At 39.0% G+C, this 144179-nt stretch overlaps 8 protein-coding genes and 4 pseudogenes across 9 annotated transcripts; 5 read left to right on the forward strand and 7 right to left on the reverse strand.

The window, feature by feature from the left end:
- The first annotated feature begins 13675 nt into the window (after positions 1-13675).
- On the forward strand, positions 13676-19810 carry LOC143555283 (glycine dehydrogenase (decarboxylating) A, mitochondrial-like). The gene is made up of 15 exons (XM_077044864.1): positions 13676-14890; positions 15436-15681; positions 15768-15845; positions 15925-16025; positions 16107-16302; positions 16722-16847; positions 16933-17118; positions 17198-17311; positions 17393-17545; positions 18367-18555; positions 18647-18724; positions 18811-18936; positions 19030-19128; positions 19217-19334; positions 19519-19810. Exons 1-15 carry the CDS (start codon positions 13685-13687, stop codon positions 19608-19610), a joined length of 3108 nt encoding a protein of 1035 aa, XP_076900979.1. The 5' UTR covers positions 13676-13684; the 3' UTR covers positions 19611-19810.
- A 1812-nt stretch (positions 19811-21622) lies between these two features.
- On the forward strand, positions 21623-29869 carry LOC143555284 (putative serine/threonine-protein kinase SIS8; annotated as a pseudogene). Its single transcript, XR_013139172.1, has 14 exons — positions 21623-21928; positions 23588-24024; positions 24099-24202; positions 24363-24943; positions 25035-25175; positions 27036-27076; positions 27245-27319; positions 27432-27526; positions 27610-27688; positions 27767-27841; positions 28386-28454; positions 29112-29161; positions 29259-29435; positions 29529-29869. The product of XR_013139172.1 is annotated as a putative serine/threonine-protein kinase SIS8 (transcript).
- Positions 29870-30674: 805 nt separating this feature from the next.
- LOC143555269 (homeobox protein ATH1-like) lies at positions 30675-32957 on the reverse strand. The gene is made up of 4 exons (XM_077044854.1): positions 32127-32957; positions 31240-31586; positions 31087-31147; positions 30675-30942 (listed from the first exon to the last, which is right to left on the reverse strand). The coding sequence occupies exons 1-4, from the start codon at positions 32955-32957 to the stop codon at positions 30805-30807; spliced, it is 1377 nt and encodes a 458-aa protein (XP_076900969.1). The 3' UTR covers positions 30675-30804.
- A 16389-nt stretch (positions 32958-49346) lies between these two features.
- LOC143555277 (carboxylesterase 1 pseudogene) lies at positions 49347-50333 on the reverse strand (annotated as a pseudogene).
- Positions 50334-51969: 1636 nt separating this feature from the next.
- LOC143555270 (tropinone reductase homolog At5g06060-like) lies at positions 51970-55299 on the reverse strand (annotated as a pseudogene).
- A 1761-nt stretch (positions 55300-57060) lies between these two features.
- Positions 57061-59514, reverse strand: LOC143555278 (uncharacterized). Its single transcript, XM_077044862.1, has 5 exons — positions 58764-59514; positions 58130-58182; positions 57893-58026; positions 57639-57784; positions 57061-57545 (listed from the first exon to the last, which is right to left on the reverse strand). Exons 1-5 carry the CDS (start codon positions 59512-59514, stop codon positions 57256-57258), a joined length of 1374 nt encoding a protein of 457 aa, XP_076900977.1. The 3' UTR covers positions 57061-57255.
- A 12179-nt stretch (positions 59515-71693) lies between these two features.
- On the forward strand, positions 71694-76318 carry LOC143555271 (serine/threonine protein phosphatase 2A 55 kDa regulatory subunit B beta isoform-like). Its single transcript, XM_077044855.1, has 14 exons — positions 71694-71793; positions 72744-72847; positions 72963-73061; positions 73152-73271; positions 74076-74246; positions 74337-74428; positions 74505-74623; positions 74706-74829; positions 74999-75122; positions 75226-75294; positions 75373-75464; positions 75563-75640; positions 75741-75799; positions 75888-76318. The coding sequence occupies exons 1-14, from the start codon at positions 71703-71705 to the stop codon at positions 76010-76012; spliced, it is 1467 nt and encodes a 488-aa protein (XP_076900970.1). The 5' UTR covers positions 71694-71702; the 3' UTR covers positions 76013-76318.
- Positions 76319-77348: 1030 nt separating this feature from the next.
- LOC143555272 (zinc finger CCCH domain-containing protein 34-like) lies at positions 77349-89060 on the reverse strand. Its single transcript, XM_077044856.1, has 7 exons — positions 89003-89060; positions 88791-88903; positions 88544-88609; positions 88030-88149; positions 87268-87534; positions 86880-87182; positions 77349-77746 (listed from the first exon to the last, which is right to left on the reverse strand). The coding sequence occupies exons 1-7, from the start codon at positions 89058-89060 to the stop codon at positions 77405-77407; spliced, it is 1269 nt and encodes a 422-aa protein (XP_076900971.1). The 3' UTR covers positions 77349-77404.
- A 10636-nt stretch (positions 89061-99696) lies between these two features.
- On the forward strand, positions 99697-101706 carry LOC143555286 (oxaloacetate tautomerase FAHD1, mitochondrial-like). The gene is made up of 7 exons (XM_077044867.1): positions 99697-99817; positions 99898-100063; positions 100798-100850; positions 100935-100997; positions 101098-101148; positions 101280-101397; positions 101474-101706. The coding sequence occupies exons 1-7, from the start codon at positions 99725-99727 to the stop codon at positions 101581-101583; spliced, it is 654 nt and encodes a 217-aa protein (XP_076900982.1). The 5' UTR covers positions 99697-99724; the 3' UTR covers positions 101584-101706.
- Positions 101707-114113: 12407 nt separating this feature from the next.
- LOC143555289 (epoxide hydrolase 1-like) lies at positions 114114-115958 on the reverse strand. Its single transcript, XM_077044868.1, has 3 exons — positions 115482-115958; positions 115145-115389; positions 114114-114371 (listed from the first exon to the last, which is right to left on the reverse strand). Exons 1-3 carry the CDS (start codon positions 115956-115958, stop codon positions 114125-114127), a joined length of 969 nt encoding a protein of 322 aa, XP_076900983.1. The 3' UTR covers positions 114114-114124.
- A 420-nt stretch (positions 115959-116378) lies between these two features.
- Positions 116379-119254, forward strand: LOC143555279 (oxaloacetate tautomerase FAHD1, mitochondrial-like; annotated as a pseudogene).
- Positions 119255-127392: 8138 nt separating this feature from the next.
- LOC143555285 (epoxide hydrolase 1-like) lies at positions 127393-129222 on the reverse strand. Its single transcript, XM_077044865.1, has 3 exons — positions 128622-129222; positions 128288-128535; positions 127393-127667 (listed from the first exon to the last, which is right to left on the reverse strand). The coding sequence occupies exons 1-3, from the start codon at positions 129096-129098 to the stop codon at positions 127421-127423; spliced, it is 972 nt and encodes a 323-aa protein (XP_076900980.1). The 5' UTR covers positions 129099-129222; the 3' UTR covers positions 127393-127420.
- Positions 129223-144179: the final 14957 nt, after the last annotated feature.

The following is a 144179-nucleotide window of genomic DNA, read 5'->3' on the forward strand; positions in this document are numbered from 1 at the left end:
CTAGATGAAAATCTCAAGGGTAACGTTTAACAAAGAATTTTGTAATGTATTTCATACAATGTAAACGACTAATCTTTTTACCGTATTTTATACAACAACTGATTTTTTTATATTTTTGCCGTTTTCATATAATAAACTTTTTTTGAACTTGGTATTTGATCGATATCATCATTTTCTTGGAATTTTTGTTTAAAAAAATTGTTAATAAGACTTTGTCGTTTCATTATCCAAGCTTCCTAATTTTCAAAGAAACAAAATGAAACCATAAATCCATAATCAATTCCAATTTACACATAAATCCTAAATCCCTAATCAATTCCAATTTATATTATCCAAATATCCAATAAACCATAATCAATCATTAAAATATTCAATTCCCATAAACAATTCCAAATTAACAATTTATATAACCAAATTAAACAATTATAATTTTAGATAAATGTAGAAGAATACCTAAATTGAACAAGTAGAAGTCGAACCCTAGAAGAGGGACTGAGGGATCACCGGCCATCGGCTACAGCGTGGAGGTCCGGTGACCGGAGGAGGGCAGCAGGTGATCGGGGCAGCGTGGGGGTGGACGGTGGTCGAATGAAACTTTGTTTGTTGAATGTTGGTGTCCGCCCTAAACTAAGCGTCCAAGCATAAGGGAATAATGAACAATAGTTTTATTTGGTTTGGGCTTTAATTTGGTTGGTCTTTAAGCTTTCGTTGGGCTTTAATTGATTTTAACTTTTAATTTGGTTGGACTTCAAACAAAGAGGGATAACGTTATATTTTTTCAGGGGTAGTGAAATACTAAAACCACCAAAAAAAATATAAAAATTTGCACTATCGAAGAAAAGTTGAGGGGTAGCGGAGGCTACCCGTGATTACTAACTACATCCGCCCTTGTTCGTACCACTCCGAGCCGTCATTATTCACCACTTGTCACGTCCAATTAGAAACCTCAACCACTTCTTCTCTACCACTCCGGCTATAAATACCCCACTTGGACCAACGGCTTAAGGATCCTCACTCTTACTATTATTTTTTCATAATCATACTAATTGACACGTCGGAGGGTGATTACAAGAATACCCCTATTATCTGGTCCTGAAAATATTAGTTTATCATAACTCATACTTACTATTATCTGACCATAGCCCCCGATCAAAATAATAGTTTAGCCTGTCTAGATTAAACTAGTGCTTCTTTAGTCTTACAGGAATAAACAATCAATGAAAGTAAGAGATCATCCAGAACCACTAGTAGAGGCAGTACAACATGGTCCTGAAACATCATAATGAACTAATGCAAAATCTACATAATAATAAACCAAATTGTTAGTTAGATTGGTACAATGTCAAAACGAACAACGGACTGATTGTGGTCACAATACGTTGTAAGACTATTAGTCGCTCAAAAATTGATTGTTTGGTTTGAAGGACTAGAAAATTAGTTATCGTGGATTGCGACTTTAGAATAAAGTAAGATATATGTCAAATGTGTGTCCAAGGTATGTACAACTTTAAGATTAATTATGTGATGTAATTTGTATTAGCATTTTTAGCTAGCTCATCCACTTTTTAACGCATTCAAACCTGTCACATATTTGTTAAATCAAATTTTCACTTATCATTGAAAAACACTAAATTTTTTCTGATGTTGTGTTCAGTTTAATTTAACCAACCTTGCATTTTACATCATCACTTGTTTTTTTTAAGTATTATTTTTCAGTACCAATATATTTTCTTAATTTTTTATTTAAAATAGTAAAACGTGTTTAAATTGTATATTCTAAATTAAAAAATTTTAAAAAAAAATTACAGAAGCTAATACTAAAAATCAAATTAAAGTTAAAAGTTACATAAAAATAACCTAAACGTCATAATATTTAGTAACTTCATTAGTATATATATTTTCGTCAAAACTTAATAATTTCATTAGTATATATTATTGGTTACCTTAGATCAAATAAAACAAATGCGCTCTATTTGATACGTGATGGTATTTATGATAGTAAGAAAATCGAAATATTGGTAATAGGAAATTGATTGTGAATTGGATCGGAAGATATGTTGTAATGGATGATTGTTGAATGTTAAGAATTGTACGTAATATACATAATCATGAATTTTGTAGCATTGAGCCCTGCTTGCGGTGCGCGCATATAATGTATATATGTGTGAACCCTCGGGTGGGCAAAAGTAAAATTGCACTAATTTTGACGTTATTTTACTAATCTCGTGAAAATAACGTTAAAAGTGGCGGAAGGTTAATCAGGCATCATGTGGTGGCGTTGATAGCCGAAAGACAAGGGCACATGCACCAATAAGCCGGTGTCCCGATGATTGAGTGCTATGTGCCTTATGTCCAAAGCTTGATGCAAAACTACTATCGAGCCGGGGGTCTCACCGGAAGCAGCCTCTCTATCCCTATGGGATAGAGGTAAGGCTGTCTACATCTTACCCTCCTCAGACCCTACCATAGCATTGCTATTGGTGGGATATACTGAGTACGATGATGATGATGATGATGAATTTTGTAGCATTATATACGGAAGTCATGCATATTGCATATGGGTGTGGCTACTTGAAAAAAAACAAACAAACAAACAAGGGTAGAACTAGATTTGTAGATGTTATCTAAACTAAAAAGGTTATAAAATACTAAAAGTGTGTCTACTTGAAAAACTATCTATGAGGGTGGATAGAGTGGCTCGGGATGATCATCAACACCGTCAAAATGAAGCCGAACGAGGTAGCTACCCCGAGATCTCAAAGAACGAAGGCCAAAATGAAACAGGTGGGATGTGAAACCGAGAATTGTGAAAGATCGGTTGGACACCACCCCATGGCGGTCGGTACCGACCCAAAATCCTTCGCAATCCACTTTCAGAAACACCATTTCGTCCACCCTAAAGAATGTTAACAATGTTGAAAGATGGAAAACCATAGAAAATCACAAATATGCATGTCATTTTATCTTTTTACATCACATATATAAACTATCTTTTTATATTCATGTAAATACATCAACTAACTGGCTTGAACATTATTATTGTTTTCTCGTACAAGATCAATGTAAGCATTGACATGACGTCATTTGTACACGTATTGACATATACATGCAGATATATAACATATCTTTTGTGTTTGGAAAAGATGTCCATACACAGTTGAGCATCAACTTTGATTGATATCTATTTTTATGGGTTACTGACCAATTATATTTAGTTTTTTTTAATCTTTTTAATATTAAAAGTGAAAAGAAAGGGAAAGAAACCCAAAAGGATTGGTGTTTGGGTCTGGGCCCAAAATGGGCGACCTTGGGCTAGCGGGTCAGTTTGAAACTGCTGCACTGGTCCGGATCAAGCCTGGTAAGCAGGAAAAAGAAAGGAAGTATCAACTATCAAGTATGTATTACTATTAACGGATTTTTGTAAATGAACTCTTAAGCAGGGCGGATCTAAACAAATGTGTGCCGGTTTACAGGAACCCACTGAGTTTCGGATATTAGATAAAACACCTATATTAAATACTAGTTTTAGAGCCCGTGTTACACACGAGATAATTCAAATTATAAAATTATAAGTAAAACAAATAATTACATGACGTATATAAAAAATGTATTATATCTATGCTTGTATATATACAATGTGTACATAAATTGATTTTATTTATATCACAAAATGGTTTTTTTAAATGAACTTAATAAAAAAATTTCTGTGCAAAATCGTACCCGAGAATGCTTCTTTCTATTGAAAATTTCATTCTCGGTGTCATATATGCATAATTGAAAGAATTTTGATTATGAACCAATTTCGAAAATAAGACTTCTCATACGATAGTAGTTCTAACCACTCAGCCTAAATACAAAAGAGATGTTACCTTTATTGATATATTTATCAATTTACCACCCATCTAAAGAAAGTAGGATATTAAATTGTAAGATTGGATGTTCTTCAAGAACTATGTTTTTCTAAGCTACACCATAAAAAAGAATTTGATAAGTTTCAGAGGGCTTCTCGACTTTGTCATAATGACAACATAAAAAATAACATGTTAACTCATTCAATTTTGTGAATATTTTGTTTCATTTGAGCATAGTTTTGCGTGGCATGCTTCCCATATAACGTTCTGATCATTATTGAAGGAAAAATTACTGTTGACATAAATATTTGAAATTTGATAAAAGTTAGAAGCATTGATAGGCATGGGGGTGGCATGTCGAAAGTGTTCGCAATCTTTTCTTAAGTTTTAATAGTTGAGGGAAAAATAGTCAATTTGCCAAATCCCAAACCTTTTGATTATTTCAAAAAATGCCCTTAAAAATAAACTTGAAACCCGAATCATGTTTAAAATTCTAACTTTCATACTTTTGACATTTTAAAGTTAACACTTTGAACCCATAATAATTTTGACGATAAATCTATTTGCATTCTCAAACTTTTAAAAATACTCAAAATTTTTATTTTTGACTCGTAACAAAATTTGACCTAAATGTAGTTAACTTGTACCAAACAATCTATTTACGAACTTTTGACCCATAAAATCAAATTTAACATCCACAAAAAACCTAAAACAATTTTCATTTGAGAAACATAATTTGTTGTTGATTTTTCGAATTCACCAAGTATTTTGAAATATATAGTAAAATAATATGTTAATATTTATATATATATATATATATATATTATATAAATATAGTGTAAAAGGAAAATGAATAATTATTGATTTATTACATATTAGTTTTGGAGGGAAAAAAATTATAAGAATTAACCAAAACATGACAAGTGTCTCTATTTATTTTACTTTATTAGAATATGTAGATAGATGAGAGTGTAGCCACGTATAAATTATAATTTATAAGTGAACCCATACACAAAGTTGAACCAGTGGTAAACACTAGCCTTTTTATTGTTGGAACCTGTGTTCGATTCCCTCTATAGTCTAGTGGTAAACGCCAACACTCTATCTTCACAATATTGATTTATTCGTGTATGATATATGAGAGAACAAAAATTATGCTACAAATTAAAATTTCTTGAAAATAATGGATATAAAATGGTGGCTTGTGGTTAACTATTATATAAAAAAGTTGCTTATCATAAGTTCCATCCTGCTTGATGATGATGCAAAACGATCACTGAGTTCATTTGCGTTATCATCATCTACCGAGGTTAAGGTGAGATTCCGTCTCATGTACATCTAATTTTTTTTCCCTCTATTAAGACAAAAATATGTTATTTAGCCTAAATGCCAAACTGTTGAGAATTTTTGTGGTCGGATTATATTAGACTTGATCTATAACACATCCACCATTGTTACTCCAACTCCTTCGAACCCCAACATCGCCCAGCCACCACCTCCGTCGCGCCGCCCTCTGCCTCCCCTTGACCCTTTAGTCCTTCACGGTAAGCACATATTTCGTTTAATGCATATTTAATGTTTTGATTCAAAATTTTTTGTTTGTTTGTTGAAATTATAATTAGAATGAATAAAATGATGATTATGTTGAAGTTTGTTAACTAAATTACACAATTAATTTGTGTGATAAACCTTAATTGACCAGAATCATCGAACCAACCTTAACTGTGAGTTGTGCTTGTAACATTGCTCATAAGGGGAGCTTGCATTTTAGACATAATACGAAATAAATCGAGTATTATGTAACAAGTGTATTTTAAATTTTAATTAAATAAAATTATTCTTCACTAACTTTCTATATGCAGTGCTCTTTGTACTTGAGTTCTTGTGCATGCAAGTCTATGTGTAGCTTTGTGTTAATACCCTAGGTGGTCACACCTAGGGTATCAACACAAAGCTACACATAGACCAGTGGGTTCACCAAGCTTTGGGGCACAATCAAAGTGTGTGTGGTACCGATGGGAACACCACCCAACAGTTTGGTACCAAAAGAAATTGGCGTAAGAAGGATGTGCATGTTGGTCATCCTAAAAATTCATTATAAAAATCAAAAACATATTATAATAATGATTTAAACGATAAAATGAATTATTATTCAATTCAACGGGTTGTGGAAATTGTAAACTAATTTTTCGGCTCCTAAGATTTAAAGTTTTGTTTTTAGTAAGATCATATTTGTTACTTAAAGGGGTTACGATGCAGCTTATTGTTTACCTGCGAGTTGAATCAAGCAATGAAAGTATTTGTATAAATAAAAGAATCAATACTGAATTTTAATAATACTTATTTAAATTAAATAATAGATAATGGTTTGTGATGAGTGGGATGGTTTAGTTTTCCATAGATTTAAGATAGATTGAGATGGGCTGAACAAAGAAGCTAATCCGACTTTAATACTTTGAAATACTCCTACCACCTTTATGAGGTTGTTTGACTATAATGTTTGTTTTTTTTTGTTTTGGAAAACTGGAAATAAATAATCCCACCTTTTGTGTATTGGCCGATAATAATCTCATATTTAAAAATCACTAGCAATGGTCCCACCTTTTAATTATTTTTGTCTCATTGGTCATTTATTAAAAAATACTTAACGTCGTTATGTTTTTTCCCTAGTTTCAAACCGATGTTTTAGAGCTTTTGATTGGAAGAACGATACGAGTCGACCGATGTAACACTTATCTCGAAATGGTGATCCAAAAGACGAAACAATGTTTCAATTCGGGTGCTTGAATTTCCAATTAACAAAAATCAAGCCATTTGAATCACCGTTTCGAAATAAGTTTTACATTAGTCGACTCATATCATTATTCCGATCAAAAGCCTAAAACATCGGTTTGAAACTAGGGGAAAAACATAACGACGCTAAGTATTTTTTAACGGAGGACCAATGAGACAAAAATAGTTAAAAGGTGGGACCATTGTTAGTGATTTTTAAATGTGGGATTATTATCGGCCGATACACAAAAGGTGATTATTTATTTCCAATTTTTCTTTCTTTTTGAATCTCGTTGGGATAATTGTTATGATCATTTGTTCTCTGTTAAATCAAATAACAAATGATGTTGAAAAAGTAGTGAAACATAGAGTTTTTTTTTACCCAAGTGAAAATCTGTGTTTTTAACTTTTAACATATGCAATTATATATGTAATTTTGATTAATATAATTATTATTTAGTGATCTTGCATTTCACTATGTAATATTGTAATAGCTTTGCAACAAACATAACCGTGTCTAGCACGAAGTTAAGATAAACAAGGTTTAGATGTTCGAAGTGAATTGGAAAGGAAATGTATGGAATGGAATGAAATGGAACTTGTTTCACATAGAAAAGTAGAATTTGAGGTGGTTCATATGTAGAAGCATTTCTTACACATAATCTCTATTGACAAAGAAACAAATGAGAATCCCAAGGGTGCGAAGCACTCTATCTCGCACATGCGTGGACATTGCATGGGCTATGAAGAAATGTGGCGCTTTGTTGTCTCATTTACACTTTGCAAGTTTGTGTCTTTTACGTTTTTAAGATGCATTTGGGTAAGAGGATTTTGTTAATAAATAAGCTAAGAGACTTCTAAATTAAGCCAGATTTCTAAAACAGAACATTGTGAGCTCATCAAAAGAGACGCCCATCAAAATCTAACTTATTCAGCAAAGTCACAGACTTCCGTGCCAAAGCATCCCTAAGCTTAGGCTTCTTCTTGGCCGACTTCAAAACCCAGATGTCCACCAAAGACTTGGAAACCGTAGGCTTCTGTGCCGCAAACCTGACACGCCGCCCGTGCACAGGTTTGTGTCATAAACCTTTACGTAATAGCCCGCGCATGAGCCTTTCTTTTTGCTGCCACCACTACCATAAGTCGTGCCCTTCTTACGGCCTTCCTTAGTCTTCGCTAGCGGCTGAGGTTGGTGATGGTACTCATAACAACTATAAAATCGCGGGGCGGGGTCAGTGCTTCGCCAGAAGAGGCAGTAGACTCCTCACTAGAAGAGTAGAAGTGAGAAGCACATACACTTCACTCGAGGTCATCACATATAAAGATCTAGGATTGGGAAATGTGCAGCATTTCGGTTTTTCCATTTTTTGTATTTGTATTGTATACCCGACCCGTTTAAAATTTTTGATTTTCATGAAAGATTATTTTTTTTATTATGATATTTATCGTTGATTTCTATTTTTTTAAGTTACAACCTCAATTTCAAACGCTATTTCGCATATTTTATACTTTACTCAAAGTCTATTGGTTAAAACTGTCAATTTCTAAACTTTCTGCGAAAAGTTGTTCTTTGTGTATCGCATGACCAAATTTAATAAAGTTCTCATTCATCGTCTATATTATTATTATCGAATCATATTATTCATTTCAAGTTATTAACATTATTTTCGTATGTGTAAATACTCAAATCTATGTTCATTTCATTGTTTACATGTGTAATCGTTAATTTGACACGTTAACCGAGTATGTCTAGATTAATATTTTAACATGTAACATAAATAATTATGGTCATCTCAAATTAATTTTTATCCTAAGTATTTTACTTGACATCTTTTATTAAAAGAAAAACACCTTTATAATATATTTCAAACAAAACTTTCTCTTCAAGACTTACCTATTTAACTCCCTTCTAATCATAACTATAAATAACCCCCCCCCCCCCCTCATTTTTATCTTATTTCTTTTTCTCATTCATCTCTTCTTCTCTCCCTAAAACATTCCTTCAAGTAAGTTTTTAATTTATATTCTTCATATATTCAAAGGAAATGATCATGATTTATATGTTTGTTCTTCATTCTCTCTTGTTTTTTCTTATGTTATAGTGGCTCTAAAACCATAACATAATCATATTTATGATCCCACCTAATTCATACACCATGGTATATGGGGTGGAGGAGACAAAGAACATAAGGTTGAAAGACGATCTATTTGTCACATCTTAAAAAGTTCTTACATTATTGAAGTTTTTGTTTTGTTTAAATTATTTTGATTCATGAACCATAAAGATTCTGATAATGTATGAATAAACATATTGTATTTATCATACCGCAAGTGGTGCATAACTTTCTTATCAAAATCCATTCCAAAACATAAAAAACATTGTTATTTACAATGTTCTAGATTTGACAACAAAATTGTTCAAAAAAGGTTGAGCAATAACTTGGGCATAAAAAATTAAAACGGTGCAAGGCCAATACCTATTATTAACTTTATTGAGTTACGGTTCTAACTACTATTTATTTGTATTTCTATTCTTTCGTATGGCTTCACAATCGTTATTTTAAAATTAACGCGCAGATTTGTACCCTCTGTGAAAAGATCGACTATTTGAGCCTATCTCGGTCCGAATATGGGAAAACTTTCTAAAGAAAAGTTGTTCCTTATATATTAATTTAGTTTACCGAAGATTTTTATAATTTTTGAGAAGTTATTTATATTTTTAAACATATACGCAATCGGTGATAAATCTGTCCAAAACTGATTTCGTTTTTCTTGTTTGTTTTTCAACTTCTACTTCTGTTATTTTAATAAATATATGTTTCTTTGACCTCTATTTATCAAGCGCATTCTAAATAAGCCTTAGTTAATTGGATTTAGGAATAACTCGTTAGGAGTCACCCAAGATTAATCAAAGATCCGATGTTTTCATTCACCAATCAAGGTGAGTAATCACATCCCCCTTTTTGCCGTTTTTTTAGTTTTGGGGGCTTTATGTGTACGAAAACCTAATTGTTATTATGATGTTATTCTCAAGAACAATTCAAATATTTGTGTGATGTGTAATTACTCAATTAATTGTTGATTGTTATATGACTACGTGTTTATTGCTTTTGGGTTGGTATCTCATCATCATCCTCATTAGTATGATCATACGACGTTCGAGTAAACTTGACTGAACTAGTGTTATGACGAAAATACATAAATTGTTTATATTATTTGTTGTAGTTATTTCCATTTATTATTATATTATATCAAATTGTGGTTGTTCACCCAACATGTGTTGTTGACAAACTATATTATTTTTACCCATATTGTAGGTTGCTGTTTGAGATGATTGAAGTTGAAGAATTTAGATTTGGACCTTGGGATATTCTATTAAAAAAGAATATTTTTTATTTTTGATTGGGTTTGATTTATTTTTATTTGAACGCTTTTGTGTACTTTGATATTGAAATAAAATAATTAGTTATTGCCAATTTATTTAATTTAGTGTCTTTGAGCTACGAGCAATCTTAGTCGCGCCACGACATATTCTGCCGTAGGCTGCGGTGTGACAAAAGGTCTCACCTTCGCCCGCCTCCTTGCGGGAACAAGAAGTAATCCCAGGTTTGGTCCAGAATTGGCGCATCTTCTTCAAGGTCGTGCGTGACCATCTTTCCGATGTCCTCATCAACAAGTGTGCCAAACACGCTTCCCGCATCTACAATTATACAACCAAGTAAAAAAAACTATTTATGTATACATATACATATATATATATATATATATATATGAAAGTTCAAAGGAGGAAAGTTACCAACATCATCCCTACATAAATAGGGGATCTTGTTCGATTCCTCCCAGATGCAACTCGTTCCAACCCCACCAGAGCGCTCTCGAGAATGTAGCGCAAAGGTCGAATGACGGGTCAAAGTAGCAAACCATTCCTTCCCAGTGTACACCATCATTTGAGTCTTCTGAAGAGCGGACTTTGTGTCATGGAGCGTCATCTTAATAGGGATAACGTCCTCGTGGACATAAAAAAAACTTGTTGCGCCAGTCATGGAGCTTCAAGGTGACTCACTAACCATCAAATGATACCCTATCTCTTCACTAACGTTTTTCATCAAAAGAGAAACCCTTTAGAATATGGTCCAAGGTTGGATCGGAAACCACTCTACTGAATGACTAGTCTAGATAATAGTAAACTTTTGTACAGAGCGAAATTTCGTGTTCGTTCGATAAAGAAATGAATTTGTTCGTGTTTGTCGTTAACATTTCAAAGAAACATAAATGAACACACACGAACTTATCTTAATTTGGCGGTCATAATTGGAGGTTGGCGGGTCAATGTGTAACAACCGAAGTAAATCATGCCGAACTCCTATCTTTGATACCATTTGTAACAACTCAAAATTGTGCCAGGATATTGTTTTTGTTACCTCTGATGGATTGCCTATCCAGGAACTTACAGTTTACTTAGGCTGTTTTAAATAGTGTTAGAGCTAAGGTCGAGCCAGTGTACCAACGAGGACGCTGGCTCCCTAAGGGGATGGAGATGTAAGTCCCACGTTGATTGAGGAGGATAATGAAACATTCCTTATAACGAGTGGAAACCTTATCTACCGAGACATGTTTTGCATGGGCGAGCAATTCGTTGGGAGAAAAGAAAATAGCGAGTTTCTCTATGGGTAATCTATCAGGGTCAAAGCGGATAATATCCTTGCACAGTTTACTTAGGCTTGTTATACAATGAATTGGAGCGACAAAGACTGGGATGCGTGGTGTGAGGTTGCGTGTAACTACAATGGCAAATGAGAGGAAACGAGATTATGAGAGTAGTCAATTTAGGTTGCCGAGTTAAGTTAGTAAAATAATAATGTAAACGGACGTGAACGAACAAACGTGAATGAATGAACATAAACGAACATTTTGCCGAAAGTTCATAAACATAAATGAACGAACACTATCTCTTTTCATGCACGTTCATTTAATTAACCGAACGAAATTCCTTGTTATGTACTTACGCTGGTTTGTTTAATAAGCGAACAAACGTTAAAAGACTTTCCGCCAAACAGTTTTCAAAACCTTCGGTTCATTTACAACCCAATTCAAAGCTAACTTAGCTGAATTAGAAAGATAATATAATTACTTATGGGTTGGTTAACAATTTGACACATGTTTCCGATTGTGTGATGATGGGAGGTTGAAAGAGAGAGAAGGCGAATGTGAAATAGGATCGGCCACCCCAACACACTTTTGCATTTTACCCAAACTTTATTTTGATCCACTTAAACCCAATCCAATTTATCCAATGCCTGCCACATGTTCGACCATTTGCCCGAGTGAACAAGATCAACATATTATTATGCCCACTGGTTGATCGCAGGTCATCATTACGTGTCCCAGTGCCGTCTTTTTTCCTGTCAAATTCTTGGTGCCTTATTTGTCGTGATCTAAGCACTCACAGACCACCTCAGATCTGGAATCTTTAGTATTTTATAGTTTGGTCCCATGAAGTCTGCACACACAGTCATGTTTCATCCTTCAATTTAATATCTGTTTTTAGTACTAAAAAAAATCTAATGTTTAATCAAACTGACATAAATAAATATCTGTTTCTTTGGTTTTCAAATGGATTTGTAATGAACTAATGAAAACACATAGTTGGTGATTATATTTTTAACAATTAGTTCAAACATGATTTTTTTTATTTATCTTGTGTGATACTTTTATACTAGCTAAAAAGGGAAAAACACTGACTTAGAAATTCAAACATGAAAAAAAATAATTTGGGCTATTAGTGAAGTTAGTGCTTTGATTTCGTCGGCAGAAAAGTTTTCTGACTTTTAGTAATTTCTAAATTTTTCCTTTTCTAGTTAAATGTGTAAATCATTTGGTATTTATTTTTTGGTTTATAATTTTGACAATCCAACAATATCTGTCAAATTTTAAATTTTCTTATATGTTTTTATTCATCAACAAACTAGGTTATAACCTCGTGTATTACACAGGTTTAATAAAGTAAAAATAAAATAGTTAGCAATTGAGATAAGATACTCTTTGAATGTCCAAATAAATTTTATGTCGTGTATGATCAAAACGTGTAATGTTTATTGAGTTTATAATTATGGATGCATTTGCTCTATTTATAAACAAGACAAAGACAATATTAGATTACAATTTCATTGCGATGATCAACACAGAATCACATATTCCCATTTTGTCAAATACCTACCGTTTTACTACGTGAACTTATCGATATGATTTGCATTTTTACCATTATTGAAGAATCAATTGTCGTAAAACTACTCCATGTAGGTTCTTACCGACTATATTTTGATAAACTTCTATCAAACTATTTTAATTTTAAATTTATACTATTTAAGTTAACAATTTACCAAATTATTCACCATAGTAATAATAGTATTAATTTTAACCTTAAATAGGAAAACTAATTAAAGAATTAAAGATCTATTACCAATTTTAGTTACTTTTTTTTTGTTGGAACGACCAACTAAGTAACGTCGGGTACTCCGTATGCGGCCCAGGTAGCCCGAGCCGACCACGAGTCCGGACGGACGGAGCCCCTAGCGGTCCATCTATTGAGGGATTCCCTGGATAAAACCCGACCCCCACGCCCGTCAAACGGCATGACAGCGAGGAGCCGGTAAAACCGGGTGAGATCAAGACTCGAACCCTGGCATATAAATTTGTGATAGTGAGGTTTGATCCCCCTACCTCTCATTAGTAAAGTGAGTGCTCTACCATCAAGTGAAAGTAAAAAAAAAGAAAAATCATATAACCAATTTTAGTTACTAAAATGAGATATGGTAGGAAATTTGTTATATGATTTTTTTTTTTTACTTTCACTCTAGCATTTCTTTTAATAATATTGATATAAAAAAGAGAGGTTTAGGTACCCAACAGGAAAGTATGTGTATACTTTTAGGACCAAAACCATAAACCTTAGCAACGAGTTGGTTGATGACATGAACATGTGAGGCCAGTGTACTCTCTTTAACCCCATTTTATCTATCACCCAAAACCAGACCATTCTTGTTCTATCCTCTTCTTCACCAATGGAGCGTGCACGCAGGCTAGCCAACAAAGCCATCCTCAGGCGCCTTGTATCCCAAACCAAACGCAACCCATCATCCCCAGCTCTATACTCACCTTCTCGCTACGTCTCATCTTTATCACCTTACACATTTAACCCCACAAACGTTAGATCAAACCAGAATGTTAACGGCTTCGGTTCGCATGTCCGGTCCATATCCGTTGATGCATTGAAGCCCAGTGACACTTTCCCACGTCGCCATAACTCCGCCACCCCACAAGAACAAACCAAAATGGCTGAGTCCGTTGGCTACCCGAATCTTGACGCGTTGATTGATGCCACTGTCCCTAAATCCATCCGACTCGACTCCATGAAGTATTCCAAGTTCGACGAAGGCTTAACCGAATCGCAAATGATTGCACACATGCAAGAGTTAGCTTCTAAGAATAAGATCTTTAAGTCTTTTATTGGTATGGGGTATTACAACACTTATGTGCCTCCTGTTATATTGAGGAATATTATGGAGAACCCGGGTTGGTATACGCAGTATACGCCGTACCAAGCTGAGATCGCGCAGGGTCGGCTCGAGTCTCTGCTGAATTTCCAGACCATGGTGACTGATCTCACTGGCCTGCCTATGTCGAATGCTTCCTTGCTTGATGAAGGGACTGCTGCTGCTGAAGCTATGGCTATGTGTAATAATATTCTTAAGGGGAAAAAGAAAACCTTTATTATTGCTAGTAATTGTCACCCACAGACGATTGATATCTGCAAGACTCGGGCCGATGGGTTTGAGATAAAGGTGGTTACTTCGGATCTTAAGGATTTTGATTACTCGTCGGGTGATGTGTGTGGGGTGCTGGTTCAGTATCCCGGGACCGAGGGGGAGGTTTTGGATTATGGTGAGTTTATTAAGAATGCTCATGCTCATGGGGTGAAAGTGGTCATGGCTAGTGATTTGTTGGCTTTGACTGTTTTGAAGCCGCCGGGTGAACTTGGGGCGGATATTGTGGTGGGGTCGGCTCAACGGTTTGGGGTACCGATGGGGTATGGCGGGCCCCACGCTGCGTTTCTTGCAACGTCGCAGGAGTATAAGCGGATGATGCCTGGAAGGATTATTGGTGTTAGTGTTGATAGTTCGGGTAAGCCAGCTTTGCGTATGGCGATGCAGACGCGTGAGCAGCATATTAGGAGAGATAAAGCGACTAGTAACATTTGTACAGCTCAGGTAATGTTTTAATTTGGTTTGTAGGCGAACCGAACGAAAACGCATAGGGGGTGCTCGTGTTAGATCATTTAACTTTAACAAAACATGAACACGGACAATTAAACGAACGGTTTTTCTTGTTCATGTTTGTTTGTTAAGAAAAAGAACATGTTCATGTTCGCTTATATTCGTCTGTTAATATTCTAAACGAACAGTTCATGAACTTAAACGAACACAAATGAGCAAATAAAAAGTACAAACGAACATAAACGAACAAATATAAATGAACTTTTGTATTAATATTCAAACGAACCTAAACAGACGTTCACGAACGTAAATGAACGAATGAAACATGTGTTCGTGTTCGTTCGTTTAAGTAAAAAACAAAAAAAAAAAATTGTTCATGTTCGTTCGTTTATTAAATAAAGGAACTCCTGCCGAACAGTTCACGAATGGTTCATTGAATGTTCGGTTCATTTACGTGCCTAGTTTTAATGTTTTCTTACATATGCACAAGTGTTTCAGAGATTAACATGTTCATTAGCCTCTAATGTTTTATTATATAGGCATTGCTTGCAAACATGGCTGCTATGTATGGTGTTTACCATGGACCTGAAGGTCTAAAAACCATTGCCAAACGCGTCCACGGTCTAGCTGGCACGTTTGCAGCGGGTTTGAAGAAGTTAGGGACAGTTCAAGTTCAAGATCTCCCCTTTTTTGACACTGTGAAAGTAACATGTGCTGATTCAGGGGCCATTGCTGATGAAGCTTACAAGCATAATATAAATCTTCGTATTGTCGACAAAAACACGGTAATATTTTTTATGTTTCCGTCTGTAATTTATGCATTCAAAAATTTTAAATTATTAAAACTTGTTCTTGAATATGTTTCTTTCAGATTACTGTCTCTTTTGATGAGACTACAACGATCGACGATGTTGATACTTTGTTCAAAGTTTTTGCCTTAGGGAAACCTGTAAGTGTGCACCTTTTTTCTGATAATTAAAAATATATGTATACATATTTTGCAATTAATTAATGCAATTTTATTGTAGTTGACGTTCACGGCTGCATCTATTGCACCCGAGGTTCACGATGCTATCCCGTCTGGGCTTGTAAGGGAAACTCCATATTTGACTCATCCGATTTTTAACGCGTATGGTTTTTTTCTACATGATGATGATTATATTAAATAAAGCAACAATGAATTTATTTATTTATTCTTTTCAAATTTTAGGTATCATACGGAGCATGAGCTACTAAGATACATTAGTAAATTGCAATCAAAGGATCTCTCATTATGCCACAGCATGATTCCACTGGGATCATGTACCATGAAGCTTAATGCAACTACAGAAATGATGCCTGTGACATGGCCCGCCTTTGCAGATATCCATCCGTTTGCTCCTACCGAGCAGGCACAGGGTTATCAGGTAACTCTATTTTTATTTAGTTTAATGGTTTTTTTTATTTATCTATATAACATAGGCATTTGTATTTGAGAAGTAAAAGCTCTTGACAATATGAATCATTGATAGAAAAAATTTAACAACTTAAGTTTGTTTTTGCAATTATTTATTGGCATAAAAAACCATAAGACTAATTTGTCCATATGTTTTTTTAAACGTTTACCTACACATGTAGGTTCTGTAAATAAATGAATTTTGTTTATATACTTTTTTAGAATATTAGAAGAGATTAATAAGCACTGCATGAATTTTGTTACATACTTTTTTTTCCCTAAAAACAGGCTTCTGCGTAGAACCTTCCCTTCCCTATATGTATGTGTGTTTGTGTGTTTATGTGTTTTATGTTTTTTTAATTATATGTGTATTTGTTTTTATTTTTTTAGGAAATGTTCAAGAACTTGGGTGATTTGTTGTGTTCCATTACTGGATTTGATTCTTTCTCATTGCAACCGAATGCTGGTGCTGCTGGAGAATACGCCGGGCTGATGGTTATCCGTGCATATCACATGGTATGTGCTGCACCTTAGTTGTTGACTTTGATCAACTTTAAATAGCCAGTCAAATAATTGAGTTATTGATTTTGGTTAACTGTAGGCAAGAGGGGATCATCACAGGAATGTATGCATTATTCCAGTATCGGCACACGGAACAAACCCTGCTAGTGCTGCTATGTGTGGAATGAAGATCATTACTGTGGGAACCGACTCTAAAGGTAACATTAATATTGAAGAAGTTCACAAGGCTGCAGAGGCAAACAAAGAGCATCTAGCGGCTCTTATGGTAATGTCTTATAAATTAATTAAAATTCATTACTTTGGTGTAGTGGAATGGTTTATAAATTAATTTATTTGAATTTCAGGTTACCTATCCTTCGACTCATGGAGTTTATGAAGAAGGTATTGATGAAATTTGCAAAATCATTCATGATAATGGAGGTCAAGTTTACATGGATGGAGCAAATATGAATGCACAGGTATAATGAAACAAATGCATATTTTTTTTGGATCTTATATATTTTAATACAATGCTATTACATATTTTTCGGATGTTGTAGGTTGGTTTGACGAGTCCAGGGTGGATTGGTGCTGATGTGTGCCATCTAAACCTGCACAAGACGTTTTGCATTCCACACGGTGGAGGTGGGCCTGGAATGGGCCCCATTGGTGTGAAGAAACATTTGGCACCATACTTGCCTTCGCATCCCGTGGTAAGTATGAGAATTAAATATTAAATTTCAGAAACACTGCTGACACACTATCTAGACACCCTAATGTGCCATACGAGCCGTATAGCAGGGAAAAATGTTTATAGGGTTGTATGACAGGGTAAAAATGGTCACTTGGGCCGTATGACATGTGAAAAGTGGTCAATTGGGTTGTATGACATGCGAAAAATGGTCAAATGGGCCATATGACATGTGAAAGATGGTCATATAGGCTGTATGACAAGCAAAAAATGGTCATGTGGGTCATATGAAGGGCCAGGGCCATCTCCGAGAATCCTGAAAAATTTTTGAACTGAAGACGGTAAAATTTGGGCTTAAAATTAGTTGAATAATTGGGTTTAAACATTAAGAATACATAATGTTTTTTTCAAAAAAAATATATAATTGAAAAAAAAATAAAAATTCAGGCCTATCAGGGTGTTGGGCTGGGGTTCGCCGACAACCCGGCCCTGCCTCATAGCCTGCTCTGTGAAGGGCAAATCATACAAACAGTAAGAGGCGCTTGATTGACAAAGAAATGATTGATGTGACCACTGACAAAGTCATATGGCTCGTATGGCCATTTTATCATACAGCCTGTATGATGTGACATGCGTTGGTGTGCAGGCTCTGTATAACATCAATCGGCCGTATGAATGTATGACGTGACAAGGGCACTTGTGTACACTTCAGTGTGGTTTTTGTACAGCAGTCTCTTGTTTTTCTATATATATATGTGTGTGTGTGTGTGTGTGTGTGTGTGATCATGGTATTCAATCAATGTGTTCAGATTTCTAATTTAAATTGTACATCTCGAATTGAAGGTGGCGACAGGAGGCATACCGGCTCCTGAACACAGTAAGCCACTCGGTACCATTGCAGCAGCCCCTTGGGGTTCGGCTCTTATCTTGCCTATATCATACACATACATTGCCATGATGGGATCCGAAGGAATCACAAACGCTTCAAAGATAGCTATCCTGAATGCAAATTACATGGCAAAACGTCTCGAGGTCTCAAGCTCTTTCTTTTTTACATCTATTTATTATTATTACAAACTATCAGCAACTTATAACATGGCTTAATGCTTGTACCACATTGCAGAATCACTATCCAATTCTTTTCCGTGGTGTGAATGGAACGGTTGCCCATGAATTCATCGTTGATTTGAGACCATTGAAGGTAATACAAAAGTCAAGTTAAATAGATTAATCTTGTCCGTTTATTTTAAGATCTATGGACTAAACAGTAAATTCAATCACATTCAGACTACTGCTGGAATAGAACCTGAAGATGTTGCTAAACGTCTTATTGATTACGGGTTTCACGGTCCAACAATGTCATGGCCAGTTCCAGGAACACTCATGATTGAACCAACTGAAAGTGAAAGCAAGGTATGATGGAGAGAGTAAAGTTTACATTACATTATTATTATTAAAGTTTAAATATTCATTTTACTTAAAAGTGTGTAATTTTTTTATTGGTAGGCTGAGTTGGACAGGTTTTGTGATGCTTTGATCTCCATTAGGCAAGAAATAGCAGAGATTGAGAAAGGAACAGTTGATCTTAACAACAATGTCATCAAGGTACTTTTAGCAATTAGATTATGATTGGTTTGGAGAAAATTATTCTAGAATTTTGTTCGTTATTTTAGAGAAATTATTATATTTGCAGGGCGCTCCTCACCCGCCGCAACTACTCATGGCCGACAAGTGGACAAAACCGTATTCTAGAGAATATGCAGCGTACCCTGCTCCATGGCTTCGTGCTGCCAAGTTCTGGCCAACTACATGTTCGTTTCTCTCTCTATATATATACATATATATGTATGTGTATGTGTGTCTTGTATACCACTGATTCTGATTATTCAAAATCACATAATAACCTTCAAAACGTGTATATGCAAACACTTCTAAAAAGCCTATGTTTTTTGTTTTCAGAAGAAACTTATTTTGTGATGTGTGTTTACGTGACAGGCCGTGTTGACAATGTGTATGGAGACCGCAACCTGATCTGCACTCTTCAACCACCACAGGAGTACGAAGAGAAAGCCGAAGCTACTGCTTAAGTAAGCTATGAACTGTCACGTGTTCTTCAAGGTTCTTTCCAAGGTTTATACATGAATCAGTTCTTGTATATACACATTTCGTGTTTCTATGCTGGATTTTATGATATTCATGTAATCATAATGACCGGCTGCTCTTATAACAACAACAATTCCTTCTAATGTACAGCTTTCACTTGTTGTGAAACACATTACACACCCTATTCAGCTATCTGTTAAATCCAAACACAGTAACTAAAACTTTAAACGAATGCAAGGGTAATTTGGTAATCTTAATAATCTTATATCACATGGTGGTACCTAATCTTTTTACACTTTAAGTGAATTTTCCATATAATGGAGGGTGTTTTCACATGTGAACGGGTAACGAGTCAAAACATGTGATAGTTTTAATATTGAAGCGCGTTTGGTTGGTTTGACCATGGTTTAGTTTTGTTAAAATTAATGTATATTTTTATAAATAGTTAATGTGTCAAATATGTTCATATGTTTTTTTTAACTATTTTGTTAAATTGGCTAAAAAAAATGAAAAATAAAGTCGAAGTATAATTGATACAAGATATGCAACATTAACTACTTTTTTAGGCAAGAATTGAATGACATTGACAAGGATATCTAAGAGATTTAAATGGGGATATAATTGGAAGAGACATGCTACCTTCCATGGACACATTCATACATCAATGATAGACAACTGACTTGCAAATAGTGAAAGTGTGATGCTATTAACCAAAATAGTCCGCTTAATTAATTGTATCGAAAACTCAACGATAATCTAGATACTCTTAGCATAGATAACATGTTTAACTAAACAGGTCAAATTTGTTGGTGTATCGTAAATGGTTGGTCAGTAAATAGGTTGTAATGTAAGCTCAACCATAATGCATCATGTTTATTAAACGGTTGTAATGTAAGCTCAACCATAACGCATCATGTTTATTAAATGGGTTAGATTGGTTGACTTGTTTATAACTTAATACCATTTAGACCACCCATAACTCGTTTATTGTTTAAATAGGTGCCAGTCGCATTGCCACCACCACCCCAGCCACTGCCCCCCCCCCCCCAGCCAACTACAAACACCTACCAATCGCCATCACTGGAACCTCCAGCAACGTCGCCCCAAACCTACCATGTGGCATCACCACATACGATGTAATCGAGTCAAGCCGTTCATGAAACACTCAAGTTTGACTCGTTAAAAACTCGAAACAATTCAAGCTTAAAAACTCGAGTCTAAAATCTAAATCGAAACTTATTTAATAAACGAGCCCATAATTGAGCTCTATTTGAGAGATTTGACTAGAAACATAAGCCTAATTGAGTCTACTTTATATACAAGTATAATAATTTTTATTTACACAATGCATATTATTGTGCATATAGTACAACTATAATAAGAATCACTAAAAGAATATATATTTATAGAAATTTTTATAGTTATTTTATAAGATTAAAAACAAGTTTGGTACCACGAATGCAACATTTGGTTATTTGGTGGCATCTTATTGGTCAACGGTATTTTGTTGTTTTTCTTGTTTAGTTATGGTACCAGAACAAACGTAACGACAACCGACTGAATATCAATTTTGTTTTTTTTTTAGTTCCAGTACCATAACGAACGTGACGAAAACCGACCGAATCCACCGCATTTTGTTTTGGTCTAGGTGTTGTAACAAACGTAAAGAAAACCGACAATTTTGTTTATTTTTGTTTTAGTTCCGGCACCGTAAGAAATATGATGCAAATTCGCGTGAGTTACCGTCTCAATACCCGAGTCCAACCTTACCGTGTCAATACCCGAGACCAACCGGTCGAAATGCTAGTTATAATTAGCAAAAGCAATACTTTAATCCCACCTTAATTCTTATTTCCCGAGAAGAGAACGAGCCTTCCTTTCTTCTTTGTCTTCTTCTTCTTCTTCTTCTTCTTCTTCTTCTTCCTCGTATTCTAGAGAGAGAAACCCAAATTCAATTAAATTATAGAGAGAGAAACACAAACAGAGTTGATGCATCATGTCAAAGATGAAACACCTCCTGCGAAAGCTTCACATCGGCAGCAGCAGCAGCAGCAGTCTCAACAACCGATTAACCGTTCCCGACACGTCATCCTCTCAGCCTATATCACTCGACGAAAACGTCAACGATCACTCCAGTTTCTTCGAGGAGGAGTTTCAGATGCAGGTTGCTCTTGCCATCAGTGTTTCCTCTGGATCCGGTCAACCCGACGCTGAATCTGCTCAAATTAAGGCTGCTAAGCAACGGAGCTTGGGCTGCTCGCCTTCGGAGTCGTTCGTCGAGTTCCTTTCGCTTCGATATTGGGTAATGAACATTGTTTAGATTTGCCCCTAATTGGATAGGCAGTTCCGTTTAGCCCTAATTTTGATCCAGGTAATGAACATTGTTTAGACTTAATTGTTTCGATTTAAAGGTTGCAGGGAGTAATTAATCAGTTTAGGTCCTAAACTGATTAACGTTAATTCGGTTTCATCGCTTGATTCAGTTACGTTTCGGTTAACTCGGATTTATGCACACCTTGATTACTATATGAATTATCTTTTATCTTATTCACATGAGATTGAGTTAAGTTTCTGTTAAACCAAGTGTAGTCCATTAACTCCCCCTGCCACATCACTAGGCAGGGTGTTAAACACCAAGGGCGACAAAGGGCTTCGGTGCTAGTAGTTTAACAAGTATTAGGGCTTTGGTTGTGGGGCCAAGCTATTTTTTTAACCAATTGAATCTCTCTCAACTCACATTTTTTGTAAAAAGTAAATATTAAAGAGTAATTGTGTTGTTAGTTAAACCATTACGTGTTTTTTTTTACGTGGCAGGGTGTTATTCACTTTGTTAGTTAAACCACGACACATAGTCTTAAGACTAGTGCACATTTTCGCTAGGTATTTGACCAAATAAGATTGTTCAGTTCCTATAGAACCTGTCACTAAAATACCCCTAGTGAGAGATAAGGCGAAGCGGAGCGAAAAGGGTTTTCCATGAGATGGGAAATGAAAACTATTAGCCCCACACGAAGTTTGTGAATAAGTGATTGCGTAAAAGATCCTAGCTGCACTTAAAAGCCGAGTCTTTTTTATTGAAATTAGTCCACATGGGATAGAATTAAGTTTTTATTAAGAAAGCTGTAACAATTTGTTGTAGCTTCTAGCAAGTATTAAATATTATAGTAGACTTTGCTTTCTGGTTTTTGAGATCAAGAAGGTGCAACACTTTCGATACCTAAATGCATTTTGAGCTTGTAAATTTTTGTTTATTTGTTTTTCTAAATCTTTATTTTTTGGGAGCTTTTAGATACTTTTATGATTTCTAAAATGCATTGCTCGTTATGCATTTGGACAACTTTTTTCTTTTAGACATCTTATTTTTTTATATGTATTTTATGTATCCTTTCTCTTTTTAATGGTCCAATAAGCCCAAACCAAGAGACCAAACCGTTAGTAACGTACTAACATGTTTGTTTGCTTTGGTTACAACTTGCAACTTTACCTATTTAGTTTTGGTTTACAGTGAATCATTATTAAGCTCATGGTTTGGCCTAAAAACTGTCAAACCGGACGGTGAACTCCCCTAGCACAGACTTCAGGATCCTGGAATTATAAGTTTGCTTCTTTTAAACAGGGGATGATGCACCTCCTATTCGAGTAGGCAATAACTCAATTTAGCCAAAATGACAACAATATATGTTGAAATAATATTAAGATTTTATAACAAGGTTTTCTTAACATAAACCACAGTACACTGATGTTGTTAGTGGAGTGAGCATTCTACAAATATTGTCATCATTTGGTTATCAAACAGTTGGATATGTAGTTGCTTGTAGTAAATAACAGATTATAAATAGATATCTTAGATTATAAATAGATATCTTACAAAGAAGCACATCCTGTGTGAACCAATTTTATGCTTTTTTTGGCAATACGCTTTTAAAAGAAAATTTGTAATTGACGAGTTTTGTATGTGCAGAGCAATAATGTTGTAAATTATGATGAAAAAGTGATGGATGGTTTTTATGATGTATATGGGATTACTTCAAATTCAATTATACAAGGGAAGATGCCTTGGTGGACCTTCAAGCAATAACTGTTTCAGATAATGTTGACTATGAAGTAATTTTAGTCAACCGAATGATTGACAAGGATTTACTGTACCTTGAAGAAAGAGTTTCTACTATATCCTTAGAATGCCAAGCTGCCTGGACGACTCAGATTATGAGCACTTTAATCCAAAAAATTGCCAATATTGTTGTTGGTCAAATGGGCGGGCCTGTAACTGATGCTGATGAAATGTTGAGAAAGTGGACTTTAAGAAGTTATGAGTTGAGGAACTCAGTGAACACTATCGTTCTTCCTATTGGTTGTCTTGATGTTGGACTTTCCCGTCATAGAGCCTTGCTGTTTAAGGTATATTAATTGAGCATAACCTTTTTAATTCTTATAATATTTTAGCACATTGTCAACTATTCATTTAATGGTAGGTACTTGCTGATAAGATCAACCTTCCATGTTGTCTGGTCAAAGGGAGCTACTATACTGGAACTGATGATGGAGCCGTGAACTTGATCAAGATTGATAATGGAAGGTATGATGAATGATGATCATGCATATATTATGCATATGCTATATGTGTTTTTTTTTGCGTGTTTCATGTCTTTATCTTCAACTTCATTATCTTCACTTAATCATGTATTTAGCACTACGAACATGTATTCACCAACGATAACCCTCTGTAACTGATGCAGTGAATACTTTATAGATTTAATGGGAGCTCCAGGAACCCTAATTCCTGCAGAGGTGCAAAGCTGTAATTTTCCCAGTTTTGGACTAGATTCAGTGTTGGTTACACCTCAACATGACAGTATTGCCAACTTTGGGACTTCAGGTTTTGAAGTGTCTTCTTTTATAGGCTCACAGTCAGAAGGTCAAAATGGGAGAGTTATTAAAAGAAATCAAACAGAGAGGTTTGAGATAGCATCTCCAGCACAAGAATTGCAGATTAAAGACGTGTCTGATCGTGCCATAAATTCTGCAAAAAACCCTGAATTTGCTCAAAAGCTTCATGCAGTTCTCTCAAACAGTGACATCACATCTTCTGGTAATCTTTTAAATGTAAATAACCAAGAAGAGGGAAGACCACAAGTATGTGAAACAGTTCATTTGTTAGATGCTGACATGTTAATCATGCCTAATAATGAGGAGCCTAGTGTTTATAATGGGTTACAAGCAGAACGTGAAATAATGCCTGAAAGATACAATTTTGGATGCAATTTACATTCTGAATCTACAAGCTATAGTGAGGATGTCCTGGCTGATAACTCAGCTAGTAAGGTTTTTGTTCTCATAACTTATAATAATTTGTAGAACCTGTGTATGATAATATGAAAGATATTTATGGAACTTTGTTTCTTTTTCAGTGAAATCATTGGAAAGCCAAGAACGGGAAGGCGTTCATAAAGATGATGAAAAAACAAAAAGGTTAAACATGATTAGTCTCACTGCAGTTGAGTGGGAAATATTGTGGGAGGATCTTCAAATAGGAGAGCGCATTGGTATAGGTAAGGTTTATTTTATATTCGAAATATAGCATTTTCATTTTGTTGCATACTGAATACTTACTAAAGAACTACCAAAGCTAAACAATGGTTTATTTTGTGTGTTATCTTTGTCAATACTTTGTTTTAAGAAGATGACAAATAACAATGCTTGTCAAATGTTGATGTTATGAATTTTGATGTTAATATTCTTTGTTTTTTAGTTGTTGTTTTAGTTTTACCTTCTGCAGAAGAAAGTAGCTTCATTGTCATTTATTGATGATTTTCTCAAGCAATACAAAGTGTTCTTGTTTCTTGTAATCTCTCTTTAGTCATGGGTATCACTGCAAGGATTAGAGTTAGGCTGACTTAATTTGACCACTAAGTAGTGAAGTAGCCAGGAATTTTTTACTATGGTGCCAATATTTTTTAATGCTGGGATTTATAACTACCTAGAGCAGGGGTGGATGCACTTTAGGAGTGTAGGGACACCGGGGTCAGATGACACCATTGAATTTTGAGAATTTAGTATACTGCCGAACTTTTGACCGACGCCATAGTTTCCCTGCGGTAAGGCACACATCCAGCCGCTTAAAAGGGCGGGTTCGACATATTTTAAACCCTAAACTAGTGAAGTCAATACTTAAACCAACGTCTTCAATCGCATGCCCCCTCCTTGTCTTCAATTTCAGTCTTGACTCAAACCCTAAACTAGTGAAGGCACTACGTAAACCAACGCCTTCAATCGCATGCGGCATGCCCCCTCCTTGTCTTCAATTTCGCCGGATTTCATCCATCGATTTGAACAAGACCCTGTCTTCAACCATCGTTTGAACAAGACTGAAGAGCAAAGACCCTGCCGGCCGTCGATTTCAATCTTGGATTTGAAGTTTTGAACAGACATTGATTTGTTCAAATCGATGGATGAAGATTTGCGGTCGAAGACGTCAGTCTAACTAGCTAGTTTAGGGTTTGAGTTTTGGCTGTAAGTTACTAAAAAGGGTAAAAACTGTCCCAAAATATGTCGAACTCGTGTCCTTTTATGTGACTGGACGTGTGCCCGATCATAGGGACATCTTAATAGATTTATAATATTATTATGGGGCCGCTTTAAGGGAAACTATTGGGTCACTCAAATTTCAATAATATGCTCTACTAAAATTTCAAAATCCAATAGTGTCGCCTGGTGGGTCCGCCCCTGCCACACAGGAACTTATAAAGACAAATTTGTGCAAATAAGCTAATGAGTAAAATAAATTGTTTCACAAAGGGTATGGTTCTTCAGTTCCAAGTTTCTGAATTCACGAGAATGTGATCTTGTTGGTACTTTTCTCAATCTCGTTCTAGATCTCATAGCATTTTTGCTACCATCGACCAAGATTTGGTGAAACCTTATTTTATTTTGTATACCAGTTGTACATGAAATACATTGTTTTAGTTTTGTGGACTTAAGTTTTCTTAGACTTTTGCTGGCCTTTGCATGTTACGTTCTTTTGTCTATGATGCTCTATTTGTTACTATTATTCTTCTTTAGCATGTTTCAGTTATAGCTTACTAATGCTATATTTTTAGTACTTTCCCATGCATACTCTTTCTATTTAGATTCATGTTGGATACATGCACTTTATGTTTTTAATAATGAAAAGGACATGGAAAACATTTGAATGCTTTTTTCCATAAGTACTGACTTGATATTTACTAAATATGTAGTAAAGAGTTCTTTTTTTAGTGTTTCTTTATGCATTATATAGAAAAGCCATTTGATATATGGTTTATTCTTTGCTTTTTTCCTTCTATCTAGTGTTTTTGCAAGTTTATATCTTTTATTGAGATAATGGGATCTTATATTACATAAAAATCTTATGTTATTTCTCTTTCTTCTAGGTTCTTATGGCGAGGTTTATCGTTCGGAATGGAATGGAACTGTAAGTTACTTCTAACTCAGTTACTTTTTGTAACACTTTAATTATTAACTATGTAAGATTTGAATGTGCCTTTAGGAAAAAGATGTAAGATATGAATGTGTTAGTTTTGGTTCAAATGGCTGCATCCAACTGCTATGAAATTTGTTTATTGATGATATATGCTGACAGGAGGTGGCTGTGAAGAAGTTTATGAACCAGGATATTTCAGGCGATGCACTAACTCAATTTAAGGGCGAATTAGGTGCTATAATTCTTTTTATTTTTTTTCATTTTATTGGAGTCCAAAATTCCATTGTTATTGTTGTAAACAACTAATCTTGACATTATGTCTGGTTATTGGTTTTTGTAGATTGAGATCATGTTAAGGTTAAGGCATCCTAATGTTGTTCTTTTCATGGGAGCAGTTACCCGTCCACCAAATCTTTCCATTTTGACAGAATTTCTACCAAGGTGGAGTATGTTTTAAATATTATTATGAGATGATTATCTTTTTTTCTTTCTCTAATCTAAATATATTATTTTGTGTTATACAGGGGAAGCTTGTATAAACTACTGCATCGTACAAATGTTCAACTTGATGAAAAGAGGCGAATGCGTATGGCTCTTGATGTGGTAAAAAGACTGAAATGACCCCATTTTTATATTGTCTATCACTCTATTTTGTTTTATAATTTTATGAAATGCTTTCAGGCTAAAGGAATGAATTACTTGCACCGGGATTTGAAGACTCCAAATCTCCTTGTTGATAAAAATTGGGTTGTTAAGGTTTGTATTTCTCTTCTAGGCTTCTAGCACAATAAGATCTATGCAGTCAATATCGGTGGGATATCAGTTATCGGTCCTCTGTGAAATATCGGTCAAAATAGGTACTGATAATATCATTATCGGCGATATTTGACCGATATTTCACTGATATTCCCAATATCAGTGTTTTAAGTCTTAATTTTCAACTTTTAGTGTTTAATGTTAGTGTTTTGAGTCTTAATCAGTATACTTGCTACCATTGCTAGTGTTTTGCAAGTCGCAAAAGGATAATTTGTTAATAATAGGAGAGTATACTGAATTGTTAGTGCTAAACTGCTATTTATATAAATTTTATATTAAAATTACTGATATCCCACCGCGATAACCGATATCTCAAATATCGGTCCTTGACCGATATCTGATGTTTTTCTGCATTAACTGCTTATAATAAGATCTAGGTTAATATATTAATAAGTCAGCAAATAACCCTGGGGCTTGTTTATAACATTGAATCTGTAGTATGTGAATCATTTTTCTGTCAATGACGTATCTTGTTAATGTACAGGTATGTGATTTTGGGATGTCGCGCATGAAACACCACACTTTCCTGTCTTCAAAATCTACTGCTGGAACTGTATGTTCTTACTAACGATGTTATTTATTTATACTATGTGTGTGTGTTTTGTGTTCAAAGCAGAACCAACAAATATGTTGAGAACTTCTAGAACCACATAAATCACTTGTACCTGCTATACAGAAGACCACATAACCACCTACCCACTAACTTATTAAATCATCAATGCACAAGTCACAATGTACAAGTGTTGTGTGCAGTTGTAGTTTTCAACATTACACTGGTTCTGAAAAGAAAGAATGTGTGTATGTATGTGTGCATACATGTATATAGGTTTTGGATCTCTTTAGAACTTAAGATTTCTTAACATCCAATCATTTTATTTATTTATTATATATCTTTAATATCTTTCAAGGGTAGTTTTGTCATTTATATATGTAATTTTGTGATTATATATATGTAATCACAAGTTTACATATATATAATCATAAAATTACATATAATAAATGACAAGACTGTTCTCAAATAATATTAAACATATCAAATAAATATAATAAAATAATTGGTTGTTAAGCTCTTAAATTATTTGGAAGTTCTGAATTGATCCCATCCCGATCTTAATATCGTGTGTATATATACACACATAAGCATATAAAATGCATATGCAATTATGCATGTATACGCATGTATGTATTAATAGCTCTTGTTGTATTGCAGCCTGAATGGATGGCACCAGAAGTATTGAGGAATGAACCCTCAAATGAGAAGTAAGTGGTCTTTTATTAAATTATATACACCTAAAAATATAAATTATTGCATCTTTCATTATCTAGCCAAAAAAATTCAGATGTGTTTGTTTTACAGGTGTGACATATACAGTTTTGGTGTAATTTTATGGGAATTAGCAACATTGCGCGTGCCTTGGACAGAAATGAACTCAATGCAAGTTGTTGGTGCTGTTGGCTTTCAATACCGCCACCTGGACATTCCAGAAACCGTTGATCCTGTTGTTGCAAGAATCATAACTGATTGTTGGCACCCGTTAGTAAATCCTCCCATCATAACATCTTTACAGTTTCATGTTATTTCCGTTACATTTGTTGATTCTATACTTGTTGACTTTATAATGTGCAGCGAGCCACAGTGTCGACCGTCATTCAAAGAGATTATTGCTCGACTTAGAAGTCTTGGGCGCCTTTCGGTTGAACGAGTTGAAACGCGTATAAACCAATAATAATAAAGGTATTGGAGGGAATTGCTGTTTTGTGTCTATAGAGATATTGTGGTAGCAGAGTATAAGATAAAAAAGAAAAACAAAAAAAAAGAAAGAAAAAAGAGTGATGGATTGGGAAGTGTTGGTTCAGTTTAAAAGACGGGGGACGAAGCACAGCCAAGCCAGATTGGTGCACTTGATACCGGGGATGAGTGATGAATTTCACCAAAAGGTTATTTAGCTGATGTAATAATAATAATAATAATAATAATAATAATAATAATAATATGCTGTCTATAAAATTGTTAACAAAGAAAGAAGAAAAGAATGGTTTTTGGTTTGGAGGTCATAATTGTAAACACTTGGTGGTCTCTGCAAAAGATCAGCCTCTGGCCTCCAAAGCTTGTAATTTGTACATTTTATTTTTGCAACTGAACCATAGCATACAAGGTTTTAAATTGGGTCAGCAGAAAAACAAAAGTAACTCAACTGAAATCTATGGTCTGGTTATGTTTTTATCCTTTAATAGATAGCATTTGAACTTTTTTTTTTATAGTATGTTATATATTGGAAAAGTTTTAATTAATTATAGGGATATGTTATTCGTACACCCTTTGGTTATCCACACACCCTACATATGATCGTATAGGGGCTATACTATCGTATGAAACCCCATGTTAAAAGGGGTGTGGATTGGTCAAGGGTGTGTGAATAACCATAGCCTAATTATATGTTAGTTTTTCTTATATGTTAGAATGATTGATGGTATTTTATTTGACTAGATATAATCAGATTTATCAAGTGAATCTGTCTTGAATTTTATGTATAAAACTATATTATTATCTTGATAATCCATTTTATTCACATTCACATCAAGGATAAAAATAATATTAATATATGGTAAATGAACATTATAAAAAAAGGCAATCCTATCTGTCACAGCCCTTTTTTCACAAGAATTTTGATTGACTTAGTCATATTATCCAAATCCATTTGGCCATATAAAAGTATTGTCCACGCTCCACCCGCCCAATTTTCAGTTTTGCCACATCCCCATGAGAACAATAATTAAAAGACTCAAAATATATACAGCATAAACCGTTATTAATTAATATATACTTATATTAATGTTGAGAAAATGCCTAAGTTTGACCTTAATAAGCAGAAGATAAGTTAATTAAACAAATGAAGTCATGTTCAAATATGATATTGCTGGTTTCTGTGGTTACTAGATGTTTCTTCATCACGAATCCTCCTCCTGTTCATCTCTAAGTACATTTCCTCAATCATTGGCTTCCATAACCGAACTCTCGCATTTATAAACCAATTAGATACCTGTAATCATGCATCACACAAGTTAACAAAATTTGGACAAAAAGTGTTTTGAGCAACTGATTCATTTTTACCCGAGTGTTACCCAACACGTTTGTTACCTCTAAATTACATAATTAATTTGCTTTGAACAAAAATAAACTGTACCTGGCTCCTCTTGAGTCCACTTTTTATAGCCAACAATTGTTTCTCTGAATCCTTAGGATACCTGCAAGCAAATTCAAGATCATTTAAATCATATACATCACAAACTTTTAACAATCAAATTACAAAGATTAGTAAATAAATAAAATCGCTTACGGGTGAAGAAAGTTCTGAAACATCCATGCACGTAACACAGAAACCGATTTTTCAGGCAGCCCTCTTTGTGGCCTCCAAAGTTGATGATCTTTTCTTTTTAGCTGTTGAAGAGCCCATTGTTTTGGTACAAAAGATGAAAGCTCTTCTTCCATAGGATCCCCAGTGTTAAAATCAGGTCCCATTGAGAGTATATGGTTACTTATTTTCTCTCTTAATTTCTTGTAAAAGAAAGTAACTGTATGAAGTGCAAAACAAGCATGAATTTGAGGATTCAATTCTGTTACTGCATGGAAAGCTGATATCACAGTATGGATATCATCTAAGCATTGGTTGTATCGTTCGTCGACCTGAGTCACAAAAAAGTTCATGAATTTAACTCTGTTCAGATGCATGATTGGTAAAAGGTTATATCAAGAAAATTGGCATTTTTCTGTCTTTTGGGATAATATTTGGCTAAAAATCAAGAAACTTATGATTCTTGGTCACTGAAAAGTTGTAAAATTTATGTTTTTATGGATACATGATAGGTTAGATATCAAAATCAAGAAAAACTTAAATCTTGGTGACAAAAAGTTGTAAAATTTATGATGTTTTAAATGCATGATTGGTTAGATATCAAATCAAGAAAATCTTGAATCTTGGTCACAAAAAAGTTGTAAAATTTATGTCTTTTCTGGATGCATGATTGGTTAGAAATCAAAATCAAGAAAATCTTATATCTTGGTCACAAAAAAGTTGAAAGTCTTTTGGATATATAAATATCTGACTGATGATCAAAATTAACACAAATGAGGTTCTTGGTAAAACAAAGGTTTCAAATTATGTTTTTTGGGCAGATAATTGGATAGCAATTACAATCAAGAAAATCTTGATTCTTGATGACATACCATTTCTAGTAAGGCCAGCAAATGCTTCTTTTTCTCTTCAACACCATATGATTTCAAAGTCGGATTGAATCGTTCATCGAGTTTACTATTTCCATCTGAAAACTCATCAAAATTAGTCTGCTTATAAGTCATTTGTTCAAGATTCCCAAGTGAATAGCTTGCAATTTCTGTAAGGATTTCTTGCATCATATTAAGATATCCATTTGATCCAGATGAACACTGCAAAACCTGGACTGATGTATTGGTGTTTGAATCAAACCCCAAAGATAGATTCTTGCTGTTGCAAGAACTTGCTTGTAAAGAAAGATTGCTCATGCTAGAACACGTGGCAAGACCCAACGATAGCTCATTACCATCCGAACTCACACTCGGGTTATTATCACCCGGTATCCACCCGTTTGGATCCGTGTTAAATCCGATTCTTTCGGTTAAAAACTTGTTGAATTCCCATTTCCTGCTCATATCATTTATTGTTCCATCATATCCAAAAACATCAGGAAAATAAGTGTTTGGAACAACACTTTTTGAAAGTTCAAGAGATTGACCAAAAGGAGAGCAGTTTATGCTTCGGTGTTGACCGGGTTGATCAATATCCATTTGATCACTTGAAGGGAAATTACTTCCAAGATGTTCAGTTGGATTTGTAATTCTTGTACCATTTATGGGCTCATTTGGGATCATAGAAAATTGAGGCATAAATTGGTAGTTTTGATAGTTTTGATCAACGAATGATTTTTGATTAAAAGTGGCTGCAGAGTGAAAGTTTTCATCTGGAATGATGAGATTTTCACCATGAATACCAATTGGGATATTGAATCCATTGTTCTCCATGATGAAGTTGAAGTTGGAATGAAATGAAATGAATTCAAATTCCAACAGGATTTCACCTAAAAGAAGATCAAAGCAAGAGTATGATAAGTCTATGATCTTGAAACTGTAGTTATCTATAAAAGAAAATATTAGATTATCACAACCACTCAAAGTTAATAATGCAAGTAAGAATTCCTGTTTAAAATAGTAGCCAACAAAGGAAGAAACATATATGGTGCACCAAAAAGATAAGCAACAAGATACATTCCTTGATGGAATAATGTAGGGTTTTTCAAAGGCAAGAAGTGACTTATCAAACCTCAAATCTCACTATCATTTCCCTGTGGAAACAGTTCCATGAGCTATTAAAAATCTTGTCAAAAACTTTTATCTTAACTTTCAAGATTCCTTAATAAATTACCAAAAAAAGAAGGCAACTTAACACTTGAATGCTGCAAAACATGTCAAGATTTTGTGCATGACTTGGGTCTTAGTACATAGATTACATACAATATTTTTCTTAAAATTTGTAGTAGAGTTGACTAAAAGTCAAAATCAAGAAGATACAAACACATATGAAGTAAACCAACCTTGAAAACAAGTGAAGAAGATGAAGAAGAAGAAGAAGAAAAAGGTCTCTCTTTTTCTTTATCTTTTTTGAGTTTAAAAGTGAAGATGTGAATGGGATCTTGTTTGATGATGGGGGGGGGGGGGGGGGGGGGGGTGTTGACACTTGACCCCTGCAAAGTGTTAGCTAGCTAGCTCCTCTTAGAGAACCCAAATCAAAGAGTTGGTTAGCTGTGCAAAGAGAGAAATAAAGAAAGACTCTTTTGAAATGTGCAAATGAAAGAAAGGCATGATGATGATTAATAAATAAAGGAGACATGTGGGGCTATGGTTAGGATCTTACTATTAGCCTCTGAGCCAATACAAAAAGGAAGAAACAAATAAACAGAGAAATAAATAATGGTAAAGTAGATTTTATGCCCTCTTGCATGGACAAGAAAAAGATGTGATCTTTCTTTTACTTCAATGATTTTACGGAACCCAAGAAACATAATAAAGTTGCTCACTTTACCCTCTGGTTACACGCAAACACAACAATACCCACATCTTCTTCTCTCGATCTCTTTATTATTATTATTATTATTAAATTACCTTTATTTTTTAATTAAGGTAGTTAAAATGAAAAAAGGTAAAAAAAATATATCAAATTGTTGATGAAAAGTAGGTTTAGAAGTATAAATATGCCCCTCACGTGATAGGCGTTCACACAGGGTTAACGTCCTACTTGGATGGTTGTTAATGAAAATGACTAAAAGGGTGATAACTTTACAATCAAATGACACTTTTTTTTTTGTAGTTGAGGGTGTTTGGGATTGTGAAGAGGTAGGTCCCAGCAGAGCCCAGTTGGACCTGCATGACTCACCTTGAAGAGAGACGTCTGCGCAGAAACCAACTGGATTCGCAGGACCCACCATGCTCAGAGACGTGACGTCCTTACGCGCAGTACGCAAGCTGTTCCCGCAGGAAATGCCTCCCAAGGGTGAAGTACTCCGCCTGTTCCCGCAGCTGCGGATACAAGCCATCAAGGAAGGCCACCCGCGCAGCAAGGCTACACGCACAAGGCACTTAGCTCTCAAAATAATTCAGTAATGTCCCTGAAGAAGGAATGAGCAAAGCCGGGAACAATCCCGCACAAAGGCGGGAGGGGGAATACTCCCGCCCAAATGAGCCAGTCCGTATGATACTGGAGGATCTTTTGTACTGTACCTGACGAGGTATGGGCAAAAGATCTGACCAGAGATACGACAGCTCATTGACAACAGTATGGCGAGCAGCATGCTCTTGTACTGTATGTCACTATTAGCCGCTGCCTACTCACCAAATTCTGTCATACCACGTGCATAGCCTGCAGTTGGTGGAAAAGGAATAGTACACAGCAGGTCTGGTCACTGTCAGCCGCTGCCTACCCACCAACTACCAGCATGGCACGTGCGTAGGCCACAGTTGGTAGAACAGGAATACTATTCAGCCGGCTACACCTTCTTGGAAACCTACATTCGGCTATAAATACCCCAAATGGTATGATCATCTCATCTTATCTTATCTTATCTTATATCTTATACCTGATATCTGCTCTAGCAATCTCTTAATATACACTTATATTCAAGAGCAATCTAGTCTGATTCTCACGCCGGAGGGTGGTCACAAGGTGGTATCCCCCCTTCTCAGTGACGAGCTCACGGTGTCTGTTTTACAGGTTATCAGAAGAACCATCTTTGCCGGGTCTAACCCCTCGTGGGAAACATCTATTTAACCCCCAGATTATCCGTAATCTGCCTGGGGTCGATTAGTGTTTCTTCATTGGCGTCATCCGTGCATAAAAGCTATAACTTCATTTCTTTTCAGTTTTTTCAAACTTCTGGAAATATGGTTAAAGAAACTCCGGTAACCACAACCCCATCTACTGGGGGGAATACCGGCGACTACACAGTTTTTACGAACACTACCCCAGTTACCCAAGCTGGGGCAAGTGCAGTAAATAATCTCTCACTAGGATTCACCGATACCCAGTTAGAGAGACAAAGAACGAGGCTCCCCCGCCAAACACTCGATGAAGTTAAAGCGTGGGCGGAAGCACGTCAAAAAGAATTCCAAGCTGAGTTGGATGAACGCTTACGTTCACTCCAACAGCCTGAGGAATTCGGAGAGTACTTGGACGATGATTCGGAGGAATCCGATAGTGACGCAAACCCTCGTCATAGGGCGAAAGGGAAGCGTAAGGAAACGGACTCCCAACCGAGAAGGCGTTTTGGAGAAACCTTCAAACCAAAAAACGCGGGTGGAAACCCACGTGACTTCTCCAAAACATTTACACCAACTGCTGCAAAGGCGGGAACGTCCAAATTTGCAAGGGACATTGCGGAAGCAATCGTCCCGAAAAGTGCCAAACAGATGTCCAACATCGGCACTTACGATGGTATATCTGATCCAGACGATCATTTGAACAGGTTCATAGCGGGGGCAACCGTCAGTAGTTGGACGGAACCTACGTGGTGTTACATGTTCCAAATGACGCTTGTTGGGCCAGCTAGAGCGTGGTTCGATCGTCTACCGGTCCACCACATCTACGATTGGGAAGACTTCCAGCAGAAGTTTAGCCAACACTTCAGCCAACAAAGAAAGTATACCGAGGAGCAATGGACAATCCTCAATTGCATTCGAGAAAAAGATGAATCTTTGCCAGACTTCATCACTCGCTTCAACTCAAAGAAGCTAAGTCTGGGTAATATTAGCGAAGATCTTGTTCGCGCTGCTTTCATCCAGGGCGCGAACGACCCAGAGCTCATCCGCACCTTAACGGGTAGAGATGACATGCCATCCACATGGGATGCCATCATGACAGCAGCTAAACGCTTTGCAGAAACGGAAAAGCAACTGGGTAGAGATCTCCCCCAGAGCACAAACCTCTACACCCAGAAAACAAGAGAAGACAACATCCTTACCGCCCGACTAAACAAAAAGCGGAAGCTAGGCATTTGGCAGTCAAGGGTAAACTTTGACACCTCATCCGGCTTGCAACATCGGTTAGGCGGAAGGGATAACGTACAGTCGAACCAGAACTCCAGATGGACGCCACTCACCAAAAGCGTCACCGAGATATTCGCCACTGAGGAGCTCCCATGGCCAAAGGCTCCAATAATCCGACATCGTCACAATGCTGATCGGAGCAAATACTGTGACTTTTCACAGGACAAAAGGCCACAACACTGAAGAATGCACAGACGTGAAGGACATCGTCGAAGCATTTGTCAGAGATGGGACGCTCGCGCACCTCGTGGCGTAACGAACGCTGAGCAGGCCGATGTATGTAGAACCCCAGCTGGGGAAAACACGAATAAAATTGCAGCTTCAATGTTGGAGACTACATACTGCGTAAACAACGAGATCCCGAACCAGGTGCATATCGGCTCGATGGCACTCCCATCCCAACAACATGGAAGGGAGCTCAATTACACAGTTTGCATGTAGATCAATTCCAAACTTGTAAAGAAAAGGCCCAGAGCCACTTCTAATGGAAATGATTCTCCTTAGAACATTGATGCCGATAATCTTACATTTATACTTATGAACTTTCCACACTGATATGCCGGTTTTAACCGCATACATAAGTGGGAAAGAAGTCGTTACTTGTGGAAGGCGGCAAAACCCGCATAAACACAAAAAATGACAAACCTTCACGCAGGTCAGTCATAGGTAAAGTTTGGTGATCCCACTAAGTGAAAGTGCCGGTCCTAACCGCACAAATCATGATAAACTGAACCCATTGACAACCGCGCGTCGAACGGTTAATTTATTCAACACTAATGCTGGCTTTCACCGCATAAATAAGTATAAAGAAATTGTTGCTTGTGGAAGGCGGCAAAACCCGCATAAACACAAAAAACGACAAACCTTCACGCAGGTCAGTCATAGGTAAAGTTTGGTGATCCCACTAAATGAAAGTGCCGGTCCTAACCGCACAAATCATGATAGAAGAAACCGAACTAACCTATTGACAACCACTAGGAATGGCAACGGGGCGGGTTTGGGGCGGGTTTTGCTTAACCCGAACCCGAACCCGAAACCAAAAACCATCCCCGTACCCGCCCCATTACCCGTCGGGTTTAATTCGGGGATTCCCCGTTTGGTTTTTTGTACCCCCCGACCCGCCCCGTCCCCGAACCCGAAAACCCGAAACCGATCCGACCCGACCCGAAATTGACTATTCTGGGTAATTTTGACCAAAACCTTAGTAATATGCTTATGAAGTCTATGGTCAACTGTTCAAGAATCCATCACAAAACTTACATATTGATTATGTAGCAGCGGCAACAACCAGTGGTGGATGTGCGGTATCGGTGCTAGCTGGTGCGATGGCGGGTGGAGGCGGCGACACAAGGTGGTGTGGAGGCAGTGACGCAAGGTGGTGTGGCGGTGCTTGGATTGCGGCGGTGCAAGTTATCGCTTCACCATTGGTGTTGGATTTGGTTGACCTCAAGCTATTTTAGTCAAAATTAACATGTAAGAATTAAGATGTCTGGATGTAGGTTTTTAATATATATATATATATTATTTATATTTATATTTATATATTATATCGGGGCGGGTCGGGGCGGGGGTACCCGAACCCGAACCCGAACCCGAACCCGAAACAATCCCCGAAACAATCTCCGAAACCCGACCCGAAACCGAAAAAACAAAACCCGACCCGACCCGAAATAAGCCGGTTTTCGGGTTTCCCCGTCGGATTCGGGGATTTTTGCCATCCCTAACAACCACGCGTCGAACGGTTAACTTATTCAAAATACTTAGAAAATTTCTAACATAACGATGAGGAAAACCTACACGCAGGTCAGATGTAGGTAAATGTTAGCCATCCTACTAAGTGCAAGTGACGGTCTTACCCGCACAATCACGAACGAGGAAGCAAAACTTCAGCCTATTATCTACCACGTTCAAAGGTTAACTTATTCTAAACACTTAGAAAATTTCAAAGGAAAAGATGAGGAAAACTTCCACGCAGGTCAGATATAGGTAAAGCTTAGCCATCCTACTAAGTGCAAGTGACGGTCTTATCCGCACAATCACGAAAGAGAACGCAAAACTTTAACTTATTATCTGCCACGTTGAAAAGTTAACTTATCTAAGTACTAAAAAAATTGCTAAGTTAAATCAAAGTATGCGTGAAATAAACAAGGCAAGGAGTTGGCAAATAATCTTTATTCCATCGAAATTCAAATATTACAGATTGCTGGGTACATACCCGCATACAAAAGAAGCTATACAAAAATAAAAATCTATAATGGTGGAAAGGGATCTTCAGGATCAAGCTTCAGGACCACTTCCACTTGGACCCGCACCATCAGTAGAGCGTGGAGGTTCAAGGAAAGCTTTAAGGATAGCTAGCCCATCATCAGCAACAGCAACTTCGTTCACCTTCTCCACCACCGGATGCGGGAAGGCGGCATACTGATTCACTGCTTGGTCATATACAGCTTCAGTATCAACGTCATATAAAGGGAAGTTGGAAGGCGGGATGCCTTTCTCAACGAAACCCTAGACCAAGCAGGAAGCCGACCTTTTCCCCATCCTCATGAGAAGCGTTGAGGGCTGCGCTCATAGCATCGTCATAAGATGTATCCGTGAAGACCCGATGCACAACCTACAAAAAGAAAAAATACAAGTATCAAAACCTTTTCTATTTACAAAGAAAAGCGTAAAGATATAATGAAATTAAACATACCTGAGACAACGCTTCTCGAAGAAGCCATTCCTTGGCAACCAGAGCCTCCTGGAGGGCGGCTTGAGCTTGGTTACGGGCGCGTTCGGCTTCACTTTTGTTGAGGTTGGCAAGCAACACTTCTTTAGCCGCAGCCTCTTCAACTCCCTTTAGCTTCCGCTCAGTGTGGTCAAGCACCCCCCTCTGGTCCAAGATCTCTTGGAGCTTCTTGGCGTCTTCCATCGCCAAGGCATCATGAGCCTGTTGGAGCGCCTCTAGTTTGGCTTTAAGTTCCTCATTCTCGAGGCGTAGAGGCTCAGCAACAGCTTCAGCCTTGGTGGCCCTCTCAGTTGCGTTCCGTGCAGTTTCCTTAGCCAGCCGAAGCTGTTCGTTAACAGCTTGGGCTGCCTTGGAACGGGCCTCGAGCCGGGCCTGAACTTCAACCTCGAGGGCCTTGAAGGCCTTCTCCTTTTCCGCAGCCACTGCGGTAAGCCTCTTGTTCTCCTCCCGGACAGCCCGCGCCTGAGCTACTTCTTGAATACGAGCTGCTTTTAACTTGTCGTTTTCACGACAGAGCAGCTCGACGCGCGGCTGCATCCGGGCCAGGAGAATCCGAAGCTCGTTGGTTAGCCTACCCTCCTGGTAGCTAGCCATTGCTTCCCCCAACGCACCACTGGGAGCTGCGTGACGAGCCCACTCCACGCACTCCACAGGCGTGCGAAGGGTTGTTCCTCGGCGGATGTTCCATCGTGGAACATACACTTCATTGGAATCCGACACTGCAAAAAACAAAAAAGCAGTTAGGAAAAGATGATATATATATATAAAAAAAAAGCCAAAAGAACCCTACGCACCTGTAGGGTCGATAACAGGCCGATAGCCGCCGAACCCATCACCTGAACCCAAGGGAAATCCATCCAAGAGGTCAGGCAGATGGGAAGGAGGCAGAGGTTGGCGAGAAGCCCCAAGCATACCTGAAGGATCGGCCGTAGCTGCCGACGTCGGAGGAGGCATAGAGGCCGCCGCGGTAGAAACCAACGGAGGTGAACTCACCGGAGGTGAACTCACAACCGTGGTCGCCGCTGCGGAAATACCCGCAGAAATAGTCACCGCCGGCTCAGTGAAAGATTCAGTAAATATGGCACTGACAGCCGGCGGAGATGTCATCACAGTTGGAACAGTTGGCTCAACTGGGTGAGCAACTGAACCAACTGAAGCAGGCGCAGCCGCCTGGGTCATCGCCTCAGGTAGGTTGACCAAGCATACCGTCATGGGTCCAGAGGTGCTCCTCCCCGCTCCACCCTGGAATGCGGTAGCATCCATGCCTGCACAAAGAAGATATAAGTATAATGGCGGAAAGATATGAAGTTAAAAAGTAAAGGAAGTTTGTACTTACGGGTTTTCTTGAGCCTAAAAGTGCGAACAGGCGGGGACGAACCCGATGGAGCCGGCCTCTTCACGCCGCTCACCGTCGTTGTCCTGGGCTGCTCGGAGGTGACGGTCGTCTCAGCCTCCGGAGCAGTGGTCTTAGCACCACCAGGGTTCCCCGCCACCTCCTCGCTTTCGGTCTCTGAATCAGACCGATGCACCGGATCGGCAGTGGAGGCAACCTTCACCTTCCCCTTCCCGCCGGCAGCCTTCTTCTTCCGCACCAACGGAGGACCATCTGCGGATTCCTCATCAGAAGATGACAAGATTAGAGGAATTCCAGCAGAGGTTTCAGCATTGAGAGGTCGAGGGTTGAATAACGCCTTACCTGGCCGCGTGGCGCTCAGAATAGGGTGGTCTGGCGGGTAGACCTCCACAAACCGATCCCTCGTTTGCTCCAAGATGGGCAACTCGTTCTCATCGAGAGCACGAGTACCCATCCGAGCGGGACCATCACTCTCCCGCGGCTGCAGGAGAGACTGCAAGTCGTTCCCCTCTGAAATAAAAGAAACAGTTAGAAGACAAACCTATATAAACAAAGAAGACAGAGCATACCGTAAGGGACAGAGTTCAAACCGTATTCGAGGACGATGGGAACCTGTGACGCCTCCTTCCACACCCGGCTCATCCAAGCATCACTATCCCAGACTCCGCAAAGCGGTACACCGGAGTCTGGATCCGGGAGATCTTGGCGAACCATTCCGCCTCCTGGTAGTTTTGGGCGTGAAGGGCGGGGAGTGTTATCCCATTCTTAAACGTCATCGCTATCGGGACGACGCGAGCGGAGATATAAAAAAACTCCCTCTTCCACGACCGAAGACTGCGCTCGGTTGCGCAGATCTTCAGACCCTTGATCCGATTGACCAAGGTATACCACCCCTGGATGCACCTCCAAGAATAGAAGGTCATCAGGCGGTCAACATGGGGCTCCACGCCCAGAATGAGGCACACCCACTCAAAGTGGCGGATCTTGGCGATCGCAATCGGGTGTACCTCCGTCAAATGCACCCCGTGCCTCTCCAAGACACGGTATACAAACTTCGTCAATGGGAACCTGAGATTCCCATAAACGAAGAATGCAGCGTACACCCCTATCTTGCCCTTGGGGGCATCGTACACCGTCTGGTGTGGCTCCGGAAACTCAGGCTCGAACGGCTCGAGCATGAACTTCCGGACGATGTACTGAAAAAGCTCAGTGGGAAGAGCACACTGGCATTCGCCAGCAGTGCTCTTATCGTCTTTATCAGACGTAGACGTCGGGATCTCGACGTGCACGTCAGATTCCTCGGCAGCAGCTTCGAAATCGTGAGTAGAAGACATGGTTTGGAGGTAAAGGAACGATTTCAGGAGAATGCTTAGCAGAAAGTATTCGCCGGAAATCGTTTACAAGAAGAGTGAAAGTGTGAATTACAAAGGACTCTCTCCCCCTTTATATACTCATCGCAATTAATGCGATGAATTTAATGCGGAAGAGAGAGAAGTCACAGGTGCAATGAAACTATGACACGTGGCAAAATGCAAGCTGGCAACAGCTGTTGAAAGGACGCGTGCCATTAATTTCGCTGCCACGCGCCCGAAAAATCGCGCCAACGCGCCTGAAAAAGCGTCTGGAATGACCATGTACTGTCACGTCGCCATAACTTCCTGCACGTCCTGACACAGTCAGAAGAAACTGTCGTACGACGTTTCAACAGTTTGGACTGTTCTTATCCTTTCACCAACTCTTCGAATTTCAAAATTTCAAAAAGATTCAAAAGTAAGCGGGAAAATACCCCTTACCTTGGCAACCAAGAAACTATAAGACAGGTGCGAGTACAGTGTTAAGGCAAAACCCTTCACATACTTAGCACCTGCAGGGAATTGAAGCCAATAATACCTCGGCAACCAAGTAACCATAAGACGGGTACGAGTACAGTGTCAAGGCAAAACCCTTCACATACTTAGCACCCGCAGGGAATTGAAGCCAGGAATACCTTGGAAGTAAAGTAACTATAAGACGAGTGCGGGTACAGTGTCAAGGCAAAACCCTTCACATACCTAGCACTCCGCGGGAAATTGAAACCAAGAAGGATCTTTTGGGCACTGCTTGCGGAAACGGGAATAACATCCCCGCATAGCGGGAACGTCGAGAACTAGATTGTTTGAACCTCCAAGATGGAATTGGTTGTTTAAACATAATTGATCACTATGTTTAAAACTACCAAAACCTCATGGAGAATCTACACAAGTGGAACTCAACGCTCCTGACTTGCGAGGAGGTTACAGACCTACCCGCATCACACCCAAAGATCAAGCAGGAAAGTCGGGAATTTCCGCGTGACATTAGGACTTCCGCGGGAAGAATCCCCATGGAAAACCTTAAAACCAAACCCTTTTCAAAACCCTTTGCTTAAGTCCAAAAGTTCACCTCACTTATTAAACATTCATGAGAAGAACATTGGACTGGGGGGACTTGAAGAGGTAGGTCCCAGCAGAGCCCAGTTGGACCCGCATGACTCACCTTGAAGAGAGACGTCTGCGCAGAAACCAACTGGATCCGCAGGACCCACCATGCTCAGAGACGTGACGTCCTTACGCGCAGTACGCAAGCTGTTCCCGCAGGAAATGCCTCCCAAGGGTGAAGTACTCCGCCTGTTCCCGCAGCTGCGGATACAAGCCATCAGGGAAGGCCACCCGCGCAGCAAGGCTACACGCACAAGGCACTTAGCTCTCAAAATAATTCAGTAATGTCCCTGAAGAAGGAATGAGCAAAGCCGGGAACAATCCCGCACAAAGGCGGGAGGGGGAATACTCCCGCCCAAATGAGCCAGTCCGTATGATACTGGAGGATCTTTTGTACTGTACCTGACGAGGTATGGGCAAAAGATCTGACCAGAGATACGACAGCTCATTGACAACAGTATGGCGAGCAGCATGCTCTTGTACTGTATGTCACTATTAGCCGCTGCCTACTCACCAACTCCTGTCATACCACGTGCATAGCCTGCAGTTGGTGGAAAAGGAATAGTACACATCAGGCCTGGTCACTGTCAGCCGCTGCCTACCCACCAACTACCAGCATGGCACGTGCGTAGGCCACAGTTGGTAGAACATGAATACTATTCAGCCGGCTACACCTTCTTGGAAACCTACCTTCGGCTATAAATACCCCAAATGGTATGATCAACTCATCTTATCTTATCTTATATCTTATACCTGATATCTGCTCTAGCAATCTCTTAATATACACTTATAGTCAAGAGCAATCTAGTCTGATTCTTACGCCGGAGGGTGGTCACAAGGAGGTACCCCCCCTTCTCAGTGACGAGCTCACGGTGTCTGTTTTGCAGGTTATCAGAAGAACCATCTTTGCCGGGTCTAACCCCTCGTGGGAAACATCTATTTAACCCCCAGGTTATCCGTAATCTGTCTGGGGTCGATTAGTGTTTCTTCAGATTGCTTATTTTATCTTCTTATGACTTATAACTTATAACGTGTTTGAGAAAGTTAAAGATTGTGAATGAATAATTCAAGCTTTGTAACTTATAACTTACTAGTTATATAAGTTATAAGGAGGTTAAACAAGGAATCCCAAACACCCTCATTATCTTATTATCTTAGTTAAAGAATAAATAGTTAACCAACCTTGAATTCTTAATTATTTAGCCAATGTGGTTTGATGAAATTGCATGATATGAAACAATAATGGAAGTGGAAATGGACCCGTGAAAGGTTAAGACCAAAGAGAGAGGCTAGAAATGAGAGCCACAAACACATATTACAAATACTTGTATCTGAAAATCACATGAATTCTCTTAAATGGTGCAGTGCCACTCATATTCCTGTAGCAGGCTTTAGCCTCAAACAAAACAAAAGGGACCCATCACTAAAACCCAAGAATCAATGGTAATGGTGGTAATTAGGATGATGATGAAGAATAGATGATACATTTTGATCAAAAAAACAAGAAACAGAAAAAGGGTGTTGCTTTTTTAACCATTTTTGGGGGAATGTGAATTGAGTAAGTAAAGAAAGCTGGTTGCTTTTGTTTGAGTGAAGAGTGAGAAGGGGGGGGGGGGGTTTGATTCTTGAAGTGGATGACCATACCTTTCCAATGGCTGGCTACTGTTTGGTGGCAGTGAGTAGGGTTTGTTTCTAGTACTCAAATAATGACGTAAGCTAAAGTTGAGTGTTTTAAAAATAAAATCTTGCAGGCAGATCAATCCTAAAGCCTTTCTTTCCAACACCACACCATCACTTTTTTTTTCTTTTCTTTTCTATTTTTAAAACGGGCAACAAACAAACATAGAATTTGAGGAACAAAACGGCATAGCAGAATCAACACATATATGCACAAATGATAAAACACACGTAAACAAGAAAATATAAATGACACAAGAATTTAACGTGGTTCAGTCCCCATTGGGGGGACCTTCATCCACGAACTACAACTAAGTTTTTCTTACTAGCTCATAACCAAGACTGCAATTACAAGACAAGGATATATATATATATATATAATATAAATGACACAAGAATTTAACATGGTTCAGTCCCCATTGGGGGGACCTTCATCCACGAACTACAACTAAGTTTTTCTTACTAGCTCATAACCAAGACTGCAATTACAAGACAAGGATATAAATATATATATATATATAAGGTTTATTTCAGAAATGATTCTTATAACGAAAAGTGCGAGAAGTGATATCAACCATTAGATTATTAATCAATGGTTGAAACATTATTCATTTATTGTAATTAATAAAATTTGAAAGAAATCAAAATAAATAAGAAAATGATAGTTTAGGTAGAATAAAATAATTAATCACTTAATTTATTTCACATATCCCTAAATAAAAGCCTAAAGCATAAATATCCAAAATTTATGATTTATAAGTTACAATTTATCTATTTCATTATATGTTAGTGTAATATTTAATTTTATTATTTTTTCATCAATAAACAAATTTTAATTTATAAAAATTAAGCAAAATAGTATCTTTATCATTGATTACTCTTTTGAAAAAAAAATATATTAATTTGAAGATGTGTAAGACGGAAAAAAATGTGTACGAAGAAATTGAAAATGTGTAGGAAAAAAATAAGATGTGTATGAGAAAATTAAAGATGTGTAGGAAAAAAAAGATGTGTATGAGAAAATTAAAGATGTGTAGGAAAAATTTAAAGATGTGTAGGAAGAAATTAAATATGCTTAGGAAAAATTGAAGATGTGTATGACGAAAGAAAGTGTACGACGAATGTAAACGTGTAGGAAAAAAATATGCTACGTATGAGAAAATAAAAAATGTGTAGGAAAAAAATTAAGATGTGTGTGAGAAAATTAAAGATGTAGGAATAAATTAAACATGTGTAAGAAAAAAAATATGTTGTGTATGAAAAAGCTAAATATGTGTACGGAAAAAAATTAAGATGTGTATGAGAAAATTAAAGATGTAGGAATAAATTAAAGATGTGTAGGAGTAAATTGAATATGCATATGAAACATTTAAAGTTATGTAGGATGAAAAGCATACGTATCAAGAAATTGAAAATGTGTAGGAAAAAAAATTAAAATGTGTAAGAAAAAAATAAAGATATTTAGGAAAAATTTGAAGAATTGTAGAAAAAAATTATAGTTATGTAGGGTGAACTCAAGAGGTTGTGTAAAAAATTATAAAGATAAATTTATTGTTTTATGAATTTATTGATTTTTTTAAATCTTTTAGTTATTATGATTAAATTAATCATATTCGTTAGAGTTATAACCTACATGGTTTAATTATTATATATATTAATTGGGGAGAGAATACATTTATATTACTTTAATACCATTTTCATATATTTTTAATGATGTAAGATTGAAAATTAAATTAGTGGCCCAGATTGACTTCTCGCATGAACCATCTCCTATATATATGTATACACACACACATATAATGATAAAATTAGGGCAATACAATTTCGAAACCAAACGGGCCCCTAAATAAAACCGGCCCAAACGGGCCCAAAAAATGATTTATCAAAGTTTGAAACTATGAAACAGACTAAAGGTCTGAAGCTAGGTCTATTAATCTAGATATTTATACAAGGTTATTCTCGTCCTATACGCCCAAGGTAACTCAAAGCATAAATCAGTGAAAGCGCTGACCAGAACAAAGGTGAATACACTCATATCTATAAAACTCTCTTTAATCGAGTCAATTACTCATAAACCAAAGTTCACATGGGATAATATATCCCTAAAACTTTAGTATCTGTTTATATTCAGGCTAGTTATACGCATGTTTAGATCCTTACATATGTGAGCAGAGGGTAGTCATACCCCACCACGCATGGTACAAGTTCCTCTCTCATTGAGCCAGTCTATAGCGCTGTGTGGGCTTCACTAATGTGATATAATTGGTACTCCAGTCTATGGTCGCTGAATGTTTCGAGTATTAATTAAAGGTTTCCATAAATATTTTAAAATCAGCATGTTCACCAGCATGTGTTGCTAACGTATTTTAAAATCACTTTACGGGTAATCAGGAATAGGTGATTGAAGTGGATGGTAAGCCATTAGATGATCTGATGGCTCATATGAAATTTCTATAATGTAATGATGTAAATTAATGTTTTAAATAAAGTTAAACTCTTTTGTAATACTATTAGGTATTTAATTCCCAGGCCTTTGGAATATAATAATATTTTAATTAAAGACTTCCGCTTTAAAACCTTAAACTCTCATATATTTACAAAACATGTACCAACTATTGGTCACACGCCTAGACCTTGGATCCGGTGTGACAACGACCACTCGATCTACTTGAACTTCAAAGAATTTAACTATATACTTCCTCGATAACCTTGTCCCACTTCAAAACCAAAAATATAAACTCGACCACTGATTTTGTGTTCCTCGGCCAACGAAACAAACAGAACAAAAAATTGTTATGTCTTCCTTGGTTTCACGCGGCTATATTTCTTGATGGGACAACTAGGTAAAAAGAAAACAAAATAAACTTTCAGCACAAATCCAAACAGTAACACCGACAGATTTCTTCTAGTTCAAACGGTACCCGAAGATTTCAAAAGAAAACTTCTCGGCATAACCAGCCTACAAAACCATAACTTTAATCGCCCCTTGATGTTTGAATAATCCACATCTAATAATCTCCGGGCAACCGTATATTCAACGAGCCAAAGCTCTTATACCACTTGTTAGGAACAAGTGACGCAGCAGAACCAACACATATATGCACAAACAATAAAACACACAGAAACTATAAAATATAAACTGCACAAGAATTTAACGTGGTTCGGTCCCCTTGCGGGAGGGGGGGGGACCTACATCCACAGGCTGCAACTAGGTTTTTTCTTATTAGCTCAGAACCAAGATTAATATTACAAGACTTGGATATATATATCATGACAAAATTAGGCAATACAATTTAGAAACCAAATGGATCTCTAAATAAAACCGGACCTAAGGCCTTCACACTCAACATAGAATTGCCTACGTATTCCGTACGGGGTGACCCATTGGCAAAATGGCACTGCTGGCTCACCCAACTCAGCTGTACGAAGCCCTTAAGTGCCTTCAAGTTATCTTCAGTTATGGGGAAAACCTACCTATCCGAAGACCCACTAGTGGTAAAACACGTACGCCCTCAGGATCGAACTGAAGTACACAAAGATCTTAGTCTTTCTTCATTTAGCCCCCCCCCCCCTCTTCACACACACAAAATGTTGTCTGTTGAGATTGAATCTAGATCTCCATTACAAAACTCATGTTTCCTACCACTATGGTACATAGAAATAACATGCATCACATTCTCTTTTAATATTTCTGTTGGGAATGAATTATTGTAGTAACTAAACATTAAAACTTAATAAAAAAATTAGTTGAGATTAAAAAAAGAAAAAAATACCCACACAGTTTAAAGTGGTCAAATTTTGCAAAAAGCCACATATATATTGTCTTTGAAATGTATCTAATTGTGGCTTTGATACCACTTTTAAAATTAGAAACAACGATATTCAAAGCAAAACACAACTTACGAAAAAGGTGAAGGTACCGGTACGAGAGAGACAAATTTTCTCAAAATGCTTAAGAGCTTTTGTGAATTGAATTGCTAATTAAAATAAAGATTACAAACAAATAATTAGCAAGAGAATGAACGTGAGCAACCTCAGTTAATTAATAAAGCACAAAACAATTATTCCATGTTCTGAAATAAAACTCGACAAACTTGAAAGTAGGAAGTGCCAAACTTTAACAGGGGAGATGCACCCAAAGGTGAAAGAAGATATATAAGCCGTGAGTCTAGTCATTTATTTCATTAGTTCTTTTAGTATTTCTCTATTGCGAGTTTGTAGGTTATCATTAGTTTCTTTTGAGTAATTTTTTGAATGTCCTTATTTGAGTTTATTCCATATTCAAAAGTACGTGTCGATGAGTTCATCACGAATACATAATTTATGTTATCTAGTTTCATTTTTATGGTCATGAATTGTTTCTCCTACAAGTATATATCGATCATCAAATCATATAAATAACGAATTGTCACATTACTGCATACATATCTTTTTATTGTAAACTTGATATATACTTATAATAAATTTGTAGAAAAACAATCCTTCAAGGATTATCTCCATCAAGAACCATGTGTTGATCCACAAACTAAACACTAGGATACGTAAAATATCTAAACAAAATTGGCAACTAACGTGTCGGTTTATTTATTTGATATTGCGATTCATTTGGTACCATTAACCAAATACATGAAACGCGATATCTCCTCGTACAACTCTTTGGCCTTAGCTTTGTCAAAATATTCAGCCCCGTGCTCACCAGCACCGAAGAAACTCGTGCACTCTACACCTTTCAACTCTAAAGTCTTTGCAATCTCAACCTGACGATCTATCATCAAATCTCCATAACGAATGGCCATCATCACCCGCCAACCAGCATCTTTAATCCGTCCCATATAGTCCAGACAACCCATCATCAGGTTACAATACTCATGGTCACGAGTGGCACCAACGGGAAGAGCCAAATCCCACATATCATCACTTTTAGATTGATTAAAGTTACTCCCAACGTTAGCCAGTTGGACCTCCGATTCCGTCCGAGCCACCCCTCCAACGAATAGATTGTGCAAGATCAAACCTTTAATACTCAATGGCTCAAGATCAGTAAGGTGTTGGGATACACGCAGTGCTGCATGGTAGACTAGGTTTGCACCAGCACTAGTCCCCATCAGGTAACAATTTGAGAAGTCAGCAAAGTTAGTCAACCATGGATCTTTGGTTGACTTGACCCAATGCAAAGCCTCCACCCCGTCGTCATAGGCGGCTGGGAGGCGGTGTTCTGGTGCGTTTCGGTAGTTGACGCTCACCACCACGACCCGGAGGCATGCAGCTAGTTGATCACAGAACTCGTGTGTTATGGTTGAAGCTGCAGTCGTGATGACAAAGCCGCCTCCGTGGTAGTAAACTATGAGAGGGAGCTTTTCAACGGGTGTTCGGGTGGCAGTTATGATTTCTTTAGGGAGATAAATTCGAACGCCGGTTTTGTTGATATCGTTGATGGGTAAATCTTTGCTTAGAACGGGGGTGTCAGAATCTGGATCCGGTGTGGGAGGGGAGCATGGGACGGATATGAGGCGAATGTATGAACCATCGGCATTAACAACAACGAAAGATGAGTTTTCTCCTGAGTCTGGTGTTTGATTGGGCATTGTGGAAAATGGATGATGATGATGAATAGAAAAGTCTTATTATATGTAGTACTTGGTTTCTGTTTTGATGGCTAGGGATTCTGACTAGTTTGAAAAGAAAAGTCTTATTATATGTTTTGTGATTATTCAAACAAGACCTTGACCAATTAAGGTAGACCAAAGAACTTGGGACCAATTAACAACGGTTCAAACAAGTTACATGTAGAGATAAACCATGTGAGTATGAACTCGATCTAACCACCGGGAAATAAGTTACAAGGTTTGTTAGGAAAGAGAATTTTTTTCTTATCCTGTTTTTTTTTAGTGATCTAGAAATTTGAAGGTGTTTTATCATTTGAAATGGCATATCCCATCGGTCTTCTGTTCTGTGGCATCTCACTAAGTTAACCACCAGATGTCACAAATAGCAATTTTCAAATTGAAGTTTAGGTACCGTCACTATACTAAACCTTGAATCTGGACTTATTATGTTGTTAACCGCTAGTGAGTTTAACAAAGTAATCAGATTGAAAGAAATATGTTATTACATAACAATACAAAAATGTTTCAGGAAGTCTACTGGACGCGGTTCAACTATCGGACACTTTCGGAATGGCTGGAGTAAGAAGTCCCCAAGTGACCGTATTATGGGGGACCGTAATAGTTAACTTCTTTGTCAACAAGTTTTTATATCAACTTACTATATATCTTTTCTCTTACACAATCTTAAACAATGTTCCAAAATTTCATTGGGTTATGGTTAATGCTAGGGATGTGTAGAAAATTGAATTAATTGACACTGGTCCCAATTGAGATACCACATTTTATAATTTTCTTTTTCTTATTGGACCTCCATTTAATTAAAAAGAAACTTAATTCCGTTAAGTTTTATTCGAATTTCAAACTGATTTTTAAGTCTTTTGATCGAAAGAAGGATACGAGCCGATTAATTAAAACTTACCTTGTAACGGAGCTCCAAACCACGATCGGCTTGTTTGGTTGGAAGTTTAAACGTTCGTATCCATACAACCCTTTTCATGATCATGAATATAGAAATAAAATAATTTAAGTTATTTTCCCTTTTTAAAATGCATTTTTTTCTTTGTGTCCAATCATTTGTTCCATTTGTTTTTCTATGTTACAAATTTAATAGTTTGATTGTTTCTCAATAACTTGGGGTCGATAATTTAATGACGATAATAATTAATATGCACTCTTGTTTATTTTTTATTCTTAGAAAGTTTTGATATAAATTTTAGCAAAATCATAGTTGCTTTCAAAAGCGTGTTGTGTGAACACTTCAAATGACAAGTAATGTTTTTTAGAATGATGAGTATCTACTATTTAAGCTATCGTACTCTTCAAACTTGGAAAGCCCTAATGTGCACTCTGGCCAAACTATGTTGTCTTAACCGGACGAGCTGGCTTTAGAGTTTGGCTTGGACATTCCCTCGGAAAACCATACTGACGACTGCCACTTCACAATCACAATCGTTGTGCCACCACAATAACATAACTCTATGGCATAACAAGTAATTAATATCAACTGTTTAAAAGCAAATAATATTATCCATCAAATAATATCGCTCATTGTCACTTACAATAACACATGTACAGTATCACTTGGTAAAACACACGTCTAAATTGGAATTTGGGTTCACGGGAAGCCGTTAACAGTGAATCCTGCATCCACAACAATTGTTAGTCCAGTGATATAAGAAGCTGCAGGCATGCAGAGGAATGCCACCATTGATGAAACTTCATTTGCTTCTCCTGGGCGTTCCAATGGAGTTCTAGATACCACCATATCCAAGATTTCTTTATCCCTTAGCATCTACATGTACGAAATATATATCTCGGATATATATATATATATATATATAGGGAGAGGATCAAGAGAAAACTCACCCTTAGAGATAAAACTTAAAAACTACTAAAAACTTCTAAAGAATTATTTTTAATTAAAAATAAAAAAATATTTTTAAAATTTTGTTTTAGCCATTATTCTTATATTTTCTTATATTTTACTCGAAAAATATAAAAAAAAATAAAAAAAATAAAAAAAACCGATGTAATGCACATACGTATTACTGTGCGACACCGTTGTATTACACATGTGTATTACTATGTATTTTTGAGTTTAATAGTGTTTTATTGCATATATTCAATATTTGTGTATTGTATATGTGTAGTAGTGTTGTATTATATGGAAAAAAATAATAATAAAATAAAAGTCGATGTGGTGCACATGTGCGTTAATATTGTATTACACATACGTACTAATGTGTATTCGATGTGTGTATTAGTCTTATATTGCATATATACAATGGTGTGTATCAAATATGTGCAATAGTGTTGTATTCTATGCAATACAAACACTGTTGCATATATGCAATGCACACTATTACACATGCGCACTATACCGACGAGGTTACCGACAAGTGTTTTTTTTTTTTTTTTTGGAACCAATAACAACATATAAGAATAATGGAAAAAAAAGAAACTTCAAAAAAAATTTAAAAGAAAGTTAAAAATAGTTTTTTAGAGGTTTTTAGGAGTTTTTAAGTTTTCTCTTTAAAATGAGTTTTCACTAGAACCCACCCCTATATATATATATATATATATATATATAGAGAGAGAGAGAGAGAGTTTATCATTTAGAAAAACGAGTTTGATGATTCGGTTTACAGTTTTAGAATTTATAGTTATGGATACATTTAATATTCATGAACTATTTTCATCATTTTTAAAACGACACAGAAACTAATGGTGTTGCAAAAAATAAATAATAATATCAGAACCAATCGAACTGTGAACACCCAAAACGTCAACAATATGGTGTGAAGGTCAAGGTATATTACACTTTCTACAAGTGGGGTTTTGATGAACCATGGTGCCACGCTATTAACTCGGATATTGTCTTTGGCCCATTCACATGCTAAATTCTTTGCAAGCTGGTTAATAGCACCTGCGTACAAAAAATATATATTAATCTTCATGTTGAAACATTGTAATCTTGCATACCCCGAAATGGGTAGAGAAAAAGAATACCTTTAGTGGCACCATAGACGGATCCAGAAAAAAACGTGAACAAGACCAGCTACAGAGGACATGAAGACAATGCTACCGACACCCGAAGCCTTTAAAAGAGGATGTGCAAGTTGACACAAATGGTAGCAAGACTCCAAATTGATGGCCATAATCGTCGAGTACTCTTCAACGGTATATTTTGTAGTAGGTTTCATTAGAATTGTCCCGACATTATTTATCTAAATGAAAAAATTAAAGTAATGTGAAAAACACATAGAGATTAATTTCCTAAAAATGCACACATAATTTCTTTTAACCTACTTTTCTAGTATAAATAATCATTTACCTCTTGCGCACGGCCAACACATTTTAAATTCTCAAAACATATTTAGAAACCGGCTAAACATTTAAATAAAGAGTAAATATCATGAAAAACCAACATACTTTATGGATTTTCTTACAAAAAATCCCCCAACAATTTTATGCGTTAAAGTCACTCTACATGATAAATTTTAACGAAAAAGTGTCACACTCGTAAAATTATCATAGTAAATTTATGTTATAATTTATCTTACATGTGTGTCACATAAGAAAAAAAATGTTTTTATTTATGCCCCTTTTTTGTTTAAATTTATTATGTTGAGGGACTTTAACATGCAAAAAATTATTGAGTGGCTTTTCTAAGAAAAAACAGAAAGTATTTTGATTTTTTATTGTATTTTCCCTAAATAAACACATCAAAAGTTACAATTATTTTAAGGAATATTGGTTTTAAATAATCCCAATTATGGTCTATTGGTAAATATCAGTCCCAACTTTACACTTGCCTGCTGACCGTCCTAACTATTGATGTATTTGTTTTTAACGGGCTGCGACTAACGGATAAACACATCAGAAGAAGGTCCACATCAGCAAATCACTAACGGAGTTAACATCCGTTAGTCGCGGCCCGTTAAAAACAAATACATCAATAGTTTGGACGATCAGCAGACAAGTGTAAAATTGGGACTGATATTTACCAATAGGCCATAGTTGGGATTATTTAAAACCAATATTCCTTATTTTAAAAAATAAACAAACCAAGTTCATACTACCCTTAAAAGAAATATAAAAGAAAATGCAAACAATGGAGACAGCCTATATAGCTTAGTTAGGTGTTTATATATGTTGAAAGCAAGTGATTATGGCTAATCCAGGAACGTTTAGGTCTAACTTGAGTACGTGACACAAGAACTAGCAAAAATATTAAAGAAATGTCTTGTATATCAAAAACTTAAGGGTCAATAATCTGTATTTAAAACTTGAAAGCCACGCCTCATGCAAAAGTAGGCCAAAATTGGTTAGAGGGGGATATATAAAAACAACAAGGGACAAAAAGATAACGAATGTGTTTGTGCATATTTGTGACGAAAGCTTCCATTATTTCTTTTGTATATTTGTCTTTATCATCGATCGAGTATGTATATTTATTTGTTGTTCAGTTTATTGTTTAGTTCGTGAATCTGCTTATGGTTTACTCACAAGAGTTGTTCAGGTTGATTTCCGCTCACTCATTCACCTTAGATCCGAAAACACTTGTTAGACATGTGTTTACAAGGACCTGAAGGACGTACATATATAATGTTTATATGATAATATTAATATAACTTACCAAAATGTTAAGCTTTCCTTTGAAATTAGAGGAGACTTTTTCGAGGAGTTGTTGGCGTTGAGGACGAGAAGATATATCGCAAACGGATCCAGTGACGTTGAAGCCTTTGGCGAGCCACTCCTGTAAACGGTGGTTAAGCTCGACCTCGTTGCGAGAGCATGTGTGTACCATGGCCCCAAACTCCGCTAGTTCTTCCACGACAGCATAGCCGATTCCACGTGTGCTGCCAGTGACAAGAGCAGTCATTCCAGTTAGAGACCATCGGGGACTTCTAGTTTCAGCACCAGTATCCGCAACTGTCGTCATGTTATTCGATTTTGTCTAAAATGAACATTTGTTGTGGTTTATATGATACAAACACTTGGTTAAATGATTGTTTTGATGATATTTCCTTAAACCTATGAGATTAATACTTGTTTTATAATCATGACTAATCAACCAAAACTCATAAAAACGCATTTAATTAATAACACTAAAAGGTATTAATATATAACTGCAATCACTTTTATCCCGATTTGCAACGATTCTAGGACAATATTACTTCTTCACGTTTTCATTTTTCTATAAAATATGTAATATTAATTGGTGCAAGTGCTATGGAAAAAATATTAAATAAATACGGGTTTGAGCTGCTCAAAATGTTCAACTTTATGAGTCATTCCGCACAACTATTGGTCAATACCATTAGGGTCGTCTTGCCCCGGATCTATTGTTGTTGGTCTCTCCACCTCCTTGTCTTCAAAAAAGACCCGTCCTCAAGTTTTTAGCAAGTCGAAAAGATCATTGATAACTTGAGAGTAAAAAAAATCGGCTCTGTATTTTTTTCTTAGGACTTGCGTTTATGTTTAATACTGGATTTGAAACCTTGAAAAAATTTGTCCATTAAAAAATATATATCGAACAAAAGGCAATATCTATAGGATTGAGTGGTTTAAATTTTTTTTTTTTAATGTAATGTCCTTTTTCTTTCTTTTTTCTTTTAATGTTTTTAGCTTCTTTTTAGCACTGTTTTTAAAAAAATGGCGCCTTTAAAAAAAATATATATTTTTACTAAAAAAACTCGTCTTATAAAAATAATAAAATTTTGCTTTTGTTTTAAAAGCTCTATTTGTTTGTTATTGTTTTAAAAGTTCTATATGAAAAAGAAAAAAATGAGCCGCTCAAAATGTTTAACTTCATGAGTTCTCCCACTCAGCTATTGGTCAGTACCACTAGGGTCCTCTTGTCCCGGATCTATTGTTGTCGGGTCTCTCCACCTTCTTATCTTCGAAGAAAACTCGTTCTCGAGTCTTTAGCAAGTCGAAAAGATCATTGACAACCCGAGAATTAAAAATCATATTCTTTTTCTAGGACTTGCGTTTAATATTGGATTTGAAACCTTGAAAAAAACTTGTCCATCATCTCCTTATTTTGAATTGCTAAATAATTAGGAGATTCCATGTTTATCAAAAAGAAAATTCAAGTATAGCATGCTTGTTAGCCGTATCTTTTGATCTTCTTCATGTAGACCCGTCGAAAGCTCACGTCCATCCCGTTAAGAACCTTTTGCACAAACGCGCATTCCTTCTCATCGGGTTCAATCCAGTCTCCATCGAATCCGGGTTCGTCTTCCAACAAACACTCTTGATAAAGCAATGCTAATATGCTATTACAAATTCGACCACCTCCGCCATTGGCACAAAACTGTTTCCAATACCATTAACATTACCAATCATAGCTTTATGATGAACATCTATTTTCTTCCTTTTGATTTCCTAAAGTTTCAGAGCATGATTATTAGCATCATTTGCTACTAGCCCGAAGCTTCGTTTGCTCTCGAGTCGACTTCTATAACTGTCGCCACTTCTGCCATACTCGATTGAGAACATCAAGAATAAGAGAGGAGTATATAAAAAACATTTGGTCTACAAAAAGTTTATTGTTTATGTAGAAAAAAGTTGCATTAAAATGTTAAAAACAGACATGACCAGAGAAGAAAAAAGCCAGAGGAATAATCCTAACCTATGAATAAGCAAACGCCTTGAAACTTACACATTTGTTGTAAGTTTAAACAAGACCAAATTTTATCATTTGCACATGAATTAAGTTCAAATCATCATATAACCATAAATCCACTTGTTTATTTAATACGCACTTCCCCGTTCAACGGGTCTACTTTGGTGTAGCATCACAAAATCAAACATTAGAAGTTAGACCTAAAGTTAAACCTTTGCAGCAACAAACCATTCAGATGTTAGAACATTGTACACCCACCGAGTGAACTTAATGAACCATATCTACCATCTCTTGATCAGCAACCGAGTTACCATCATCTCCCAGATTCTCGTGACACCCCTTTACAACTTTCATATGCTTTTGTACCTCCCAAAACCCTGTGCTCTCACGTTTTCTTCTCCCATTGATAGTTTGACCTTCTTTGACTTTGACATCTTCAACCATAGTTTGACCATCTTTGACCTCATCATCTTTGCACTTCAAAGCTTTTTCATGTAATTCGGAGATGTTGTGATCACATACTTTAAGCCCCTGTTGTTCCAGTAACAAAAGCCACCCTACATTTAAATTATTTTTTTTTAATAATCAATGTATTAGCAAGAGTGTGTGAGAATATACAAGTTTTTAACAAAAATTGAAAAGTAAATTACCAATAATGTCCTCTGGGGAGGAAATATCAGGTACGGTTGGTTTCATAACTGTCACGCCAGTGACCCATGAAATTATCAGATGTGGCAGCTGAGATGTTGAAAAGGCGTTGAGATAATAACCGACTCCAGCAGGGTCACCATTTTCCCTACAACCCAAAAAACTCAGAAGTCATAATACAAGATACATAATTCAAGCAGAAGGGCGGTATAGACATTAGTTATCCAAACAGAAGGGTAGTTTAGACATTAATTACCTTGCAAACTGCAATGCTGAGTTTGTGACAAACAACCATAAAATCACAATCTCTTTATCACAACCAAGAAGCGGGCCAAAGTCCAATACAACTTCATAAAGCACTCGCCTCAGGATGAGTTCATCTGGTTTCGCCTGTATATATATAATTGTATACAAGGTACATATATTATATGTCTCTCTTATTGTATACATTGTAGTCGCATAATAATAAGTCGGTTGGTATAGGAAAGCTCACCAAAAGCTCTCCAACAGGCAAACTTGGTTCCAACAGCAGTTTGAAAAGCATAACTGTGATTAATATTATAAAAAGCTAAAATAATCATCTTTCTGACCAAGTAACTAGCAACTAATAATGGCATATCTAAAACTAGTAACAATGAACAAGTTTGGAATGTATATCTTGCAGATCTAATACAATGAGGAAACTGTCTATGAAGACCTGAATGCATTAATTAAACACAAATTAGGTACTAAGAATCATTAAGAAAATCTTCTATTACACCATGTAATAAGGTACCGAATAGGCTTGTAAACGAACCGAACGAACACGAACGAGCTGAACATAGATGAATGACATAATCGAGCTAAAACCAGTTAAAAGCAATGTGTTATCCTAAAATATATTAAAACAAGATTAAGTTGTAAACAAATGAACATAAATGATTTTATATGAAAGAAAAGTAAACAAACGTTCATGAACATAAATGAACGAACAAGACATGTGTTCATGTTTGTTCGTTTAGCTAAATGAACAAAAGTTTTGCTATATATTAAATAAACGAACTTCCTACTGAACGGTTCACTAACTGATCACTAAATGTTAAGTTCGTTTATAGGCCTAGTATCAATGGTTGCAAGTTCATTCTGACCTAAAAAGGACGAACTCTTCTTAAACCCCTGAATAATCTGACCAGCACAGCTCTTAACATCCTTACACAAATCCATCCGCGACGCCCCCGACTCAAACATCAAACACAACCTAAACAAAAACGTCTCGACCATAACAACCGCAGCAAGGTAGCTCATCCCACAGTCCCCCCCATTTACCCCCCTCCGAATCTCATCACTCGAAAGCGGAAAAAACAACTTAAATCCATCCACACGCCCTTCACTCCTTTTAACCTCATCAGCAATCCAAATCGGCACCAGCCCAACCCAACTCACCGCCGATTCACAAACCCTAACCTCCTGTTCCACCAAACCATCATTACAACACATAATAACGTAACCGATTATCTCATCCACTAAGCCAATAACCTCCGTGTTTAATCCGTTAACCTCACATTTTAGTTTAACTAAACGGTACAGAACCGGCGCAACGAGCGACACCGGCTTGGAATGACCGCTACCGTTGGGATCACGAAAGGAGACTAGCGAGTGAAACAAGTCCTTAACGGGTAGCAGAATCTGTTGAGAGTGAGTTAGGGTTGGGAATGTGATGGCGGAATAGAACCAGATGAACTCGAGGGGTGGGTCGGTCATGGACTGGATCAGTCGGAAGAAGATAGAGCCGAGTTCGGAGAAATCGGTTCGGCCTTTGTGGAACTCGGCTAGGTAGTGGTAAATGGACTCGTTTAACATCGGCTCTAAGGTGTCAAGTGGTGGTGAAGTTAGCTTCATGCTCTGAATTAGAATTAGAGTGATTGTTGAGCAATTTGGAATTGTAAAACCCTGGGAAGTTTAGGGCTTTTCTCTAACGGACAGATTTTGAATCTTTCTTTCTTTCTTTCTTTCTTTCTTTTTCAAATGCTATAATCTATATATATTCTTTTATTGGATTAGATTTTCATTCAAGTATTTCAATTATACATATGTATGTTATACATTTGAGTGAATCGTAAATGTTTGTATTTATAAGAAGTTAAGAACATATTATTTTACATAAACTATAAGTTACCACAGGTTGGTTAGATCATGTGTTACACACAGACGAAAAATATATAAAACTTCATATATATATATATGCGTGTGTGTGTGTATGCGTGTGTGTGTTACATATATTTTAATAAATTGTAAACGTCAGATAATCTACATTATTATAATTATTATTAATATTATTATAAGGTATCACATTGTTGTTTTAATTAAAACAATCCAGCATACAAAAACAAAGAGAGAAAAATATAACAATTTAATACATAATTCTAAATTATGTCATATATTTCTAACTTATACCATGAAACAAAAAAATCATATTAATTAAAACTTAATCATCTGCTGAAGTCATATTTTTAAACTATGAAGCGTAAACATGTAGATGTTGTAACATAAGTTGTGTGCTATAAAAACTGCTTTTATTAAAATTATAAATCATTTAAATACACAGCATAAAGAATGCTAAAATATTAATATAACAATGAGATATAATTATAATTTTTATTAAACCGTGCATTTAATAAAGTAACAATATAATCCAAACCTCGTGATTTAAACCACCATTTCAATCCAAACATCCATACATCTAGTCCAAATATTTATACATAATTTCCCAAAATCCAAAAAATAAAATAACAAAGTCTTAAAATTTAAAAAAAGAACAATGAAAGCAATTTATTGTCTTTATTACTCAATAAATGATGATTATAACCATTTATTTTGAAATCTTCTTCAACTTAAGAGTTAATGTTAAAATTAATATTCAAATTAACAAGTGGAAATTATATAAATGAAAAATTAATGAGTTGGAAACTATGTGGACATGCTAGTTGAATACCATGTGGAAACCTTGTATTGTTTTAATAGTATAGTAAAATTAATTTAACGATAATTACACTGTTTGAAATTAAAGCTACAATTATGGCATTGTTTTTGTTCAAACAAAAGAATATTCAAAGACAAGTAGAGTAAAACTAAGCCTTTAAACATCTTTAAACTTAAACATCAAATCAAAAAGACATTAATAAAAACCTTCATCGATTGGTACATAATCTTCAAGTAATGAACTCATATGTTATAAGGCCTAAAAATTATACAACATCCAAAAAATCTAATTTCTTTCACAAGCAATGAAATAGAAACACATATATAGCATGATAAGTTAACATACAAAGACAAGTTAACATACAAAGACATTATGAAAAGATAATCTGGACTTGTCTTTTGGGTTCTTCATTTTTAAAGGCTTTGGTCAACTTTCAACCCTTTGACCCATTCAACTCATTTAGCTAATTGTTTGAGCTAGACCGTTTGAGAGAAAACAATTTACCTACTTTTAATATGTACCACACTTGCTTTATAAACACCATAATATACGCAGGTATAAGGTGCATTTTTTTATTAAAAAAAATAAATTTTTAATCATTTATTCTCATTCAGGATTACATTTTATCACTAAACATCTTGTGAAGTTTCATAATTTTAGGCATGAGGGTGTATAATAACCATTCGTTTATAAAAACGGTATGTTGTATAGTAATAATTTGATACTAAGTGGATGGCCTTAAATGATAATAAAATAGCATTAGAGGCTAACTTGTTAAATACAAAAACTATAAGTAACACAATAAAGTTTACCGGGCTTTCCACATTGTCTTCCGCAAAACACATATCAACTGCATTGACCTATATACCTGTGTCACAACACAAATTGTGACATGGTTGTAAATAGTGTTGATCGTCTTTGTCTTCGCTGGTGGAGATCGCCTTGAGAGTAGGAGATGAAGATTGTGGGTTTGAAAGAAAAGAACGTATCTTGAATGACATTTAGGTTTTGTTAATTGGATTGGGTCATGGAAAACAATGGTTCATCCAGAAGTAAATATATTTTAGTTTTGAATTATTTTAATACCAAGAAATTATAAAATGGCTTAGTATTTTAGAAAATTATGGTAATGGACAGTAGTAAAAGGAACAGTGTCCAAAATAGATCTTGCTTTAATAGATAGGTAGATGGTTTGATGGTGACAGTGGATGGTGTTGTGAGTGGCATTAAAGGTCTTAGCCATCTTTGGGTTAAAAATATATTCGAAAGACCTCTTTTGTCATGGAAGGATTGGTGTAAGTTTAAAGTGTAATTGTTGGGGATGGTGTGTTGACTAGTGTATTGCTAGTCTGAATGTTTTGTACTTGTCGTTTTAACTTTAATAAATTTGCTTTTTGTTGTTAGTTCAAATTAAAAAAATTAATATGGGTTGGTTGGTTTAACTAGTTCGTTCAAAATTGATAGACAAGGTTTAGTTTCTAACAAAATCAAGTTTCAACGGACGGTGCTCGGCTCCATAACAAGCAGTTGTGTTGTAAGGATTATTTAATTCTATATAAACCCTGATATAGTTCATCTAAGTTATCTAACGGTCAAATGAAACATCATCCTTTTCTAGTCATATGGTTTTGAACTCATGAACGAACCAAAAGTTTTACAAAAGGTTTAACCTATAAATCTAAACATTGTAAAGGTTTAGATTATAAAAGTAGATCCCATGATGATCCAAACGATTCAGAAAAACATGTGGTTTGGTCAAATAACAACACTTACTAGGAGGAGTAGTCAAACAAGATTTACAACTATGTGAATACATTTTATCTTTGAAGACTGAAAATGGTTTTATATCTTATAAAAATGACTTGAACGATTTTAAAACCATTTGATTTGATGCATAAGGTGGTTTCACCACACAACCTTCATGCCATAAGTGCACTGGTTGGATCCCAATTGCAAATGTGTTACAAATAAAAAATTATGTTACATGGCCCAAAAGAAGCTCGATTGCAGGCACATATAAAACTTACGAGTTGCTTAAATACAATATTAATGTGCTTTGTAGTTGTACATGAAGAGGTAGGTCCCAGCAGAGCCCAGTTGGACCCGCAAGACTCACCTTGAAAAGGAACGTCTGCGCAGAAACCAACTGGATCAGCAGGACCAACCATGCTCAGAGACGTGACGTCCTTACGCGCAGTACGCAAGCTGTTCCCGCAGGAAATGCCTCCCAATGGTGAAGGACTCCGCCTGTCCCCGCAGCCTCGGATACAAGCCATCAGGGAAGGCCACCCGCGCAGCAAGGCTACACGCACAAGGCACTTAGCTCTCAATCACTCAGTGTCACCTGAAGGAATGAGCGAAGCCGGGAACTATCCCGCACAAGGGCGGGAGGGGGAATACTCCCGCCCAAATAAGCCAGTCCGTACGATACAGGAAGATCTTCTGTACTGTACCTGACGAGGTATGGGAAAAAGATCTGACTAAAGGTACGACAGCTTATTGACACAGTATGGCGAGCAGCATGCTCCTGTACTGTGTCACTATTAGCCGCTGCCTACTCACCAACTACTGCCATACCACGTGCGTAGCCGGCAGTTGGTGGAAAAGGAATAGTACACAGCAGGCCTGGTCACCATCAGCCGCTGCCTACCCACCAACTACCAGCAGGGCACATGCGTAGGCCACTGTTGGTGGAACAGGAACACTGTTGCAGCCGGCCACACCTCATTGGAAACCTACCTTCGGCTATAAATACCACAAATGGTATGACCATCTCATCTCAACATATTATCATCATATTATACCTGATATCTGCTCTAGCAATCTCTTAATATACATTTATATTTAAAGAGCAATCTAGTCTGATTCTCACGCCGGAGGGTGGTCACAAGGAGGAACCCCCCCCCTTCTCAGTGACAAGCTCACGGTGTCTGTTTTGCAGGTTATAAGAAGAACCATCTTCTCAGGGTCTAACCCCTCGTGGGAAACATCCATCTAACCCCCAGGTTACCAGTAATCTGCCCGGGGTTCGGTTAGTGTTTCTTCATTGGTTACCAGAACTCCATTTTTCTCCAGTTTTTTCAAACTTCTAAGATGGTTAAAGAAACTCCGGTAACCATAACCCCAGCTACTGGGGGGAATACCGGCAACACAGTTTTTACAAACACTACCCCGGCTACCCAAGCCGGGGCAAGTGAAGTAAATTTTACGAACACTACCCCAGTTACCCAAGCTGGGGCAAGTGCAGTAAATAATCGCCCACTGGGATTCACTGATACCCAGTTTGAAAAACGAACAAGACTCCCCCGCCAAACACTCGATGAAGTAAAGGACATGGTTGAGGCATTCGTCAGAGATGGGACGCTCGCGCACCTCGTGGCGCAATGAACGCCGAGCAGGCTGATGCGTGTAGAACCCCAGCTGGGGAAAACACGAATAAAATTCCAGCTTCAATATGGAGACTACATGCTGCGTAAAGAACGAGATCCCGAACCAGGTGCGTATCGGCTCGATGGCACTCCCATCCCAACAACATGGAAGGGAGCTCATTTACACAGTTTGCATGTAAATCAATTCCAAATTTGTACAGAAAAGGCCAAGAGCCACTTCTAATGGAAACGATTCTCCTTAAAACATTGACGCTGATGATTTTACATTTTTATGAACTATCAACACGGATATGCTGGTTTTCACCGCATAATTACGTGAAGTCGTTGCGTGGGGAAGGCGCCAAAACCCGCATAAACCCAAAAAACGACAAACCTTCACGCAGGTCAGATAAATGTAAAGTTTAGCCATCCTACTAAGTGCAAGTGACGGTCCTACCCGCACAATCACGAAAGAGGAAGCAAAACTTCACACCTATCTACCACGTTCAAAGGTTAACTTATCCTCAGAAAGGATGAGGAAAACCTACACGCAGGTCAGATGGTAAAGTTTAGCCATCCTACTAAGTGCAAGTGACGGTCCTACCCGCACAATCACGAAAGAGGAAGCAAAACTTCACACCTATTATCTACCACGTTCAAATGTTAACTTATCCTCAGAAAGGATGAGGAAAACCTACACGCAGGTCAGATGGTAAAGTTTAGCCATCCTACTACGTGCAAGTGACGGTCCTACCCGCACAATCACGAAAGAGGAAGCAAAACTTCACACCTATTATCTACCACGTTCAAAGGTTAACTTATCCTCAGAAAGGATGAGGAAAACCTACACGCAGGTCAGATGGTAAAGTTTAGCCATCCTACTACGTGCAAGTGACGGTCCTACCCGCACAATCACGGAAGAGGAAGCAAAACTTCACACCTATCTACCACGTTCAAAGGTTAACTTATTCTAAACACTTGGAAAATTGCTAATTTAAACTAAAGTATGCAAGTCATACAACGTTTATAAAGCAAGGAACCCAACGAAAGTAGCGGTCTTACCCGCAAAAAGATTTATATTTCACAATGATTCATTACAAGAATGGCCGGGTAACTACCCGCCTACAAGAAAATAAATCTATACAAGCTAAATCTATCCTAGCAGTGGGAAGGGATCTTCAGGATCAGGCTTCAGGGCCACTTCCACTTGGACCAGCACCATCAGTAGATCGTGGCAGTTCAAGGAAAGCTTTAAGGATAGCTAATCCATCATCAGCAGCAGCAACTTGATTAACCTTCTCCACCACCGGATGCGGGAAGGCGGCGTACTGATTCACTGCTTGGTCGTAAACAGCTTCAGTATCAACATTGTACAAAGGGAAGTTGGAAGGCGGGATGCCTTTCTCAACGAACCCTAGACCAAGCAGGAAGCCGACCTTTTCCCCATCCTCGTGAGAAGCGTTGAGGGCTGCGCTCATAGCATCATCGTAAGAGGTCTCAGCAAAGACCCGATGCACAACCTACAAAAGAAAATATACAAAGTGTCAAAACCTTTTCTATTTACAAAGAAAAGCGTAAAGACAAGAAAAGCATACCTGAGACAACGCTTCTCGAAGAAGCCATTCCTTGGTAACCAGGGCCTCTTGGAGGGCAGCTTGAGCTTCGTTACGGGCGCGATCGGCTTCACTCTTGTTGAGGTTGGCAAGCAACACTTCTTTAGCCGCAGCCTCTTCGACGCCCTTCAGCTTACGCTCAGCATGGTCAAGCACCCCCCTCTGGTCCAGGATTTCTTGGAGCTTTTTGGCGTCTTCCATCGCCAAGGCATCATGAGCCTGCTGGAGAGCCTCTAATTTGGCTTTAAGTTCTTCATTCTCCACGCGTAGAGGCTCAGCAACAGCTTCAGCCTTGGTGGCCCTCTCGGTTGCGTTCCTTGCAGTTTCCTTAGCCAGTCGAAGCTGTTCATTAACAGCTTGGGCAGCCTTGGAACGGGCCTCGAGTCGTGCCTGAACTTCAACCTCGAGGGCCTTGAAGGCCTTCTCCTTCTCCGCAGCCACTGCGGTAAGTTTTTGGTTCTCCTCCCGGACAGCCCGCGCCTGAGCTACTTCCTTGACGCGAGCTGCTTTTAACTTGTCGTTTTCACGACAAAGCAGCTCGACGCGCGGCTGCATCCGGGCCAGGAGAACCCGAAGCTCATTGCTAAGCCTACCCTCCTGGTAGCTAGCCATGGCTTCCCCCAACGCACCACTAGGAGCAGCGTGACGAGCCCATTCCACGCACTCCACAGGGGTGCGAAGGGTTGTTCCTTGGCGAATGTTCCATCGTGGAACATACACTTCATTGGAATCCGACACTGCAAAAAACATAAAGCAGTTAGGAAAAGATGATAAAAATATATATAAATGGGCCAAAAGAACCCAACGCACCTGTAGGGTCAATTACAGGCCGATAGCCGCCGAACCCATCACCTGAACCCAAAGGAAATCCATCCAAGAGGTCAGGCAGATGGGAAGGTGGCAGAGATTGGCGAGAAGCCCCATGCGTACCTGATGGATCGGTCGTCTTGGCCGATGACGGGGGCATGGTAGCAGCCGCCGCGGTCGCCGCCGCGGATTCCGCAGCAAAAGTAACCGCCGGCTCGGTGAAAGATGCTGTAAAAATAGCACTCACAGCCGGCGGTGACGTCATCACAGCTGGAACAGTCGGCTCAAAGGAGTGAGCAACTGAACCAGCGGAAGCAGGCGCAGGCGCCTGGGTCGACGCCTCCGGTAGGCTGACCAAGCCTACCGTCATTGGCGGGGAGGTACCACTCTGCACTCCACCCTGGAATGCGTCAACATCCACGCCTGCGTAAAGAAGATAAGTGTTATAACGATATTAAACTATGAAGATAAAAGCTAAAGTTGTACTTACGGGTTTTCTTGAGCCTAAAGGTACGGAGAGGCGGGGACGAACCCGATGGAGCCGGCCTCTTTGCGCCGGTCACCGTCGTCTTCTTTGGCTCTCCGGAGGTGACAGTCGCAACCTCTGGAGCGGTGGTCTTATCACCACCGGGATTCCCCGCCACCTCTTCGCTCTCGGTCTCCGAGTCAAACCGAGGCGCAGGATCGGCAGTGGAGGCCACATTTTCCTTCCCCTTCCCGCCGGCAGCCTTCTTCTTCCGCACCAACGGAGGACCATCTGCGGATTCCTCATCAGAACATACGATTAAAGGAATTCCAGCAGAGGTTTCAACATTGAGGGGTCGAGGGTCGAAGAGCGCCTTACCTGGCCGACGGGCGCTAAGGATCTCATGGCCTAGCGGATAGACCTCCACGAACCGATCCGCCGTTTGTTCTAGGATGGGCAACTCGTTCTCGTCTAGAGCGCGAGTACCCATCCGGGCGGGACCATCAGCCTCCCGCGGGTTCAGGAGCGACTGCAAGTCGTTCCCCTCTGAAATAAACAGGAAAGAAGTTAGAAGAAATTCAAAATTCAAAAAAGATTAAAAAGTAAGCGGGAAAGTACCCCTTACTTTGGCAAACAAGTAACCGTAAGACGGATGCGGGTACAGTGTTAAGGCAAAACCCTTCACATACCTAGCACTCGCAGGGAATTGAAGCCAAGTAAACCTTGGCAAACAAGTAACCGTAAGACGGATGCGGGTACAGTGTTAAGGCAAAACCCTTCACATACCTAGCACCCGCAGGGAATTGAAGCCAATAAAACCTTGGCAAACAAGTAACCGTAAGACGGATGCGGGTACAGTGTCAAGGCAAAACCCTTCACATACCTAGCACCCGCAGGGAATTGAAGCCAAGTAAACCTTGGCAAACAAGTAACCGTAAGACGGATGCGGGTACAGTGTTAAGGCAAAACCCTTCACATACCTAGCACCCGCAGGGAATTGAAGCCAAGCACCTCGGCAACCAAGTAACTATAAGACGGGTGCGGGTACAGTGTAAAGGCAAAACCCTTCACATACCTAGCACCCGCAGGGAATTGACGCCAGGAATACCTTGGAAGTAAAGTAACCGTAAGACGAGCGCGGATACAGTTTTAAGGCAAAACCCTTCACATTCCTAGCGCTCCGCTGGGAATTGAAACCAAGAAGGATCTTCTGGGCAATGCTTGCGGAAACGGAAATAACATCCCCGCATAGCGGGAACGTCGAGAACTACGTTGTTTGAAGCTCCAGGATGGAATTGGTGGTTTTAACATAATTGATCACTATGTTCAAAACTACCAAAACCTCATGGAGAATCCACACAAGTGGGACTCAACGCTCCTGACTTGCGAGGAGGTTACAGACCTACCCGCATCATACCCAAAGACCAAGCAGGAAACTCGGGAATTTCTGCAAGTGACAAGGACTTCCGCGGGAGGAATCCCCATGGAAAACCTTAAAAAACCCTTTTCAAAACCCTTTGCTTAAGTCCAAAAGTTCACCTCACTTTATCAAACACTCATGAGAAGAACATTGGACTGGGGGGACTTGAAGAGGTAGGTCCCAGCAGAGCCCAGTTGGACCCGCAAGACTCACCTTGAAAAGGAACGTCTGCGCAGAAACCAACTGGATCCGCAGGACCAACCATGCTCAGAGACGTGACGTCCTTACGCGCAGTACGCAAGCTGTTCCCGCAGGAAATGCCTCCCAATGGTGAAGGACTCCGCCTGTCCCCGCAGCCTCGGATACAAGCCATCAGGGAAGGCCACCCGCGCAGCAAGACTACACGCACAAGGCACTTAGCTCTCAATCACTCAGTGTCACCTGAAGGAATGAGCGAAGCCGGGAACTATCCCGCACAAGGGCGGGAGGGGGAATACTCCCGCCCAAATAAGCCAGTCCGTACGATACAGGAAGATCTTCTGTACTGTACCTGACGAGGTATGGGAAAAAGATCTGACTAAAGGTACGACAGCTTATTGACACAGTATGGCGAGCAGCATGCTCCTGTACTGTGTCACTATTAGCCGCTGCCTACTCACCAACTACTGCCATACCACGTGCGTAGCCGGCAGTTGGTGGAAAAGGAATAGTACACAGCAGGCCTGGTCACCATCAGCCGCTGCCTACCCACCAACTACCAGCAGGGCACGTGCGTAGGCCACTGTTGGTGGAACAGGAACACTGTTGCAGCCGGCCACACCTCCTTGGAAACCTACCTTCGGCTATAAATACCACAAATGGTATGACCATCTCATCTCAACATATTATCATCATATTATACCTGATATCTGCTCTAGCAATCTCTTAATATACATTTATATTTAAAGAGCAATCTAGTCTGATTCTCACGCCGGAGGGTGGTCACAAGGAGGAACCCCCCCTTCTCAGTGACAAGCTCACGGTGTCTGTTTTGCAGGTTATCAGAAGAACCATCTTCTCAGGGTCTAACCCCTCGTGGGAAACATCTATCTAACCCCCAGGTTACCAGTAATCTGCCCGGGGTTCGGTTAGTGTTTCTTCAGTACACTAGGTGAAATAGTCCCACTGAGTTTTTAGACTCCTCAGACAAATATGGTCAAGTGTTCTTACTACTCGATCATTCATACCAAGCATAAAATATTATGTGTTTAGTGTTATTCACTAGCATACGCTGTCGCATTGTTCAAAAGCATTTTTATGTGAGCGTACGGAAGGACGAAAACTACCTAGGCATCGATATAAACTTGTGGTTGAAGGTTCTATAATCCTTCGTACGAGTTTTGATGAAATACATGTATTTTGAATATTTTGTAAACAATAAAAAGGATATGTTATCCTTCTTAATGAAATTATGTTATTCAACTTTTAACTTGTTTTCTACTATCTAAGAAATGTTTTTCGCTGTATAGTCAAAAGAAATATTTTCTGTTAATGGTCAAATATCTTTATCATTTTATTTTAGCCCCAAGAAAAGACTCATTTCCTCTACATTTATGATATAACAAGCGAGCACGACATAGGTTAATAAGAAGTTAAATAGTTTTGTAGTTTGGGTAAATGGGCTCAGGTCATAAATGGATCGACATGTGAATACACGATTAACACACATATAGACTTATTTGAGATGGTCAATCTCTCGATAGATACCCGTAAAGCGGGTTAGGCTCCAAGAACAAAAAGAGAAGAAGAGAAACTGATTTGGGATACATTTTCTAATTATTTTTCTTATTCTTTTTCTTAAACGAAGATTACAATATATAGGAAAACTAAGACATAAAAATAGGAAACGTTAAACAATAATGAAACCTAATTATAATATAATAAGGAAACTAAATAATAGATAAACTTAAATAATCATATTAACCTAATTAATATTAATGTTCTTATCAATTCTCCGCCCCTTCAAAACGCTCTTGTCTTCAAGAACGGAGCGCGTTACCCACGGTGGTCGCCATTCGAGTTGGACGAACACATACGGGACGGTCTCAACTAGTCTCCATGGTGGCCACCACTCACGTTTTGTCGCGGTATATGCGATCTTTGTTTTAGCAATAGTGTTTGGCTTCGTGGAAGCATTATGTGTTTGGATTATGTGTTTGGGTTCTTGCCATTGGAAGCTTGTAAAAAATCTTGACATATGGGACAAAAGTTGGAGTTGGTGGTGGCGATGCACTATTCCTTTTGATTATAATCAAACTGACAGTCTTTGATAGTTTTTTTACGGTCTTCAGTTCACTAGTTGGGACGGGAAGAAAGCGTTTTGGTATCTGTGCGAGTTTTGAGGTTGGTGCGGTCTCAGAAGAGGTTATAGACAGAGGTGGAGATGTTGGGATTATGGGTATAAGGGGTGGTTTTGGGTTGGTTATCACCGAAGAGTTGCCATAAATTTTGGTGAAGTGCGGCGGTAAGGTTAGCGCTGATTTGGTTCATGGTGGTAGTGAGAGAGTCATGGATCGTGATTTGGTCTGGTCCGGGTCATACCTGCCAGAACGAAAATGGAACTGTCAACCTGTGAAGATCAAAAGGCAACTTTAAGTTTTCTAAGTATGATTTGTGAGAAATCATAACTTTAATACCATGTGATGCAAACAAATAATCTAGATCTTGTAACCAATGATTCTTATGATGTGAATTATAAAGTAAAACTTTAATTTTGGAGCTAGTAACCTTTTAAGGTATAAAGGTGTTGATTATATAAAATTTGATGCAAAATATGATTTTTTACTTTATAAAAATATTAATATTTTAATAACCATATAGAACCAATAAGTAGAAATTATATTTGCAAATTGCATAACGCAAGAACTCATATTTGACTTGCGCATGTAGGTAGTCAAGAAACAAACTAGGAATTATGCAAACCGGTTTCAAAACCAATCCCAAAACCCGTTTAAAACCCAAACTGGCCGGTATATAAGCAGTCCAGTTCTGGATTTGAAAATCATCTATAAACAGTTCCAGTATGAGGTCGTACCCATTACACACTCCTAGTTGGTGTTGAATATTAATTTATGGTGACACATATTATCATCATTTGATTATTTGTGCGTTGTATGACCCAAAATAAAAACAATGATAAGTAAATAATAAGACCGGGGCGAAAGGGTTATTGAGATTCCATTTGCCCGATAACACCAAGAAAGAAAGAAACCCATTACACACACCTACTCATCACTCTCACTCCTAATTGCAATTCCTATTGCTATTGGTTCGATCCAGCACAACACACATAACACAAAATAATAATAATAATAATAATAATAATAATAATAATAATGCGTATACAAATTGATTCCGCTTCATCAGCTTGATTTAGTTTGATTTTGACCTGAAAATGGACAGCGATGGTGACGTGGCCATGACTCACGACTGGAGATTCTCTCAGGTTTTCGGTGAACGTGCCGCCGGAGAAGACCTTCAAGAAGGTATTTTTATTATTATTATTATTATTATTTAATTCATTTTCTTTCTAATAATATAATTTCACATCTTCATTATAAGGAAGCCTGAGCCTACTTTTGTTGAAGGTTTAGGGTTTTAAAGCTAAATTAAGATAGCTTAGGGCAAAACATAGATCCACTTAATTAGTGAAATACCTACAGTTTTAATAATCATATATGGATTGGAATTGAATCATCCATCACTGCTTCATACTTTTCAAATTGTTGCATTGTGTTTTCTGACAAATAATACTGATGATGTAAATGTAATAGTGACTGTTTCACCTAATGCTAACAAAGTTTCATTCAATTCAATTTGCTCACCTTTCTCTAACTAGTAGGGTGGAGCAAATGGAACCGGCTACCAGTACTGAATCAGGTGTTGTCGCTACCAGCTTTTTGAGGTTTTGGGATCAGTACGGTGCCATACCGGTATTTTATTGAATTTTTGCCTTTGGTACTGGTACCATACCAGGCAGTTTTGGTATCGGTACCTATGTTTTGCGAGTGTTGGTATCAGTATTTTCGGTAGCGGTACTTTCAGTACGGGTATTTGTACCAAGCTCATACGTACTAACTACAATAACCAATTAACTATTACTGTTTCTTCACTTGTTGTGGAGTTTTCATAAACGCAAACTTTTTGTTTGCACTTGATTAGTATTTAGTGATTATTTTGTTTCAACTTTAACTCAAAAGTAGGAGGTAATTGTGAAGGAAAAAGACTATACTGTAACCAAGTTTCATAATTGTTTTGTTTAGGTCGTTCAATTTAAACACTTATGAAAAATCTCACAGCAGTAGAACAATGATAAAGCTTGAGTGACTTTACTTGAACAATATTGAAACTTGGTTATTATTTCATGATTTTTTTCTCTTTCTTTAATAGTTGACAATGCAGTCTACTGATTACAGTTTAACTGCTTTACTTGCAGTTGATATCATTTCAGCGATAGAATTTGATAGGACCGGGGATCATCTTGCAACCGGAGATCGTGGGGGCCGTGTGGTTTTGTTTGAAAGAACTAACAGAACAAATGTGTGCTACTTTACAGTGTTCTTTAAAATTTCTCAACATTTATTCTTTCTAAATTTGTTATCTTCAAATCATCTAATAACATCTATATTATGACGTGAACACCTGTGTAAATTAGGATGGTGGTCATCGGAAAGTTCTAGAAGCAATGGATTGTTCCAGCAGCCAGCACCCTGAGTTTCAGTATAAAACTGAATTTCAAAGTCATGAACCAGAGGTATTAAGTATTAACCATCTTCATATATATTTTTTAAAGTATTTTGTGGATCATGTTATTTAAATCTTCCATTGAGTGTTGTGAGGTCAGTTTGATTATCTAAAGAGCTTGGAAATTGAGGAGAAAATCAACAAGATCAGATGGTGCCAGACATCTAACAATGCCATGTTCTTGCTATCCACTAATGATAAAACTGTAAAGTTCTGGAAGGTAGGAATTTCTAGAAGTTTGATGTTACCTTTAACCACTTTTTTGGTACATGCGCGTGTCGGGTTAACTTGAACTTAGGAGTGTTGAACGGGTCGTGTTTGTGGGTTGGAGGGTCCAACTCAACACGAAACCAAAAATCGTGTTAGACATGTGAACCCGGACACTTCACGCATATCACGGGTTGACTCGAACACGGCCCGTTTGACCAGCAAGTTTTTTGTTTATTTTTTATTCTTTTACACATTAATACTTCAAGTTTACATTTTTACAACACAAAATACAAATTTATATAGAACAATTACATTTTTAGTTATAAATTCACGTGCCACTTTCCTTTTTTGTTTTAGCCAACCAATTTTATCTATTACATAAAATACTTTTAAAAAGGGGTTAAATGGGTCAACCTGTCGAGTTGGCACGAACACGCGCCGTTTATCTAAACAGATTCGCAGGGTGCAACCCGAAACTGTCCCGAACCCTTTTATACCAAGCCCAGCTCCGCGAATTTCGTGTTCGGTCCATATCGTGTTAGAAATTCACACCCCTACTTGAACTACCTTTTTTCCCTTTTTGTTATTTTTTTATTATTGCTTAAGTAAGAATAGAACACAATCGTATTCTTTGAATGAAATGGTTTAGAGGGTTTTGAATAAGCGTATATTATCTCCTTCTATGATACTTTTTTTTAATTATACTCGTTGGACCAGTTTAGAGAAAAAAAATTAAAACATAACCAGAGTCAACACATTAATAAGTAAATGGTCAAAATGTTCACTTCTACTAGTTTCCTTCTTATTTGAACAGGTTCAAGAAAAGAAGATCAAGAAAGTATGCAACTTTAATCTCAACCCTCAAAAACCGACAAGTAATGGTTTTCTTACTACTTCAAACGAGCCAACATCATTCAAAGTATGTTTTACAAACGGAGGATCCAATGTTCCATTGAGGGGAGTTACATCGCTACATTTACCTACGGTAGTTATATAGTTCCTGGTCATTATTATAATTTTCAATTGTTAGTTATTATTACGTTATAAAATCTCAACTTTCAACTGTCGTATTCAGATAACCAGTAATGAAACCAGCCTTTTAGCTAGATGTAGAAGAACATTTGCTCATGCACATGACTATCACATTAATTCCATCTCAAATAATAGGTGTGCTCTAATATTATTAACTTAATTATTTGAATTAAATATTTACTGATGTAAGTTTGTTTTGTTTATTCTGTAGTGATGGTGAAACATTTATATCAGCTGATGATCTTCGTATAAACCTTTGGAATTTGGAAATTAACAGCCAGAGTTATAATATTGTCGACAAGAAGCCTGCAAACATGGAGGATTTAACTGGTGGATTTCATTTATAACAATTATTTCTATTAATATCAATCTGCTCAAACTTTTAATTGTTAATACTTATTTGTTGGTGCAGAGGTGATAACATCAGCAGAGTTTCATCCTTCACACTGTAACATGTTGGCATATAGTAGCTCAAAAGGCTCAATTAGGCTTATTGATTTGCGACAGTCGGCCTTATGCGACACTCATGGCAAATTGTTAGTGAATAAAGTTCATTTTTATGGAAAGAAGAGAATGCTTTTTCTCTAATTGTGTTTGAAATTATCAATTTTCTCCTCAAACCCTACCATAGTTTTGCTTTTGGTGGGATTTACTGAGTACGATGATGATGATGCTGTGTTTGAAATGATCAATTTTCTGTTGCAGGTTTGAAGAACATGAAGCTCCTGGTTCTAAATCTTTCTTTACTGATATTATATCCTCAATTTCTGATATTAAGTTTGTAAAGGGGGGGCGGTACATATTAAGTCGTGATTACATGACACTTAAGGTGCGCGTTTTCAATGGACTTTATAAGTGTTTTTTTTATATAAAAATTGTAACTAATTATCTCAGTTCTCATAGTTTTTTCAATTTTCATACATATTTGGCAGATGTGGGATATAAATATGGGTTCTGGTCCAGTTGCAACTTTTCAGGTGCATGAACATTTGAGACCCAAGGTAACAATAAAATAATAATAAAACACCTTTTAAGTCACTTTCTTTTATTGAAAAATATTAATTTTATGTATCTTTCAGCTGTGTGATATGTATGAAAATGATGCAATCTTTGACAAATTTGGATGTTGTATTAGTGGAGATGGAGAGCGAGTGGCAACTGGTTCATACAGGTCTGACTTACCTTTTTTTTCTTAAAAAAGATCAATCCGGTTTTAATTAATTGGGATTTGTTTAATGTTGCACTAACTATTTTTTAATAATAATTCAGCCATCTATTTCGTGTGTTCGGTTGTTCTGAGGGTAGCACGGAAGCAACAACTTTAGAGGCAACCAAGAATCCCACAAGGTACCAATTGGCAAATGTCAATAAATTAATAATCCATCTATTTCTGCTAATGTCTTACTTCTATATTTGATGTTTTTGTTTTTAATTAATTAATTAATAGGAGGCAAATCCAGACACCTCCAAGATTCTCAAAATCCCCTGGAAACAGTTCTCATGGAGGTATGCACATCATTTTCAACTCATAATTATGTCATTTATTTCTTATTTTCTGGCACCAAATATAATTACTAACTCTTTTCATCGATAGGATCGGATGATATAAGTGGAAATAGTTTTGATTCAACAACAAAGTTGCTCCACCTTGCATGGAACCCAAGTGAAAACTTGATTGCGTGTGCCGCTTCAAACAGTTTGTATATGTATTATGCATGAAGATGGGAATGGGTTATTGTAAATTTTTTTGGATTAAGTGAATATAAGTGAGCGCTCTCCTACAACCAAAAAACCGCGGTAATTTGGTAGTTGGGGCCGAGGTTTATGTTTGGATTGGAAGGAAGTAGCTGTGTTGTGAATCAGTTAAACTAAATGAGATTTTTTTATGTCATGCTGGATTAAGTCTTTTGCGTTGTATCATATATTTGGTTAGATGACAGCATAAACATTCTCCACGAACATGGTTTGATTTCCCAAGGTTAATCTCTTAGTCGTCAACTTAGAGTGTTTGTTTAGTCGTGTTTTGAGTTAAAAGTAGTTAGCTTTCTTGTCGCTTTATATTACACCGCTTGAATGTTTTAACAATGTCGGATATTATTGTTGAATGAACTCAGAAAAGGCGAAAGCGATGTTCAAACATGGGGTCATAAGTGTAAGTTGATCAATGACATAGTTAAAACAGGACCAGTGACGTGGAGATTCAAAGGTTGAAACAGATCTGATCGACCATGTCAACTTGCGGGAATTTTTTATCTTATATAAACTTTATGTTGAAAAACAAGAATATAATTCTTTGACTTGAGATGAGTCTGAATTAAGACTCTTTTCCCATTAGAACAGGAACTGCTGAGCGATTGATATCCGGTAAGAGTATTCTGAGTATAGGACTGGTTATGTGAATAATCTTAAAAATACTTGACATCTTATAGCAAAGCCTTTTACCTTTATTCATCTGTTTAATGAATTATAAAATATTAAACACTATAAAATGATATTTCAAATTGTTTTAAGACGTTAGATATTTGAAAACATTAAATAGATGAGGATCCCGCGCTGGGAAATCACACCCGACAGGTATGAGACCAGATACGAAAACAGTTTTGCTATCAAACACGGGATAACGACCCCATCGTCATCCCTAGCTCTAGCAAACTACGGCATATCCGCATATGTAGAGAAATTGTAGAAAATCCTAGTTTGTAACATTCATACAAAAGTATTCAAATAATCCTTACATTATATATCTATCTTTTATTGTGTAGGACAACAAGCACCACTGTATCATAATCTAAAACTAAATCCAAATCCAACAAAAAGATGGGATAACAACATTCACTTTGTACTTGGAGGCACAACATATAAATAAACACATTACACATAATCCATGTCTTCTTTTTTTCCCTTATGGTTATTCAAAAGCTAATTCGAGGCGGGTGGGAAACTATATATGGTTTACCTACGCGTTTTTGGCTTATTAAAGACTACAAATGGAGGCCATGTAAATATGTGAACACCGAGTCCTCGTTACAGGACTCACCACAAAAATAAAAAAAAATAAAAAAAAACATGTTAGGTTCATATAATGTGATTGATGTGAACCGGTACCACTTGTTATGTGGAATGGTGACGGGTGGTGCTAGTGCCGCCAGTTGAGTCGGAAACTGGCATGCTTTGGGACAAACTTGAACTGGCGGAGCCGCTAGGCATGCTGGTGGAGAGACTGAGACCGTCTATGTCGGATGTAGAAATAAGTTCAGGCCTCAACTCGGATGAAGATGATGATGGAGCCAGGGTGACATTTGATGAGCCAACTGGATATGGTGCAATGGGCATGTCGGCTAGTGAAGACGCGGATGGACTGTAACTTAATGTTCCCATTGGGTGGTCAAATCTGCATGATGGACCGAACTTACACACCCCCTTTTGAGTATAAAGTGTACAAAGAGGAGCACCCTGAAACAATATCATAAGTAGACAATATTATCATGCGATGAACATAGAACATGCATAAAGATAAAGATGTTTATTTTGATACGTTTAATTTTAGTTTTATGGTGGTCAACATCGGAAGTGTTTCAACTAAAACGAGTTCAAAGCAAGCATACTCTTCAATTATTATTCTGAACATAATCATAATTAACATATTCACTATTTGTAAAAATGGACAAAAGCTGTTGGTGTCAACCTAAGCCCGTTTTGACCAATCTAAAATGTCTTTTTTCAACCCCCCAAAAACCCATTTGACCCCTTACCCAACCCACCAGACCTGCCTGAAGAAGCGTGGATCGACTTACTTATATACGATCAACGTTCCTCGGGTATGAGTGTGCTGTATCACCGATGGTTTTCCGGAATATGAGTTCTTCCACCTACAAAATGAGCAGCACCGTGAACTTACCCCTCAGAAAGGGACAGAGGGGTCCTCTTTGGGGTAACCCTCCGGTGTGAGAATAAGATATTGTAGGAGAAAATGATAAGAATGTGAAAGTGAGTAAGGACTTAGAATATATTTTCTTGCTTACCTCCCACTGTGGAGGTGGTGTGGTATTTATAGTATTAGGGTTTTCAATGATTGGGCTCAGACCCAATTAGGGCCTTTTTGGCCTCCTCCTATTGCTTCGCGCCACGTGTCCTTAGGACACCTGGTGCTTTTTCATTGATTATTCTCTGACCAAGGTATTTCACCTGACCCATGTGCAATCACGTGGTAGCACATGGACTTTGCTGAGTTGTCCACCCTTCATTGGCAGCTGTCAACATCAGCATATTCTTTATTCCTTAAAGGATACCTTCTGGAAGGTTGTCTGATGAGCACAATCATGGTTGTCCTTATCCTGATTTGGATAAGGACGTGGTTGATTGTGTGCATGTGTGATATGCGCCTATCCTGGGGATGCGCGAGGTCTTCTCTTTATTCTCATGCGCAGATGTGATATGCGTGAGCATGTGATATGCGTGAGCATATGTGATATGCGTGAGCATATGTGATATGCGCCACGCGCAGATGCGCCACGCGCAGATGTGATATGCGTGAGCATATGTGATGCGTGAGCATATGTGATATGCGCTACGCGCATAGGTTTTGGCTTTGCGTCTTCATGACATCCTGATTTCAAGCCTCTTGTCTATATCTTGTGGGTTGACCCGCCCCGCTCGATGTTAAGGCGGGTGCATACCTCTTCAAGCCCCCCCAGTCTAATGTGTGTCTTGTCTCGCGCGAGCAAGGTAAGATAGATATTAGACTTAATGGTTTGCTTTTTTAATAGGGTTTATCTTTTCTTTTTCATTTCTCACAAGTGCGTTGCGCGAAATTCTATCCTTTTGGTTGAAATGAATCGTCCATTTACGTGGTTGGTTGGTGCTGACATGCGTCAGAGATGGAGACGTTATGTGTCAGACTTTTCGTGTGCTCGAGGTGCTACAGTGGCCTTTCATGTCTCCTCATACAGTGTCAGGAACACGTGTCGCGCTCATGTTGGCCTGCACCTGCGAGTGGGGGCGCGTGAGCGTAACTCTGATCATTACCTGTTTCTTTCTCTCTCCTGGGCCTATAAAAGCAAGCCTTTTGAGTGGTTTTTTCTTCATCTTCATTGTTATTTTCAGAGCTCTTTCTTCTTCAATTTTCATTCCAATTAAGAGCCTTTATCCTTTGCTTCCAGATTTCCGTGCTTAAATTAACCATACTGTTTGATTCACAATTGTATGTCTGATAACCCAGACACCACAATTTCCCCCAGCAAACGCCGTGTAAAGTCGTTGGTTATGTCCACTTTGAAGAAGACCGGCAAGGGTAAACGGGCTGCCGAGGCCTCGTCGGAGGAGGTGGGGAAGAACAAAACGGTGAAGAGATGGGATGAGATTCCCTGCAAATTGAAACAGTCTGACTTTGATAATCTCGTCGCCTCTCAGGGTTTTCTCCCTGAGTACAGCTGTCTGCTCCCGGCGACCGGGCAAACGGCGGCAGATCCGCCCACCGGCTAAATCTCTTTATACTCTCACTTTTTCACTCACTGTAACCTTCGTCTTCCGATGACAAGGTTTATGGGTGCGCTCCTTCAGTTTTATGGGATTCACATATCCTAAGTCCATCCTTGTGGACTAGTGCGCATGACTCATTTTGAGTTCATGTGCAAAGCTCAGCGCGAGGAGCCCACCCCTCGGCGCTTTCAATATTTTTACAAGCCAAAAATCCAAGACTCTTGGTTCTCATTCATACCGCGCAGTCAGAAGGTTAAGTGCTGCACTGTTTCCTTCAAAAGCCTTCATGACTGGGCTGAAAATTTTTTTTATATTAAGGCTGGTGTGATTCCCATCCGCATGACCATGCGCTCGATCACTTCTCCGCCCGCGGATGAGAATGTTCTTAAGAACCCAACGGGCGCATGGGTTAACAAGTTATCTGCTGAACCATCCCCCGCCAAGAATATTTGCGAGGAGGCGCTGGTGGGGGTTGGTATGAGCAAGAGGTGGACCGACAGCGCGACTGAGCCTGTTGTCCATGTTGATGGCTTAGGTGAGTTATTTGCTCATTGCATTATTTCTGCGCGAATATAATTCGTTTTGCTGATATCATTTGTCTTGTTTTATGCAGTAAGCAAGGAATACGTCCACGCCGCCTATGACGAGCATATGGAGGGCGGCTCTGTCGCGCTGAGCGCTGGGGAAGTTGCTTTCCCCGATCGCTTCGATGATATGTTCATCCCTGTCGATTTAGAATTTTGCTTTGACAGCGATGCGCCTGGTAAGCCTTTGTACTTATGCTTATACCTTTAGAATACCAAATTTGGTTAACATTTCTGTTGCACGTATTGTAGATGCGCTCGAGAATTATGAGTTGGAGCTTGCGGAAGAGGAGGTGGAGGAGGAAAAAGCTGAGGCGCCACAACTCAAGCGCAAAGCTAAAGGCAAAACTGGCGCAGGGGCCAGTAAAAAACAGAAGAAAAATGATGCCCCTGTTGCCCAGAATCTTCCTCCTACCCAAGCGAAGGGACTTGAGAAAACCAAGGGATTTACCTCCAAGTTTTCCTCGTCTTCTTTACCTCGAGGTATGGGCAATCCTCCCGTCCACACGAGGTATGGTGCTGCCACCTCATCTCTTCGCGCGGCGGACAAGGGAAGCGGCGCTGCGCCTGCTGTTTCATCTTCTCCAACAGGTATACTTTGTTTATATTTTGTGGTTTTATGAGCGTGATTCCGATAGAGTTATTAATGAAGCTTTGTTCACTCAAATGTTTGAAGAGCCGGCGACTTTGGTGGCTCAACCTCAGGCGCAGCAAGGTACCGAGGCTGCGCCGAAGGTTGCTTTGAAGTCCCCTGTTTTTTCCCTCGAAAAGGGGGAAAATGGACTTCATGGCGATGCTCAATTAGCAGACGGCGGTGCGCCAAGGTATTTATTGCGCTTTGATTTTCTGATTTTTTCCTTTAGATCAAGTCATGAATCATTTCTCCTTGTTGGTTTTTTCATAGGAATTATAGCTGGCACACAAGCTGCTGGTGGCACTGCTGGCGCCGGCGCCGTTAGTTCTGCTCCTGCTTCAACAAGCACTGAATCTCCTCTCATTGGGATTACTAAGGAGCAGGAGACTATTTTACGCGCTGATCTAACGGCGTCAAGACCTCCCTCACCTCCTCCTGCGCGCAGCCCTCGTGAGACTGTTTTTGATTTTTCCAAGTCGCATGAGAAGAGACCTGTTACAGAGGATGATGAGGAGGTCAATTCTAAAGGTTCTGATGGTGGCCGCGCAAGCCCTGTAGCGCCACGAGATTTCGTGGCACAGCCTTCTTCTCGTGGGGCTGGCGCTGACTTTTCTGCCGGCTCTCCGCAGGTATAAGTTTGTTTTGCTCCGCTGTGCGGACTTCCAGATTAGTGTTTAGATGACTAAAACGTTGCTTTTGCGTTGCTTTGTGTTTGCAGGAAGCCGATCACATATACCGCCCGAGCTGGAATATCACTGAAGATAGCTCATTTCAATCCATGGGCGTATGTGAAGACTTCTGGGCTCACTCTGTTCCTCCGGCTGAGAGGAGGTTTCAAGAGGACCGCGCTCGCGTGGACTTGCTTAATGACCACCTTTTTGCTGGGTCTGCGTTCTTTGCTGCCTCCCAAGAGCTTCGCAATGATTATATAAAAGTGCGTGATGCCCTTGTGGAGGCCAAGCGAGAGGCTAAGGTTTCAGCTTGGAATCTATCTGATGCCCGAGAGAGGGCTGAGAAACTCCAAGCGGAACTTAGCGAGAACCGGGCAAGTGCCAACGCTGCTTTTGTGAAGCGCGGGAGAAGCTGCAGGTGGCAGAAGCGGATGCCACCAAGTACGCGCGCCGGGCGCGTGACCTGGAGTTGGAGGCAGAGGCGCGTGACCAAACTCTTGCGCAGGCTAACACTGACAAATCTTTATTAGAGAATGAGGTTGCGGGCCTGAAGAAAGAGCTCGATGCTGCGCGAGCGGAAAAGAATGAAGCCTTGGCGGCAGCCGCGTCTGACAACGAAGAGCTAAAACAAGCCAAGGAAACTGTTGAGTTGTTAAAACTCTCAGATTCCTGCTCTTGAGACGTCTGTTTCTTCCCTCGCGTAGGATCGTCAATGGCTAGTTTCACAGGGTGTGACTCGTTGCGCTTATGCGATGAAATACTCAGACGAGTTTCAGACCCTTGTGATGGATTTCAATGCAGCATCGCGCTTGGTGGGTCGAGCTGAAGGGTTTAAGGATGGCTATGAATATGGCATGCTGAAGAAGAATCCATCCGACTACCCTTATCAGCTCGACGCTGTCTGCGCTGACATGGCCGAGGTGGGGGAGAAGTACTTGAATACTCCAATTCCCATCCTTGAGCAGGTATTTTAACCTTAATGAGTTTACTTTGACTTATTTTCCTAATCTTTTGTACTCATACTTTTCTAAATACAGAGGCATAGTGTTCTCCTTGGCATCATAAAGGCCATTGACCTGTGCTGCTACCAAGTATGAATCGACATGAGCCTCTAGCTTTTTAACTCCGAACTTGTGCGCGATGCGCAAACCAGCCAGCAGGGCTTCATACTCAGCTTCATTGTTGGTGCTCTTGAAATCCAACCTGATTGCGTAAATATACTCATGATTTTCTGGATCCACCAGTTTGAGGCCTGCGCCGGACCCTTCGTTGTTTGAAGCTCCATCAGTGAATAATCTCCAAACATTTTCATCATTATTGGCTTGCGGAGGGTCTACTTCGCGCTGAGCCTCTTCGACTTTTCCTTCAGGGATTTCTGCAATGAAATCAGCTAAAACTTGTCCCTTGATTGCTGGACGAGGTTTGTAGGTGATCGTGTGCTCCCCTAATTCCAGCGCCCATTTTGTCAGCCTTCCTGAGAGCGCGGGACGTCGCAAGACTTGTTGGTATGGCGTTGAATTGGGCAATCGTTCCTCTACCCAAGATCATATTATGGCATGAAGTGGTGGGCAAGACCAAGAAGTTGACAATTTCAGTTCGCTTGTGTTTCTCATCCCCCATAGTTAGTTCGAATTGTATCTGACTTAGGGGGTGAATAATTTCGTTTGAGACACCCGAGATTGGTGCATTCACAATTTCGAGCCTTGCTTGGTCTGCTGGATCCAACTTCCTGAAACATTGCTCATACATGATGTCTGATTCACTGCCGGTGTCCACCAGGACTTTTGACACCTCATAATGAGCGATGTGTGCAGTGATGACTAGAGGACTGCTGATAGACGGGCCTCCTCTGATTCTTGGGAAGATTACTTGTTGCTCGCGTCAATCCCCTTGGACTTGCACGCTTCTCTTCCTCGATCTTTGCCCTTGCCTTCCTCCTTCAGCTACACAGATTCTTTTGAACTTTTTACTGGCTGGGGCTCCGTCTGGTTGTTCATTCTCTGGTCTTAGATTTTTTACCAGGTGAGCCAACTTGCCTGATTTTACATCTTTTTCGATCGCATCCTTCAAATGGTGGCATGCATCGGTGTTGTGCCCTGTGGATTTGTGAAACTCACAATACTTGCCACTGTTTGATGGTCCCTTATGGAGTAATGGCCTGTGGCTTTTAAACTTGACATTCTCTGTGTTTAACACTTGCGAAGGCGTTTTGGTGAGGGGGGTCCATATTCTTGGTAGAGGTCTGTTAGGCTCTCTGGCGCCTTCCTTCCTGTCCCCCTCTCCGCGATTAAGCATGTCTTTTTGGGGCTGCGGTGAACTTTGTTGCGCTTGCTTTTCTGCGGGAGAATAATTGGTTTGTTGCAACCTGGACCATACGAAGTTTTGTTTGCCCCTCCTTTCATTGTTGCGTGGTGTTTCTGTTTGATGCCCTCTATCTCTTGCTCTGTCTTGGGCAATTTGTTTTTCATTTCGCGCGAAGACTCGCGATGCTTCCATAAGCTTAGCCCAAGTGGTTGGCATGCCATCTCTGCTCACGAGAGCTCTGCGGAGTTGATCACTGCGCGCACCTTGTATAAAGGCCACGCGCAAGAGTTGTTCAGTGATGCCTCCAATTGCAAGAGATTCCTGATTGAAACGAGTTATGTAGTCTTCAATGGTTTCATCATTACTGCGCACGCAGTGCATGATGTCATCGGGGTCGCGCGTGTGTCTGCGCTGCTGTACAAAGTGAGCCTGGAACTTTTCCAATAGCTCTTCGAACCCATCGATTTGTCGTGTCGGCAAGCTTTCGAACCAGACACGCGCTGCGCCCGTGAGGCAGCGAGCAAACATGTGACACCATGTTGGCATCGTCCAGCTTTCTAGGTTTCCAGTGTTGTAAAAACCTTGTAAGAAATCGTCTGGATCTGTTGTGCCATCGTACTTGTCTAAACCACTTGGCATCTTGGTTTTGTGTTGAATGGGAGCCTTCGCGATGCGCTCAGTGAATTTTGAGTGTTTTACCAAGATGGCTGGTCTATATGGTGTGGTCACGTCCACTTGCGCTTTTGCTTGTGGGTTGTATGGTGTGTATAAATCCATATCAACTTTGGCTGCAGGTGATATGTTCATGTGTGCGCGAAGCTGTGAACCTCCTGCATGAGTATCTCGCGTCTTCCTCATGCTGTGCACCTCTTCCTCATCACTAATGTCAGCGTGTTCGGTGTGAACAGAGTGACCATCTTCCGGCGCGCGCGCCTTTTTTGTTGTTCCCTGAATGGTTTGTTTATCAAATGCGAGCCTTTGTGTTAAGTCGACTAACTTTTTGTGTTTTACCAGCTCATTGTATTTGTCCATTAAACGCCGTTGTTCGTTTATGAGCCATTCTTTAGGGTCATTGGTTTCAACTTCCGGACCCATTGGTCCTTTTTGTTTTGCACCAGTCAGATTTTGGAACGTGAGATCGTCTGGAGGAGTTTCAGTCTGGCTATGAGGTGTTGTGATGAAGGGATGGTTACTGGTGGTGCGCGCAGTATCACGCGGCGCCCTCAGAAACTGATGTCCCTCATTAACATCCTTAAGCTCATTATCCTCCAGAACTTGATCGCTGTTTCGAACAACGGAAACCATGGTGAAGATTTTCAGAGAGAAAATTGGTGAAATAGTGGTTTTGTTGCCGTTGTAACAGGTGATGGCGCCAATGAAGAAGCGTGGATCGACTTACTTATATACGATCAACGTTCCTCGGGTATGAGTATGCTGTATCACCGATGGTTTTCCGGAATATGAGTTCTTCCACCTACAAAATGAGCAGCATCGTGAACTTACCCCTCAGAAAGGGACAGAGGGGTCCTCTTTGGGGTAACCCTCCGGTGTGAGAATAAGATATTGTAGGAGAAGATGATAAGAATGTGAAAGTGAGTAAGGACTTAGAATATATTTTCTTGCTTACCTCCCACTGTGGAGGTGGTGTGGTATTTATAGTATTAGGGTTTTCAATGATTGGGCTCAGACCCAATTAGGGCCTTTTTAGCCTCCTCCTATTGCTTCGCGCCACGTGTCCTTAGGACACCTGGTGCTTTTTCATTGATTATTCTCTGACCAAGGTATTTCACCTGACCCATGTGCAATCACGTGGTAGCACATGGGCTTTGCTGAGTTGTCCACCCTTCATTGGCAGCTGTCAACATCAGCATATTCTTTATTCCTTAAAGGATACCTTCTGGAAGGTTGTCTGATGAGCACAATCATGGTTGTCCTTATCCTGATTTGGATAAGGACGTGGTTGATTGTGTGCATGTGTGATATGCGCCTATCCTGGGGATGCGCGAGGTCTTCTCTTTATTCTCACGCGCAGATGTGATATGCGTGAGCATGTGATATGCGCAAGCATATGTAATATGCGTGAGCATATGTGATATGCACCACGCGCAGATGTGATATGCGTGAGCATATGTGATGCGTGAGCATATGCGATATGCGTGAGCATATGCGATATGCGTGAGCATATGTGATACATGAGCATATATGATATGCGTGAGCATATGTGATGCGTGAGCATATGTGATATGCGCCACGCGCATAGGTTTTGGCTTTGCGTCTTCATGACATCCTGATTTCAAGCCTCTTGTCTATATCTTGTGGGTTGACCCGCCCCGCTCGATGTTAAGGCGGGTGCATACCTCTTCACTGCCCACCTAGAGCTGTTCAAAAAGCTTGTTGCTCGCTTGAAAATGGCATGACCTGTAAGCATGCCAAGCTCGAGCCAAGATCGACGATAAAACTTAAAACCGTATGACTATTTTTAACAAAAAAAATAAAAAATAAATAAATAACTGAAACTTTTAATATTGAAAATTCTTGTTTGCCTCGTTTAAAAGTAAAGCCCATATTTTAATATATATATATATATATATATAATGAACTCTGTGGTTTAAAATTCTTCATTGTGTAGGTTGTAATTATTATCTATAGTTTTTGTATATGTATATCAATATGTGTAACATATAAAAAGTTACTTTTTTTTAACTAAACGATCCCGCTCAACAAGCCACCAACTGGCTCGAGTTTAAGCTCGCTAAAATAAACCAGCCAAGCCCGAAGCCACCCTGGTTCAGCTCGTTTACAGCCCTAGCTCACCCGCCCATCTACATTTACATTTGTTGCACTACGAAACATGAATGAAATACGCTGAAACCAGAACATAAGATATCAAACCAGGGATATGTAGAAATGCTTACTGGGCGGAGGGGAAGGCCCATTGGGCTAAGCGCAAAGTTTGACTTTGGTACAGTCCACTCAGGCGGATGATGATATCTACACGAAGAACCAAATTTACAATCCCCCGTTTTCAAGAAGTACTGGCATTCGGGTTCACCAGGTCGTTCAGGAAACGAGTGTTCTTTTTTAACAGAAGAAGATGGCATAGAAAGGTACGCTCCAGTGTATGCAGGAACAGGAGAAGACAAATGAGGCGCCATTGCATAAAATGAGCCTGCTCCAACAGTATTAGAAGAAGCTTCCGGATTTACATTTACAGGTGCCTAAAACCATCACAATTAAGTCATTCTACAGAAAATGTGAACTTTTAAACTAAAAAAAAATAAAATAAATAAAAATCATAAACACCTGATAAGGATTCCATCCTGAAAATGGGACCATTCCGGGTGGAAGTAGGACCGGGCTGTAGGGCCCAGGCATATATGAGCCTGGAAGAAGGGAAGGTCTTGCAAACACTTGAGATGGGTATATAGCAGAAGGTGTAGATTCAGGTGGCGGCACTTGTGGCTGCGGTGGTGGTGGAACGATGGCGGCGGGCTGGGGATGATGAAATTTACAGGTGACCCCAAATTTACACTGCCCTGTTTTGACATAGTATGAACACTCTTTTTCACCCTGAGGAGAGAATATTATGTGAAAACTCAAATTAATAAGAAGATAATATTCATAAATAGAGTCGAATATTTCGCCCCGTCACCTATAAACGAGTAGGTTTGGCTCAAATGGGTCAAACAGATTAAAAGCTCATCTTTTTTTGATGAAAGTTGATTTATTTTTAATAATGTAGTTTTTATGATCATATTTAGCTCAACATAGTTAGAAAAATCATAAAAATGGTTAAACGTGTTTATCGGTCGGCCTGGACCGTTTTGACCCGAATTTAGTTTCACCCATCACCCAACCCCGCATGCTTGTCACCCCTGAAAAGAAAAAGACAAAAAAAAAAGAAACAGGAACTTGAAGTTAAAACGTATTTTTAATAATATAGTTTTTATAATCATATGTAGCTCATCATAGTTATAAAAATCACAAAACAGTTAAGGTGTTTATTAGTCAACCCAGCCCGTTTTGACCCAATACCCAGCCCACACAAAGTAAACAGGAACTCACGGGGCGCAGAGGGTATCCAGATATATTTAACAGCACTGTACTTGATGACCCAACTCCCTGTCTTGGATGATGATATTTGCATGAAGCACCAAACTTGCACATCCCCGTTCGCATATAGTACTAACAAAACAGATAAAGACGCACAAATTATATAAAAATATAAATTCATCATCAACAGACAAATCTATAAACAGAAAAAGATTATGTCAAGTATAACTAAAATAAAAACGAAACTGCGATGATGTATACAGAATCTACAGTCTTTCAACTACCAAACATCACAATAAAAAACAGAATTTATGCTTCAACTAAATCAAACTTAACAAAAAGACGAAACTTTGAGCATTAAATTTGGATCATAATCTTTGTAGGACAAGTTAGTTATGAAATCTATTTATAAACCAAAGCTATAAATATACATCCAAATGCAAACAATCCATGTTTTATAAATTATACCAACAAGCAATGAACAAGTTTGTATCTTGCTAAAATATTCAATCTTGCTAAATTATACCTGACACACGGGTTCACCGATCCGTTCCGGATACTCTTCGCGACTAGACCTCATAGCTCCATAAACCTATCAAAACACACCCAAAAAAAAATAATCTAATTTAACTAAATGCATGTGAAATCAAAAAACACAAACCCAAAATGATCCAATTCCCAAACAGATCCATAAACTCAAAACATCAAATTTGCTTCTTGATCACAAATAACAACAAAAACACGTTGCAATTTGGGGAAAATTAGTAAATTACCGAACCGCGATCACGGGGATGGTTAAACCGACACCGAGAACCATAGCCACAAAACCCAGTTCTCAAATAATAAATACAATCAGCCGCATCGGACCGTTCAGGGTACAAAGGCTCTGCATTCACCATCAAACGATCAACAGTCAAAACCCTAAATTGGCATTTAATAATCAAACAATTAAACAATAAAAATGGGAAATTGCAAGTTAAGTTACCTTCGAGCCCTGTTTGAGGACCTGACGAGGTCACCGGATCGGACTGTGACGTTTGCATTATTCGATTATATATAGCTATACAATTAAAGATTGTGTTTTTAATAATCTATCAACACTATACAGTGAAACCCATATCGAAATGTTAATGGGTTTTGGTTCGGATCGAGTTTTTTAGTGACAGAAAGAAGAGGGTTTGTTTGTTTGTCACACAAGCTCTTTCTGTGTGTGTATAGATAGATATATACGTATCTTTCTTTATGGGTTTGCTTGCAAATTGCAATTTCTCTGTGTGTGTTGTTGAATGAGAATTAGTTTACCAAGGCGCCATACAGTACAACAGAGTTGTTGCCTGCTTGCTTTCTCTCTCTGGGTTCCTCTTTCTTGGATGTTGAAATTGAATGAGTTGAGTTGGGTGTTTTGGATTGTTTATTTATGATACAACAGGAATTTTTTTCACTTTTTTTTTTAAACTCATTTAATATCATAAATTAATATAAAATTTCGTCGGTTGGGTACTTGGGGCCCCCTCGGGTAGTACTTTAGGCTTCGTCGGCTACCGTACTCTCGTTTCACCGGGTAATGTAGTTTTCAATTACAGTTTATCAGATTCTAGTATCCGAGTGTGAAATAGATATTTAGAATCGACTTTTGTGGCATGTGTCTTGGACTCAATCAGTCGGATAGTGAAGCAAACCAAAGAGGTGGAATGATATTAACTTGCGCTTGGCTTGTACAGTTTCAATGGCATGCACTATATACGCTTACATTATGTGCAGTTACTTCGCACCATGGTCCGCATCAACCAAATGAGACGTTAACGCATCTTTCCATGAATCCTTCGAATTCAAACAAGCTATAGTATAACTCATAGGTAAATTATTTCTTTACGTGATGATAACATGTATTATATTGTGTTAAAAATCAAAAAACAAGTTGATTGTTACACTATGGTTTCATGAGTTTTCTTAAATAGATTTTCGTTATACATATAAACGCACACAAAGTTTGCTCAATTTGTTGTGGCTACAAATTAAAATTTTAGTTCTTCAATTGAAAATGTATTAACGATCCAATCTTCTTCTTATCCTGGGTCGAGGCACACGACAATAAAGTAAAAGGTAATTCGTTATTAGGTTGTATGCTATGGTGAGGGGCATCGAAGCCCCTCCATAGTGCCACGTCAACGTCACGTGGGCACCGGGGGCTTCGAAGCCCTTCTCTATAACGCTCCGTTATGGTTTAAAGCCCCCTTGGCGCCCCATTATATATATATATATATATATATATATATATATATATAAATATATATGTGTGTGTGTGGATGAGAGGAAGAGAGTGAGAGAGAGAGAAGGCGCCCTCCCCTCCTCCGCGCTCGCCTCCACCGCGTCCCCTGGCGGTGTTCGCTCCTCCACGGCGCCCTTCCCCCCCCCCCCCCACACTCTTTTCAAGGCGCTCATAGCGGCAAGTCTTAGAATTATCATGCAAAAGTTTTCAAAAGTTACCTGTAGTTCAATTTAGTACATGCATTGTAGTCGAGAAAAGTGGGTTTGAAATTCCGTAGATCATAGGGGCGTGATTTCTTGTCAATTTTAAACCTTCATAACTTATATATACTTCTAGAAACTGTAAACTATAAAATATATTGATTTCTAACACTTCAAATATCATATTTACCTAATAGTATTTATTCAATAAAGTATTAAAATAACACATGACCTTTTTACGTGTGTTTCTTTTCAAAGATACGGTCATTTTTCCTATAAAAACATCACCACATAGGCATAGAAGTTATACCCTAACGGAATTTAAAAAAAAAAAACAATATGATGTTTTATTATTAATTATCTGAAATAAAGGTACAAAAATGTATTGGATTACATCGAAACAGAAGGCAAGCGGGCAACAAGCTGCGCCGCTACCCCCCTTTTGAATCGCAAAACCCAATCTTTTAAAAACTATATTTGCTGATCTTGGAGTCATAACGGAATTTATTCATCTAATTAATAAAGGTACACACACGTTTTCATAAGACCATCTCCAATAAATGTGTTTTTTGAATGCTATATGATACTTGACACATAAAAATACCTCATCTCTCCTCCATCATCTCTCTTCTCTCTACCACTCATCTCACAAATTCATTTTTAATACATTCTTTATCAAGAATCTTATTTCACTCTCTCTCCTTCACACTGTAACCTCTCTCATTCACATCACATATTTCTTCTAAAAAACACCTTAAAATTTGGGAAAATTCCTAAAATAGTCCATTTTAGAAAGAGAAATATCAAAATAGTCCTTTTTTGTTGATTATTTTCAAGAATTTGTACTTGGAAGACACGTTGAAAGAAGATATAAATTATAAGGGAGCAGGCCAAAGACTTAAAAATATGTAGGGAGCAGACCAAATATGAGAAATATTGATGGGAAAGTCCAAATTATTTTAAAATATTAATGGAAAAGTTCATATTTTTTCTTAACATTTCTTCTCAAAATATAGTCTCCAAAGACTGTTTTTTTATGTTTCTTACTTGAGCCGTACATATATTCAAATTCTAGAAAATTGAGCTTTTTAAAATTCGTCTTGGGGGACGCATTTCAGAGACATTTGTTATTAGGAGACGAGATTATTGTATTTCTTCAAAATAATCTTCTTCTTCTTCTTCCATCCTTCATGTTACAGACACACACACACTTATACATACATATATGTGTGTGTGTGTGTGTGTGTATTCATCAAATCCCCATGAAGAAAAGCATTATTGACATCTAGCTGAAATAGAGGCCAACTTCTCTTTGTAGCAACAACTACAAGGGTTCGAATAGTAGTCATCTTGATAACATGAGAAAAGGTTTCAATGTAATTAATCCCTTCTTTTTTAGTATCTCCTTTCATCACCAATATAGGCTTACAACGTTCAACAGTCCCATCCGTGTTGTGTTTAACTTTAAACACCACTTTTTTTTCCAGGGGGGAGATCAGTAACGACCCAAGTTTGATTGATTTTGAAAAGCCTTAACTCAGCGTGCATGGCATCTTGCCATTCAGGAATACCAGCAGCTTTCTTATATGAAGTAGGCTCATGTAAATCAGAGATTGCTTGGGTGAGAGATTGGCTGGAAGGAAGAACTTGAGAAGAAGAACAAGAGATAGAAGAAGACAAAGAATTAGTGACAATGTGGAAACAATGATGAGAAAATTCAGAGTTTTTTTTTGTGAACATATTCATTTAAGTATGAGGGCGGAGCAGATGTTCTCGAAGATCTTCGAACATGATCAGGGTGAGCATTAGAAAGAGGAACATGGATAGGAACGGAAGATGAAGGATTAGGAGTAGGATAAGTAGGAGTTGAAAGAAGAGTAGAAAAAGGATCATCAAAAAATCGATTGATAAGATCAATAGATGGAAAAATGAAACTATCTTTGGATTTAGTTATAGAGGGAAATAAAGCTTTAAAGAAAACAACGTCTCATGAAATGGAAACCTTGTTTGTGTCAAGGTCATACAATTTGTATGCCTTTTTATCAAGAGGATAACCTAGAAAAACACAAGATACAGCCCTTGGTTTGAATTTATCTCTTCCATAAGATAAGGTGGAAACATAAGCAAGAAAAGCAAAAGACTTCAAATGATCATATGAAGGAGTCTTTCTTGTTAAAACCTCATAAGGGGTTTTATTGTTAAGAATTTCGGTAGAATACCGATTGATTAAATGTGTTTCAGTTAACACACAATCACCCCAAATTGAACCGGCAGCTTAGATTGAAACATAAGAGCTCTTGAGGTTTCAAGCATATGTTTAGGCATTCTTTCAACAATTCCGTTTTGTTGAGGGACAGCTACACAAGTGGTCTTTTGAATAATTCATTTACTCAACAAATAAGCACTTTGAATTGATCCAGGCCCCAGTTCAAAAGCTTTATTGGATCTGATGCATTTCACAGTGGTGCCAAACTGGTGCTAACCATTTTAATAAAAGATTGAAGTATAGTAAAAACATTGCTTTTTGTTGAAAGCAAGTGTGTCCATGTAGTCCTACTGAAATCATCCACTATGGTTAGAAAATATCTAAAACATTGTATGTAGGTGTGTGATACGGCCCCCAAACATCGATATGAATTAGCTCAAAGATTTACTAGTTGATGTGGTACTAGTAGGAAATGACAGCTTATGTTGTCATGCCTTAGGAGTTAGGATAAATATCACAATGCTCAATAGATTTTTTGGAATCATTAATGAAATGTAATTGTTTCAGTTTGTAACTTGGTAAATGTCCAAGTGTGTTGCGCCAATTTCACAATTTACAACAGAGTTACACACAATATTGGAAACAAAAGAATTAACAAGAAAATGTTTAGTGGCGTCGAGAAGGTAAAGACCATTGAGCATATCACCAAGAGCCTATGGCCTCTTCAGAGAATGGTCCTGCAAAACACAAGCATTTAAAAAAAAAGACAATACCGTTAGTATTAATGCATAATCTTGAGATGAAGAGAAGATTATGTGTAAAATATGGCACGAAAAGAACATTCGACAAAGAAATTTCATCGGTCAAAAGAACAGTCCCATATTGATGGACTGTGATAGATGTGCCATTAGGAAGAATGATAAAGATAAGATTTTTAAGAAAAGAAAAGCTTGAAAACATATTTTGAACATGGCACATATAATCATTGGCACCAGTGTCAACGATCCTTTAGAATAATGTTTTAAAGAATTGCAAGGCATTATACCTCTGAAAGATTCCTGATTGATGGTTGTGGCATGATTAACAGTAGATGTAGTTGAAGCACCAGATTGAATTTTAGTTTGCTGTAATAGAATCATGAGATCATTGTATTGTTGCTGAGTTATGGCTTGATGTTGTTCAAATTGATTCTTATGACTACTTTGCCCTTGATCTTCAGCAAGACTAGCAAACTTCTTGCCTTTGGTGACTTTGAAATCCTTGGGAAAACCAAAAAGCTTATAACACTTGTTGACCGAATGCCCATTCTTTTTGAGATGAGTGCACACCAAGGTTCTTCTATTCTATCTTGTTCCTCCACTGGTGGGACTTTCATTGCGCGCATTCATAGATGTAGAAGAAGCAATGAAATTAGTGGTGGTATGCATCTTCTTCTGTTTCTCATCTTGTATGAGGATACCATAAGCACGGTTGATAGAAGGAAGTGGTTGCATCATCAAAATGTTGCTTCTGATCATGTCATAGCTAGGATTAAGACCAACAAGAAATTGAATCAGCCTCCGATCTTCTTCTCTTTTTGCAAACAATTGTGCAGCTCCACATGTACATGAGGGAATAGTATTAATAGCATTCAACTCATCCCAATTTGATTTCATCTTGGTAAAGTATGTAGCAATATCATTGCTACCATGAGTGATTTGGCAAGGGTTCTTTTGTAACTGATAAAACTTAGCACCTTTTGTCTGACCATATCAAGTGTTCAACTCATTCCAAAGCATCTGAGCAGTTTCAAAATACAAGACACCATCACTGATATCATGAGTAAGGGTGTTGAGAATCCATGATATCCCCATATCATTGCAACGCTGCCAAAGTGCAATATATAGCTCGTTAACCGGCATAGTTAAAGTATTGTTAATGAAACTGAGCTTGTTTTCAGCAGACAAAGCGATCGTCATTGCTCTCTTCCATGCACCGAAGTCAGCACCATCAAAAATTTTGAGACAAGGATCATACCAGGATGATCCGAATGGTGAAGGTAAAGAGGGTTCGAATAATCGATGAACAAATTCGAAAGAACATAACTGTTCGAGTCTGCCATCGAACACAACAAAACGAAACAAACGCACGGGAAGAAGAATCGAATAAGGACCACTTATGCGCCGTATAAGGTGGTGAGTTATCGGCGTGAAAGTTATAAGCCGTGTAAGATACACGTTGAAAATACAGAAAATCTAGAGATGAAATACGGAGAAATATGAAACTTCGGTGAATGAAATCCGACGTCGAAACAGATCGTAGATTGAACGAAAAAAGAGTACGTCAAAAAACAAAAGAAAAGCCATCCAATTTCAAAAGAGATTAAATGAAACGAACGGAATTGATCAAGGAAAAATCAATTTCCAAACAAACACAAGAACAAAAACAAAACAACAGAACGAAGAGAGAAAACCGGCGAATCGAGAGAAATTGGTTGAAACGAAGAGCAGGATTAAGAACATTGCTCTAATACCATGTAAACGCTAAAGAACGATGACACAAAAAGAAAAAAAGTAGGGAAGAAAAAATCTAAATTATCAAAATGAAATTACAAAAAAAAGAAACAAGAAAACTATATATACAACGTAACATATGAGGCGCATATGTGAACAAATTTATGCGTCATATAACATATGCGCCGCATATGTTACGCTATATATATATAGTTTTTATTGTTTCTTATTTTTTGTAATTTTCATTCCAATGAAATAAAATTTTTTTCTTGCCTACTTCTTTTCTTTTTGTGTCATCGTTCTTCAACGTATATATATCTATACGGTTGTGTATATATATATATATATGCAACCGTATAGAATGAAAATTCATTTGAGTTATGAAATCCCTGTGTAACATCGTTTTTTTTACATGTGTAACATATGTTGTTACATTTAATACAAAACATCGAAAAAAAAATAAAAATTTATTTTGCTATTTTTTTACATTTTTTACTAACTTTTACATATATTTTCAGGAGAGAGAAAAAATTATTTTTGCATTTACATTTTCTATTAACTTTAATTTGTGGATCATAAGATTCAAATTTTAATTAAAAACATATAATTGAGAATGAGTTTCTAGAGTTTTTCTCAACTCAGGTGGGTTTTATTTTATCCTAACCACACACACACTAGGTTTTATCGCCCGTATTACAGGGGTGGCTTTCATTTTTCATTTCTAATATTTATATATTTTTTTTATTTTAATTTTATTTATTGTAAGGTATTTAATAATATACTTAGGGTTTGATGATGAAAGAGTTTCACAAATAAATGACAAGTTATAACCCGTTTAAAAATTATCTGGGTTTGGTGAGACTCATGACCCGCTTATTTTTTTACTATAAAATTCTTTCTTAATTAAAAATAATATATTTAAAAAAAATTGGATATTAGTTTTTAATATATCTCTTATAGGATTTTCATATCAAATATTTGGTGATATTAATTTTTAATATAATGAGATGTTATAACCCGTTTAAGGGTTATCTGGGTTCGGTGAGACCCATACCTGTCTATTCGGGTCAAATGCATAAGAAACTTCTATTTACAAATAAATCAATCTGATGGTTTGAGAGAATGTAGGAAGCAACCAGAAAGCTTTTTAAAATTTCGTTTATATATATACTAGATTTTATCCCCCGTATTACGGGGGTTGTTTTACATTATTCGTTTTTAATATTTCTATATATATATATATGGATTTTAATTTTATTTATTGTAAAAAAGTTAATAATATAATTAGGGTTTGATAAGGAAAGGGTTCGTTATAACCCATTTAATAGCTATCTGAGTTTGGTGAGACCTTTACCTGTTAATTTGGGTCAAATGTGTGAGAATAAAGCAATCTGATGGCTTGAGAGAATGGTTGTTTTACATTTTTTGTTTTTTAATATTTATTTTTTGGATTTGAATTTTCTTTATTGTAAGAAAGTTAATAATATACTTACACTGCATTCATGGGGTTAAAATATAAAGAAAAGAAATGATAAGACTGGACAGGGGAAGAAAGGAAAATAAATTATATACTTAAAAGGCATTCTCGAGTTAAATAAAAGAAAAGAAAAGAAAGTGTTAATTAAATTCTTGAGTTAGATCGAAAAGAAAAAATAGGAAAAAAAATAATAATTTTACAATTATGCCCTCATAGCCAAATGAAAAAGAGAATTAAGATAAGGTAAATTAGTAATATTGTAATTGACTATAAACTTTCCTTCACAATTAGGCTATATTTGGCTGGAAAGTTTTGGAGGAAAAAAGACTTAACTTTTTTTTCCATTCTCTTTATTTTCTTGAAAAAAAACTCAAGAATGAAAAAAGTAAAGTTTTCTTATCTTTTATTTTTCAAACCCTTAAATAAAAAACTTAAGAATAAAGTATTAGGGTTTGATGATGAAGGGATTTCATAAATAAATGATATGTTATAACCCGTTTAAAAGTTATTTGGATTTGGTGACCCATGACCCGGTTATGTTTTTTACTATAAAATTGTTTACTAATTATAAATAATATATTTTTTTTTAAAATTAGATATTAAATTTTAGTATATCCCTATTTTATAGGATTTTCATATCAAATAATTGGTAAGATTAATTTTTAATTTAATGAGATGTTATAACTCGTTTAAGAGCTATCTGGTTTTGGTAAGACCCATAACCATGAATTTGGGTTAAATCAATGAGAGGCCTCCGTTTAAAAATCAAGAAATCTAATGGCTTTCATAAAAGAGGGAGCGACCACATCGCGACACATAAGATTTTTGGGTTTTCGTTTATATTATATATATATATATTTATATATATATATATATATATATTTAAGACTAAGATAATAACACTAAACTCTTTCTTTTATATGGTGCGGCCGACCCATGGCCAAGCCATAGATCCACCGCTGACCGACATAATTTCTCTCTTCCATAAGCATACGACCCATGGCTAAGCCAAGATCCACCGCTGATCGAAACAATTTCTCTCTTCCAGCATTGGGGCGTAATATATTATTTCATTAGTAATATATTACTTTATAAATTCCAAACTCTACATGTTACCAACTTTTTAAAGTTTCCCTATTCGGCCAACTCTGCGCTCTTGGTATCACATTTGTTTTGGATGCAAAATGTCACGTCTTAAAATCCGATTAAAATTATAAATTTTACACGTCACTAACATCTTAAAGTTTACTCATACATCATGAAGGAATCACTTTATATAAACTCATTAATAAATTACACGCATCTTAATCCTAAACATGTGGATACTATAAAAAAAAACTATGTTGGCCTAGAGGTGCACAAATCGGTTTTTTTAAAAAAACCGGTTCAGTTAATAACCGGACCGGTTTTTCTTGGCCTGGAAAAAAACCGGTTTTTAAATAACCGGACCGGTTTATTAACCGGTTTTTTTGGTGCAAAACTCGGACCGGTCTAACCGGTTAGGACCGGTTTAGAAACCGGTTAGAACCGGTTAATAACCGGTTTTTTTAATTAACCGGTTTTTTTTTTTAAATAACCGGTTAATAACCGGTTTTTTTCATAATAACCGGTTTTAAAATTAACCGGTTTTTTTCATAACCGGTTCAGTAACCGGTTTTTTCTCTAGAACTTGTAACCGATATACGAACCGGCGGTTACTAAACCGGTCAAACCGGTTTTTAAATAACCGGTTTTCGGTTTAAACCGTTGAACCGGTTCACCAACCGGTTTTTTTGCCCATCTGAGCCGTTCATAATAGAAACAAAAGCAGTCAAAATTTTTGTTCGGTTAAAATCAGTTAAATTCTTATTTGATTATTCAGTTCGGTTAAATATCTATTGATTTCGATTTAGTTAATCTTTTGTTACCATCTGATAACCATATTCCGTTTGGTTTTTTGTTACGATCAAATAACCATATTCAGTTCGTTTTGTTTTGTTTTTTTTTCTTCTTATGTTTTTGTTAAAATGACAAAATAATAAGCTGAGTTAGAGGTGTCAAAAAACTGGTTTGGCCTCGCTAACCTAGTTTGTAAACCGACCCACTTCATCAAAAAATCCCGTTTCGGCCAAAAATCCCAAAATTGGTTTGGACCCAACGCAACCCAACCCGCCACATGCTAGTTCGTAGAGATGCACAAAAAACCCGAATCCGGAACCGGACCCGAAAAAATACTCGGAACCGGTTTTTTTTATACCCGAACCCGAACCTACCCGTAGGGTACGGATAGGGTATGCATTTCGGTACCAAAACCCGTACCCGGAACCGGGCCCGATTTATACCCGGTAATACCCGAAACCTGGAACCGGTTCTATACCTGGAACCGGGTTTTTCCAATACCCGAAATCGGGTTTTTCAAATACCCGATCTATACCCGAAATTACCCAAAAATTACCTCAAAAATACTCAAAAATACCCCTAAAAATTGTAACCACTTAAAAAATCTAATATATACCAGAAAAAAAACCCGGAAAAAGCCCAAAAAAAACCCAAAAATAGGGTTTTCAATATCCGAAAATAGGGTATTCAAATTCCAGGTTTTAAAATACCCGGTTCTATACCCGACTTGAACCCGATGCTAGGGTATGGTTTTTAGAGAGAATACCCGGACCCGAACCCGACCGGGGTATTGCCAATACCCGATTTTCCAATAACGGGTCATACCCGAACCCGGGTATTTGAAAAACCCAATTTGTGCACCTCTACTAGTTCGTAGTCTTGTTCCCTGAAACTAGTTTTGGACCCAACCCCAATTGATTTGATAGGTTCAAACATCTTTCCTCCTAAACCTGTTTATACCCAAACCATTTTTTACAAACCGAAGCGCGAACCGATTTAAAAAAAAAAGAAAAGAAAAGAAAAGAAAAACTAGTTTTGTAATTGAGCCCATAATGTAAGAAACTGGGCTTTCATGGGATAAGTCCAAAATCCAAATGCAAGTAAAGAGTTTGACTGACTACAGTAACGTTGAACAAGACACCGTGTACCTATTTGAATCTCCGTCGTCGGAAACCGTTACCAACAATGGACAAACTACTAAGCGTCGGGACCAAAATCGTCGCCGTCGGCCGTAACTACGCCGCTCACGCCAAAGAACTCGGCAACGCCGTCCCCATGGTTTGCTCTATTCGATCTTAATTGTCAAATGCCATATTCAATTGAATCGATTATGTGTGTAATGAATGAATTAATATCAGGAGCCGGTGTTGTTTATGAAACCTACGTCTTCATACTTGGAAAATGGCGGAACGATCGAAGTACCGCATCCGTTGGAATCGCTGGATCATGAGGTGGAATTGGCGGTTGTTATTAGTAAGAAAGCTCGTGATGTTCCTGAAGCAACCGCCATGGATTACGTCGGAGGTAATCCCATCTGATAACCCATTATTCGGTTATTGTTACGGTTAATGTGTCTTCGTTTACTGACTTTAGCTGAAACCGAACCTTGGAACCCCGCAACCAACTTGGAAATATATTAGCTTTGAAACTTCATAATTGAGCTTGGAACACCATAACCGAACCATTTTAACAGAAACAAAGAAAAAAAAAACATTGGACAATTAACCAGACTTGGCTGAAACGGACCCATAACCGACGATTAACTGACCTATGGTTGGTTAACAAACCATCCGATTATGGTTATGGTTAAGCCCTTTTCTTTTTTTTTTCTTTTTTCTTTTTTTTTGTACCGACAGTGGTTATGGTTAAGCAATCTTTCATAACCAAAGCTCAGTCATGGATATGATTAAACTTTTATTTTTTGAACGCCAATGGTTATGGTTAAGCAATCTTTCATAACCGAAGCTCCGTATGGTTATGGTTACGCAAAACCAAACCGATTTGACACCCCTAGCAGTTAACATCATTTCTAATAAATTAAGAAAATCGAGTGAGGTTTACACACAATTTCTTGTTTGTACTCTGCAATTTCGTAAATTCTTGACATTGACATTTGGATTTAGGTTTACACATTATCTTTTATCTGAAATTAGCCCCTGATTATGACTGTCACAGATAAGCAAAATAAAAGGAAACAAAAAGATGATTCTTTATAGAACATATTCATGATCTCAAGTCGGATATTTGTTTAATTTCAGGCTATGCACTTGCGCTGGATATGACTGCAAGGGAAATACAGGCTTCTGCAAAGGTAAAACCATGTTTTCTGTTTTTGAAAAAAAAAAGTGTTATTATACAGCATACTCACATTTTACTGGCTTATTTTACATACCAGTCGGCAGGTCTACCATGGACAGTTGCTAAAGGCCAGGACACTTTCACACCAATCAGCTCCATTGTAAGAATTATAAACTTTTCATAAATTTTGTTACGCAAGTTTTTTTTTTGATCTTGTTATGTTATTATAAGTTGATGGTAAAATGATAAATCTGTTGCAGCTTTCATTATCAAGGGTGCCAGATCCTCATAGCTTGGAATTGTGGTTAAAGGTACATCATTTTATTAACTTGTGCACAGCTTTTACATTTTATGTTTATAAGTCGATGCATATAAGTTTTGCAATAAAAAAACAATGTTTTTTACTTTTCTTTCTTCATCCAAATTAATGTTATCTCCTTAGGTAGATGGAGAAATAAGGCAAAAAGGATCAACAGAGGATATGATTTTCAAGATCCCGTATTTGATCAGTCATATTAGTAGTATTATGACACTTCTCGAAGGCGATGTTATACTAACAGGTATCTTTATAAACTGTTTTCGTGACTCTACATTTATACCATTATTCTAATGTGGCCGGATATATTTGGTGAGCAGGAACCCCAAAAGGTGTCGGGCCAGTCAAAGTTGGTCAAAAGATTGAAGCTGGCATAACAGGTCTGTTGGATGTGCACTTTGATGTTGGAAGACGCCAAAAGTCGTTATAGAAGTCCCGAGTTGAAAGTTGAAACACGTTTTCGAGCGTGTTTGGTTGTTTGAATTTGGCTCTATTGTGTTTAAACATAACTTCAACAGTTACATTTGCTTGTAGCATTCGAAATTTGGATGATAATAATCCCTTGAAACAGTTGAGAATAAACATTTGGTTGTTTCAAACTACGTTATTGAAGGGGTATGCACCCGCCTTAACATCGAGCGGGGCGGGTCAACCCACAAGATATAGACAAGAGGCTTGAAAACCTATGCGCAAGCGCATGGATGTCATGAAGACACAAAGCCAAAACCTATGCGCAAGCGCATGAAACATCTGCGCGTGGCGCATATCACATATGCACACAACACACACATTTAGTGTGAGAATAAAGAGAAGACCCTGCGCATCCCCGGGATAGGCGCATAAAGGCCGCGCGTAAGCGACACACAACAAATGAGACAATAGTCTAATCCAAATCAGGATAAGGACAACCATGATTGTACTCATCAGACAACCTTCCAGAAGGTATCTTTTAAGGAATAAAGAATGTGCTGATGTTGACAGCTGCCAATGAAGGGTGGACAACTCAGCAAAGCCCATGTGCCACCACGTGATGGCACATGGGTCAGGTGAAAGACCTTGGTCAGAGAATAATCAATAAAAAAGCACCAGGTGTCCTAAGTACACGTGGCGCGAAGCAACAGGAGGAGGCCAAAAAGGCCCCAATTGGGTCTGAGCCAAATCATTGGAAACCCTAATACTATAAATACCACACCACCTCCATAGCTGGAGGCAGGGAAGAAAATATATTCTAAGTCCTTTACTCATTTTTAGATTCTGATTATCCTCTCCTACAATATCTGATTCTCACACCGGAGGGTTACCCCAAAGAGGACCCCTCTGTCCCTTTCTGAGGGGTAAGCTCACGGTACTGTTCGTTTTGTAGGTGGAAGAACTCGTATCTCGGAAAACCATCGGTGATATAGCACACTCGTACCCGAGGAACGTTGATCGTATACAAGTAAGTCGATACACGCTTCTTCATTGGCGCCATCACCTGTTACAACGGCAACAAAACCACTATTTCATCAATTTTCTCTCTGAAAATCTTCACCATGGTTTCCGGTGTTCGAAACAACGATCAAGTTCTGGAGGATAATGAGCTTGAGGATGTTAATGAGGGACATCAGGTTCTGAGGGCGCCGCGTGACACTGCGCGCACCACCAGTAACCATCCCTTCAACACAACACCTCATAATCAAACTGAAACTCCCCCAGACGATCTCACGTTCCAAAATCTGACTGGTACAAAACAAAAAGGACCAATGGGCCCGGAAGTTGAAACCAATGACCCTAAAGAATGGCTCATAAACGAACAACGGCGTTTAATGGACAAATACAATGAGTTGGTAAAACACAAAAAGTTAGCCGATTTAACACAAAGGCTCGCATTTGATAAACAAACCATTCAAGGAACAACAAAAAAGACGCGCGCACTGGAAGACGGTCATTCTGTTCACACCGAACAAGTTGATATTAGTGATGAGGAAGAGGTGCACAGCATGAAGAAGACGCGAGATACTCATGCAGGAAGTTCACAGCTTCGCGCACACATGCACATAGCACCTGGAGCCAAAGCTGATATGGATTTATACACACCATACAACCCACAAGCGAAAGGGCAAGTGGACGTAACCATACCATATAGGCCAGCCATCTTGGTAAAACATTCAAAATTCGCTGAGCGCATTGCGAAGGCTCCCATTCAACACAAAACCAAGATGCCAAGTGGTTTAGGCAAGTACGATGGTACAACAGATCCAGATGATTTCTTACAAGGTTTTTATAACACTGGAAACTTAGAAAGCTGGACGATGCCAACATGGTGTCACATGTTTGCTCGCTGCCTCACGGGTGCAGCGCGTGTCTGGTTCGAAAGCTTGCCGACAGGACAAATCGATGGGTTCGAAGAGCTATTGGAAAAGTTCCAGGCTCACTTTGTACAGCAGCGCAGACACACGCGCGACCCCGATGACATCATGTACTGCTTACGCAGGAATGATGAAACCATTGAAGACTACATAACTCGTTTCAATCAGGAATCTCTTGCAATTGGAGGCATCACTGAACAACTCTTGCGCGTGGCCTTTATACAAGGTGCGCGCAGTGATCAACTCCGCAGAGCTCTCGTGAGCAGAGAAGGCATGCCAACCACTTGGGCTAAGCTTATGGAAGCATCGCGAATCTTCGCGCGAAATGAAAAACAAATTGCCCAAGACAGAGCAAGAGATAAAGGGCATCAAACAGAAGCACCACGCAACAATGAAAGGAGGGGCAAACAAAACTCCATATGGTCCAGGTTGCAACAAACCAATTATTCTCCTGCAGAAAAGCAAGCGCAACAAAGTTCACCCAACCCCAAAAAGACATTCTTAATCGCGGAGAAGGTGACAAGAAGGAAGGCGGCAGAGAGCCTAACAGACCTCTACCAAGAATATGGACTCCCCTCACCAAAACGCCTTCGCAAGTGTTAAGCACAGAGAATGTCCAGTTTAAAAACCCCAGGCCATTACTCCATAAGGGACCACCGAACAGTGGCAAATATTGTGAGTTTCACAAATCCACAGGGCACAACACCGATGCATGCCATCATTTGAAGGATGCGATCGAAAAAGATGTGAAATCAGGCAAGTTGGCTCACCTGGTAAAAAATCCAAGACCAGAGAACGAACAACCAGACGGAGCCTCAGCCAGTAAAAAATTCAAAAGAATCTGTGTAGCTGAAGGAAGAAGGCAAGGGCAAGGATCGAGGAAGAGAAGCGCGCAAATCCAAGGGGATTGGCGCGAGCAACAAGTAATCTTTCCAAGAATCAGAGGAGGCCCGTCTATCAGCAGTCCTCTAGTCATCACTGCACACATCGCTCATTATGAGGTGTCAAGAGTCCTGGTGGACACCGGTAGTGAGTCAGACATCATGTATGAGCAATGTTTCAGGAAGCTGGATCCAGCAGACCAAGCAAGGCTCGAAGTTGTGAGTGCACCAATCTCGGGTGTCTCAAACGAAATTATTCACCCCCTAGGTCAGATACAATTCGAACTAACTATGGGGGATGAGAAGCACAAGCGAGCTGAAATTGTCAACTTCCTGGTCTTGCCCACCACTTCATGCCATAGTATGATCTTGGGTAGAGGAACGATTGCCCAATTCAACGCCATACCGTCACCAGCGCATGGCGCGTTGGGGTTCCCAACACCAACAGGAGTAACATTTGTGTACCGAGATCATTTATGCGCAGTAATAAGTATACATCGAGAGGGGAGAATGAAGCTTCCAGTGGCAAACAACGCGCCAGATGAATGGATTCTCAACCCAAAATTCCCAGAACAAACAATCACAATCGGAGCTACGATATCAGATGACACAAGAGTGAGAATGAAAAGATTGCTCACAACGTATATGTCAGTCTTCGCGTGGCAACATTCTGATATGACTGGGGTTCCGCGAGACCTGGCGCAGCACTCTCTCAACACATTCAAGTCCGTGGAGCCAATTGCTCAAAAGAAAAGAGTCATGGGAGACGAGAAGACAAAGGCCATGAATGAGCAAGTAGAAGATCTACTGCGCGCGAATATCATTCGCCCAATACGATATCAAACATGGGTAGCCAATCCTGTGATGGTAAAGAAGAGCAACGGGTCATGGAGAATGTGCATTGATTTCAAGGACCTCAACAAGGCGTGTCCAAAAGATTGTTACCCCCTCCCAAACATTGACATGAAGGTGGACTCTGTGGTGCCGTTTAAGCTCAAATGTTTCCTGGATGCCTATAAGGGCTATCACCAAATTCAAATGGCACCACAGGATGAAGACAAGACTGCTTTCAGAACTGACAAGGGTGTTTTCTGTTACACAAAAATGCCCTTTGGTTTGAAGAATGCAGGAGCCACTTACCAAAGACTCATGGATGCAATTTTCAACGAGCAGATTGGAAAAAACTTAGAAGTCTACGTGGATGATTTGGTGATTAAAAGCAGGGTGGAAAAACAAATGCTCAAAGACATCGAAGAAACCCTTCGGCGCCTAAAGGAAGTAAACATGAAGCTCAACCCGAGCAAATGCACATTCGGCGTGGAAGAAGGGAAATTTCTCGGCGTAATGGTCACCAAGGATGGTTTCAAGGTGAACCCAGAGAAGGTGGAGGCTATCCTCGGCATGCCCTCACCATCCACCATGAAGGAAGTTCAAAAGTTGAATGGTAGATTGATATCAATTAACAGGTTCCTAGCAAACCATGCAAGCAAATCTACCCCATTCATTAACACATTGAGAAATTGCTTAAAGAAAAGCCAATTCAAGTGGATGCCTGAGGCCGAGCAAGCTTTCAGTGAGATAAAAGAATGTCTGATAAATCTGCCTGCGCTCACAGCTCCACTACCTGGTGAAACTTTAACGTTGTACCTGTCAGCAGGAGAGCGCGCCATTGGCGCAGTATTATTGGTGGATCGCAAGGGAATCCAAACACCAATTTATTATGTAAGTTGGGTGCTGACAGATCCTGAGACGCGCTACACCATCATAGAAAAGTTAGTTTTATCACTAACGCATGCGTCGCGCAAGCTATACAGATATTTCAATGGTCATCCTGTTGAAGTCCTGACTGATTACAACATCCAACAAGTCTTGCGACGTCCCTCGCTCTCAGGAAGGCTGACAAAATGGGCGCTGGAATTAGGGTAGCACACGATCACCTATAAGCCTCGTCCAGCAATCAAGGGACAAGTCTTAGCTGATTTCATCGCAGAAATCCCTGAAGGAAAAGTCGAAGAGGCTCAGCGCGAAGTAGACCCTCCGCAAGCCAATAATGAAGAAAACGTTTGGAGATTATTCACTGATGGAGCTTCAAACAACGAAGGGTCCGGCGCAGGCCTCAAACTGGTGGATCCAGAAAATCATGAGTATACTTACGCAATCAGGTTGGATTTCAAGAGCACCAACAATGAAGCTGAGTATGAAGCCCTGCTGGCTGGTTTGCGCATCTCGCACAAGTTCGGAGTTAAAAAGCTAGAGGCTCATGTAGATTCATACCTGGTAGCAGCACAAGTCAATGGCCTTTATGATGCCAAGGAGAACACCATGCCTTTGTATCTAGAGCAGGCGAAGAAACTCACCGAACAATTTGACTTTTTCAGAATCATACACATTCCGCGCAGTTAAAATAAGTCTGCCGACGCGCTAAGCAAGATGGCATCAACCAGCTTCGATCATTTTGGCAAAGATATCAGGGTGGAAGTAATGAGCAACCCGTCAGTGGGAGCGAAGTCTGTTCTTGTAATTCATACAACACCTTCATCATGGATAACTCCAATAATGGAATTCTTGAAGGAGGGAAAGGTACCAGACGATCGCGCACAGGCGAGGAAGATAAGAGACAAGTCGCAGAACTACGAAATGCTCGATGGTACGTTATATCGACGCTCTTATCTTGGACCACTCATGAAATGCCTAGACGCTGAGGAAGCAAGCTATGTGATCAGAGATATACACGAAGGAATCTGTGGAATACATGCTGGCCCGCGCATGGTGGTCGCTAAGGCTATGAACGCAGGTTACTATTGGCCAGGCATGTACTTGGACGCGTTAAAAGAGATCCAAAAATGCAAAGCGTGTCAGAGCTATGCGTCAAATACCATGCGGCCAAAGAACAACTTGATCCCGGTGACCTCTGCATGGCCTTTCCACAAGTGGGCAATCGATATTGTGGGTCCCTTATCACAAGCGCCAGGGCGAGTAAAGTTTTTGGTAGTGGCAGTAGACTATTTCACAAAATGGGTTGAAGCCAAGCCACTGGCAAAAATCACAGCCGAGGCAATGAAGCAATTTATTTGGAGCCACATCGTATGCCGTTTTGGCCTGCCCATGGAAATCTTGAGCGACAATGGCAAACAATTCACTGACAGGAAGATATCCAGTTGGTTCAAGGAATTGCACATCAATCAGGTCTTCACTTCAGTATACCACCCTCAAGGGAATGGCCAAGTGGAACGCGCGAACCAAAGCTTGCTGAATGGGCTGAAGAAAAGGTTGGAGGGAGAGTCCCATGCATGGGTCGAGGAGTTACCTAATGTCCTGTGGGCGCACAGGACATTAAGCAAAACCAGCAATGGTGAGTCCCTGTTCAGCCTAACATATGGAACAGAGGCTATGATTCCAGCAGAGATTGGATGCCCATCCTATAAAGTGCTCATGATGAGTAAGACGGATAACGAGCAAGAAAGGAGGTTGGATCTCAATTTACTTGAGGGACGTAGAGAGGCGGCTATCATCAGTGAAGCCAAATACAAGAAAAAGCTAGAAAAATACTACAATCAGCGCGTGAAAGAATGCCACTTCAAGAAGAATGATTTTCTCATTCGGAACAATGAAGCTAGTCGCGCAATACCCCCGGGAAAGATGTCTCCCAACTGGGAGGGACCTTATCAAGTCTCGGAAGAATTGGGAAAAGGCGCATACGCTTTAAAAGATTTAAATGGAAAGAAAATCCCACGCACATGGAACGCAGCACAACTTAGAAAATGTTTCAAGTAAAAGTTGTCAAGTTTGTAATCAAGGCTTTTTAAGCCATTACGAATAATGATACGCTCTACTTTTTCTTAATATGCGTTCTATTACCTTTTGCATACATGTTTCACACTTCCCTTTATTAATTTTGAGCAATATGACAACATTGTATTGACATCAAACTAAAAATAAAACGAAGTAAAGCATAGATGCGCGAGCTTCAAGCTCAGACGCGTTAACGAGTTTTAACTCTAAAACGTCAGGGCCTTAGCCCAATAATATGAGCCTTAGCTCAAATTACTCATAGCATCCATCCTACGTATTGCGCAGCTGGACCATAAAAATACCTAAGCACAACTAAGGCAAAGCACATGCCAAAGCATAGTTGTTAAGGTCTCAGGTCGGGGCCGCGCATGGGATTATAATGGATATAGGCAGAGTAACACATACTGACACGTAAAGGCTAAAAAACTCATTCATAATTCCCTATAATAAATGCACGATAACGTCGCGCAAAAGAGGAATAATGAAATGCCAAGGCACGTGTCAGCATATTCAGAATATCACAAAATAACTTGAAGTATGACAACTGTTAAGGATTGAGTAAAAATAATTTCCTTACAACCTTGTTCAAGTTTCAATGTGTAAGCATACCTTATATTCAACAAGCACACACATGCAATATAAAGAGATGAATTGGGAATGCGCAAGATGCGAATAAGGGAAAAACAAAATTTCATTCCGAAACATAGAAGTTTACAAATTTACAAATGACGAGGTAGAAACTACAAACAAAAAAAAAAAAAAAACAAGAAGGGCTTTTCAAGTCTCTATGTTAATATCAGCCTCTTCATCCTCCTCCTCATTATTTCCTCCCTCAGCATCTGGCGCAACCCGCTCCTCGTCATCTCCAAACTTACCATAATCAAGCTGTTCGTCTTGAATATAGTCGTCTTCTGTCATGATAGCGTCAGGAGTAGGTCCTTTGGCCACGCCAGAGCCGCTGGCAGAGGTAGCGTTGCCCGCGCCATCATCATTGCCACCAGTCCCTTCACATTTATCAAGTAATTTCTTTAAAGCGCCAAGATCGGGCTGGTCAGCAAGCGCGGCTATCTGCAAGTCACAAGGAACCGTATAAGTACCAAAGATTATGAAAATAAGTCAAGTAAACTCATTAAGGTTAAAATACCTGCTCAAGGATGGGAATTGGAGTATTCAAGTACTTCTCCCCCACCTCAGCCATGTCAGCGTAGACAGCGTCGAGCTGATAAGGGTAGTCGGATGGATTCTTCTTTAGCATGCCATATTCATAACCATCCTTAAACCCCTCAGCCCGACCCACCAAGCGCGACGCCGCATTACAGTCCATCACAAGGGTCTGAAACTCGTCTGAGTATTTCATGGCATAAGCGTAACGAGTCACACCCTGTGAAATCAGCCATTGACGGTCCTGCGCGAGGGAAGAAACAGACGTCTCAAGAGCAGGGATTTGAGAGTTTAATAACTTAACAGTTTCCTTGACTTGTTCTAGCTCTTCTTTGTCAGACGCTGCTGCCGCCAAGGCTTCATTCTTTTCCGCTCGCGCAGCATCGAGCTCTTTCTTCAGGCGCGCAACCTCAGTCTCCAATAAAGATTTTTCAGTATTAACCTGCGAAATAGTTTGGTCACGCGCCTCCACTGCCAACTCCAGGTCACGGGCTTGACGCGCGTACTTGGCCGCATCTGCCTCTGCCACTTGCGGTTTCTCCCGCGCAGCTTGCAGCTCAAGCCCGCGCTTCACAAAAGCAGCGTTGGAACTTGCCCGGTTCTCGCTAAGTTCTGCTTGGAGTTTCTCAGCTTTCTCTCGGGCATCAGAAAGATTCCAAGCAGAAATCTTAGCCTCTTGCTTGGCCTCCGCAAGGACATCACGTACCTTTATATAATCATTGCGAAGCTCTTGGGAGGCAGCAAAAAACGCAGACCCAGCAAAAAGGTGGTCATTAAGCAAATCCACGCGAGCGCGGTCCTCTTGAAACCTCCTTTCAGCTGGAGGAACAGAGTGAGCCCAAAAGTCTTCACATACGCCCAAGGATTGGAATGAGCTCTCTTCAGTGATATTCCAGCTCGGGCGGTATATGTGATCGGCTCCCTATAAACACAAAGCAACGCAAAGAAACGTTTTAGTTATCTAAACACTAACTTGGAAGTCTGCACAGCGGAGCAAAATAAACTTATACCTGAGGAGAACCGGCAGAAAGATTAGCGCCAGCTGATGAGCTCCTGCCTGCCCCATGAGAAAAAGGCTGCGCCACGAAATCTCGTGGCGCTATAGGACTTACGCGGCCACCATCAGAATTTTCAAAATTAACCTCCTCATCATCCTCTATAACAGGTCTCTTCTCCTGTGACTTGGAAGAATCAAAAATAGTCTCACGAGGAGGGCTGCGCGCAGGAGGAGGTGAGGGAGGTCTTGACGCTGTTAGAGCAGCGCGAAAAATAGTCTCCTGCTCCTTAGTGATCCCAATGAGGGGAGATTCAGTACTTGTTGGAGCAGGAGCAGAACTAACGGCGCCAGCGCTAGCAGTGCCACCAGCAGCTTGTGTGCCAGCTATAATTCCTATGAAAAAACCAACAAGGAGAAATGATTCATGACTTGAACTAAAGGAAAAAATCAGACAATCAAAGCGCAATAAATACCTTGGCGCACCGCAGTCCGCGAATTAAGCATCGCCATGAAGTCCATTTTCCCCCTTTTTGAGGGCAAAATAGAGGACTTCAAAACAACCTTCGGCATAGCCTTGGCACCTTGCTGCGCCTGAGGTTGAGCCACCAACGTTGCCGGCTCTACAAACATTTGAGTGAAAAAAGCTTCATTAATAACTCTATCGGAATCACGCTCATAAAACCACAAAATATAAACAAAGTATACCTGTTGGAGAAGACGAAACAGCAGGTGCAGCACCGCTTCCCTTGTCCACCGCGCGCAGAGATGAGGTGGCAGCACCATACCTCGTGTGGACTGGATGCCCACACCTTGAGGCAAAGAAGACGAGGAAAACTTGGAAGTAAAACCCTTGGTTTTCTCAAGTCCCTTCACTTGAGTAGGAGGAAGATTCTGGGCAACAAAGGCATCATCTTTTTTCTGTTTTTTACTGGCCCCTGCGCCAGTCTTGCTTTTAGCCTTCCGCTTGAGTTTTCGCGCTTCAGCTTCTTCCTCCTCCCTTTCCTCTTCCACAGGCTCCAACTCATAATTAGCGAGCGCATCTACAATACGCGCAACAGAAATTTTAAAACCAAATTTGGTATTCTAAGGGCCTAAACACAAATACAAGGGCTTACCAGGCGCATCGCTGTCAAAGCAAAATTCTAAGTCGACAGGGATGAACATATCATCGAAGCGATCAGGGAAAGCAACTTCCCCAGCGTTCAGGGCGACAGAGCCACCTTCTGTATGCTCGTCATAGGCGGCGTGGATGTATTCTTTGCTTTCTGCATAAAACAAGACAAGTGATATCAGCAAAACGAATTATACTCGCTCAAAATTAATGCAATGAACAAACAACCCACCTGAGCCATCAACATGGATGACAGGCTCAGTCTCGCTGTCAGTCCACCTCTTGCTCATACCAACCCCCACCAACGCTTCCTCGCAAATATTCTTGGCGGGGGATGATTCAGCAGTTAATTTTTTAACCCACTCGCCAGATGGATTCTTAAGAACGTCATCATCCGCGGGCGCGGAAGTAATCGCGCGCACGGTCATACGAATGGGAATAACACCAGCCTTGATATAAAAGAATTTTTCAGCCCAGTCATGAAGGCTTTTGAAGGCAACAGTGCAGCACTTAACCTTCTGACTGCGCGGTGTGAATGAGAACCAAGAATCTTGGATTTTCGGCTTATAAAAATATTGAAAGCGCCGAGGGGTGGGCTCCTCGCGCTGAGCTTTGCACATGAACTCAAAATGAGTCATGCGCACTAATCCACAGGGATGGACTTGAGATATATGAATCCCGTAAAATTGGAGGAGCGCACCTATAAACCTCGTCATCGGAAGACGAAGATTACAGTGGGTGAAAAAGTGAGAATATAAAGAGATATAGCCGGCGGGAGGATCCGCCGCCGTTTGCCCGGTCGCCGGGAGCAGACAACCATACTCAGGGAGAAAACCCTGAGAGGCGACGAGATTATCAAAATCAGGTTGTTTCAACTTGCAGGGAATCTCATCCCATCTCTTCACCGCCTTGTTCTTCCCTCCCTCCTCCGACGAGGCCTCGGCAACCCGAGTACCCTTGCCGGTTTTCTTCAAAGTAGACATAACAACTGATTTTACACGGCCTTTACTAGGGGAAATTGTGGTGTCTGGGTTATCAGACATACAATTGCGAATCGAACAATATGGTTACTTTAAGCACGGAATTCAGGGACAAAGACGAAAGCTCTTAATCGGAATATAAATGATAGGTAAAAGCTCTGAAAATGACAATGGAGATGAAGAAAAAACCGTTCAAAAGGTTTGGTTTTATAGGCCCAGGAGAGAGAGAGAGAGAGACAAGTAATAATCAGATCTACGCTCACGCGCCCCCACTCGCAGGCGTAGGTCAACATAAGCGTGACACGTGTTCCTGACACTGTATGAGGAGACGTGAAAAGCCACTGTAGCACCTCTAGCACACGAAAGGTCTGACACATAACGTCTCCATCTCTGATGCATGTCAACACCAACCAACCACGTGCATTGACGATTCGTTTTAACCAAAGGGATGGAATTCCGCACAACGCGCGTACAAGAAAAGAAAAAGAAAAAACAAGCCCTATTGAAAAAGCAAATTATTAAGTCTAATATCTATCTTACCTCGCTCGCGCGAGACAAGACACACATTAGACTGGGGGGGCTTGAAGGGGTATGCACCCGCCTTAACATCGAGCGGGGCGGGTCAACCCACAAGATATAGACAAGAGGCTTGAAAACCTATGCGCAAGCGCATGGATGTCATGAAGACACAAAGCCAAAACCTATGCGCAAGCGCATGAAACATCTGCGCGTGGCGCATATCACATATGCACACAACACACACATTTAGTGTGAGAATAAAGAGAAGACCCTGCGCAACCCCGGGATAGGCGCATAAAGGCCGCGCGTAAGCGACACACAACAAATGAGACAATAGTCTAATCCAAATCAGGATAAGGACAACCATGATTGTACTCATTAGACAACCTTCCAGAAGGTATCTTTTAAGGAATAAAGAATGTGCTGATGTTGACAGCTGCCAATGAAGGGTGGACAACTCAGCAAAGCCCATGTGCCACCACGTGATGGCACATGGGTCAGGTGAAAGACCTTGGTCAGAGAATAATCAATGAAAAAGCACCAGGTGTCCTAAGTACACGTGGCGCGAAGCAACAGGAGGAGGCCAAAAAGGCCCCAATTGGGTCTGAGCCAAATCATTGGAAACCCTAATACTATAAATACCACACCACCTCCACAGTTGGAGGCAGGGAAGAAAATATATTCTAAGTCCTTTACTCATTTTCAGATTCTGATTATCCTCTCCTACAATATCTGATTCTCACACCGGAGGGTTACCCCAAAGAGGATCCCTCTGTCCCTTTCTGAGGGGTAAGCTCATGGTACTGTTCGTTTTGTAGGTGGAAGAACTCGTATCTCGGAAAACCATCGGTGATATAGCACACTCGTACCCGAGGAACGTTGATCGTATACAGGTAAGTCGATACACGCTTCTTCAGTTATATTATACAAGAACTACATAAATCATTATATTTAATTCCAATTTCTATAATGCTCCCATGGTCATCAAACATAACTTATAAACTCTAATTTGAAAACTTGTTTATGTAACAAAACGATATTCTAAACTGAAATTACCGCATTCACAATGAACGAGCCAAGGACAAACGTAGCTAACACCACCTAAATCGTAAGAACACCTCAACAAACATAAGTCACTTATTTGTTACTTATGGAAGCTATCATAAGCATTTGAGACTGAAATTAGAATTTCTTTATAAAGTCGATTATGTGTTTATTGATCTCATCGGGCTTCTCTTGGTTGATGAAGTGGGCTGCACCTTCAATCACCACAACTTCTTCCAGCAATGGAACATCCTTCTTAAACTGGCCATTGTTTACGTAGTCCTTGACACCTGGCATATGATAGCCAACGTCCATGTCCCCGGTCACAAATTTTGTTGGCACCATAACTTTTGCACCTCTCCATGCTGAAGTCAGTTCCCAGCTCCTACGGTCATGTTACCAACATCAAATATATCTTTTGTACATACATACATGTTGGTGATTTTATTGTCATCAAGAAAACATGATTTACTTAAAACCAAAGGGAAATAAAATTAAATTTTGACACGAGTTAGGAGATGCAAAGTAAGTCTAGGTTGTTACTATTCTTGTTTCATGCACTAGCGGATCCAGTGGGTTCAAGGGGGTAACGCCCTTCTTAACAATTGTCATAAAAAAGCCTCAAAATATGATTTAAATTTAGGTCTCCACATTTGTTGAGCCGGCCCTGTCCTTAGCAAAGGGCAACGTCGTTGGTGGGTGTCTCATAAAGTTTCATGGAAACGACCACCGGTGGCAAGTAAGGTTGGCTATTACTGGTCAATGAAAACTTGGTCGGTACCTCGGTGGTAAGTTACTATTGATGACTAGTAATTTGGAGAAGTGGTAATTAAGCATCAATGGTAACGTGGTCATGAGTTACCGCTGACTAACAGAGCTTTCGTTCATGGGTTATTCACATGTATAAACGGTTCTATTGTCGATAATGATAATTGTCAACTGCTAACCATCAACTTAGCAATTGTGATGATTTGTTTCTCATACAAGAGGTCTTTGATCTAGTTTTGGTACAAATAACGCATGTTGCATATTTGTTCTTGTATATTAATCTATAAATATACAATTATCATGTTGGACTATCAAAGAACCATAGAATTAAATATATCAATTTGAAATTGTCTGCCACAATTCAGAGGAATCTTTTAATTAGTTACTTACAAATGAAGAGCTCGATAATAGTTGATTCCACCGGTAATTCCCGCCTTTTTGTGCTGGCTAGCAAAGTACTCGATGTCTTCTTCCGACAACCAAGGTGGTAAGGTTACCGGGACATCAGGCGGTGAATGCAGAAATCCTTTACCTTTCGGGAAAAAAAGTTGTCCCGGATCTCGTAATGTCAAAAACTTTTTCATGAATGTTTGGTAACTCATTTTTGCAAACTCAGCCTCAATTTCACTTGGTTTCTACACCGATAAATACACACCAATAGTTAAAAAAAGAACTAAATTTCACTTGTTCAACAAATCATATGAATAATAATAATAACTGATGATACCTGAAACCTGGCCATGTAGTGATCATCTCCGTACTCTTGTCTTAGCAAGTCTGCCATATCTCCATTTGGGTTCCAAGGAAAAAATACTACGCCAAGGCTGACGAAAGCTTTGACTCTATCGGGCCGAAACATGCACAGGTGCCAAGCAATGTAAGCTCCCCAGTCATGACCCACAACAAAAACCTTTTCACCTTCGTCTGTGATGGCATCAAGTAGCCCAATCAGGTCGCCCACCACATGAGGGACGGTGAACTTGGTGTGGTCGTTGACCGGTGCACCCGTAGTCTGACCATAGCCACGAAGGTCTGGTGCCACGGCTCGGTAACCATGGTCCGCCAAATACACAATCTGGTGGCGCCAGGAGTACCAGAGCTCAGGAAAACCATGGAGGAGCAATACTATTGGACCTTGACCCTTTTTGGTTACGTGCATGTTTAGGCCATTGACATGTATGAACTTGTGTTGTATCCCCTCCATCTTCTTATCGTGATTGGTCTGGTCAGGTCAGGTCAGGCTTAATTTATATGTTGGTTGAGTGAAGATATATAATGCTTTCACATTTGTTAATTTGTTACACGTATCAACAGTCTTTCCACGTGTCCCTGTGTGTCACCTTTCTTTTTGTTACTTACAGATTTCTCTTTATTCATCCCCTTTATCATGCATATCATAGAATATCATATCATATCATATCATCAAACCTTCACTTGGCTGATTGGTGGTTCTCGATGTGTCAAGGAGGTGTGCAGCAGCAGGTGGTCCGGCGAGGTAGTGATTGATAATCTTCCCCGTTTCTACCTGGCCATTCCATCGTCACAATATAAAATCACGTACGTGGTCTTCCAATCTAAAACTTGATTGCAATTGCAGGCTGAAAAAAAAATATGTTAGCTCAAGATGTTCCTGAAGCAACCGCTGGATCATGAGGTGGAATATCTTGGCGGTTGTTATTAGTAAGAAAGCTCGTGATGTTCCTGAATCAACTGCCATGGATTACATCGGAGTGTCTTCGTTAAGGGTTTAGGGCTAGTCGAAACCGAACCTTGTATGTTTGTGTTTTTGCAAAGTTTATACTTGTGTTTCTAGATTTGAACATTTACTTTCATGCTTCAATCTCTGTAACTACGAGCTTGGAACTGGCATATTTCTAGCTTATGTTTTTGAAATATATATTCACAATATACAAGTTAAATAGCCAAAGGCATGATGTTATTATACATGGCATACTCACCTTTTCATTGGCATATTTTACATACCAATCTGCAGGTCTACCATTGACTATTGCTAAAGGACAGGACGCTTTTACACCAATCAGCTCCATTGTAAGAATTATGAACTTTTATTGAATTTTGTTACTCAAATTTTGTTTATTTTGTCTTTTTATGTTATTATAAATCTGTTGCAGCTATCCTTATCAAGGGTGCCGGATCCTCATAGCTTGGAATTGTGGTTAAATTAAGGCACAACATTTTATTAATTAAGCTGTAGCACTGCTTTTACAATTTACATATAATAAAAAAAACAGTGTTTTTTTTTCTTAATCCAAATTAATGTTTTACTCATCAGGTATTCAAGATCCCGTATTTGATTAGTCATATTAGTAGTATTATGACACTTCCAGAAGGCAATATTATACTAACAGGTATCTAATAAACTGTTTTTGTGACAGTATATTCATACCATTATTCTAATGTGGTTGAATATATATGATGAGCGTTGGGCAGGTCAAAGTTGGTCAAAAGATTGAAGCTGGCATAACAGGTCTGCTGGATGTGCACTTTGATGTTGGAAGACGTCAAAAGTCGTTATAGAAGTCCCGAGTTGAAAGTTGAAACTCGTTTTCGAGCGTGTATGGTTGTCTGAATTTGGCTCTATTGTGTAAGTTTTTTAAACGTAACATCAACAGTAACATTTGCCTGCAGCATTCTAAATTTGGATGATAATAATCCCTTGAAATACTTGAGAATAAGCATTTAGTTGCTTCAAAATAAATTATATAAGAACCAGAGAAACCATAATATAACTCAATTATAACGCAATAATGCTGATATGTCCTATCAACATATTTAATTCCAAATTCTATATTGCTCATATGGTTATCAAACATAATTTAAAAACTCTAATTTGAAAAATTGTTTATGTAACAAACAGTATTCTAAACCGAAATTCCCGCATCCACAATGAATGAGTGACAAACGTAGCTAACGACACCCACATCTTAAAAAACCCAAAGACCTCAAGAAACATAAGTCACTTATTTTTTTTACTTATGGAAGATATCATAAGCATTTGAAACCGAAATTAGAATTTCTGTATAAAGTCGATTATGTGTTTATTGATCTCATCAGGCTTCTCTTGATTGATGAAGTGGGCTGCACCTTCCATCACCACAACTTCTTCCAGCAATGGAGCATCCTTCTTAAAAACCCGCCATTGTTTATGTAGTCCTTGACACGTGGCATATTATAAGCAACGTCCATGTCTCCGTCACAAATTTTGTCGGCACCCTAACTTTAGCACCCATCCATACTGAAGTCAGTTCCCAGCTCCTCCGGTCATGTTTACCAAAATCAAATATATAATGGATTATTTCTTTTATACCGACATACATGTTGGTGATTTTAGTGTCATCAAGAAAAATATTGGGTAATTAAGAAAAATATGTCTCCAGTGGAGTATCGTAGTATCCTTAAGTATCGCCTTATGATTCCTCTATTTCCGGTTGATGAGATATGTCATGTTTGTCGTAAAGCGTGTTTAGACTCATATGGGGAGCATGCGGTGCACTGTAAAGAGCTCCCGGGGTTCAAGTACCGACACGATCTGGTTAGGGATGTGCTCTTTGATATATTCAGGCGAGCTGGAATTTCTGTTAAGAAAGAAGCACCTGTGAATTTCCTGACTGACCCGTCGGAGGGAAGATCATCTCTTCGACCGGCTGACATTTTGGTGTTTGGATGGATAGGAGGGAAACACGTGTGTGTGGATTTAACAGGGGTTTCTCCTTTGGTGGGCTTAGGGAGTAGTGGTTTCGCGGTCGGTCAAGCCGCATTAAAAGTTGCTTCAGGTAAGGTGGCAAAACATGAAAAGGCGTGTCTTGACAACCAACATGTATTTATTCCTTTTGCTTTTGACACTTTTGGTTTCCTCGTGCCTGAAGCTGTGGAGCTACTTACCCGTGTTCAGCGGGTCATGCATAGTAATGTTATGACTCCAAGATCAGCAAATATAGTTTTTAAAAGATTGAGTTTTGCGATTCAAAAAGGGGTAGCGGCGCAACTTGTTGTCCGCTTGCCTTCTGTTTCGATGTAATCCAAAAGGTCTTTAAAGATTATACTAAAATATATTAAGATATACTTAAGACCAAAGGGAAATATGATTGGAGGATGCACACTCTTCTGCTTGTTCTTATTTTCATAGGAATGTAAGAGTTATTCAAGCACTAACGGATTCCCCAAAGCTAACATTTATATTTTATACCATTATTTTCGGATATAGATGATGAGCAGGAACACCAAAAGGTGTCGGGCCGGTCAAAGTCGGTCTAAAGATTGAAGCGGGCACTACTGGTCTCTTAGATGTGAACTTTGATGTTGGAAGGCGTCCTAAATCAATATAGAACTCCCGAGTTGAAAGGCTAAACACGTTTACGAGCGCGCTTGGTTGTCTGCATTTGACTTAATTGTGTAAGTTTTTTGAACATAACTTCAACAGTTGCATTTGCTTTTAGCATTCTAAATTCGGATGATAATAATTAACAAGCCCTTGAAGCATTTGAGAATAAGTATTTAGTTGCTACAAAATATATAATGGACGTGTTTGACGAGATCAGACATGATTCTTGGCATATTAATTTCTTTCCTCACATATTGGCTTCCATACTTAAGTTTTAGGAGAAAAACCTAAACGGTTAGAATATAGTCATTGACTATAGTAAGAAAATAGTTTGCTCTTGTGAAGGATGGTGTTCGATACTTGCCCCACACGTCACAATGTATTAATTCAAAACAATTACTAGTGTTTGTAGTACTAATTGAAAAAGGCAGTCTAGCAAATTTCGCTTTAATACAAGAATCACAAACGCCCTTTGAATTCAAAGGAACATCTTTAATAAAACTTGCATTGGACAGTTTAGAGATAGACACGTGACCTAATCTCTTATGCCACGCGTTAGTCGTTGCCACCATAACTTGCCTTTTTTGCTTCTATCATCCCCATCTTGTATAAACCTTTGATGCATTCACTAGCTCCAATCAATCCCCTTGAACTCAAGTCATGCATGACAAAGACACTTGGAACAAATGTCACAGCACATTGTAGATCATTTGCTAACTTACTAACCGATAGTAAATTGCATTTAACATCCGGAACATGTAAAACATTTTTAATGGTCATTCCATTTGGCAAGGTGTAATCGCCACAACCTTCTCGTTGCATCATTTGGTATTGTGACCGGAGGCTTATGATTCTTTCTTGCTAGATTCTCGAGAAGAAACCTATCATAAGTGAAGTGTTTAGTAGCACCCGGATCAATAACCCATGTACCATCCAGGCCAACGCTACCTGCCATATTAGCGGTCGATGTATCTTCTTCCTCGCTAGTTTCCTTCTGGTTCTCAAAGAAATTTATAAATTGCTTATATTGTAAGCAACTGTAAGCAAGGCATTTGAATCAACTGTAAGCAAGATCAACGACCCACCCGAGTGGAACATATTAGGAAACCTATTTGCGCTGTGAAGCACCGCCTCTGCCTCACTCAGGATCCCCACCCCGAATTGAAAATCACCAAGGTATTTTGCCATCTCTTTCCCAACACTCCTCATAGCCACCTTAGATACAAGCTTTCTCCAAATCGCTTCTACGACAATAGGCCTAACCCATTGTCAAGCTCAAGCAACATTGTTAAAAGGGCAAAAGCCACAAACTCCACCAAAACTCCGGGGCATCTCCCGCCCAACCACAAGTTTACCACATCAGTGATAGCCTTAAGCAACCCCACAACAATCGATGATCCTTCCCCACATAGGGCATCTAAAATATGTTGGGCCCTCAGCGCATCTATCCCACAAGAAGACCCTTTGGGGAAAGATTTAATACACCCTAGAACACTTTTGAGGTCCACGACCAAAAGGGGCTCCTAGAGTAAGGCATCAGACAAGGTAAGCGGGGACAAGATAATGCTTTCATAGTAGCATCGCCAAGAGAAGTAACATCCGAAGAGCACAAAACTTTAATTGCGGCCATGAAGTGCCCATCTGCAACTTTCTGAATTCAATGCTTAGCAATGAGGCCATCCTTAGAATAGTCACCCTCCAAGGAGGCCTCATCGGGCCGCGAGTTCACATTCGTTGGTTGGTTAAAGAGCGACGATATAAGTTCAATACACCCACTTCCTTTCCCCCAAGCAACCAAGGCCAGCTGAATAGACAGCCACTGCAAGAACTTCCTATTCCCCGACCTACGTTCTTGTCGGTTAGAAGGCCTGAAAACCTGCAATTTGCAACTTGGTAATATCAAAAGTCTAGCCCGTGCCTCAACATACTACGGTATGGACGCCACCTTACATAATGCAACAGTTAAGGCCCTGGAAAATGCCATGCGGCAACTATGAGAGATGCTCTTGACCGTCTTTAACGGAAGGGCAAAAATACGGTCAAGGAGTGCCACTTCCATAACAATCTCACCTATAACAGCTACATCTAATGCAAGCTGCGGTCTAGGGATCCCCACAATGAAGTCTTCAATCCTTCCCGTATCCACCTTGAACTTAGTTACCTTGTCAATATGGCGGCATGCCACAGCAACAAAAAGATCTCAATCCGCGGATATCGCTTCCCGCATAGCCCATTTCTGCTCATCCGAACATAGGTGTAGCCTGTTAATACGTGCCACCAACCTTGAGATCCCCGTGGATTCAGCCAACCCATCTGGGCAACAATGGAATCCCTTAAAAGGGCATTTGAGGAACTGCCAAAAGGGAAACGAGCCATTGACTTGAAATGGATCTAAAAATCAAGTACAAACCAAGTGAAGAAATAGAATGGTATAAAGCATGTTAAAGATATGGAAAGAATTGTGAGGATTCAGAGGAATGGCTATTGACTTTAACAAATTTACATAGATTTGGAAGAATATCTTTGAGATTTGGTGGAGTCTTCCAAGTAAAAGATGATATTTTATTTTAATATATATACGTACTAGCTTTAGAACCCGTGCATTACACAGGATTTGTCAAGGTGCAAATTAATACAATATTGCTTGAACTAAAAAAACTAAATGCTAAACATAAAACATAATTATGTAAAAAATGTATTATAAATATATTCAAATATATATACTACAAGTACTAAAAAGTTTAGAATTTACAAATTTGGGAAAAGTAAAAAGGATTACTTTGTAACTTCTTGAAGAAAATTGTCATAAGCATGAAACTAAAGTACATTTTCTGTATATGTAGTTAGTCTCTCAAAAGTAAACATTCCGTTAAATAAAATAAGCTACCAAAAGGACTAATGATTCTAACCACACAATGCATTTTCTTTGGCATTGGGTAAAACATACATTTTTTTATTGTGTATTGTTAATAAAATAAGTTGTAAGATAACGCAAATATAAAGTTCAATATTAAAGCAACATATGAATGCACGAAGTTGACTTACAAGATGTGGCAAGTTTATATGTTTCAAATTTATAAATAATTACACTTCAATCTCATCAGAGTTAGAACCCCAATTGCCACGTCCAGTGCCTTCACATTTTTACCCATTATTGTAAGCCATAAGTCATAAAAAAATATGACAATTTATTATTATTTTTTTAGCAATTTAGTATAAAAGTTACAAAAGAGCTCACCCGTGGCCAATGCCACTATGACGTTAAAGTTTTAAAAGTTTGAAAACAAAAGAAGTTCATTATGAGTCCATTGAAACATTGATTTTCGTTGGAATGTTTGATATGTGATTGCATAATAAATCAAAAGAAGAGACTTGAATAGAAAAAATTACAATAATGAAGGTGTAATACACTTGACATAATCTAGAAGACATTGATCAATTGCAATAGTAATATTTTCAATTAAAATTGTATATTGATATATATAAGGCGGATTAGAGAATAGTATGTAAAAACAATTCGGATTTTGTTATATGAGATAAATATTAGGTTAATTAGCTATTAATATCACACTGCCCATCCATCAGGAGAAGGGAATGATGAGGTGATGGGAGTGGGACGACTTCGTCCATCCTTGAAGAAGATTACAGAATATTTTTATGATTTCTTTATCGAAAGTCTTCAAATCAGTAAGGCTTTGTTTTGTTTTACCCAACTATTAATTTTTTGCTTAAAAGAATTCTAAAGTGCACTACAAAAAAAATGTCATTTAGTGGCACATATTTTTAATGTCATTTATCTTTTGTGTTATTATTTTAGGTTTTAGTGGCACTGCGTATGTCGCATTTTCTTGGCACACACTGTTAGTGACATTTAGCATTTGTGTCACTAAAATTTAGGCTTTAGTGACACTTTGCGTATGCTAGATTTGCTTGGTCACACTTTTAGTGGCTTTTAGTATTTGTGTCACTAAAATTTTGATATTTAATGACACTAGTTACATTTAACATTTGTGTCATGTAAATTTACGGTTGTTTTTTTTAATGTCATTGTTATAGAATAGTACTTATATTGGCCATGTGACCACAATGGTAATTTCTCTTTTCATAAAGCATGTGCATTATTCTGAGAGGAGAAATATTCAGGTTCTGTTTAGGCTTTACGGGCTTTGCGACACGGAAAATGAGACAACCGAGCATATTCTGTTAGGGTGCTCGGTGTCTTTGGCTGTGTGGGATTTTGTTAGATTGTGGTGTAAAGTTCTACCTATCTTTGCAATCTCGATTAAAGATTTATTGAAGATTTACATTCATTCGGGCTTGGGGAAAAAGGAGAAGATAGTCTTCCAAGGTATTGTTATTATTACTTGTTGGAGGATACGGAAAGCTAGGAATGAAAGAATTTTTCAAGGAAAAGAGATTAAGATCGAAGACATCATAGGAGATATAAAATCTTTTGGCTTTTTTTGTTTTTTTTTTGTTTTTTTTTTGTTTTTTTTAATGTCATTGTTATAGAATAGTACTTATATTGGCCATGTGACCACAACGGTAATTTCTCTTTTCATAAAGCACGTGCATTATCAATATCTACCAACATTTTGTCTTGTATCAAGCGATTGCCATGTTTCATAAATAAAAGTATAAAACTTAGAATTTATAAATTTTTAAAATGCATGTGATTTATATACAGCAACATATATGCGTAGAAATTGAAAAAAAATTAGAGTTTTGAGAATGGATTAAACCTGCATGAAATGTTCAGGGGAGTAAAAAGAAAAACTGAAACCGCTGGTGACAATATGGTTTTAGCATATTGATGAATATTTGTTAATACAGTTTATTTATTATGTTTTGAAAAAAAAAGCTTTAAGCGATGGCCCAGAGTGTCTTGTGAATTTGGTCGGTTAGTTGGGTTGCCCTCCACAATGGAGGTGTAGGTTCAATTCTCATGTGAGCCATTCTTATAGACATCTGGGTAAAGGGACGGAATCAGGGTTTTATCCTGGGCTCGAACCCGACATAGGAGAGGGTTTACCGAATCTATCCGGTTCTCGTGCATCAGAAGGTATGGTCTTATGACGGTCGAGGAGTCGACCTTGGACATAGCACTAAGGCATAGGTTTAAAAAAAAAATTGGTGGCCCTATGCCCAACGACCACGTGTTTCTCCCCGCCATTCTTCTTATCACGATCAGTTTGTGATCCTCATAATCCTAATTATCATGTTCGCATACACGATATACAATGAATTAAGATCTCATAATTCGATCAGTGATCAATCTGAACATATTTAAGAAGAAACCCACCCCCAAAGGTGCCCTAGACGATTAATTGCTTTTAGACGATTCCTAGTTCATATACTTCATCGATTTATGTTTTATTGCCAAAATTCACATGTTCAAATCTGTTAATTGCCACAAGTGATCTCCATTTTTAGGCATTTCGTGCATTAAGTTGACTTTTAGCCATAATCAAAACTAACATTTGCAATCCTAATCTTTGTTGACTGCCAAAATATTAATAGAATAGAATTAAATGTTATTTGCTGCTTTCTGCATGTTGCTTGATCTACTACAATAACTGATATGAATGCAAATTTGTTTGTTAGAACTAGTATTTTAATTGTATTAATTTATATTACCATACTGGTAAGAAAGTGAGATGCCATGCTTTCTGATTGAAGTTGTGCTTCTTGTAATTACAAGATATGTTAATTTAATGACTCTTTTTATTGCAAACAGATAGGAACCATCAGGTATCAATTTTTATCAGGAGCGCGAAAGAGACCACTTCTCTCAGGTTATAGCAGAAGGCTTCACTAGTTATTGCAAAAGAAAGAGGTAATATTTTTCACCAAAATAAGTCATATGTGCAACTTAAATACATAATATACTTACTTAGCTTTTATTTGCTTATATCTTGATAATGTACCTTACAAAACTTATTATTTACTTATATCTTTGTATGAAATTGCCGGTGTAACTCTATAATCTATATCTAGACTTAACAGCACCCCAAACATTGATGATTGAGCTAATAACATATGTAAGTGTAATTCACCATTAAAATCTTTTTTTCTGTGTCAGGTGTACGGTACAATGCGAAGATTCAAGTTACTATAGACTGACACGAATGGTATGCTACATTCGCTTCAAAACTATGCCCTTGTTGCATTTGACCCATGAATTCCCAAAAGTTCTGGGTTTGAGTCCAAAGAACTACAAAAAAAAAAAATTCCTTCTAAAATATAGATGAATTTTAGATTGATAGTCACTCGGTAAAGTGCTAGTGTTAGAATTTTAGGTTTTTAGTTTTTAAGTTACTTCAACTAGGTCATGTGGTGTGGTGGGGTGGTCTAAAGGGCGTAGATCATGTCATGAAGATGCTACCTCGTTTAGAGCATGGTTCCACATACCAACGACGTGAAAGCTGCCCCATCATCGCTACTATTTTTATATTTTTGTCTTACAATAAATAAAATATAATAATAATCAAAGCTAAAACAAAAAATATAATATACAATAAAATAAATATATAATAATGATAACAATAATAGTAACAACAATAATAGTAACTAGCATCGCTTGTTGTAAAGTGTGTGTTAGGCCCCATTTTGTGTATTAAGTCTTTTGTATCGTCGTGCTATGCACGCTTGTATGTTATCGTCTTTTTCATTAACTTGTATGTTTTGGGCTTAAGACCACTTGTAAACAAAGCTCATTTGGGCCCAAGTAAATAAAGAATGGTGCATGAGACTTACACTATAAATAGAGCAAGTATCTTATGCATACAACAACCTTTCATATACTTGCAATCTTATCTTCTCAACAACTCTCCTACTCTCTCTTATACTTCCATTTTCGAAAATAACAAACTCCAAACAAGATCCGAGATCTCGGTTCTTCTAGTGTGATTTCCGCTAGCACTAGTTGAGATTGATCCAAGAATATTTGTTGTTTGATCCAGTGTCGGGATCTACAATTGGTATCAAAGCTTTTTGCTTTACTAGTTGAGGTTTTCGGGTCACAACCTTGGATTTTGGCCTTGTTTGTGAGTTTTAAGGCGTGTTCTTGTGAAAACAAAGTGTTTACGGGTTTTAGTAAGATCTTAGTGTGCTACGGGTTGGTTAAAATTGTTCAAAAGTGTTTGAATCGCTCTAGTGGTGTTAAGTTGTTCTTGAAAAGTGTACTTTCTGTTTAGACTGGAAAAGTTGTTAAAAAGGTCGTACAAAACAATCTCCACGAAGATATGGCCTTCCCAAAAGGTTTATTCGCATTGCATTGAAATCAATTGGCATCGCACAAAGCAATCGCATCGCCTAAGAAAACCATTCGCATCGCAGTTGCTTCAATTCGCATCGCATTTAAAATTTTCAATCGCTTCACATTTGGATTTCAAATCGCATCGCATTTGAAATCTAATCGCACTTTGAAAATTTCAAATCGCTTTTGAAACAACTCGCATCACATTTACAAAACCAATCGCATCGCATTCTATGCGATTAGTTTCTGACCGAAACCAATCGCATCCCATACTGTGCCATTTTTTTTAAAGCTTTCTAATTGCATTTCCTGTGCGATCCGATTACTTTGGACTTGGTATTTTTAACTGTTTTGGAGACTGTTTGAGATCACAATCTGTTTTGGAGACTTGATTTTTAGAAGCAATCAAAAGGCCGATCACTTGTTTTTACTCAAAGAAAAGGGAACCTTTACCGTCACGCTCATTTATGTGGATGATGTCATCACCACATGATATAAAGAAAATCCAAGAAACCAAAGACTTTCTTCACAAAGAATTTCAAATATATTGATCAAAAACTGATGTATCGTTCATTAAAAAAGACCCATTATATAATCAAAAGGTCAAAACATAAATATGGAAAAAAAAATTGTTAAGGCAATAATCAAAGAGTGAAATATGGAAGCCGATATGTGAGGAAAGAAATATGCCAAGAATCACGTCTGATCTCGTCAATTACGTCCATTAATATATTTTACAAGAACCACATAAATCAAAATATAACCTAATAATGTTGATATGGTATCTATCTACATATTTAGTTCCCAATTTTATATTGTTCCTATGTTCATCAAACTTAATATTTAAAAACTATAATTTGAAACCTTATTTAAGCAACAAACAATATTAATATTCCAAACAGGAATTAACACATCCACAGTGAATGAGTCAATGAATGAGTCAAGGGCAAACGTAGCTAACGACACCCAAATCTTAAAAAACCCAAAGATCTCAAGAAACACAAGTCACTTACTTATATCATAAAAGAAATCTTCATTTATTAATCATAAGCATTTGAAACCGAAATTAGAACTTCTGTATAAAGTCGATTATGTGTTTGTTGATCTCATCAGCCTTTTCCTGGTTAATGAAGTGGGCTACACCTTCCATCACCACAACTTCTTCCAGCAATGGAACATCCTTCTTAAAACCACCATTGTTTATGTAGTCCTTGACACCCGGCATGTTATAGGCAACATCCATGTCTCCAGCCACAAATTTTGTTGGGACCATAACTTTAGCACCCCTCAATGCTGAAGTCAGTTCCCAGCTCCTGCAGTCATGTAATCAAAATCAAACACATAATGCCCAGTTTTAGTATTAGTGCATGATATTAACTTTATAGCCGGGATAGGCTCAAGAATAAATATTGACTTGAGTTAGGAGGCGTGAACTGTGTGAAGTACACTTATTTCAAGCAGCATCCCCTTAGCCAGAGGGCAACACCGTTGTTGGCGTCTCGATCACAAAGTTTTATGGAAATGACCTTTAGTAGGAATGATTATAAATAGTAACTTGATATTGATCATAAGTGGCAATTGTGATCAACAATTCGGAAGTTATTATCAGAGTAGTGGTAACCAAGCATCGGTTGTAACTTGGTCATCAATTGCAATTGAGTTATTTATTGTTGATGATAGAGGTTCAACTCATGATATTCCCACAAATGTTACTGTCCAATTATGAACAGTTATAACTGCTAAACGTTGGGTAATTTTGTTTTGGTAGATACATTCATAAGCTTATGCATATTCATTGTTGTACTACCCGTTGAATTATCAGATTGAACTTTCGAAGTACCTCGTAATCTTCCAATATGACAATGTCCAACACGATTCAGAGAGTTATTCAGCCCCCATGACTCCCTAAACTTGTATTTAATTTGTTACTTACAAATGAAGAGCTCGGTAATAGTTGATTCCACCGGTAAGTCCACCAGCTTTCTCATGTTGGCTAGCATAGTATTCGATGTCTTCTTCTGACAACCAAGGTGGTAAGGTCACCGGGACGCCAGGTGGCGAATGTAAAAATCCTTTACCTTTAGGGAAAAGAAGTGGCCCCGGATCTCGTAATGTCAAGAACTTTTTCATGAAAGTTTGGTAACTCATTTTAGCAAACTCAGCTTCAATTTCACCCGGTTTCTACACCAATAGTCATTAGAAACCAAAGTTTACTTAGTCAACAAATCATTAGAACAACAACAACAATAATTAATAATAACTGATACCTGAAATCTGGTCATGTAGTGATCATCTCCATACTCGAGTCTTAGCAACTGAGCCAGGTCTCCATTTGGGTTCCAGGGAAGAAACACTACGCTAAGGTTAACCAAAGCCTTGACTTTATCTGGCCTTAACATGCACAAGTACCAAGCAATAAGCGCACCCCAGTCGTTACCCACAACAAAAACCTTTTCATCTTCGTTTGTGATTGCGTCAAGTAGCCCAATCAGGTCGCCCACCACATGAGGAATGGTGAACTTGGTGTGGTCGTTGACCGGCGCACCAGTAGTCTGGCCATACCCACGAAGGTCTGGTGCCACTGCTCGGTAGCCATGGTCCGCCAGATACACAATCTGGTGGCGCCAAGAGTACCAGAGCTCGGGGAATCCGTGGATGAACAAGACTACCGGGCCTTCACCCTTTTCGGCTACGTGCATGTTTAGCCCATTGACTTGTATGGTCTTATGCTGTATACCCTCCATCTTCTTGTTTTTAGGTAAAAAATTTGAACATTTTGCTCCATGTGATTCACCTCAGGTTTTATGCATTACTTGAATGAAGATTATGCCTCCACGTCATGGTACCATGAAAGAAGACAAAGGCAGCATTGGTTTATAGAAATGGGAGTATGCACGCGAAATTCTAAACAACACAATCGGCCACATGGCAAAAGGCAATTAAAAAGAAAGGAGCCTTTTTGGATTCAATTGTTTGTTTGATTAATTTAATCAGTTTTCTTTCCATTGGGTTTAATTTACGGAGTAATTATGAATTCGTTAATTAACTAAAATGGGATGAACAATTTAAACAAATTCATGTCTATATCATTTCCTATCTAGCTAAGACCATCTTAGTTGAACTGGTTGTTTGCTAAATCAGAACCTGTGCTGATTGCTTTTCTTTCCAACTGTTTTAAAACTAAAAAGTAATTCATTTATGCAATTGTTTCACTAGCGCTTTTGAAAGATCGCTTGACATCCTTTGTCCACTTAGATTAATATTAGAGTAAACAAACAAACAAAAAGTGTAATATTGACCACATGTTTTTTGTGGATACGATACTTATTTACTTTAGCTATATAGCTTATTAGGTTTTTGAATGACTAAAACGACGGTCATCGATCGAAGGGTTCACTTTCATTATTGAATAATGATTCATAGCGTACAATACTTGAGATCTAAACGATCTCTTAAATAAGAAAGATAACAAACTGGAAACAAAAACTCCTAAAGACTAGGTAAATATAATGTTAGACAAACGGCTTTGTTTTGAATAAAATTAAAGCGTAATGTGGAAGACTTGGTTGATAAAAACATGCATGTGCATGAGTAACTTGTGCTGCAAATGGAGTTAGGATCATTTTTTTGTAACATTCGGGGCAATTTATTAAGCAAACATCATGAAAATAAAAACTTATTTATAATATTATAGAAATATTCGTTTGGTTATTTATACTTATGAATTATAATAATTTCCATTACATGGAAGGACATGTGTCATCAATTATTGACGACCTAGAACTATCAATTAAAATTTCTTGGGTCGAAGTGAAATTACACGCACCACGTGTTTTGATTTAAAAACATTTGTTTATACAAAGCCAAGGATGCAATATGTAGCGCCATATTGAAAATCTGATACGGCAAAAAGTACTTGTTTAATTCTTGTTGATTGATATTATGTTAACTATTTTGTGGTATCTCCTAATCTCCTCCATCTTCTTTCTTTTTAATATAGCATTTGAACTATTTATTCACGTGATTCAGCTCAGGTTTTGATATTAATTAGTTTTCTTTTCTTTTTTGAACAACCAAATTTAATTAAAAAACAAGAGACTCGTAAGTAAACTAGTCTCCAAGATAAACCAAAACACATCCAGTTACAAGATGAACACCAAAGTTTTCAATAAAACTATTCAAAAAGAGAAAGAGCACCACGCCACCCAATTGAGCCATACTATTTTGCCCGTATTAATTCTTTACCCAAAGGAATACGAGCCACCTTAATCTCTTCTATGAGCCTATTGCCCGGGTATTGTTGAAAATACATTCATTCCTCACCTTCTATATGCACCAACATATCATGTAAACAATTGATTGGATAAAGTTTTTTTTTGTTTTTTTGTTTTTTTGCTTGGTTGAGTTGATCTTCAAAAGGTTATTTACCTCAAATGCATAGATTGGTGGGATCCCACACCAAACACCACCAAGGCATCCTCACATAATAGGCATCATTTCGTCTCTTCAAGGCACTCCTTATGCAAGGAACATAGTAGCAATCCTTCCCATCTCTACCTTCCAAACAAATAAATTGACTTTTAACGACACCCATATATTCCGGTCCATAACAAAAACCGGAGTCGTCACACTTTCTTCTTGAAAAGCTAGCCTGCAAGATCCTAAAGCAAATTAATTCATCATTTCTGTCTAGACTCTAAGCCCATTTATCCATACCCGGTCCCAATACCATTTCCGGGAGCACCTCCAACATATCCCACAGCTCTTGTAACTCCATGGATGCGCTCAGTTAGTCAGTTCTCTCGCCCACGACCAGCTCCATCCGTTTATGGATGAGTTAACCCAAATCAGTTTTATGACTTTATCCCATATGTAGCACTTAAATTGTCTTTCAGTACTGAGTCATGCTGGGAATTTCCAGCAAAGTGGTGTGTCTTCCGTCCACATATCCAACCAAAACGGTGTGTTTTTTCCCATTACCAATCTTACTTTTCATCACCAAACTTAACGGTACACTGTGGTCAGAAAAGAGCCCCTCAATTCTTGCAGTATTGTCATGTTATAATATATTTGGAAGGGATCGGTTTAATGGGTCATGTTATTCTATAAAAGGGAACAAAAATAAGAAGTATAAGAAATATTGGTATTTAGAGCAGGCCATAGTTGAAATTCCAGTTTGATGAGGATTAACATACCTGTCATCGATAATTGTGCAACTTTCCATTTTGATAACCAAGCTTCGAACATGTCTAAAACCAATAGACCAATAGATCTATTAAGTTTTATAGTTCAGTAGTGTGACATCTGCCCAAATCCGACCCGACCCAGGTACCCGTTTTCGAATCCGATTCTTTTTATGATTTAAAATTTGATTATTAATCTTTGTAAATTTAACATTAAATAAATTATATATATATATATATATATATTTTTATATTACTTTATAATAATAATAATTCCTTTCCGCCGTCCCGCCTCTTTTTCTCTCCTGTCGCCGTCCCGCCTCCCTTTTCTCTCTTGTCGCCGTCCCGCCTCCCTTTTTCTCTCTTGTCGCCGTCCCGCCCCTCTGCTTAACCTTTACGCCTTGAACCCCTTTTTCTCTTAACTCTTTGCTTGTCCTTTGGTTCTTCCCGCCTAAGGATGTCTGCGCAGCTCCACGCGCCAGACTCCTTACAGGGAAGCCTGCGTGAAGACCAGCTGTTCCTGCGATACGCGAGGCGAACTGTTCCCTCGGCGCGCTAAGGATTGTAGTTCTTCCCGCGGCGCGCGAAGGATTGTAGTTCTTCCCGCGGCGCGCTAAGGATTGTAGTTCTTCCCGCGACGCGCTAAGGATTGTAGTTCTTCCCGCGGCGCGCTAAGGATTGTAGTTCTTCCCGTGGCGCGCTAAGGATTGTTCTGTCTGCCTTCGCCCTCGCGCATTCAAGCCTTCTCGCGCTAGACCTTAAGTCTTTTCTTCAGTCTATGTCAGCCTGTATGCTTTTGAAATATCTTATCTTTTGTTTGAGCACTGTAGGTCAGTTCCGACATCTGTCCGAAAAGCCACTTTCGGCGCAGCATGCGCACCAATCCTATTGGTTGACAGAAAAAGTGACTGACATAATCTTTTGAAATCTTCTTTTGCATGTCTTGGACAGTGCTTTATCTGACACCTACCATGCTTTGATCTGTAACCTGTCAGCTTTTCCCCATCCCCTGCAGCTGCCGGCATATCTTTTGATATCTTTTGCTTTTGGTTTCTTGTGCCTTCTAATATCTTTTGCTTGATTTGATAAGATCTTTTCCCCTTTCAAGGGATTGTGTTCCCTTGGGTTTTCCTATAAATTAAGCTAATTTCTTGTTTATTAACACTACACACACTACACTTAAACACTCCCCAAATCTCTCTCTCCCTTTGCTCTCTGCCGTAGTTCCTCAGCAACGCCACTCCTCTCTTTGCCTCCGTCTTCTCTTCTGTTCTGCCCAGAATCTCGGTAAAAATAAATATATATATTTTGTTTTAATTTGTTTAACTAACAAAAATCGATACTTACTGCATATATTCAAGACATAAAAACCAATCGTTAAACCAATAACCTCTTATTTATAGGTTAACTTGTGCTTGTTTAAAAATTGGATTCTTGCATTATCTTTCAACGCACCGTTTACAAGTGAGTAATCTCGTACTTAATCCCCTTTTATTTTTAACGTTTTGGGATGTTCATGTGTTCGTACAACTTGAGTCTTAAACTTGTTTATGAAATTTATGTGCGCAAAACCCCATGTGTTATGGACGTTTACTTGGCTGTTTATTTGTATGTGTGAATCATTAACCGCTTTGTTCGGCCTATTCCGAAGTTTTCATGGATCCATTAGATGAACACGGGAGACCTATCGTTTACGGTTTTCTTGTTTTGTTTACACATGCACGTATGATTATTCGTTTTTGTGCTCGATTGGGAGCACGGATTGAACTATGAGCTATGATCTATTTAGGCTTGATCACAATCTGATTACACCCTATGTTAAACCCCAGTTAAGCACATGTTGCGCGCAGTGTTTGTTATTATCTATTTATATCTATTAAACTTGATTTCTCACCGACACGCAAGTGTTGACGTTTTATTTTAACACATGTTCAGGTTTGCTGTAGCTGCTTTTGGGAATCTCAAGGACACGTAGGATGTTTTCTTTTTCTTTGGACCTAGATTAAAATGTAACAAGACAAATTATGTTATTTGAATATTTTAAGTTATGATATGATTTATGTTACTTTACAATTTGTGTTCTGCGCGTGCGCAATGAAAATGTATTTATTAAATATTGACACCCAAATAGTGTCACGAGTAATGAAACAATACGTGGCGCCCCGATGTATAATCCGCCATCGGTCGGGGTGTTACAGATTGGTATCAGAGCTCCGTGACTTTAGGATAGGTGGTTAGACGTAACGACCTAGAATACCTAAGAGTCCCTTTTCGCGCATGAGAAATATCTCATGTTTGCGCGCTAATTGTTAATTACTCGATATTTATAAAATATGCTTGCGCATACGCAGCACATGATTTCGTGTTTTATCCGCGATCTTTTGATTTTTATTGTTAAATTTCAATTTATTTCTTTACTTACATATTCGTTTGTTGTTGGGATTTAGCATTGAAAATCCGAAAAGTCATGGTGATACATGAATAGTTGATTTTCAATCCCCATTAACTTTATGTTCTAAAATTGGAGATTTGAAAAGTCATGGTGATACATGAATTGTCAATCTCCAATATTCATTTACTCGATATTTTAAATTGAAGATTTGAAAAGTCATGGTGATGCATGAATGGTCGATTTTCAATTCGAATTCATTACCTGTATTAAGTTTGCATTTAAATTTATATTTTACTTCAAAATTTGATAGCATTTAACTCCGCGAAACAAGCTTTACAATGATATACCTTGCGCTAAAATGATTTCCCATACCAAGATATTAACAAAAACTAAAACTTTTATAGAATGCCTCCGCTATCAGCTCGCCGTCATCAGAGGAGAGAAGCCTCGCGCAGACGTATGCAGCGTCGTTCCCAGGAAATGGCCGCCGCAATAGCCCAAGCCTTAAACCAAAATAATACCAACCCCTCCGGATACAATATTAAATCCTTTAATGCGGGTAACCCTCCGAAATTCACAGGGCTTGAAGGAGCCACCGTAATGCTCCAATGGCTCGAGAAAATTGAGAACACCTTCCTCCATACCCAATGCCCTCCAGACCGACGAACCTTATACGCCTCAAGTGTCCTAGAATCAAGGGCGCTTACATGGTGGAACGGAGTAGCTCACGCGCGTGGCGCAGAGGCTGCTTCTAGCATGCTCTGGGAGGAATTCAAGGAACTTTTGACTAGAGAATTCTGCCCTCCCAACGAAATAAAGCGCCTTGAGGAGGAATTTTGGAACTTGAAGCAGTACAGTGGCGAAGCGCGCGAGTACGCTACGCGCTTCCACGAACTAAGTTTGCTTGTCCCGCACCTAGTTACCCCTTCCCGCCGAGCCATCGAGAAGTTTCTTGGGGGTCTCCCCATGGAAATTCAAGATTCTGTATGGGCCAGGAACCCAGCAACCTTCTCTGACGCCATCGAGTTGGCCGCTGTGCTCAGCGACAACCATGTCAGGGCAGGAACCCTGTTCCTGCGGGGAGCCGAGAAGACCAAACTCACCAAGACTGTCCCAGAACCAACAGAAACCAAGCCAGAACCCTCAAACCGTAACAACCTCAAGCGTAGGCGCAGACCCAATCATCAAACCTACGCGCTTACCAACCCGCTCGTTGTCCAGCAACCCGCCTACCAACCTCCAGTATACGCTCCTAACCCACTGTCAACCTACCCAACACCCCCTGTAGTCCATAACTATGCCTTAACCAATCCCGCACTCCCTGCCCCGTCAACTAAGAAACCTTACACAGGAAACCAACCCTTTTGCCCAACCTGTAGACTTCACCATCCAACTCAAGTCCCGTGTCGACAATGTAACCGATGTGGCCGTACTGGTCACACTGCTGAGAACTGTAGAGTCCTTCCCGCCAACCCAATCGCGCAAACACCACCAACTTACCCGCTAAACCCACAACCAACATACCCTAATCCACGACCCAGGTCGTGCTATAACTGCGGTGACCCCAGTCATTTCCGGAACGCGTGCCCGAGACTGCAAGTACAAATTACGCAAGCTAATCCGGTTAACCAAATTTCAAACCAAGTGACGCGCGGACGAGATTTTAATATAACCGCGCACCAAGCGCAAGCGAATAATGACGTGGTTAATGGTACATTTTTACTTAACGGACAATATGCATCTATACTTTTTGATACTGGCGCCGATAGAAGTTTTATTTCTCGCGCGTTTGAACAAAAACTCGCACGACCGCGAGTAAACTTAAACGAAAACTTTTCAGTTGAATTGGCTAATGGTGAAACTATTTTAATAAACTCCGTGATCAAAGATTGCACGCTTAACCTTAATGAACATGATTTTCTAATCGACCTCATTCCCATGCCTCTTGGAAGTTTTGATGTGATTATTGGAATGGACTGGCTCTCGCAAAATCGCGCCGAAGTAATCTGCGCCAAGAAGTTGATTCGCATTCCTCGGAAAAATGGTCAAGATCTTCATATCTACGGCGAGAAACCATCTAACGGTCTTAAACTTATGTCATGCTCTGAAGCCCGAAGACTTTTGCGGATGAAATGTGTCGCGTTCTTAGCTCATGTGGTCAAACCCGATGAAGGGAAGAAGAAACTTTCTGAAATCCCCATCGTGCGTGACTTTCCTGAAGTCTTTCCCGATGATCTTTCTGGTTTACCTCCCGCTCGGGAAGTCGAGTTTCGTGTTGATCTTGTCCCTGGTGCATCCCCCGTAGCCAAATCTCCTTATCGACTTGCACCCGCTGAAATGCAAGAATTAGCAAGTCAACTTCAAGAGTTGACCGATAAAGGATTCATTCGCCCTAGCTCTTCGCCGTGGGGTGCTCCGGTGTTGTTCGTTAAAAAGAAAGACTGTAACACCCCGACCGATGGCGGATTATACATCGGGGCGCCACGTATTGTTTCATTACTCGTGACACTATTTGGGTGTCAATATTTATTAAATACATTTACCGCGCACGCGCAGCACAATTTCACGAAGTAACATAAAATTAATCATATCATAAATCAAAATATTCAAATAACATAAACTTGTCTTGTTACATTTTAAACTAGGTCCAAAAGAAAAGAAAACATCATATGTGTCCACAAGCTTCCAGAAACAGCTACAGCAAATCTGAACATGTGTTAAAATAAAACGTCAACACTTGCGTGTCGGTGAGAAATCAAGTATAATACATATAAATAGATAACAATATCTGCGCGCATCATGTGTATAACTGGTGTTCAACAAGGGTGTAATCAGATTGTGATCAAGCCTAATAGATCATAGCTCATAGTTCAACCCGTGCTCCCAATTGAGCACAAAAACAAGAAAACTGTGCAAGTGTAAACAAAAGAGAAATCATAAACGATAGTTCTCCCGTGTTCATCTAATGGATCCATGAAAACTGCGGAATAGGCCGACAAGACGGTTAATGATCCACACATACAAAAAAACAGCCAAGTCTACGTCCATAACACATGGGGTTTTGCGCGACAAAAGTTTATAAACAAGCTTAAGACTCAAGTTTGTACGAACACATGAACATCCCAAAACATTAAAAATAAAAAGGGATTAGGTACGAGATTACTCACCTGAAAAAGGTGCGATGAAAGATAATGCAAGAACCAACTTTTAAACAAGCACAAGTTAACCTATAAATAAGAGGTTATTGGTTTAACGATTGGTTTTTATGACTTGAATATATGTTAGCATAGTAATATGTATATTTAACAAATTATTATATATTATATATTACCGGAAATCTGGGCAGGACAAGGGAAAAGACGAAGGCAGAGAGAGGAGGCGGCTGAGGAACAACGGCAGAGGGCAAGGAGAAGGATTTGGGGAGAGTTTAAGTGTGTGTGTGTGTAGTGTTAAATAACAAGAAAATAGTATTATATATAGGGAAACCCTAGGGAACACAATCCCTTAAAAAGAGGAAAAGATCTTATCAAATCAAGCAAAAGATATCAAAAGGCAAAAGATTCCAAAAGCAAAAGATACCAAAAGATATGCCGGCAGCTGCAGGGGCTGGAAAAGCTGACAGGATATAGGTCAAAGCATGGGGGGAGTCAGATAAAACACTGTTCAAGACATGCAAAAGAAGATATCAAAAGATTATGTCAGTCACTTTTTCTGTCAACCAATAGGATTGGTGCGCATGCTGCGCCGAAAGTGGCTTTTCGGACAGATGTCGGAACTGACCTAAAGCTCAAACAAAAGATAAGATATCAAAAGATACAGGCTGACCTAAACAGAAGAAAAGACTTAAAGTCTAGCGCAAGAAGATTCGAGCGCACGCGCGAGGGCAAAGGCAGACAGAACAAGCCTTGGCGCGCCGCGGGAAGAACTTAAATCCTTAGCGCGTCGCGGGAAGAACTACAATTCTTAGCGCGTCGCGAGAAGAACTACCATTCTTAGCACGCTGCGAGAAGAACTACAATTCTTAGCGCGCTGCGAGAAGAGTTCGTCTCGCGTATCGCAGGAACAGCCGGTCTTCACGCAGGCTTCCTTGTAAAGAGTCTGGCGCGTGGAGCTGCGCAGACATCCTTAGGCGGGAAGAACCAAAGGACAAGCAAAGGGTTAAGAGAAAAAGGGGTTTCAGGCTCAAGGGTTAAGCAAAAGAGGCGGGACGGCGACAAGAGAGAGAAAGAGGCGGGACGGCGACAAGAGAGAAAAGAGGCGGGACGGCGGAAAGGAAATTATTATTATTAGTAAGTAATATAAAATATATATATATATATATAATTTATTTAATGTTAAATTTACAAAGATTAATAATCAAATTTTAAATCATAAAAAGAATCGGATTCGAAAACGGGTACCTGGGTCGGGTCGGATTGGGCAGTTGTCACAGTCTCCCCTACTTTAAGAAATTTCGTCCCGAAATTTATCTCGAAGTAGGATGCGCAGAGAAAAGGTGCGGGTACTTGATCTTCATCTGATCTTCCCTTTCCCAAGTGAACTCGGCTCCGCGCTTGGACTGCCAACGAACTTTAACAATAGGGATGCGACTGCGCTTGGTTTGCTTTACCTCGCGATCCATAATCTCAACAGGCTTCTCAACGAAATGCATAGACTCATCAACTTGAACTTCATCAAGTGGTATGTGGAGGTTCTCGTCAGCTAAACATTTCTTGAGATTGGATACATGGAAGGTTGGATTCACATTGCTGAGCGCGGGCGGCAGGTCCAGTTTGTAGGCAACTTTTCCCACCCTCGCCAGAATCTTGAATGGACCAACATATCGAGGCGCAAGCTTACCCTTCTTCCCAAAGCGGACAACACCCTTCCAGGGCGACACTTTGAGGAGAACAAGATCACCAACTAGAAATTCGAGAGGCTTCCGCCTGCAATCTGCATAACTCTTCTGTCGGCTTCTGGCAGTCAGCAGATGATCACGGATCTTGGCGATTTTATCGGTTGTCTCTTGAACTAGTTCGGGTCCTGTGATTTGAACTTCACCCACTTCGTTCCAACAAATCGGTGAGCGGCACTTTCGACCGTAAAGTGCTTCAAATGGGGCCATACCGATGCTGGAATGATAGCTGTTATTATAAGAGAACTCGATCAGAGGTAGGTGTGAATCCCAATTACCTCCAAAATCAAGAACACAAGATCGAAGCATATCCTCAAGGGTTTGGATGGTTCGCTCAGACTGTCCGTCAGTCTGAGGATGATATGCAGTACTCATGTCCAAACGAGTTCCTAACGCAGATTGGAGAGATTTCCAAAAGCGAGATATAAAACGGCCATCGCGATCGGATATGATGCTCAAAGGAGTACCATGACGGCAGACAATTTCCTTGACATATAGATGCGCAAGTTGTTCAACACGGTAGGTTTCACGAATGGGCAGAAAGTGGGCAGACTTGGTCAATCGATCCACTATTACCCAAATGCTATCATGTTTGCTTGCGGTCAAGGGTAACTTGGTGATAAAGTCCATTGCTATACTTTCCCATTTCCACGCAGGAATTTCTGGTTGTTCGAGCAAACCAGATGGGCGTTGATGTTCAGCTTTTACCTTAGAACAAGTTAGGCATTTAGCTACGTACACAGCAATATCCTTTTTCATACCAGGCCACCAATAAGAAAGGCGCAAATCTTTGTACATTTTGTCAGCGCCAGGATGAACGGAATACCGGGTTTTGTGCGCTTCACTCAGTATGACAGAGCGAAGATTCTCATCATTGGGGATCCAGATGCGATTGTGATAACAGAGAATTCCATTCAGGTTAGGGACTAGATGCGCTTCTGCACCACACGCTAACTCGGCGCGAAGGTTGCCATTGCTGATGGATGCGCGCTACGCGTCACGAATGCATGATTCAAAATTGCTTTGAATCGGCGCGAAGTGAAGCTGCGTGCGCGGCAAGATACAGTTAAGCTGGCAGGGTTTGCGGCTGAGCGCATCGGTTACCACATTAGCCTTTCCAGGGTGATATCGGATCTCACAATCGTAATCGCTGATGAGTTCGTTCCATCGGCGTTGTCTCATGTTAAGTTCCTTTTGATCAAAAATATGCTGAAGGCTTTTATGGTCGGTGTAAAGGATACACTTAGTACCATAGAGGTAGTGTCTCCAGATTTTCAAGGCAAATACAACTGCACCAAGTTCGAGATCGTGAGTCGTATAATTCTTTTCGTGAATCTTGAGTTGCCTTGACGCGTAAGCGATAACCTTGCCTCGTTGCATAAGTACACAACCGAGACCTTGGTTGGAGGCATCACAATAAACGACAAAATCGTCAGTACCCTCAGGTAATGCTAGAACAGGAGCTTCGCACAACAATTGCTTGAGCGCTTGAAAGGCTTCTTCTTGCTTCGAGCCCCAAATATACGGTTTGCCTTTGTGCGTTAATGCTGTTAAAGGCAAGGCGATCTTTGAGAAGTTCGAAATGAATCGCCGGTAGTAACCAGCTAAGCCCAAAAAGGAACGGATTTCGGTAGGAGTGGATGGCGTAATCCAGTTCTTGATTGCTTCAATCTTGGATGGGTCGACATGAATACCCATCTTGTTTACAACATGACCAAGAAACTGTACTTCATCCGACCAAAATTCACACTTGGAGAGTTTGGCAAAGAGTTGCTCGGTTCGAAGCTTTTGCAACACCAACCGAAGATGTTGCTCATGCTCGGCCTTGGTTTTAGAATATACCAGAACATCATCGATGAACACGATCACGAATTTATCCAAGAAAGGCCTACACACCCGATTCATTAGATCCATGAAAACGGCGGGTGCGTTGGTTAAACTGAAGGGCATGACCAAGAATTCAAAATGACCGTAGCGGGTTCGAAAAGCAGTCTTGGGAACGTCCTCTACACGGATACGCAACTGGTGATAGCCAGAATGGAGATCGATCTTGGAGAAACAAGAGGCACCTTGGAGTTGGTCAAAGAGGTCGTTAATACGCGGTAAGGGATACCGGTTCTTAATGGTGAGTTTGTTCAGTTCGCGGTAATCGATACACATGCGAAACGTACCATCTTTCTTTTTAACGAACAACACCGGAGCACCCCAGGGCGAAGAGCTAGGGCGAATGAATCCTTTAGCGGTCAACTCTTGGAGTTGACTTGCTAATTCTTGCATTTCAGCGGGCGCAAGACGATAAGGAGATTTGGCTACGGGGGAAGCACCAGGGACCAGATCAATACGAAACTCGACTTCCCGAGCGGGAGGTAAACCAGAAAGATCATCGGGAAAGACTTCAGGGAAGTCACGCACGATAGGGATTTCGCGAAGTTTCTTCTTTCCTTCATCGGGTTTGACCACATGGGCTAAGAATGCAACACATTTCTTCCGCAAAAGTCTTTGGGCTTCAGTGCATGACATAAGTTTAAGACCGTTAGATGGTTTCTCGCCGTAGATATGCAGATCACCATTTTCTCGAGGAATGCGAATCATCTTTTTGGCGCAAATAACTTCGGCGCGATTTTGCGAGAGCCAGTCCATACCGATAATAACATCAAAGCTTCCAAGCGGCATAGGAATGAGGTCGATTAGAAAATCATGCTCATTAAGGTTAAGCGTGCAATCCTTGATCACGGAGTTTATTAAAATAGTTTCACCATTAGCCAATTCAACTGAAAAGTTTTCGTTTAAGTTTACTCGCGGTCGCGCGAGTTTTTGTTCAAATGCGCGAGAAATAAAACTTCTATCGGCGCCAGTATCAAAAAGTATAGATGCATATTGTCCGTTAAGTAAAAATGTACCATTAACCACGTCATTATTCGCTTGCGCTTGGTGCGCGGTTATATTAAAAGCTCGGCCTTGCGTCACTTGGTTCGAAATTTGGTTAACTGGGTTCGCTTGCGTAATCTGAACTTGTAGTCTCGGGCACGCGTTCCGGAAATGACTGGGATCACCGCAGTTATAGCACGACCTGGGTCGTGGATTAGGGTATGTTGGTTGTGGGTTCTGCAGGTAGGTTGGTGGTGTTTGCGCAATTGGGTTGGAGGGAAGGACTCTACAGTTTTCCGCATTGTGACCAGCGCGGCCACATCGGTGACAAAGTCGACACGGGACTTGAGGTGGGTGGTGAAGTCTACAGGTTGGGCAAAAGGGTTGGTTTCCTGTGTAGGGTTTCTTAGTTGACGGGGCAGGGAGTGCTGGATTGGTTAAGGCATAGTTGTGGACTACAGGAGGTGTTGGGTAGGTCGACAGTGGGTTAGGCGCGTAAACTGGGGGTTGGTAGGTGGGTTGCTGGACAATGAGCGGGTTGGTAAGCGCGTAGGCTTTGCGCCTGCGCTTGAGGTTGTTACGGTTTGAGGGTTCTGGTTTGGTTTCTGTTGGTTCTGGGACAGTCTTGGTGGGTTTGGTCTTCTCAGCTCCCCGCAGGAACAGGGTTCCTGCCCTGACATGGTTGTCGCTGAGCACAGCGGCCAACTCGATGGCGTCAGAGAGGGTTAGTGGGTTCCTGGCCCATACAGAATCTTGGATTTCCATGGGGAGACCCCCAAGGAACTTCTCGATGGCTCGGCGGGAAGGAGTAACTAGGTGCGGGACAAGCAAGCTTAATTCATGGAAGCGCGTCGCGTACTCGCGCGCTTCGCCACTGTACTGTTTCAGGTTCCAAAACTCTTCCTCCAGGCGCTTTACTTCGTTGGGAGGGCAGAACTCTCGCGTCAAGATTTCCTTGAATTCCTCCCAGAGCATGCTAGAAGCAGCCTCTGCGCCACGCGCATGAGCTACTCCGTTCCACCAAGTAAGCGCCCTTGATTCCAGGACACTAGAGGCATATAAGGTTCGTTTGTCTGGAGGGCATTGGGTATGGAGGAAAGTGTTTTCAATTTTCTCAAGCCACTGGAGCATTACGGTGGCTCCTTCAAGTCCGGTGAATTTCGGAGGGTTACCCGCATTGAAGGATTTAATATTGTATCCGGAGGGGTTGGGATTATTTTGGTTTAAGGCTTGGGCTATCGCGGCGGCCATTTCCTGGGAACGTTGATGTCTACGCCTGCGTGAGGCTTCTCTCCTCTGATGACGGCGAGATAGCGGAGGCATTCTATAAAAGTTTTAATTTTTGTTAATATCTTGGTATGTGAAATCGTTTTAGCGCAAAGTTATATCGTCGTAAAGCTTGTTTCGCGGAGTTAAATGCTATCAAATTTTGAAGTAAAAGTATAAATTTAAATGCAAACTTAATACAGGTAAAGAATTCGAATTGAAAATCGACAATTCATGTATCACCATGACTTTTCAAATCTTCAATTTAAAATATACGAGTAAATGAATATTGGAGATTGACAATTCATGTATCACCATGACTTTTCAAATCTACAATTTAAAATATACGAGTAAATGAATATTGGAGATTGACAATTCATGTATCACCATGACTTTTCAAATCTACAATTTAAAACATAAAGTTAATGGTAATTGAAAATCAACTATTCATGTACCACCATGACTTCTCGGATTTTCAATCCCCACAACAAACGAATATGTAAGTAAAGAAATAAAAAAAAAAAAAAAAAAATCGAAAGATCGCGAATAAAACATGAAATCAAGTGCTGCGTATGCGCAAGCATATTTTATAAATATCGAGTAAATAACAATTAGCGCGCAAACATGAGATATTTCTCATGCGCGAAAAGGGACTCTTAGGTATTCTAGGTCGTTACGTCTAACCACCTATCCTAAAGTCACGGAGCTCTGATACCAATCTGTAACACCCCGACCGATGGCGGATTATACATCGGGGCGCCACGTATTGTTTCATTACTCGTGACACTATTTGGGTGTCAATATTTATTAAATACATTTACCGCGCACGCGCAGCACAATTTCACGAGGTAACATAAAATTAATCATATCATAAATCAAAATATTCAAATAACATAAACTTGTCTTGTTACATTTTAAACTAGGTCCAAAAGAAAAGAAAACATCCTATGTGTCCACAAGCTTCCAGAAACAGCTACAGCAAACCTGAACATGTGTTAAAATAAAACGTCAACACTTGCGTGTCGGTGAGAAATCAAGTTTAATACATATAAATAGATAACAATATCTGCGCGCATCATGTGTATAACTGGTGTTCAACAAGGGTGTAATCAGATTGTGATCAAGCCTAATAGATCATAGCTCATAGTTCAACCCGTGCTCCCAATTGAGCACATAAACAAGAAAACTGTGCAAGTGTAAACAAAAGAGAAATCATAAACGA

The sequence above is a fragment of the Bidens hawaiensis genome, unplaced genomic scaffold (assembly GCF_021521415.1).
Source record: "Bidens hawaiensis isolate Kalapana, Puna unplaced genomic scaffold, B.hawaiensis_p1.1 tig00018033_1, whole genome shotgun sequence".
Lineage (NCBI taxonomy): Eukaryota > Viridiplantae > Streptophyta > Magnoliopsida > Asterales > Asteraceae > Bidens > Bidens hawaiensis.

Coding starts and splice junctions, on each gene's coding strand:
- LOC143555283 (XM_077044864.1), top strand. CDS start 13,685: ATGGAGCGTGCACGCAGGCTAGCCAACAAAGCCATCCTCAGGCGCCTT. Junction 15,846..15,924: donor TTTTTGCCTTAGGGAAACCT/GTAAGTGTGCAC, acceptor ATTTTATTGTAG/TTGACGTTCACGGCTGCATC. Junction 17,312..17,392: donor GAGCAAATATGAATGCACAG/GTATAATGAAAC, acceptor CGGATGTTGTAG/GTTGGTTTGACGAGTCCAGG.
- LOC143555269 (XM_077044854.1), bottom strand. CDS start 32,957: ATGGAGAACAATGGATTCAATATCCCAATTGGTATTCATGGTGAAAAT. Junction 31,587..32,126: donor TGCTGGCCTTACTAGAAATG/GTATGTCATCAA, acceptor TTTGTGACTCAG/GTCGACGAACGATACAACCA. Junction 31,148..31,239: donor TTTCAGAACTTTCTTCACCC/GTAAGCGATTTT, acceptor ATTTGCTTGCAG/GTATCCTAAGGATTCAGAGA.
- LOC143555278 (XM_077044862.1), bottom strand. CDS start 59,514: ATGAAGCTAACTTCACCACCACTTGACACCTTAGAGCCGATGTTAAAC. Junction 58,183..58,763: donor GAAGAGTTCGTCCTTTTTAG/GTCAGAATGAAC, acceptor TATTAATCACAG/TTATGCTTTTCAAACTGCTG. Junction 57,785..57,892: donor TCAGCATTGCAGTTTGCAAG/GTAATTAATGTC, acceptor TTTGGGTTGTAG/GGAAAATGGTGACCCTGCTG.
- LOC143555271 (XM_077044855.1), top strand. CDS start 71,703: ATGGACAGCGATGGTGACGTGGCCATGACTCACGACTGGAGATTCTCT. Junction 75,465..75,562: donor GTGGCAACTGGTTCATACAG/GTCTGACTTACC, acceptor ATAATAATTCAG/CCATCTATTTCGTGTGTTCG. Junction 75,641..75,740: donor GCAACCAAGAATCCCACAAG/GTACCAATTGGC, acceptor ATTAATTAATAG/GAGGCAAATCCAGACACCTC.
- LOC143555272 (XM_077044856.1), bottom strand. CDS start 89,060: ATGCAAACGTCACAGTCCGATCCGGTGACCTCGTCAGGTCCTCAAACA. Junction 88,150..88,543: donor TCGGTGAACCCGTGTGTCAG/GTATAATTTAGC, acceptor CTGTTTTGTTAG/TACTATATGCGAACGGGGAT. Junction 87,183..87,267: donor CAGGATGGAATCCTTATCAG/GTGTTTATGATT, acceptor TGATGGTTTTAG/GCACCTGTAAATGTAAATCC.
- LOC143555286 (XM_077044867.1), top strand. CDS start 99,725: ATGGACAAACTACTAAGCGTCGGGACCAAAATCGTCGCCGTCGGCCGT. Junction 100,851..100,934: donor AAATACAGGCTTCTGCAAAG/GTAAAACCATGT, acceptor TTTACATACCAG/TCGGCAGGTCTACCATGGAC. Junction 101,149..101,279: donor GCTTGGAATTGTGGTTAAAG/GTACATCATTTT, acceptor TTATCTCCTTAG/GTAGATGGAGAAATAAGGCA.
- LOC143555289 (XM_077044868.1), bottom strand. CDS start 115,958: ATGGAGGGGATACAACACAAGTTCATACATGTCAATGGCCTAAACATG. Junction 115,390..115,481: donor ACTACATGGCCAGGTTTCAG/GTATCATCAGTT, acceptor TTATCGGTGTAG/AAACCAAGTGAAATTGAGGC. Junction 114,372..115,144: donor TATTATCGAGCTCTTCATTT/GTAAGTAACTAA, acceptor ACATGACCGTAG/GAGCTGGGAACTGACTTCAG.
- LOC143555285 (XM_077044865.1), bottom strand. CDS start 129,098: ATGGAGGGTATACAGCATAAGACCATACAAGTCAATGGGCTAAACATG. Junction 128,536..128,621: donor ACTACATGACCAGATTTCAG/GTATCAGTTATT, acceptor CTATTGGTGTAG/AAACCGGGTGAAATTGAAGC. Junction 127,668..128,287: donor TATTACCGAGCTCTTCATTT/GTAAGTAACAAA, acceptor ACATGACTGCAG/GAGCTGGGAACTGACTTCAG.